This window comes from Dromaius novaehollandiae, chromosome W (assembly GCF_036370855.1).
Source record: "Dromaius novaehollandiae isolate bDroNov1 chromosome W, bDroNov1.hap1, whole genome shotgun sequence".
Lineage (NCBI taxonomy): Eukaryota > Metazoa > Chordata > Aves > Casuariiformes > Dromaiidae > Dromaius > Dromaius novaehollandiae.
Window position 1 is genome coordinate 64718646 of NC_088130.1, and position 144179 is coordinate 64862824.

At 38.5% G+C, this 144179-nt stretch overlaps 1 protein-coding gene across 2 annotated transcripts; it reads left to right on the forward strand.

The window, feature by feature from the left end:
• Positions 1–29071: 29071 nt before the first annotated feature.
• On the forward strand, positions 29072–114731 carry LOC112985111 (phosphatidylinositol 3-kinase catalytic subunit type 3). Of its 2 annotated transcripts, XR_010385875.1 has the most exons (26): positions 29072–29215; positions 30795–30983; positions 31493–31636; positions 33883–34012; positions 41742–41828; positions 43366–43461; positions 51705–51776; positions 52848–52952; positions 53460–53552; positions 56168–56353; positions 57554–57708; positions 58975–59062; positions 60303–60370; positions 64117–64222; positions 65070–65186; positions 66887–67018; positions 69476–69604; positions 69922–69991; positions 70663–70727; positions 73309–73393; positions 74248–74322; positions 84255–84423; positions 88474–88564; positions 102319–102444; positions 112554–112663; positions 114609–114731. XR_010385875.1 is itself a non-coding variant. In XM_064501041.1 (25 exons), the coding sequence occupies exons 1-25, from the start codon at positions 29148–29150 to the stop codon at positions 109608–109610; spliced, it is 2661 nt and encodes an 886-aa protein (XP_064357111.1). In that variant the 5' UTR covers positions 29072–29147; the 3' UTR covers positions 109611–110382. The 2 variants fall into 2 exon arrangements, 1 of the variants encoding a protein (XP_064357111.1); XM_064501041.1 differs by lacking the exons at positions 112554–112663; positions 114609–114731 and adding an exon at positions 109596–110382.
• Positions 114732–144179: the final 29448 nt, after the last annotated feature.

The following is a 144179-nucleotide window of genomic DNA, read 5'->3' on the forward strand; positions in this document are numbered from 1 at the left end:
CATCTCTTAAAATTCAAGCACAGCTAGGATGAAACACAGTCGGTTTCTATCAATTGCTAACAAGACTGTACAGTTCAGGACAGAAAATGATTTAGGTCTGAGCTAGACACCTAGGCTTCATCATAGATAATAAAAAGAGGTAAACATCTTCAGAGGGCAATTAATTCACAGGCTCAGTCTTGCTTTTGGTAAAGCGAAAGTCATTTTGGGGTGGATATGAAATGTAGGACTGTGTTGCAACGGTGATAAATATAAGGAGAGGCGTTATGAGACAAGAGGAGTGAAGATAACAGTACAGCTGCTAAACATCTGAGCTAGGAGAGTACAGGCTGGAATTCATCTCATCCAACTTTATCCACTTCAAAGATCATCATCAGGTCCAATTTATGATATTATTTATTTCTTTCTAGTGGACGGAGAGAGACAGCATAACCAGGGGATCGTCTCTCTATCTACCTGGTATCCCACAATGGAAGGCTGAAATACCCACGGCATATGCCAGTTCTTGCCAACAACTTTAGCAAAAACCTTGATGACTGATTACTGGATGCACAACTTCTAGACAGCTTAAGCGAGGTGAGATGAATTCCACACCAGATATTTCCTATGGAGTTATACTTGCTTAATTTAACTCTTCAGTTGGGAACTGCCCACAGTCTTTCACAAATCCTTCCACTGGATAGGCTCAGAGAATGTAAGGTCTAGAAAAAGAGTATTAGCTCACCTAGTCTAACCACCTGGGTATCATCAGCTATTTACTGTCACACAATCAGACCTGCACTAAACCCAGTTACTTGTTTTTTTCTAAAACATAATCTGTATTTGGCTACATTTGCTTTTCAGTCCTGAATTGAAGACATCAAAAGAGAGAGAATACTCCCTGACCATCTCTCTGTATTTTGTTCTGAGAGTTAATTCCCTTTTCCACTATAAATGTGCACCTTTTTTCCCCATTTGAATTTGTCTGGCTTCCAGCCACTGAATCTTGTTAAGACTTTATCTTCAAGATTCAAGATCCCTTTACTACCCAGTATATTTCCCTTAGGAGGCAACTTGCACTTGGTCACAAAGGAAATATATAACAGAGCAAGGAACCAAACCTTAGACTCCGAAATCTCATCCTTGCTGTTGGTAGCACTTTGGAGAATGGGGTTGGATAATGGTTATTAATGCAGAGTGCAGAAGGAGCTATACAGTTGAGAATAAGAGAAAGGATAGGTTTGCCTCTGCCTCTTCCCATCACGCTCAGGCCAGTGTGTTGCTGCTGAGGGAAAGAGTCTGAGGTTTTGGGTGAGGCATAGTTTTATACGGCACAAAGAGCTCAGGAATTCAGCTCTGCATGGCCCTGGCCTCTCAGGCAGAAGACTATTTTCTCCAGTTCTGCCTCAAACCATTGCTAATGTAATAGCAAAGCCCTGCCATGTTTGTCTCTCGACTTTTGTGGGCTTGATGTTACCTGAAATGCTGCAAGCCCCAGGTGCCCACAGCCCAGCTTCCTTCCTCCTTCAGCTTCGGCACTTGGGACCCTGAGTTCTTGCAGCAAAGCACCAGGAACAGACACACAGCTTTTATGGAAAGTGGCAAATTTCACATATGAGAAAACACCTTCCCCCTTCCTGGAACTTCACCTTGCAGTTACGAACTGAAGCTCTGCTCTCTGTTTGCTGCAGCCCCATATAAAAAGAAAATTGTTTCTCATAAATTACTTCAGAAATTCACATTGCATGTTAATTGTAAAATAAACAGTTTAAATTCATTTCATTGAGCACAACATCAGAAAGAAAATGAGCCAACTGCAGTAGATTATTTTTGTTGGATAGGTTTCAATCATCTTTACTGATGCCCTTCATTCTTCTCCTGATTACCATCACTAAAAACCCCCATAGCAAATTTCATCTGAGTATCTAAAAATAGAGATATTTATAACTTGGCTGTTTTTGTCTCACATCTCTCCTCCCCCTTTCCTCCTTGCATTTCTGATCAGAGTTATTTCACACCCTGGTGAAACACACTGCTGCGTGAAGCACCCATGCAAGGACTACATACCACGTGAAATCTGGGGGCCTTACCACCTTCTCTTCTATCTATACCCACGCTGGCCAGAGGAGTAGCCTCAGTCCTTTCCCAGTTGCTCGGCCAGGGGTTCTCGTCCTGTGAGACTTGCTCTCTCAGCTGCTCCTTTGAGCACTGCCCATCATCACTCAAAATCAGCCAGACTAGCAAAAACTCCCTAATTAGACTGGTTGAACTAATCCAGTTCATTTTCACTGGAGAGAGATAGGAGCAGATTACAGAAACAGCCCATCTGGCAGGCCAGCAAGGGCAGTAGTGAATTGATGGGTCTGGACAGGGAACAGTAACTTCTTTGGCTAGTTGTGCTATAGCCACAGAAATTCTGTGATCAGGGCCTTACTACAAGTGTTCATTTGGAATAAGACTGGTATAGCTGTATTGACTTTACACCGACGAGGAGCAGGCTGAAAAAGCAGATGTGAAAATAGCAAGTTGCAGAAGTCTCAAAGAGATGGGTAAATGTCACCCCTCTGAGTTTCTCTTTGATCTTTTGGTTGACATGCCAAAAATTAAACAATTCATATTGAAGCCAGAAGCCTACATGTTGAGCCTACACGATCACTTTGCAGGTTGCAAGTCATACCTTAAGGCATAAGATAACTTGAAACTTAGCCCAGGCTTATTTAAAATTCAGCTCAGGTTCGTAAAACTACAAACCTCAGTGAACCTTGTGAACTTGGCTCAATTTTAGGGTTTGAACAGCTCAGGTGTAAACACATTTAAAATATTTTTTTCATAAAGAGCCTGGGCAACAACCAAAAGCCTTGGGAAAAGTTCCCCTGCATAGGAAAATAGCTAATGCATCAAGTTATGGTTTCTTAATGGCATTCAATTAACACATCACCGTTGTTAGTTGATTAAAAATTAACTGTGAATACACATTTAACATTTAGTACTTACAAATGTTCCTTGATTTATTAAAATTGTCAGGAGTTAAGGAGTCTTGGGATAAGCAAGGAATATTTTCTTTGCCTATTTTGGTAACTCTGTAATGAAGCAAGCAGCTTTTAATAGAGAATTCAGACTTGCAGAAAACTTTTCTGTAAAGCACATTATAAATCATTCTTCACATATTAACTACTCACTTTGCTCACAACTCATGCTGGTTGTGAAGGCTTGTATCCACTAGCAGCAGTTGCATTAGAAACAATCCCCTCTTTCAGCAGTGCAGCTAAATTTGCCCTTGTGGGTGTTCCCAAACAGGGGGGATTTTCAGAATAACACACCTGTCTGTGGATAACCTGACGCCTTGTCTCTGGGTCTATATCAGCAGCACGGCGCTATGGAGATTTTCCACAATGTCTTTTTAGGTTGCAATATCACACAAATGCCAACTTCTCTGCATGGCATCCCAGAGTCACCACGGCAAGAAGCAACACCCCCCGCCTGCGGCTGACAGCAAGTGGGCAGAGAGCCGTGCTCAGGAGCCGCGTGCCGCATGGTCGTGTGCATCCTCCGCACGGAGGATTTCCAAGAGACTGGCAATCCCACCCAACCGTTGATGTTATTTACAGGACTGCACCTGACAGGAGACCTGCCGATGTGGACAGCTAGCATTTCCTATCATTTGGCAGCAGCATAGCTCATCCTCTCATCCACGATATGCCTGAATTTGGACATGCCAGCACTGATGTTGTATATAGGGCTGACTCTGACTGCACATGCAGTTATTGCAATCACATGTTCAAATAGACATTTAAGCCTCTGAAGAAATATTTGTACTCTCAGATGTGGCTAATGTGTTTACTGAACCAGGTCCAGGCAATGACAAGCATGAGGACACTGCGGAAATAGAAACAGTCCAACCAAGAAGTAGCAATAGGAGTGCAGTGCTCAACATTTCAGCTAAAAAAGTCAGGGGAGAGAGGGCTGTCTTCCTGCCTTCAGTACTGACATTTCAAATCTGCCTGCTTTAGTCCACAATTATGCCTGTCTAAATAAGTGTGTGACATATGGATGCAGATCATGAAAACAAGACCCCTACAAAGTGAGCATTTGGTCATCCCGATCACAAGATGCTGACAAAAATCTTTTAAACACAGAAGCTTATTTCCAGCACTCTCATTTTCTACCTCTCCCTTCCCACATTGCTCTGCCCTCAGTATAACGCAAACACATAGAAAAGGCTTGGGAGCACTTTATAACACATCCCACTCTGGCTCGCCTCCTGGGAATGCAGCAGTGTTTTTCCCCAGTTCTGCACCTAATGTAACTCCTGTCATCATGCAGGAATTACTCTGATTATTTATTATTTGCATTAGGATGAACTGCCATCTGCCCTTCCCTCCCCATCCTCTCTCCTTTCCTTCATGATTAGGGATCTATTGTGCTAAGCAAGATGGGCACTGCGGTAAGAAAAGGCTGCTAACCCTGTTTCAAAAGAGGGAAGAGCAGTGGGGAGAATTTCATGTTTTAGACAGTTTTCTGAAGCACAGTGGAAAACCTGTTTCTGTGGGCTCCAGATCCATCTCTCAACATCAGCCTGTTCTGCATAACTTGTCGCAATGCAAGAAAAATTTGAAGTGGCTCCAAAACAGCTGGGTGTCTGCACTGCAGCATGGTGGCCTGAAGAGATGCTCGCTCTGGCTGCAGAAGCAGGATGACCATTTTAGCGTGGTGCTGGTAATCTCGGAACTGCCTCGTGCAAAGCTGGCTCAGTTTATAGCGCTTCAAGGTGCATTGATGGGATATGACCAGAGACGCCCAGAATAACCTTAAAATCACCCAGGAAGTATATAGCAGAACAAGAAAATGATATGTCCATCCACAGGCCCTACCATTACCACTGTCCAGTCTTTAAGTACATCTGCCATGCAGATAAAATAGGATTCAGGATCCAAAAGCAAGACTTAGTTTTAGCTTTTGTGTCTTCTCAAGTCTTCAGCCATGTTTAGTATGTCCTTCATAGTGTCCAAGAATCCAGTTTATCCAGTAATTGTTTAAGTGACTAACCATTTCTTAGAAGAAGGGTTGGGATTGCTTTATGATACCCAACAGTATAACACCTTACTGCTTCAGTAGAAATGTTCCTTAGTGCCCATTTCTTAAAACTTTCTATCTAAAGCACTTAGGGAAGTTTTTTAAAGATACCTAGACACTTTAGGATACTAATAGGTGATAACTGAAGTTACTAAAAGATGCTTATCTTCTGCTGAAGTTAATGGGCATGAAATTCATAACAACTTTTGAAAATCCCCTTTAGCATCTGCTGAACTTTAATCTAAGCACCCTGGAAAATCTGAGCCTTGTATGCACTTAAAAATGAGATCCCAACATTAACAGTGCCTTGCACGTCTGACTCTCCAGTTATTGAAGTATTTTGCTAACATTACTTCCAACCTATAATGCCCTCAGAGAAAGCTAGTGCTAATGTCCCCTTTTGTCAAATGGGGATGCTGACTTTCAGACAGTTAGAAATCCATGAGCTGATGACAGGACTCACAGAGCCTCTCTAGATACATCCCAGTCTAATTACTAGATGGTTCCAGTCTCACCATCTTCTAACATGAGCCACATCTCTGCTATCACCAGCATTTACTGCTTAGTCCGAGTCTGACATTCCTGAAGAAAATGAAGAGAAAGAGCTTACTCACCCCAGTGCTTTTTTCAGTGTAATGGGTATGACAGAGCTCATATGCCTAGGAGAGAGAGGAAGATCTACCCATGTAACAAAAAATCTCACAGAAAGCAGATATTTGCCAGGCAGCATGATAAAAGGTTCATCTGCACACGCGCCAAGGAGCACAGAGGCAGGCGGGGGAACACAAATAACCTAACTGGAGAAAAAGGCCCTAGTCCTGAGGGAGCATCAGCCCATGGGCCAGGGGACACTCATTACCACAAGTCAATGGGAATGGCTCCCCATCACTGCACAGACCGAAGGGGCACTGCTGGGGGTGCAGGACTCATTATGGCATGCGGGGTGGGCATCTGAGGATTGCATAAGCCTTATTATGGGATGTTTAGGGGAAGAACCAAAGGTGGGATCACGAGAGGTGATGTGGGGAGGAACAGGTGTGGGAAACTAGAGGAATAAGGGGATAAGAAGGGCTGGTTGAGTGTTAATTGTGAGTCAACGCACTTGCTTGGCCATGCCCTGTGCCTGATCACTGCAGTCTGCCCTGTCTTCTCATTAAATTAAATTTCCATTTTCCTGGGTGAGGGTCTCTCTGCTCCATGCATGGAGGTCTGCCTACCAGAGGCTGGGGTGGCAGCACTGGTCACAGGGGCCACATGTCCACGGTGCCAGCGACCAAAGCAAGAGAGGGTGCACAAGGGAGCACAGCACCAGCAAACACCCACCAGACAGGCCGGCAAGTGGGTGAAGGGGCCTGGGAGCTGTGTGTGTGTGCCTGTGCATGTGCATGTGCATGTGCATAAGTGTGTGTGTGCATGTATGTTGCTCACCAGGGGACTGTGCCAGCGGCTGGGGACATGGAGCTGCAGCAGCCTCACCTCCACCCAGTTACGAGGTTCATCCTTCCCGCAACAGTATTTGCAAGCCACTGCAAAATGCAGGAGTGTCAGATGTCAACCTGTGACAAATCCAGTGATCTCAGTATTCAGGGTCAGACTTTGGAGATGTGGAGAGACTACGATACTGTAACGCTCTGTTAGGCAATCTTCACCAGCCTGATTCAAGGGGCAACACTACAAAAGGAGGTACCTTTGGACAGGTCTGCCAGGAAGAGCCTTTCTTTTCAGTAGAACGGTTCGAAGCACAGTTGCACTCAACAGTTCATGGTGCAAAAGGAAAGATAATAAGAACCTAAAGTGGAAGAAATTTTCAGATAACAACTGTCTTCTCTCCACAGGATGATATTGCTTGGCACTTTCACTTTCTGATACTCTTTACACCCAAGCTGACTGTGATCTCCCTTGATGAAGGCACTGAGACGAACAGCAGCTGGATGCCTAAGTATCTGTGGGTCTAAATATCCTAGTGGATCTAGCTATGAAAACACTGAAAACTGAAAATTCAAAATGGGGTTATATTCCTCCAAGTGCAGAACAATAACTTTTATAGCCCTTTTCCCCAGACAGTCTCAAAGTCTAGTGTTTGAGACTATAATGAAACATATAGAGCAACTGAAGTCTGTTATTTTGTATTCCTCTGAATGAGGACACCATGCAACCTGGGATATCTCACTTTATGGTTAAATAGCTAGACCTATTTTATCTATGAAAGGGGTCTTTACTGAAGTAAGGCCTTGTGCTGAACTTGGTCTCAGTGACTGCTCTGAGTGTACCTATCAGACTGGGCTATTTGGAAGCCTAACTTTGCCTAATTCCCGGGTCTCACTGAGATTCAGGCAGTAGTTAACCCCCTAGCTGTTCAAATTTATGGGTGCCTAGTGTACATTTTCAGCGTAAAAACATAGAGACCCAGAGACTTTATGCTTCCTTTGTGTTAAACAACTAAAAGGAGGTACGGTTTGGATCACAAATTGAGACTCTACTTTTGGCACCAAGGTCCTTCTCGGGGACTGCTCCTGAGACACCTTGGTGAGCTACAGAGCAATGAGCTTTGCTGGTTGCATCTGCAATCAGAAAGGATTCATCTCATCTATTTTCTCCCATTTAACTGAGTAGCCCTGAACCTAGAGTCATCTGGGCTCCCTCCGTAGTGACAGAGATAAGCGATAGGGTAGTCCTTCCTCTTTAAAGTACGTGGCATGAATTACCTTCTTCATAGTCTTATCTCTCGCTATTGCCTCTAAGAAGGAACCCCGATGCTTAGCTTCGACTCAGTGCTTCACTTCAGATGCGAGGAAGCAGAAAAGACAAATCTTCCCCTTCACAACACTTCTTCCCAAAGCCCTGTTCTAGCTGGCACTGCGTTTAAACTGGGGAAAAATCTGGGAACTGACCACTCATTTCAAAATCATAATGTACAACCTGAAGGTGCTCACTAGAGCAATACAGCTTGTTAATTGAGGAACATGAGACATATGGCACCAGATATTGATATTTCGACAATGATGGGAATCTCGCATACAGTCCTGATGCAATGAATTGGGCTATTTGTGCAATAGGATCTACCCAAGGCTAAGAGCGACTCAGTGTGAATCCAGACCTGACACCTAATATTTATAGCAGGGGACGAGATGACTCAGGGCTTTGTAACAAAACACAGGGTTTTTCAGCCTCCGGTTACCTGCTTTAATCTCACCGCTGTCAGCCGTGACAAAAAGTCAGCACCACATGACAGCTGTTCAGAGACATCCTAATGAGCGGGTGATGTTGGAGGTCCTGGTGGACATCACACGGGAAAGCAGCACTGTGCTCGGGCCTCCCTGCCGGCAGCCGCGGCAGAGGAGCGCTGGCCTGCAGGTCAGGGTTGAAGCATGTTGGGTTGCATAAAGAAACCTGTGCTGCTGCCACTCACTCGGCACCTGCTCATGAAAAAACACAAGGCTCCACTCTCCAGGCGGCATAACCTGTCCTGAGGACTCAAATCTCCATGAGGATGGCTGTTAAAAACAAAAAAAACAACAACTTTGGCTCACCAGTGAGGTCTAAACCATCTATCCTTCAGGGAGCACAGCAAACCCAGAGACCATAATTAAAATATGTTAATCTACACTGGGCACTTACCCATGGTTAAACACTTTCATTTGGCACAATTTCCTGCAGTCTTCTTCTGAGATTTGAAACTGATCTCAGAACCCCACTCTTTTCCCTTTTGACATTTTTGGTCTTCCTTTTGAGCCAAACGAGAAAACTCAAAAACAAAAAACAAAAAAAAAAAAAAGATAGAGAGAGAGAGAAAAAAAAATGACACTTGTTTTCTACATAAGCTTTGCAATTCCAGTTCGTTTTACTGGGGAGGGGAAATGCTGTAGCTCAGCTACATGTTCATTACAGCCAAGGGGAAAAAATGAGGTTGGCTCCCAGTTTTGCTTATGTTGTTAAAAGCGACTCTGAAGCTGCAGTTCTGGAACAGGTCTCCTCTTTCTTTGAAAGCATGCTGTTTGATAGACTGTCATTTGTCCCCTCCTTTCAGAAGAGCCAGCTGGCAGCTAAGTGCTAAAGCCAGTGACTTGCATGTGTTTTTCTGACATTTAACAAATGGGAACAGCTTGCAAATCTGCATTAACTCACTCTGTCTCACAAATAATCATCGGCTACGTGGTGTAGACATTCGGAACATTAGCGCAAACACAAAAGGGAGCGGGAGTCTGTGGGAAAAACAAGTTGGCAAATAAAAGATGCTTTATTAAGGGACAGATACAGCATTTTGGTTCAGATGGAAGGTTCGGATCCAGATCCTGAAGGTGGGGGCGTGGGCGGAGGTACGAAAAGTGTGTGGCGAGGGGACCTAATCCTCTCCTGCCAGCCACGGGGGAAGCTCTCGGATTTGCACCTGAAGTGAGAGCTCCTTTTGCCTACCACTCACCAGCGTTTATCAGTTGAGCATTTTCATTCTGCAGCCACCACCTGAGATATTCCGAGAAAAATTCAGAGAGCACAACCAGGGCTAAGCTGTTTCCTCATCAGTGCTGCTGGGTGGGAGCTTATGGAGCTCCCTGAGTTTTTCTCTTTGCACATGAACATAGAGGCTGTTACAATGATAAGGAATACTGTGAGATGGATAAGGTAATACCAGAGCATGCATAAGCCAACACACGATCAGCTTTGAGGCTAACATACAGCAGGCAAAACATTTACCTTATACATTTAGGTCAGAGATTTGGATGTTTTCCTTGGCAAAGAAATGGATATCTAATTCCTTTAGGCTCTCTGAAAACCACAGCCTCAGATTTTAGAGACTGAAAGAAAAAATCCAACTGACATTTCACCTTAACCACAGTTTCTTGTCCCCTTCTGGGGACTGAGAAAGGCACATCCAGAGGTAAAAGTGTGGATTTTTTTCCCCTGTCCTAAAAAACCTCTTTCTTTGCAGGCTCACATTTTCTTGCGGGTCATTGTAGGCAGGGGACAGGAAGCACACATAAGGTGAATGGTGGGAAAGCCTCACTTACAGGCCATATTAGTTTGGGTGATCCTCTTTTGTAATATCACTGAAGCCAGGACTCCAGCATTTAGACCAAAATACCTTTCTTGCTCAAGCTAGGGAGCAAGTCTTGTATCTGGAGGTCAGAGTAGACTCGTGTCATCTTCAGGTGCAGCTCCCAAGACATCATTTAGCACAGATCAAGCTGTGGGTTGCAGTAGTTGACTTGGTCCACCTCTTAGGGAAAAATTAAACTGTCATAGCACTAACACTATTAAGAGGAGGCTGAGGTAGATTATGTGGTTTCCAGACAGTACCTGATGGGTTTTAGTGCTATTAAAAATTGTTTTGTACAATGGACAGCTACTTTACTCTGTATTACTGGTAAATGAAAAGGAAACATGTCTCTGCTGCCTCCATGTAGTACAGTAACATTTTATAAAATATCATTCAGTGTGAATGCATTCATACTTCTGAGTTTATTTAACCAAGAGGATATAAGTCCCAAGACCCTACCATCCTATCCACGTTATCCTGTCCTGACAAAATGGTGTGTAGGCGAAACCTTAGTGTGTTCGTGAGTCCAGCCTGTGTCGATGGCTGGACTCTCCTTCCCTTAGCAGTGCAAGTAGTCCCATACTTCCCTGGGGGCTACCTGTGCAGGTGCGTGCTTCTTCGTGTGCAAAAACTGTCTCAGAAAGAGCAGCAGAGCTAACACCAACCCTGGGTGCAGACTGGCTGTATTTCCCCTCACCTGAACATCTGCAGACAAGCCTTTTTCTTCTTGGGGTTAAAGATGCAGCATCTTAGGCAAATAAGAGTTATTTTATATACTCAGCTCTGTTTTTCCCCCCTGAATACTTAGTCTACTAGTTAAAATCATCTGGTCATTCAAATGAGCTACAGGAAGTTCAAGACCATGGATGATAAATTATATGCACCATCTCTAATTACTCTGTCATCTGTTTTCCCGTAAGTACTGGGCAATTTCAGTGAAGCCTTAAGTAGGGAACTCAAGTCACACTTTCTTATCACTTGTGCACTGTACTATGTTTGCTTCTCTGAAATATAAGAGCTGCCATTTTTCCTGTAGCACCAACATTTCTTTTCACTACATCCCTCCACCTCCTTCTTTTTCTCTTCCTCTCTCTCTCTGTCTCTTATAGCACTTGGCAAGCATTTCCCTGACAAAATGTCCATCTGTAATAAATAAACAGAACAATAACACCTTATAGGCATGATGTAAGTGTTGCTTGGGTTTTATTTCTATACTTATATTTATATATTTAATTAAATACAGTCCTGGCAGCTTTGTAATTGCTTAAGAGTATTCTAACAAAAGCATAACTGCTGAAGTGGGCAGAATTGCAGGTTCCTTCATTTTTCTTGCTCTCCTTTAGTGTATTCTGTGCAGTACAGCAATGAGTGTATGATTTACTATTGTCCTGGAACAATCTCTTCAAAACCCTACCTTTGATTCCACTCCCCACCTACAATTACTCATATGCACAGATACACATTTTGTATCAGGAATGGTCCCCAGGGAAGACCATTGATCAAATTCATCCCTTATGTAACTTCCTTGAAGTCACTGAAGTTTTACCATCACGGCTAAGTTTGGCCCCTTCAAGCAAAGCTTTGCAGTGGTTATAAGAGGTATATGAAAACAGCTGAAAAGGCAGCCCCTTCCATACTGTGAAGTGGCAGATTAGATAGACAGGTGGAGCAACAGACAGAGAGAAACAGATAATATTCATTCTGAGAAGAAAAAAAAAGCCAGTACTTTTATGGTTGAGTTAAGAGCTCCCCCCGTTCAGGACAACATTTTGGTAAGGCTTGGAGACAGATTGTAACTAATGAAATAGCAACTGGAAGTTACCAAGTGGAAGAAAGAGCAAAGCATTTGCAAGCATTCATAAGCTGGGCCCTATACCTTAACCTCTTTCATGTCATAGGACACACCCAGGCAATGGATATAACCAACGGGTGACTGCATCATTATAAAACATCACAGAGCAAAATGAAAACTGCCTAGAAGTTTACTTCTGACCAACTTTGATCCTAGAAAGTAAGTATCTCTGGTTCACCAGCTAGTCACACTCGAGAACTGCAGGCAAACACACATTCAAAGGCTTCAAACAATGACTTGTTGCCCAATCCAAGTCCCTAGGTGCAAAACCATTATGGGAGAGTTAAGTGTCAGTGATGAGATGATGCTACTGCTATTCCTGAAATTTTGTTGTTGTGAAAAAAGTTCCTGCTCACAGGGGCTGCCACGAAGCTAATATATGTATTTCGTCCCCAGGAACAACTTGTCCCATATTCAGAAGCTTTGGATCAGGCCCAAAGCTGTTGGTATTCCTTGGTAAGGCTTGTCATGGAAAAGCAAAGGATTATCAATAAGCAGACAGAGCTTCATCTTTTTCTAAAAAGTTAGGTCTTGGTAACAAAGCCATTCCCTACTAACTCTCTGGATGATCTGACACTCTATAATGATTTTAGAGGCTCCTTTCCAATCTTAATGTCATTCATGGTTGGTTGTATACAGATATATCAGATGCTTGTGTGTTCCTTTCTCTGGATAATCAGAGATACCAAACTAATTGAAGATTTTAGAACTCAGTGCCACAGAATATCTCAGAGACAAATAACTAGAGATACTTTTAGAAAAGATCTGGCTTTTTTTTTTTTTTTAATAATAAGAGTAACCCTTTCATGTACATTAAGCAGTTGTATTGATCTGCATACCTCAAGGCACAGTTTACTGGAAGAAGAGATCAGGAAGAAACATTCCCAGTTGCATGGCTGGGCACTCAATGGGAGGAGTTCCACTGAAATACTTGCTATTTCCTGGAAAATCTCCCTGAGTGAGATCCCCCAGTGTTCTTCCTTGCTGGAAAACCTTACATGAGGAATGAACCCAAACCAGAACATCAGATTAAAATATTGAGCCAGTGAAGGAATGGGAGAGGTCATCCTGCATGGAGTGAATAACAGTTTTGAGTTCTTACTCTTCCAAGTTGGGCTGAAAGTCCAAGATTTGCAGCTAAGGTACTTTTTCAAATTTCCAGGAATCCATTGCAGTACCTTTCCTATAGGTGGAAATATCTCCCCTAGTCTCTATTTGAAATAGATTATCCTTTCAGGAAATTAAAGTTGGAAGAAGGGAGCAGCTGAAATTGAGCTCGCTTTTCTCTAGATCCTGCTGCCTGTCTCTTCCACCCTTTCCCCTCAGAAAATATAAAAATCACAAAAGGTCAGAAAGTGATGTGTGAATTTATGTGTGTGCATGCATGTGTTTGCATGCATGTGAAAGAGAGAGATGGGGAGGGGATTCTCACACCAGAACTATGATTAAAACCAAAGAGGGTTGATAAAGGATCTACTGTAGTAGGATATATTAAAAAAGAGAGTTATTGTATCTTCTGAACTGATCAAGGTGATAAAGTAACTGATCACACAGAAGAACTGCTGGAATTGCACCCAATTCTACTGTATGAGTAAACAGAGTCCTGTGGCTCATTCAAGAGGCTATAAATTTAAGCTTAGTATTTCAGGTCTATATCTAAAGAGTGACAGAACCTCATATCTCCTGATTCATCCAGAAAGAATGCATCATCTTTTTGTACCAATCTAATCAGGAACACTTTTGCCATGTCCATTTTTCTTTTTAAGTCAAAAAAGGCACAGAGGAGATTTAGTCTTTTTTCTTTTTTTTTTCTTTACTGGATATGGGGAAAATAAAACCAACCTCAACTTCGCTAAGCCTCTGACATAGGTATCCTGACTATACTTTTCACAGTACAATCATTCGTTTCAACTCTGTGCTTTAAGTACCATCTAGTGGTTAGAAATATATTTGCATTGCTGCTGGAGCATCTTGGATTGGACTCTGATTCCTGTATCATTGAGAGATGGACAACTCGCATCATATTGTGAAATGAAATAAAATTTAAAAAATGCTCTTCCTTTTATTATTCTTCCCTTTTTTCTGTGCAATCAAGAAAAGAAAACACTTCATTCATTTAAACGACCTTGCCTCAGTTTCACCTGAAGAATGGCAGCATTTAGCAACTTCAGAAAAGAGGGTTCAGGAAAACTGTAGATGTCCTTTGTTTATTTTTCTTTTACAGATAGAAAAAAAATTGTCAATGCATGAGTCTTATTTTTCTTATACTTTTCAAAATCCTGATTTATTCACTGAGAACTGAACCCATTAGTCTTTGAACATGCATTTGAGAATTGGCCTTCCAATTTGAGACATTTATTACTTTTTGAGAGTACTGCTCCATCTATCTGTCTGCCTTAAATTAATATCACTCTTTGTGTGTTCCCCTTTCTGTATTTTCTCACATCTGTTATATGATCACTAAGAGATAATGCCAGATTCAGTTGTTTGATTAGTCATCTTGCTTTCTATTTCAGTGGACATTGGTTAAATGTATCCATGGTGCCATTCTCCTGATATCAGTAAAGTTCAGCCATAGGTAGATGTAGCCTTTCCACAAAATCTGTGTGATTCTTTTCTAACATAATGCTCCAAATGTTAGTTATGTAAGTCTGAGCTAGTCACCTTTAAATAATCATTTGGGAGAAATTAGGTTTTTTATCATCTTACAACAGACATTTAAGACAGATTCAGTGAAAATGCTGCTTCAGATACCCGTCTTCTCCACTGATTATAAAAGAAGCTTATCTGCGCAGGTTAGATCAGGCCCTGAGACCTCAGTGCAGTTTCTCACCGCAGACATCTAACGCACTCTGAGGTCCTGAGGCTTTGGGAGACACTGGCCCAGGGACCTGCAGAAGACCTGCCAAGGCCCAGGGGGACCTGACAGCAGCTCAGATGACACAAGGTGACTAAAACTAGACAGTCTGAATTGAGTCCCTCCAGCTTGCAGCTTAGATGACCTAAATGCAAGTGTGCTGTGTGCCTAGATTCTCCTTAAGGTCCAGGGCAATCCATCAGTGCAGCCAAGAAGCCTGGGGAATGACGCTGCTCACCCTGGAGCAGGAACTGGCACTGCTCGGACACGGACAGCACTGCCTAGCACTTCCATGGCTCTAGGGACATGGCTCTTAAAAACCTACCTGGGTACAGAAATTTTTAGCTGTCTTGATTTAAATGCATTATTTGTGAACAGCATCCCACTCAAGGTTTTGTCCGCTAGAATTTTGCAAGACGAATTCCATCACGGAAGGTTGCTAATTTCACCTTGTAAGTCTAACTGGCAAGTGATGTGAGAAAAATAAAGACAATAAAACATTTATCATTCTCACACTGCCTCAGCACGGGTTATTACCCTCTCAGAGTTTGTACCCACAAACATTCAATTTGGTGTTTGTCACAAGTGATGGAGCAGGATCCCATAAAGAGGGTCCTGCTGATGATGGAAAATGTTTCTGTCTCAGTTCTCCTTCCCAGTGGCTCATTTCTGCTCACCCACACTGGAGATTTCCAGCTAGATCTGCATGTAGCCAGTCTAAGTCTGAAGATATCACAAATTTGTGTATGAAGGGAACTCTTATATGATAGCTAAAAAAAGTGAATTAAATTCTAATTGGGAAAAGCAAGAATCATTTAACTAGTTACCATTTAATAAAATGTAGAGATTACCCCTGTTCCTGTTAAAATACTGCTCATGCTGCTTATAGCATATATCATAAACTGCTGCCTAATTTTGAGCCATGAAGTTTCATCCTGGGGAGGGTGCATTTTGACATGGACTCAAGGTTTATTGCTGGGAAACTAGTGGACTTGAAGTCCCTGATGACAGTCATTCTTTTTCAAATGAGCCTAATGACACTGAAAGGAACAGGACCAGCCTCAAAGTCACTGAAGACTTTTTCTGTGGGTTACAGGTGGACCCACATGCAGATTTCCAAGGAAACCCCATCAGCATGAAGCAGGGTTACCAAGCAAGAAGAATGTACATGTCTGTATTATCAGGCAGATACACACCTGGGGTGTCTAGGAATCCATTTAGCTTGAATCCCATGGGGTTTCTAATTATCAGACAAAACAGGCCCTTAAACAGCCTTTCAGGAGGAGTTAGGCATGATTTTATCAGGATGCATTAAGAAGCGCGGCCTTCCCATCAGCCTTGCCTTCTGCTTCCCCAGGGATGGACCGCTCCTGCAGCGTGAGGCGCAGCCTCCCGGAGCCTCTGCCCTGGCCAGGCAGGGCCTTTCCTCACAAGTAACCCCCCCAAACCTCAGCAGTCTTGAGATGGAGCTTAGGAAGTGCAGGAGTGTTTGGCTGCTGTGGCAGGAACCTGAACCTGAGGGATGCCCATCAGCTCCACGTCTTATGGCCAAACTCCCCTGAATTCAGGGGAGACATTCAGAGAAGGACAACTTTGATGCCCCTCTACTAGCTGTGACTTAAATATTCATGGCACCACAGAGCTTCATGTAGGCACCACTTCAGCACAGCTCTGTATCTGCTCCCTCCAACCCTGGGGAAAGGGCAGATGGAAACGAATGGGCATTGCCATTGGAAATGGGAGCATGAAGGCACGATGCAGGCCTGGATGCAAGCTAAACTAGTGAGGAGATTCTGCACTTACTCTGGAAGATATTGTACATCTGTGCATTACAGCACATTTTTGTTATGTTACCCAGAGCGAATAGTTTATTACGTATCATTACCTCCAAACAACAGATAATCAATTTGGATGTGTCCTTTTTTACCTGGACAAACACTGGAAGGCTTTGCAATTTAATGGCCTAACTGTTTGTTAGAACAAATAGACCTATTCAATTCTGAGATCACAGTCAATCTGACGGTTTATAGCTGGTTGATTTCTGCTTCCGAACTGTGAAAACCTGATTTGTTTTGAAGGTGTAAAATTAGCAGTAACATTTTCAGATGCTAACGGATAAGTCCCTTATTGCAAGACATGACTGCACTTGCTCACTGCAGAGTGAAAATAGCCCTGCTCAAAAATCCAGCACAAAGACTATGGCCAACTTGAATTTCACATAGACCCTGGTGTGACGCCATGTGTGAATTGTCCCAGACATTGGCTGTCTGCACAAGGGTAAATTTCAGCCACTAATTTACAGGTTGAAGCAGGAGGTTTTCCACTCATTAATAAATTATATTATATTTATATGGCTCTATAGAACACTGATGGGACACTTGAACCAAACATGGACATTTGAAACAATGGTTCTTCATTTCATCTCTGAAATGATTGGCCTTGGTTAACCATTTCAGCCACTGAAAATGGGTGTTAAATAATGTCCTTTTCATTTAGCAGTATATTCCACCTCGTAATCACACCGGTGTAAATAAGCATAAGGTCCAAAATTCCTGCCTTAAGGATCTTGGAAGGGATCTTGGAAGACAAAGGAGTAAAAGCAGCATACATTGGGAGGAAAGGGAAGAAGAGGAGAAAATGCATTTTACTACATTAACATGTTAGTTAAATCTTTCTATTTAATTGGGTAAGCCAAAGTACATCCCGAGAGCCAGAGAGCCAAGGTAAATTTTGAAAACATCAAAATGGATTTCAGTGAGATGTCTGAAGACGGCAAAAGGAAAAGTCTTGCAAATGAACTAGGCTACAGAAATAGCAGTCCCAGTGAAACGCACAAGGACTGTCAAGATGTTGGGTGGTCAGCGTGGAATGAGTTGCCGTTTCCAGTACGAACACTGTCTCATCCAGCAATATCAAGTGGTACTCTTTCTAGGGAGAGACTTACTGAAGCTGGGACTTCTAGAGACACCTATTACGGCACACTGAAGTACATATGTGGAGAATATGTGATAAGGAGATACTCCTCAACATATAGCACTGTTACACTGGATGCTTCAAGGTGGAATGCGAATGCTTGCAGCACAGCGCTGTTCCCACCCAGCTCTCAATCCAGGGCACAGCTGCATTCAGCTATGCAATTTATATTCATTTGTCTTCATTTTTCATTGTTTTTCTTTAACTTAAATAACTTTTCCTCCTTCCAGGGATTTTCCCCCATGAGGAAAGGTAATTATACAGTAATAATATTACTTCCTTGCCTTTCCCCCAGCCCTCCTTTGGCTTAGAAACCCCTTCTCTTTTAATTCCTTCTCATAAAATTGGTTCTCTATTCCCTTGATCATCTTAATACTCCTTCTCTGAAAGTGCTCCATTTTGGATTTGTCCTTTTGTGGCCTTAGTGCCTCCAAGTGCCTGTTAGAACTTTTTTGTTTGTCTTTCTTATAGTTGCATCACTTTAATGGTTTGTAGACACCATGCAGCTTCTAGAAGATCCAGATCTTTCTCCTTTCTTGCTAATAATTAATGAGCTCTTTTTTAAAGTCAGAAGTGGCTGGGTTAGAACTTCTCCAAGGCTTATGGATGATATCACCGAGCTGGTTCAATAGAGATCATATCAACAGCTCTGAAGAAAAGACCCACATTTGACACAATGTTTTGCTAAGGTTCATTTACAGTTTGATTATCTTACTCTTGCCTACACTGAGATAGATTATTTATTTATTTTTTTAAAAAAAACACTTAAATCATAGAGATTGAATAAAAATACTTGCTGAATTAGGCATTGCTTAAGAGGTAAAATTCACCAGTCTATGGAGATTGTGAGCAGATACCTAAGCAGATACCTTATTCATAAGCACTTCAAACAGGCTGTAAATGAGAAGTAAAAGTACACAGGACACAAAGAACACAACTGTTCCAGTAGCTCTAACTCAGACTGATGCATCCATGGGCTTAGGATGCTTTATTGCCTCATTCAATACTCAGTGTTACCATTAATATTGCCATTAAAAGGGTCCATCATCTAATAATATAGCTAGTTCACACTGCCACTATGATTTCCCCATCACGGAGTTGCCAGGCACTGTGAATAACTGATATTATGCGCACACTTCTAAAGCCTTAGATTTTTTGTTTTCAGTTCTTGACATAACTGATCATATTTGTCAATCTTTTCTTGCATTTTCAATTGAAAGTTTTCATTAAATTGAAGAAAAAAAAATCTACAGTGAAACCTTCTCCCTCTTATTACTGTTATCACTAATATTATCATTGTCACTACCAGACTCAGATGTAAGTTGCTTAGCTCTTTTTACTAAGGCTGCTTACCTCAGGATATTTGTGAGTACCATAGAAAAGGTTCTTCTTGGAACTCCTGAATAAACTTCCAGAAACATTTTGGGACCATGGTGCCATGAGGATTTATTTAGTTATTGCCAGGGATTCATCTTTAAATTAACTGTGCCTTTATAGTACTAAAATTTTCCTTTTTCATTAGTGACATAGCTTAATTGCTTCACAATCAGGGAAAAAAAATTAGAAAGAAGAAGAAGAAGAAAAAAAAATAGTAGCAAATACCTGCCTGACTTAACCACATTAAGCAGCATGGTGCAGAATATAACTTAACACTCCAGTGAACTGTCAGTGGCAGAAGTAATTGGAAATTGGTGGGATAGTTCTTCATGTGATGGGGATGGGAGTTTTTCATGCCCATTTTTAATAGGCAAATAGCTCTCAGGGCAGCTTCATATTCTGTCATTAATTTGTAAAGATCCTTTATAATGTAGAAAAGTTAAGATAGCAAAAAAATTTTCCAATTACATGTTTAATGACTTGGCATTTGTGCTAATGCTATCTAGCACTAATTCACCTGTTAGAAAACAGTCTATCTTTTAGCCCCTGGGGTTAATAGAGTGCAAAAGCCTAGTCTTATCAGAGGGTGGGAGAAAAGTGATTAATTTTTTTCTACAAATAAGAAAGAAAAGCAAGAATGACAAAATTGATTATGAGTTTTTGACTTGATTTTTGAGCTTAGACTATTTATTAAATATCTTTTTAAAGAAAAATAACAAACTTCTAATTATGAGCGTCTGTCTGGCACTCAGTATTTTGCAGGGAGGCTGGGAGATTCCAGTCCCTCTGTACCCAAAATGAACACCCACAGGAGAGAGGCACAGACCCACATTGTATCATGGGGTTGTAGCTGTGATGCTGCATAGCCTGCCCATGAGATTGAGGCCTGCTGCACTTCGTTATGGAAAGGGGATCCAAGACAAAAAATGTGGATGGATCAGTCAATAGACAGATGGATGGATTTATCCTGTCCTCAGTCACACACTCATAACTGCACTGAAATCAATAGCAGATGATTAAATATAACTAAGAGCAGAATTTGCTCCACAACAGAACAGGCATGCAGTTTGTGCAAACGTCCTGATATTCGTTTACATGACTTTCTTTATCAGTCACTGTTGTATTTGCATCTTACCCTGAACAGAAGGCTAGCAAAGGCATTTCTAATGATCCCTTACACTTAAAAGCATTTAAAAAGTCTTTTGAGTAGTGTAAACTGCATATGCCAACTGACTGCTCTGTTGTGAATTTCTGAGTCCACTGATGGGAAGAGAGGCAGTATTTAGTGTGTTCATGCCACATCTTCCTTTGCTTAATATCAGATTTTTCTGTGTCAAGGCTAAACCAGGATTAGCAGCAGAAATACTAAATGCTGTTAGTATTCATGCAGTTTTGCCTATTCCATGTAGAACATGGAGATATTGGTAATATCAAAAAAACAAACCAAAACAAATGATTGTCATCAGTGCAATCTCCAAAACTAGGAGTTTCACATTAAAGATAAGTGCTGTGTAATGGCTGGAAAACAAGCCTAGAAATCAAGGCTTATCTCCCCTGTTCCTAACTCAGCTCGTGGTTCATCTGTCACAAGCTAATGAAGGTTGAATACTGAGCATCCAGAATACTGAAATCCAGTGATTTCATCTGGAATTCGGTAACCTTGGGTTTTGTGAGAAGTCAGCCTGTACAACTCGCTCCTGCTCCCTTTAGAGTCAATTATGGGGTTGTCTTTAATTTTAGTTGGAGAAAAAAATCAAACATCACGCCCTCTGTACCCCAGCATCTCCCATCTGTGCAATGGAAGCAGCGAAACCCCTTCCACCCTGGGTCCTACAGATCTGTCTCATGCTTTGAGATCTAACACTTGCAATGGGCTCGGTAGTGATCTGATTTTCACAGGGAAAATATGTAAATCTCAACCTCATGGTGGGTTTCACACCATCTAATATTAGCTTATGAAACCAGTATTTAATACAAGTTGGTCATTTAGACTCTCTCTGCTGTTTTGGGAGAAAAAACAGGCTTGCAAATAGTGGTACATCCCACCCTCGCATAATGACCAAAGGTAAGCCTCATTATATCACTCTTTAATTGTTACTCTCTCCTTACATTGACTCTAAAGCAAGGTGAGGCTACCAGGCCAGCTTAAATGAGACACTTGAAATGATGTATCCCACTATAACAGTTTAATTGTAAAGGAATTAACAATCTTTTGATTATGGCTTGAAGTTTTATTTGGATTCAGATGCTATGAAAATAGACTTCTCTGTAAGAGGATGGATAGATGGGCTAAATTTTGCCTTCAGATGCATGGTCAAAACTCACAGCTTTTTATTATTATTATTATTATTACTATTCTTCTTGGTTCTTATTCAGAACAACCTAAAAGAGATGTTCAGGTATTTGGGGGGAACAAGGGGTGCAGGTGAAAATATGAACCCACTTTTATAAAAGATTCAAGCTTGTTTTCTCTTAGTTGAAAGTGATGTGCCCTCATTCCCATAGCAAGGAACATTTCCTTTAGTGCAGCTGACAAGTTTTTCAAGGTGTTTCTGCACATCCTGTAGGGAAAGCAAATTGTCATCAAAATTGAAAATTCAGAATATGTTTTTTTTTTTCCCCTGAAGGTCCTTAGGGCTCTTGAAATGCTAAGTAGAAAACCGAGCTCAATGCATATGGAGGAGATTTTCATATTTTAAAAGACAGACAGAGTGTCAGCCGGCAGACGCAGCAACTCCAAGAATCTTCAAAAAGGCAGAAGCAGAAAAGTTTACTGCTTGTTCGGCGGACATGTTATTTTAGCCTGTGTTCTGCAGATTGAGAGGCAGATTGCCTAGGGTCAGAGGGTGACCCTGCCCTGCAGCATTAGTATTACTCCCTTTTTTTTTTTTTTTCCAAGTGCAAATTTACATTTGGCTGCAACCTGCCTCCTTAATGATGGATCAGCCTTTTGTGCAGGTATAAGCTCTGATTGATGGGACATGGGGATAGGAGAGGAAACTGGAGAAAACAAGTTTATAAATTTGACATAAGATTTGAATCGCAGCAGGAACTCTGCCAGTCTCCTTAGGCATAAAATTGGACTGGCTGGAGATATGTACTGCATGTATGATGTTTCAGCACTTACTGCTTTCATTATATCTTTACTTAGTCAGTTAACAGACTACCGAACTTGCAAAATCTGGCAGACTTTTTTTTTTTAAACAAATCTTGTGAAATAAGGGGAAAAAAATGGAAAACCTGAAAACTATATACCAGCTCCTCATCTGGTGTAATCCAACGTCATTTAATTGATTTCATTGAAGTTACACAGATTTACTCTAGCTGATGACCTGACTCAGTAATTACATTTTGCTTTAGAGTTTTTTTCCTTCTGAACAGGCTGTGTTGACTTTTCATGTTTCCTATTATTATTTCTTCCCTTTCTTTGTTTTGAGAATTATATGGCTTATTGACTAAACAGCGTTAGAAAACTAAACTTAATGGGCCAAAACTCTTCCTCATTGTAACTTTATTGAGTTCAAGTTATATAGGGATGAATGAGTTCAGGGACTCCTCCAAGGAGGGTTACTGCAGAGGCGGATTCTATGACAAATGGAAAGTCCACAGCTTTGTTGTCATTTCAGTGGAAATTAAATGTTGCAAGAAGCCCAATGCTTTCAGCTCCAGCCAATGCCATGAGACCTGAGGGTACTGACAAGAAAAAAGTAAAATCATACCTCATTTTAATGCTTTAGAAAAAATCCTTTAATAATACAAAGAGTGCATTTAATAATACTCCTGTTCACGGCCTACCTATTCCCTACAGTACTCTGAACTGTATGGCCAACCAGAATGGCCTGCTGACAGATCTCATCTTCTCCACTGTATCTGTACCAATGAGAACTGACATCCATTCCAGGAGCAAGGAGACACTGCGAAGATCTCGTTCCTTAAAACCGCAGAAAAGCAGCATCAGTCTGGATAAAGCCCAGTGAATACAGATTCTTAGGGATGGGATAAAAAACAGAAGGTTTCTAACTGGCAATGTTCTGCGACAACCTTCTCATGGGTTTAGTCGATCCAAAGTCCTTCTTGCTTGTAAAATGGTACTCGAAACAGATTAAATCAGCTGGTGCTGGCAACAGTGAAAGACGGGACTGTATGTGTGAAGAGATCCCTGCTAGTCCTGTTTTCCTCTCAGCACAAAGAGTGATGCCATTGTGCTTGGGCAGAAGATTGGGAAAATGAGGACCCAGAACTGAAAGCTGGTTCTGTGGCAGCGTAACTTACTGAGAAGAAGCCTGGAACAGAATAAACAGGTAGAAATTATTGTGCTTTTTACAGTAATGTTTAGGGTCCAAGCCCTGTGAAGCACAGTAGAAATGCATAAGGGTATGTGACTGTCCTCAAAGAATTCTAGTCTAGAACTCTAGTCTAAATCTAACAGTCTTAAATTGAGGAGATATATAAAATCAGCAGGGAACTGAACCTGAAGAATACTGAGGCTTTTTTGAGTAAAATATCATTCCATAAGCTCAAGTTATTGGTGCTCTGAGTTTTCAAATAGTGCTTTACTCTATTTATGTTGTCTGGATGAGAAACTGAATCCATACGACCACCTTTGTGAGAGCCTCAAGTCTCTCCGGGGGATAAGCTGCTGGCTGGACACTGTCTGTTAGACTTTGGACGTTTGTTCCCTCTCCATATGGTCTAGATCTGATGGTCTTCAGAGCACAATACAAGCACAGCTTTGCTCCAAGGCTTGAAGTGAGAGAAAAGTGAATTTGTTGAGCAAAACAATACCCCTAAGTTTGATTTTAACTCAGAATGAATGCTCTTCTTACACCTAACTATTGTTCTGCATAGATATTAGAAATTATTCCATGCCTACAGTATATGAATCAGTGACCTTTTAATGCATCTATAAATAAATTTAAAACATACATTTGAGGAAAGCAGAAGGTGTGTTCTTTTCTTAAATTATTTTAATTATTACTCATTTTTAAGGAAATGGAACAACAACTGTGTAGAATTCTATTTTATTCTATTGTGGTTCTGAAGACCTGCCCATCATTGTGGTATCTGAACAGCAGAAACTCTCTGCTGTATATTCAGCACGTAAAGTTTTCCTCAGGATATTACTAGAGGGAAAAAGGCTGTTGCCAATTCAGTTTTAGTTCCAGTTCATTAGTGACTGAAAGTCATTACCATCCGACAGATGTACTAAGGGTTATGTACAGTTTTTAGTTGTCTCAGTCTGGTTTCTAGAGGACAGATGTCCACATCCAGAAAAGACGACAGAAAGACAGAAAGACAGACAGAATGATGGAAAGACAAAAAGAAAGACAGAAAAAGAAAAAGACAGAAAAAGAAAGAAAGAGAAAGGAAAAGAAAGAAAAAGAAAGGAAGGGAGGGAAGGAGGGTGGAAAGTAAGTCAGACAACATAGCTACTTTCAGCAACTTTGCTGAAAGTCTCGGCAAAGAATGAGAGATGTGGCTAAACATATGAACTGATCAGTCCTCTTGCTTATTGCAATAGTCCTACTAGCAGAAAATAGACGGTACATTGGCAGGAACGTATGAGAAAGCATGCTGTGCTCTGGCAGATGGTATATACTTCTTATTAGGAAAGAGAGATTGTATTTTTTTCTGTGCCTATCAATAGAACATGGACCGCAAGTGATACTTTTGCTTCAAAACACGGAGAATAGCTAAGAAAACCATGCTAGAAATAGTATTCTGTACTGTACCCACTGTATTCTTAATGCATGATGTAACCTCATCATGCTCCAGGGACCTGACAAATTATCAAACTGAGAAATAGAAAAGTGATGGGAGAGATTTTAACATGAGTGAAGCAATCAAGAGTGGCACTGCCATGGTTTCACATTGCTTGCATTGCTTGCACAGTTTTTCCAGTGGTAAGAAAGGCACTATCAGTAAGTATCTAAATCTAGGTATAGCTAGTTCGTTTCTCATACTCTTCATGAGAAAAATAGATTGGATTTTTCTCTGTGTATCTTAATTCAGAAAGTTCGCAACTGCTTCCATGTGTTGAGTTAAATTGGTGTTTCAAGGCAAAGCAGGGCAGGGACAGAGCCATGGCAGGGCTAGAGGTGGCACCGCTGTGGCCTGGCGGGGCAGGGGCTGGTGGCGCCAGGCTGGGCTGAGATGGAGCTGGGGCCAGGTGGGGCGGGGAGGCCACGGGTGGGCAGGGACTTGAAGCCTCTCAGTGCCTTCAGGGCCTGACAGCTTCATCGCATGTCTGGAAGGGCCAGATGTACGTTTTCTGTTGTTAAGGTGAAGACTGAAGTTTGCTTCACGATGTACTTACAGCACCAAAAACCCAGGCTTTCTGGTTTGCTTCCAGAACTTGTCCCTGTTATCACATATATGCAGTTTTCTATTCAGTATATTTGTTAATTCACTCCTGGATTCCTTCCTGGACTAAACTTATTAATCCCTTTGGAGAGGACACCCAAGTAGAGTTGCTAGGATAGCTTGCTCCTGCATTTGCAGCATGGGAACAAACTGTGCCACCTTTGACACCCTGTGCTTGGAATAATCCTTCAGTAGGCCACAAACAGGCAATACCACAATACGCCTTCCTGCTGTGCACTAGCTGCCATGCTGTAAAAATAATCCTCTTGCAGACTGCAAAACAACCTTTACATTATATTAGGCACTTTGAGCTGACAAACACACACATAAATAGTTATGTCTTCTGGCCAGAACAGTGGCCATTGGCATCTAGAGGGGATCCAGGCCAAACACTATTGTGGTGTAGATACAGATGGTCCCATCTGCAGGGGCCAAGTCAAGATAGCGTAGACGTGAGCCATTTGCACTGCTTGACCTCAGGGCAACCGCCTGTGGTGGATGTTTTTAGCTATATAGACATAGACCCTGACTCCTGAGTGCGCTGAAGGATCCATATAGTAGCAGCAGAGAGTAAAATAGAATTTTATGGGAGAAATAATAAAAAATAGTACTGATTTTGAGCCAGCCAGCTTGTGTTTTTTCTTTAAATATGTCTCTGCTGTAGTCACTGCAGTTGAGTTAAAGGACTATGCTTTCACTGGAATATAGTGTGAATATGCCTAAGCTACTTACTTCTGGGTATGTCTCTACTGATAAATAAAATGAGGCCAAGGACAGTTCTCTGGCTCTGAAATAAAGTGCACAGACTGGCTGCATCAACCCTCCCTAACACCTGACCCTGGGAACCCATGCTACTCTACTGTGTGTAGTGTCTATACTATATGCCACACTATACCAGTTATATACTAGATACTACAAATACCTCAGGCAAGACCCTGTTTCAGTAGTATAGGCAATGATTCACAGACATATATGGTATATATCATATATGAACCATATGGTTTGTTACTGTGTTCTTAAGTAGTTTAGGATCCTTCTGGGTGAAAAATAGGGTCTTGCTGTCTGCCTGTACAATATGATCCTCATAACAGCAGTATCTGAGAACTTATAAATGAAAGGTTATTAGTACGAGAAGGTAGTACAAAATGACATTTTTGATTGAAATTGCATCTCTCTACAATTTTATTGTCAAAAATGTCTTTCCTAAACATTTTTCTCCTCTTTTGCCTCCCACAGACCTAATTTACCTATTTAGTTAGACACATCAGAATCTGAGAAAGTTGGGAAATATACCACTTGAAAACTTTTATAAAAACAAATGCCAATTTCAGAGGTCTTCAGTCCTTTTTTCCCTTAACATTTTCCTGAGAACTAAACAGAACTTGAATAATAGCCTAAAAAGTTTCCCTGTAATGGTGAAATCGATGGTGTGATTATTTAACCGATAATACTAATCCCAGTAATTGAAAACGTATCCAATCTGTAGAAATTGTAAATGTGATCGAAAAGTGGCAAATGAAGATAGAGAAAACTCTAGGATAAAAGATTATCACCTTTTTTGAAAGTTATTTTAACATCATCTGTGTAAAGGAATTTGTTCATTTAATTGAATTTAAATTACATTTTGCACTCGTGACACACTCTCACTTCGCAATGCTGGAGAGCAAAGGCTTCATTTTAGTGATATATGGTCCTAGATCATGAACTTTTCTAATCTGCTAGTCGTTGTGGAGAAGAAGGAAGAAGACGACCTCCTTGTCAAGGCATCTGAGAAGAGAAAAAAATAATAAAAAAAGTGTTGAGGTGAAATGGTCCTTCTTTCATTAAAGAGTTCATCCCCTACTTCAGCCTCTTCCCCCATTGCAGCTAACTCTCCAGAACAGGAGAGGTCTGGCTGAAGACGTCCTCTCGTACCAGCCCATTAACAGTTCTTGCTGTTCACATGAAAATGGAGGGGAACGTGCTAGTTCCACAATATAAACTATTTTTTTTGTGATACAAGTAGACCGCACCGGGAGAGATCACGCCTCTCGTGACACTCCCTCAAGAGTCATGCTGGTGCACATCATTCATTACAGAGAGCTACACCAAAATGGCTCTTTTTATATTTATATTCAGCAGTCCTGAAAAGTTCAGCTATCATGGTAGATATGATTGATACAACACGAATCTCCTTTTTTTTGTCAGACCCTTGCTGCATTGCAAAGACAGAGAGAATTGGTGCATGAGAGTAACAATATGCATATTTTTATTACTTGAAGTACCTGCAACCCTTATTAATCCTCAGAATACTACGAATTGTTTAAAAACAGAAGATTACTTTCAAAACTTAAGTTGTGGATGATTTTCAGTTGCCTCCGAGTCTCAGGTGTCATTCTGCATATATATTTTATTATTTTCTCATGTGAAATGATGATCACAGTCCATCTACTGATTCTGACAGCTGAGGCTTTAGGAGAAACATAACAAATAATAATACAAAAAAACCCTACCTCCAAATTAAGTATAGTGAGACTCACAGTAAAATCACTATGGTGAATTCAACAATTAACCTGCATTTTCAGCAAGCTAAGGAGTGTTTGCTGTACGGTATTGCTATTTGTGGGAGAAGACAGATGTCATTTCTGTTTGGCCTTTTCTATAGGTGCACGCAATGTAAGAGTCACTGAGCCTGAAATTACATGGTATCTGTGACTATCTCTGAAAAAAAATACGAGGTACGCAGCCTGGATGTCTGATTTGATAACGCGTGAGCATCTTTATCAGATAAACGGGCACCATCCACTCATTTTACGTTGTGTTTTTCCATTCTGCAGCAATACATATGTTCCACAACGGATTTTCGCTCACGGCCCGCTCAGCGCACGCACGCCATGCTGCTATCCCGCATTTTCCTGCACCGGCTGGGCCAAGAGAAAAACAGAAAAGCACAGCAAGGAGAGCGAGGTGGAAAGGGGTCACTGTTGTTGGTGGCAGCAGAGCTGGCAAGTATGGAAAAACAGTGAAGTAATGAGGTGTTTTCTCTAGCTGGGAAGGTCCCTCCTCTCCCCCTGGAGCGGGGCACGTCCAGGGTCCTTCGAGGGCTCAGGGCGGTGCACTCCAGCCACTGCGGCCTCACCACAGCCAGGATCAGAGCAGGAGAAGAAGGATGGTGGTGCTCAGCCTCCCTCAGATGAAGCAGCCGGGAACCTGAGCCTCAGCACCCTCACAAGCATCACATCACAAGCAGACACGACGCGGCCCAACCATCTTGGCGCTCAGAGGGGACACGCCGCCATCTCGCACGCAGCATTGTGGGCACGGCCATCTTGCCATGCCTCTCATGAGCGCGGCCATCTTGCATGCCGTACAGGCCGGGGCAGCCATGTTGGTGAGAGAGCCTTGGGCGCAGCCATCTTGGGCCGCCCACCCACCGGATGTCGGCTGGCAGCCATTTTGGTAAAGGGCTGTTACCGAGGGAGGTGGAGGCGTCTCCGCTCCTTCCTCCCTTAGCCAACATGGCGGTGGCGGCGCATGCTCAGAGTAGGGCGGTGCGTGGGGCCCAGGCGGCGGCAGCGGCGGCGGCAGCGGCGGCGCTGCTCATGTCGGTGGGGTGTTGCGGGGGCCGCTGAGGCGGCGGGCGGGGGACGGCGGCAGCCATGGGCGAGGCCGAGAAGCTTTATTATGTTTATAGCTGCGACCTGGACATCAATGTGCAGCTGAAGATGTGAGTGGGCGCGGGGCGGGGGCTGCGGTGCGCCCCGCTGCGGGCGGCCGGGGGCGGCGGGCGGCGTGTGGGCAGGAGCCGGGGCCGGGGCCCGCCCCTGCCGGCCTGGCCGGGGTGGGCGGGGGCAGCAAACTTTGCTCTAAAGACATTAAAAAACTTGTGGCCTTAAGTGTAGGGTAGTGCTTTAGGGCAAAGATGGATCCAGTGTTAGGCGCTGATGCCCCTGTTAGCCTTTCACCGGCGGGCGTTACGGCTCGCCCTTCAGGGACAGAGGAGGGGGGTGATCTCAAAGCCAGTATTTCGCCCAAGCTGAAGTTCAGTTCTCTTAAAGTTGGGATTTTTCTGCGTCACCGCAATGGGATGTTTACATTTTTGTGGGAGGAACACAGCTCTAAGATGTTACAGGTCTAATGTTATTACAGTTAGGTAGCTTAAGCTGGTTTTGGAAATGTAACTCGGGGAGGTTTGTTTTGGGTTTGTTTACCTTCATCTGGAGAGAGAATGGTGTTTGAATTGGGGGTCAGATGCACGTGTCCTCTTGGCTAATGTGTTCTGCCTAGCTAAAATATTGCTGGCAATTACCTGTGCATTGGAGTGTGCACAGGGTGGTGAATGTCCTCCTAAGTGTGCTGTACTTCTCTTGCAAGGAACTTGCTAACCTTTTCTGAAGTGTTTTTGTGGTAATGTTAAATTTTGCCTTGCTGGTAGATAGATTGTTGTTTTGAGTTTTCTTTTTTTTTCCCTTGCAGTTTCTTTTTTCTTTTTACATGTGCATTCACAGTCAGTTATTTAATATTCATGATTATATTTTGCAGGTATATGCGTCATGGTATAGCTGAGGTCTGAGGAAATTCCATCTACTTAATGTAACACTAAAATTCTGCAAAGTGTTGCAAAGCTTTAATGAAAACGTGCTTGACTTGTATAGTTTACTTAAGTTTAGCTCTGATACATTGATGATTTGAGAGATGACTGTCATCCAAAGCCAGTTATATGTTTTTGTGTTTCTTAAAATTTAAAAATAAGGTTTTCTCATCAGCTTTTTTTTTTTTTTCCTCTAAATAGTATTCAGAGCAAGTATATGCTGGTGTTTGTTGTTTTATTTTTAAATACAAATAATGACAGTACATTGTTGTTGCCCTGCTTAGGGCACCTCATTCCGTGCTGTCTAAGAATGTACAGGTTCTACTGGAAGACATTATCTCTGTTTGAAAGACAAAGCAGTAATCCTTCCCCTCCCTGCTCTTCCTTCTTCCCCCCCCCCCCAAAAAAAAAAAAAAAGCCATCTATATTTGCTCATCACTTCACAACCTGAGTTTCTCTCAGATATTTTGATTGCACTGCCTGCTCGTAATCAAAAGATAGTCTTAATACTTGGCAAACTATATATAAGCTATGAAAACAGAATAAGGTTTTGGATATGGAGATGTATGTATCCAGAGCACTAATTGAAAATTAACAGTGTCATTTATTATTAATATTTTAAGTGATAGTAAGTAGCTAAATCCAAGTTTCTTATTTCTTTCTCTCTCTCTCTCTCTCTTTTTTTTTTTTTCTTTTTTTTCTTCGTTCTTCATAGAGGAAGTCTGGAAGGGAAAAGAGAACAGAAGAGTTACAAAGCTCTTTTGGAAGACCCAATGCTGAAGTTCTCTGGACTCTATCAAGAGACTTGCTCTGACTTGTATGTAACTTGTCAGGTGTTTGCAGAAGGGAAGCCTCTTGCTCTTCCAGTTAGAACTTCTTACAAAGCTTTTAGCACTAGGTGGAAGTAAGTGACTGCCATTTATTTTATATAACTCTTAGTTACTGGGGCATCAGGTTATATAAATAAATCTATATATGTTTTTTGTGCATGTCAGAAAGATTTGTTTTCTGTCATCTTCTTCACATACACTTAATAAACATAAATAGACTTGAAGAAAGATTAAGTTATCTCTGATAGCACAGAAAGCAGTCTTTTTTGTATAATGGGTGAACAGCAATATAGTAATTTGTGTGTTTGGGTATGGCTTGCTGATAACTTTTTGGGCCTGGATTAGCATGTTTGGGTGCTGTTATGGGACAGACTGCTCTTGGGGACTACTGGTGAAGGCCTCTGGCCTTCTAATCATACATGCATTTAACTTAACTCAAAATTACGCTTAAGTATTTAAATGGTTAAAGCTTGAAGGAAAATATTTAGAAATTCATTTTCTTGGGAGAACCTGGATTGTATAAACTAATATAGAGTAACTTTAGAATTTAAGTTTTGTTTAATAAAAAAATGTTTCTCTGCAGCTGGAATGAATGGCTGAAACTGCCTGTGAAGTATCCAGATTTGCCTCGCAATGCACAAGTGGCTCTGACCATCTGGGATGTGTATGGACCGGGTAAAGCAGTTCCTGTGGGAGGAACAACAGTCTCACTCTTTGGGAAATATGGGTATACTGCTTTTTCTTTTGTGATACAAATTTGAACTTTTTTTTTTTTTTTTTTTTTTTTTTGGTACCAGGTTAATGGTGCCATGTTAAAAAATCAGACGTGTAGGTGATTTACTCTTTTTTTGTTGTTGTTGTTTGTTTGTTTTTTTAATTTTCTCTAATAGAGCTTCATACATGCTACAGTTTGGGGGGGCGGGGGGGAGAGTTACCTGTATTGGAAAACCAAAGTTTAGACTTACTTTTAGATGTCTGAAAACTTGGGGTTTAAGGTAGCAAGTACTGAAATTACTTCATGTTGTATGCTTTTGTAATGTGTGCACTCTAGTATTGATACATTAAGGTATGTTTGACTGATTGGCCTGCAGTTGGGCTGTTAATGTGGTGTTATTTATAAATAACAAAATGTAATTCAGGAAATCACAATACTTAGGATTATTAACTTATATGATAAATAGACAGTGGGCTCACTTAACTTGATAATAGTAAGCTGGAAGCAATTACAAATATTTTGAAAATTGATAATACACTTGAAAAAAATTTTGACTAAATGCAAAGTAGACTGAAAAAATACAGGATGCAGTTTAAGGATAAGCGTGAGGCGTTGGTATTTTGTGTAGTTGATTGTAGTCAATATCGGATGGGACCCGCTGCCCAGGAAGACACTGGAAAAGATTCAAGTATAATAGTGAATCTTAAGTTGTGCATGTTTAAATATCATGATGCTTTTGTGAAATGTGCAAACACATTAAATATGTAAGCACAAGTATGTACATCAGGGGCAAGGTTGTATCTTTCTGCTCAACTCATCCATTCAGGTGAAATGTATCCGATTCTATGTACTCCATCTCAAGAAAGTTACTGATAACTGGGAGTCTGGGGGAGTCCGTGTTATTGAACATCTAGAAAATAGGAGTAATGAAGAAAGAGTAAGGACTAGTGAGGCTGAAGAAGACAAGACTGCGGCGATATTTTTTCTAGTAGTAGAGTATGTTGGAAAATGGCCTTTCTTTGTGTCTTGTCAGTGGATAAGAAGTAATAAGGCTAAATTAAAGCAGGAGAAATTTTAAGTTAGCATTAGGAAAGCTGTTCTAGTGGTCACTGAATGCAGGAAATGATTGTAGAGGTAGATTGTATCTCTGAAGATCTCTTAAGAACAACTTTTTGTCAAATCATCATTATCTTAGGGCAGAAAACTGGACTGGATCATTTGGACTGTAGTCCGAAGGCTGCAGGTGTTTTTTAAAATATTAGAGCATAATTCCTGGAGAAAGTTCTAATTTGTAAATGAAGTTTACTTTTATTTCCAGTGTGGAATGGGGGAAAGAGATTGGTAGAAATCAACTAACACATATTTTGAATTTTTGCTTTTTGTTTATATACATGGAAGTCGTAGTAGCAATATTCCACAAAAGGATTCCATGAATTCAAGGTTAGATGGTCCTTCTAGTCCAGTACTAGTTAATCATTTTTAATGGCTGATTTTTTTTAAAAGTGTTCCTTTCAATTTTATTTGTCTAAAATTGTCAGGGAGTTAAATGATCAGCTCTCATTGGTGAAAGTGATGCAGTTGATTCCTTGGGATATCTTTTAAAAGTGTATCAGTGCACACATGCAAGGGGAGCAGGGTTTTGTAGAGAAGAGGTGTGGTAAGTTACCCTATGAAGTTCTGTTCATTGCATGGTTTTAGTTCAATTTGATGGTGTGTTGATGGAGTGGTTTTTTGTGTTTTTTTTTTGTTTGTTTGTTTTGTTTTTCCCCTATTTTTTGAAGTTCAGGAGGCTGCTTTTTATCAGTTGACCTTCAAATGAAACTTGCATAGTTTTTTTTTTTTTTAACTGAATTTTTTTGCAGAATGGTAGACATAAAGCCAATGTAATCTGCAAGTCAAGAGGAGTTCTTTATGACTCATTACAAATAAACTATGAAGGTTAAGCTCTGTCCTCAGTTTACATTTGTACCATCCCATTGACTTTGGGAATAATCCACTTTTCTTCCGCTTGCCAAATAACTTATCTCAGATTTACTCATTTTCTTTTAAAGTCCATGTGCCATTAAAAATGAAGGCTGTATAGAGCATGAGGTGCCAGGCACTTTTGCAGTTCAGTTAAATTATGCATCGCAATGTGTGTCCGTAGGTTTGGCAAAAGACGCTAATTCATTTTCTTGCAGCTGGTGCTGTACTTTGATTCCTGACAGCTGTATTATTTTCAATTTACTGAAGTGATTCTGCATTTTTTTTCCCTACAGTATGTTTCGTCAAGGAATGCATGATTTGAAAGTCTGGCCCAATGTAGAAGCTGATGGCTCAGAGCCCACCAAAACTCCTGGGAGAACCAGCAGCACAGTCTCTGAAGATCAAATGAGCCGACTGGCAAAGGTACTGGAAAAGCTTTTTGCATACATCTCAAAGGTTGCTTGCACTTTTAATGAAGAAGTCCACTTAATGAAGATATGCTTCATATTGTTTTCTGATGTGAAAATTATCTTCCTTTGGCTGTTAAATATTTCACAGGATTCATACGAAGAAATGAATAAACTAGATCGTTCTCATTTGCTATTTAAGTATTGCTTAAAAGGGGATGTGAATATCATTAACAGCATAAGGAATTTTTTAATACTTGCAGCATTCCATTGTAACTACTTAAAATCCTAATCCTTTGTAGAGAATGAAAAATGTGATCGTGTCTTGAAGACACTTGAAGCCAAAATGCTATCTTGTTCAGTAAGAGTTCTTAATAAATTGTGAAGAAATCACGGGTAAGATAGTCTAGTTTCCTTCGGTAGTCATCCTCTAGGTTTAAAACTGTCTATTGTAGTCTTCAGACATGTATGAAGTATATCTATATTAGAAAGAACTGGAGCAGAATTCAGTCATTCACAATCATGAATGTCTGTTTTTTTTACATATATATATATATATATATATATATATATATATATATATATATATATATATATATATTTGTATGTATGTATGTGTATATATATATATGTATATATCTTCTATTCTGCAGCTTGGTGACAGACCATATTTTGGCCATAAACACAATTTCTGGAATTGATCAATAAATGCTACTACTCTGAACTGCTTGTTTGACTAGCAGATCTCCCTGATTCTTCAAGTGAGCTTACCTAATCTTTCTGAATGGCTCAACCCTCTTGGTGTGCTTTCATCTTAATTTTTGTCTCCTAGTTCTTCCTTGCCTTTGTGCAGATTGAAGTGAAAGAAAGCACCAGGCCATAAATACGTCCATTTTCTCATCCAGACATTTATCATGGCAATAAACTAACTTTCATTTAAGGTCTGTCTTTTGTAAGGCTAGTTCACCTTGAGTTTATAATGGGAAACTCACTTTAATCTTCTGACTTGTAGCTGGTAAATCACTATAAAATGAAGATCAGCACAGGCAGCTTTGATGCAGAAGAACATTGAGGTGCAACCCAATAGCTTTCTTTGTTAGGCAGAGAAGTAGTATAATTGCCTAACTTAATACTGATTTTGTTGAGAGTTCAGACTAATAGTTTTTTTCCAACAACATTCTAAAGAAATGAAACCGTGGAAGTGTTTGACTTAGCTCTTTGTAGTTTTGCATTATTGGTGCAAACTTACGTTAATGAATGCTGACACCCACTTTAGTTTGCATATGTTTCTTGGTTTTACTGGAAAGAAACAATGGAGGCTTTGCGTTGGAGAAGGGGAGGGAAAAGATCTTAGGAGGGGAAGCATAGAGCTTTTATGCACTTGCATCTGCCTAAAGCCTTCTGCCAATCATATTGCCCCATTTCTTGATCATAGTGGAAAAAAATGCCCTCTGGCATTAAGAAAGCTCTGTAGAGGGGTGCCAGCTACCAAGGCTTGCTTATATTTTATCAAATGGTTATGTGAATGGGAAGGTGGGTCTTTGAGCAAAAGTGTTGGCTTGCAGACCTTCCCTGTCCTGCAAGTTCCATAATGCAAACATAAGTGTACCCTGCTGGTACTATTCCTTCTCTTCCCTTCACTCCTTTTTGCTCCCTAACTCAAGAAATACACCACTTACGTAAGTTACTTGTATTTTAGTCTCAGAATACCTAGGTCCATTCTAGCCTGTCCTTTTGGTAGGCGGGAGATGACTGCTCAGATCCCCTGAGGAAGAGCAAGGTATTCTCCTTTTTTTTTTTTACATCCCAAGTGCAAGTTCTAGCTAATGACTATTAGAGGCTAATAGCATCACTGTCACCATCTTCTGTTCTGAAATATGGGTCTTGGGAAAAATTAATTTCTGAAATATGGAAGTCTCATTTTGTTGTGTTCTTGTATAAAAGCATTTTACTCGCAGATGCTGCTGGTAAAGAAATTGAATAGGGTTTCTGGGTAGTGTGTGTATGGCAGCTTTCATTTGCACAGCTCTTTCCACAGCAGATGAGTTTCTGTGGTGTGCCATTCATAAGTAGCTATTGTTCGAGTACAATCAGCTTCAGTTTTTCCTATAACTTACTCATCAGTTGCTAAATGCTTACTGATGCTACTGTATGGGAAGGTATATGTAGATGTAGAGGAGTTAATTAAATACCAGATTAATTTGGGTGGACTTTATCTTGGTGTTTTTTTTTTTTTGTAGGATTTTTTCCTATTTATGTTTTGGACAGACTTATGATTTGTAAAAGTGTCATGATACTGACCGATGTCTGATACCAGAGGCCAAATTAGAGTCCTCCAGATAATAAATCTTATGAGAAGAGCTTGCTAACCTTTTTTCCATGTGAAAGATAACTCAGAAGCATGTCAAGGGAAAAAAAATGTTTTTGTATGGTATTTATTATTATGGGGAATTCAGATAAAATTAATGACTAGTTGCCAAAAGAATAGAATCCGTGACCTTCCTAAGTAATTGAAACCGTGGCAAATTTTCCATTTCATGTTGAAGTGCCATATGGTTATGCTATTACAAAACACATAAAACTTGCTTGTAAACTTGCTACTCGTGAAAGCCATGACTTTGCATCCTTATGGTCATTACGAATGCTAATTCTTTTTCCCCTTACTAAGGAGGTTGAATGGAGTGTGTGTGGAATATCTTAATTCACTCAAATATTGACAACATCAGGATTTTATTGCAAAATGACTTACTCTCCTAAGCGGTGCAGTAATTTATCTCTCTTAAACAAAAGGTACTCTGCTAAGTTCTTTTTTAATCCATTCATTTCCTTCACCCCTTCTGCTAGCTGAATGAAATTAGATAATAACAGTGGTGAGCAATGATGATATTTCTTCAGGAAAAGAGGCATTCAGCTTCTGCTACTAAATAAGGCATCCCTTTAGACACCAATTTTTTTCTTATTTTAAGCTTTAAATACTAATCTAACAGAACAGTTCTTCATGTGTATGTATACGCTTACAGATCAGAGCCTTGTATGCAGGCACAACTAGTTGATGTATTGTGACCTTTTGTCCTCCTTATAACCAGGTTGAAGAGACTAGTAATTTTCCTTTAAAACACGGAATGACTTTCCTTTATTCTCTGGTGCAGTGAAAAAGAAAATTAATAATTTGTGACAAAATTTAAATATATTGGGGTTTTTTTTGCCAAGGCTTTGATAGGCTTGACCCTAAGTCTTTGCATGAATGCTCGACGTTTATGTTTGGTATTCTGAAAATTTTGTTGCATTGGTTCCAGATAGTGAAAGTAAGAGAGTTACTTTGAGTAAGAGACAAAGTGTTTGGTGTTAGGTTTAAAAAAAAAAAAAAAAAAAAAAAAAAAAAAAAAAACCTGTAGGAAGTAATCTACATGTGGCTGAAATGATGCACACATGAGGGTGAGGAACTCTTTTGTTGCTGAGGACAGAAAGGCCTCATAAGCTAGGTAGGATATATGCAAAGACCAAAATGGTGGAATCCGCACTGCCTGAAACAAAGTTTCAGGTTATGCATGTTGCTGATTCTTTAGAATTAGAATATATTATGAACTAATACATGAGGTAAAGGGCAAGTCTTGTGTGATCTTGTTAGTACAAAATACGCATTTCAGTAACACTACTGAGATAGAATTTGTCAAACTATCCATATAATATAACGCAAGATTACAGAACTCTATTCTGGTCCTGTTTACAATCCTACCAGTAAATTAAAACCTGAAAACTGTTTTTATGGTTTCTGTGCTTTGGTTGCATCCAGCATACTGAAATGTTAGTCAGGATTATACATTTTTTTCTTCCTTTTCATTTTGTAGTGTTTAAGTCTCTGAAGCTAATCTGAAGATTAGCTCTTCCATATGGGATTTTCTGTTCCAATATTCTATTTAGCAGATAAATACTATAGAAAATTACTAGTTCAGGCTTTATCAGAAAAGAACTATATATGGAACGGAATTAGGTAATTCTTACAAGCTTCAATGGCCTTTGAAAGTTTATGATACATCACATCTTATTACTTCCATAAAGCGTACTGGGGTCTAGAGCTTGAAAAAAATGTTAGGCGAATCAGCTGCCTTAGGCAAATGATCTCATAGTCATTATGAGGTGATGTTTCTGTGATTCGTGGAAAGAGTTCAGAACAAAGGGCCTCTGATGTTCATGGCCAGTTTACTACTTAGTGCTTCTTAAAATGGCCAGTTTCTTGGATATCTGGAAATAATAATAAAAAAAGCAGGATTTTTCCTCTCAACTGGATAGCTCTATAACTGCTTTTCAAATTGTGACTGCTTGTGATTGATTCTTTACTTTGACTGGTAGAGCCACTAACTAAAGACAAACTGTAAAGATTTCCACTGAATATTGATCCTTATTTGCAGAATTTAAACTATAGCAGGAACCTAGAAACAAAAAAGCTGAATTATGTAACATACTTGTGAACAAATACTGATACTGAGAGCTGAATGCCATGCTCGTTTCATAAGTAATGTGATTTAAAATTTAATTTAGATCTTGAAGGGAGAGGCCACCACAAGGGTCGTATTGTATTCCAGCTCTTTCTATCTTAAGCTATGTTTCCAAGAATATTAAATGGATTGGGATTCTTGTTTGGGACTTGGAGATTAGGAACCTACTTCTGAAATGCTGTTGGACCATAGACAGAACCCATTTGCTTCCCTAGTTAGAGTCAAAATTTGCCTTATTTTCCTTGTCTTTTGAAATAACAAAAAGTCGCTTTGTGAATGGGGAACGAGCAAGACTGTCTGTTGTTAAACATTAAGGGGCAGTTGATTAAGGCATTAAAGGACAAATGCTTGCCAGTTTATCTTTGACAGACTGATTGGGCTTTAATAGCTTCCATAGTATTACAGGGAATGACACACACTTCATTGTTATTTCCCATTGCCCACTACTGATACAAGAACACCTGCAGAGAGGCTGTAGAACACTGACATTTAATTTAATTAGTGGTTTTAATGGTTGTTTGGAGTCTCTTGGAAGTATTTGTCTGTTATGCTGCTGTTGCATCCAGGGGATGTAAGAACCTATATGATTCCACAGCTCCCAACTTCTGAAGCTTAGCTCCCTGTGGATTTATGTCCTGTATGTACTCCCCAGATCTGTCAGGATCCAGATCTGGACATGCATTTGTGCTCTTTTCAAAGTATATCACTAAGGGATTTGTTTGGTCCGGGTCATTCTTGGTAGGCAGAAACTGCTATAGGATGCCTGTGCTTTGGTGCCTGGACCCTGATTGCTAAGACACCAGTTCACTGGCAATTTGAGTGAGAATGATGAAACAGTACTGCTGGTGCAGTGTGTTAATTTATTTTCTCACAATGACTTTTTTCTTCTTTTTTAACACTTTGTGATATCAAAGAACATCTTGTATACTTCAGCTTTTCTTATCTCTTCAGATGTTTATAAAGCTGGCCTGGAAGAAATCAGTAAGAAGCAACCAATAATCTGCTTGCCCAAGGTGGGAGTGAGGGGGATCTTTAAATCATGTGAAAATGAAATCACATGTAATACTGGATTTCTTTTTTTAACCTGTGAAAATGATCTGAGCGTTTTCTATCCTTAGAGGCTACAGAAGAGGACAAAGATAGTTGGGTTTTTTGTTTGCTTTTTTTGTTTTTTTTCAGTCTTTTGAGGAAGCTGAGATAATTTTATTATTTTTATTATTGTGTCATAGTATCTTAACACTGAGTTATTGACTATACAGTAAAAGCTAGGGTAACATAAATACTTCCCTTAAAATGTTTGGCTTATATGTTTGGGAAACATGCAGAAGGATTTTCTCATGACAAAGGGTTTTTTGTTTGCTTGTTTTCTTTAAAGATTAGTGTAAACGCAAACGTTTATTTTCTAGCAAGTGAGATGGAAGAACAACAGGTAAATCAGAAGTAAATCAACAAAGATGTATGTTTGTAATACAATTCCAGAGTCTTAAGTCAGAAAAGGAGTAAAGAATTGTAGATAGTTTGCTAGCTCCTCTTTCAGTTCAATACCTACTACTGTAATTAAGATTTAACTCTATTTTGCCTTTGATGCAGACATCTAGACCAGCTGAAGTGAAAACTTCACACAAAAACAACTTCTTTTCATACACAGTACAGACTTTCTACCAACTAGATCCAGGATTCCTGTGTATGCAAAGAGAATCAACTTCAGCTTTATGTGACTTCACCATGTTTTGACTTGCCGTTCTCTTAGATACGTTTAGTAAGTGTGTATCTTCCTTTGGCATGTTTAGCTCTTTTTAGAGCAGATGAAAATGAGAGTATTTGGTCTAAGTGTCCACTGAGCAGTGCAAGCCTACCTGGCAAATCTTAGAGGTTTTTGAGGAGGAAAAAACTGTTTCCTATCATCAGTTACATGCATTTGTTTTTATTATATATTAATATGTTTGAGTGGAAGTGTTCAACACCTCTACAGAAGTGAGTTTATGTTCGTTGTTCATCACTCTACTCTTTTCCCTGTGATGTTTCACTTTTAAGGTCTCTCCTTGAAAGATTTGTTATCTTCCTGAATCTTTATTGTAGCTCTTCTCACCATCTGATTGCTATTGTTCTTGAGGTTATGCCCTTCTTCAAGATGACTCCATCATTGTGCATTGAAGCTATAGACTTCCTTTATGCTGCTGAACAACCTTTTCTAACTCATAGTGATAGTTCTGGAGCTAATAAAAGATGAAACTGTGTTCATCTTGAGGAAAATGGTAGCTAGTTGGTGGTTCTATGTGAATTGAGTGGACATAGTAAATTATGGATATTCATGTGGTAAGGGGAGTAGGGAGGAAGAATGTGTTTGCAACTGAAAGACAGTGGGGAACAGACCTGTTGTACTAGGAAGGGTAACTTACAGCAGTAAAGCAAAATGAGAAATACAAGGAGGTAAGTAACTGGACTGAAAACCAGGTGACCTGGCAAGTTCAAGGGGTTGTGTTCAGCAGCATGAAGTCCAGATGGAGGCCTGTCACTAGTGGTATGCCCCAAGGGTTGATATTGGGGCCAATATTGTTTAACATCTTTGTTAATGACCTGGACAATGGGATGGAGTGCACACTCAGCAATGTGCAAAGCTGGGAGGAGCAGTATATAAGACCAGGTGGTTGTGGTGCCATTCAGAGGGACCTCAACAGGCAGGAGAAGTGGACCAACAGTAATCTCATGGAATTCAACAAAGGGAAATGCCAGGTTTGCTCCTGGGGAGGAATAACTCTATGCCAGTACAGGCTGGGAGTTGACAGGCTGGAAAGCAACTTTGCAGAGGACCTGAGGGTCATGGTGGACAACAAGTTGCACTTGGAACAGCAGTATGCCTTTGTGTGTTTTTTACAAAGTCAAAAATAAAAGGAAGGTATTTCAAGTTTTACTATATGAAATATAATAACTTGGGAAAAAAAATAAATTTTCCATGTGTGACTCTTCTTAAAAAATAGGATCCTATTTTAGTATGTTGCAGATTCAAAAATGAAGTGTCTGGAATATGTAGTTTTATTCTTTGCCCTGATTGATGTTTTAGATATTAAAAGTATATTTATGGCATGGCTTAGCTGTTTGAGGGTCTACCTTGTGTAACGTAAAAGCAGTTTTTCCAATTCACTTTTTTGCCAGACTTTATATGTTAATGTCTCTGTAAAATTATGACTTCGATATCCTTTCTCTTAATCGCAGCAATCTAAATATTATCACTGTATATTTCCATGGCAGCTCACCAAGTCTCATCGACAAGGTCACATGGTAAAAGTGGATTGGCTGGACAGACTAACCTTTAGAGAAATAGAAATGATCAATGAGGTAGGTCATCATATGTCAGATTTGTAATGGGTTTTTGGATCTTGCTAATGTGGAAACCTTGGCTTGTTTAGAAGACTGTAACTCAAAGCACTTGTCCCATTTTTTCTTCAACCTTTAGTGTCTACATTAAAAGGACAAATAATTCTTTTAAGTTTCCAAAGTTGACTGGACTTGGGCAAAAAGGAGAATAGACAGCTGTCTTATCAGTTGTCAACTTCAGTATTTCAGTAAACTTGATCAGAAGAGAGAATTAATTAATGAACTGGGGTAGTTTGGAACAAATGCTGTTGTGTTTGACTAATTGAACTGTAGGATTTAGGTTGTTATGGGAAGCCTTCCACTCATACAGATTGTGCCATAGATTTAGACATATTCACTAAGGTAGAACTTTGTTTCAATTGATGTTCTTTTGGATATTGGGAAGAAAATGCTTACAGAATGTGTTTACTTATATTAAAAAGAAAAAAAGAAAATCTGGAATTTTATTCCTGAATGAAGTGTTACCCTCATTGAGCAAAACCATCCTCAAATTATTAACCGATTGTCTTGCTTAACAGAACTCCTTTGTTTTCTGCTCGATATTCTCAGATTTTATTTTTTTATTTATACTTAGACCTCCAGGAATCAGAGCCTTTTGCACCTACATAGGTCTTTTTATAACCCCTTATGAAGCATGTGTGTGATATATATTTTAATTCAGCCTCTTCCTTATGATTTTTTTTTTCTAATCCTTTTCCCTTTTTGTAAGAAGCTGTTTTTTCCAAGCTCTTGGTTGTATCCCAGACTAGCTGCATATGAAATGCAGTGCTTCTGATTCCTAGAAATGTAGTTTAAATGCAGAACCATTTTGCCCATTTTGGACAGTCTGATCCATCATTGCACAGAATGAACTTGAGTTGCTTATCATTAAAGGGCATGCATATTAACTTTTTAGTAAATATATATTACTGGTTGTGAATATGTATAATTCCTTGCTTTTACATTTCTAAACACTTTTTCTATTTAAGCAATTAAAAATGCATACATAGAGCAAATCTTCCTCTGCAAGTCAATGAGCTGCAAATCTAATGCCTCATAGTCTAAGTTAAATTTTTCTCTTTCACTGTTTTATCTAAAATAGTGATTTTTTTGTCTTTTTTTTGACTCCTGAATATTCTCCAGTGGGATCCATAGTTGTGTGTAATGATTAAAAAAAAAAAGGAAGAAAAAAAAAAAGAAAACTGTGTGTCAGCTCGTTAGTCTTCCGTACATTTTTCTCAGACCTTCAGGTCTACAACTTGAAAGACACTGATGAAGAAGCTTTTATCTGTTACATAGAGGTGTTTATCATGAAATGTGAATTAACATAAGAATGTGAGGAAAAGGTGTTTAGTTTGAAGTAGCGTTTTCAGATGATTATCTGAATAACGACTACAACAATTGATAATCTAATTTATTGATTATACCACAAAGGAAATAGAATAATTACCGTACTGAGAATTCTGACGATTGCTGCTCTTTAATATATGATACACATCTGTGGTGGTTCTCTTTTCAGAGGGAAAAGCGAAGTTCTAATTTTATGTACCTGATGATTGAGTTTCGCTGTGTCAAGTGTGATGACAAAGAATATGGAATAGTTTACTATGAAAAGGTATGTGCCTTCATGATTTTATGGTTGTCTTTAAAAAGCAACATTTGCACCTGGAAGTGACAGGTTTTTCCCCTCAGGTGAAATACTCTGCTGCAGGATAGCAGCAGACAGCTGTCAGTGGCAGCTGTTTATGTACACACAAATCAAATGGTATAGATGCAAAAAGATTACAGAAGTCAATCATTCATGTAATATGGTTTGAGATTACAGAATTTAATAAGGGTGAGTGATTAAAAAAACTTTTTGATTTATTGTTCCTTCAGTCATCCAGCAGTACTTTCAGAGTAGCTTTATGTGAAATTATGTCTTGTATCAGGAAGAAATGTACCTGTATTCATTGGTAACATTATAAAAGATAACTTACTAAGACTTTGCAGGGGAGCTGTGCTGGTGAATGGTTTTTTTCTAACATGCACAAATACAAAAGTTTACTTTTTCATGCTGAAAATATTTTAAAAATCATTTCAGTAAAAAACAGGCAAACTTTTGAATTGGGATGTCTTGTTTCTTTTCTCTTGCTGTTTTGTACACAGCAGTCTCCAAAGCAGTCTCTGAAATTGGTGACTGTTTTAATATTCTCACATGCAAAATGCGCATACAAGCATAGATGCCAAGGGGGAAATTCAAGTGTGTTTTTTTTCAGTGTGTGTAGTAGGACTTTGTCAGTTTGTTTGCATACAGAATTACAGTTTCAGAACACCACCTTCTTCCTCTGTAGCTTAATGCTTTCTCCATCAAAATGGAAGCTTCATTCACTACTTGCTTTTAACTGTGTTATTCTGAGGTATCAAGAAAACTATGGGCTTGAAAAAGCAAACTTTGAAAATGAAAAAGATGCTACAGGATCTTTAGGTCAGGTGATACAGTTGCAGTGAAACATTAAAGGGGTGGCATCAGGCTGTCATGTAGTACCAGCAGAATGGTTGAATTATTTAGCAGTTGAGAAATCCTTGGAGTTTAGGGAAGATGCAGTTCATACAAGAAGAATGCTACAGGATTTCTTGTTATACTTTCCAGTCCCCTGAAAGAATAGAATACAAGTATGATGTATATACTGAGTGCCTTCAGTGTTTTTAAGACTTCAAATCTAACAGAAAGAAAGATTGATAATGGGCTTAACAGACATTGAGGTGACTTTGGAAGACATAATCAATATTTTAATGGACCTGCGCCTCATAGAAAGATCCGCCGAAATAGAAAAAGCAGTATGTCTATAACTCAGTTTCAAAAAAACATTTGTCAGAAATTACCTCTTAGAATTTCCAGCATATTTAGATTCATAAGAATTCAGAAAGTTGCTGAGTAATACAGCTGGGTAATATGGGCAAGAGAAAGAAGGTAGGTGATGATGATAGGCTGGAGTCCCGTTGAGATCAAAGGCACTAACTTTAGGCAGTATCTATTCTAAGAATTTAAAAAAGAAATGTAATTCAATACAGAAGAAGTTAATATAATGGAAAACAGATTAAAAGTTTTCTAGATCAACCCGTAATGCTGTCATATGTATAAAAATACAAGACTGTAATCACATTTAAGATTTAAGAAGATGAAGAATGTAGTACTGAATTGCAAAAAGCAGGATTTCACCAAAATACGTGCCTGAGAAGGGGTAGATCAAGAGATGAGTGATTGCCTCAAGTTCTGTATGCTCTGTTACAAACTCTAGTTTGTGAGTGTTTAAAAAAAGGAACTAGGAGAAGTGTAGGAGTGTTAAAGAAGAAACTGCAATTAAACTTTGAACTAGGATGTTATTGAATATCTGAAGCTATTAGTAGTCTTAACTTATTTTTGTTTTAAGAGATGCCACTATAAAAGAAGCTTTTCAAGTTGTGCTTCAAATTGTTATAGTCGTGCCAAAAACAAGCAGCTGATTTGAGAAATTTTCCAAGCCCTTGGAAAAGTTCTGTCTTGTAGACATGCAGAAATAATATGTGTGGATGTCCAGACTCTATCTGCATAACCCATATAGTGATAGCTGCCTTTGTAATGCATCTAGTAGTAGTTGTTCCACTTAGCATCTCCTTCCACAGTCAAAGGCAAATCTATGATGACCAGGCTATGGGCTCTTCCGGCCTTCCTGTTGAAGCTAGTCACTTTGCAGGGAAGAGCTGTAAGGCTGTAGGGCCAAAGAGAGTGGGAGGATCAGTAGCTACTTAGCTTATTTGGGACATTCAAATAAGAGAGAGGATGATTGGATTTTGGGCTGAATTCTCCATTTCATGACTATTTCTGTTTCTATTTTACATCTGTTTTATATGCCAAGATGTCCTGGATTCTGGATGAGGATGTCTTCTAAACTTTAGGTGCTGTGGTCCTGTAAGAGGTACCTTTTAGCAACTTGTTGCAGCATTTTATTTCCTATCAGAGAGCTAGAAGTTGAACTTCAGTCTTAAGAGATCTCCATGTTCATCCTGACAGTGTTGATGTTTTAAGGCATAAATTATCCATCCTTTCCTTTAAGCAGAGGAAAATGAATACATTTTTGTATTGAGTACTCCAGTCTCTGGTTACATCTTGAAGTTTTGAAGTGCTGCTGTCCTACTTGAATGGACCACTTCTGGATAAGTGAGTGCATGTTGTCAAAAGGATGTGTGTTTTTCCTAGCATTTATTGTAGAGAAAACTTAGTTGCTTAGTTGTGTCTGTCTGTCTCTTTCTCCACATCATCCCAGAAGAGCTTGAAGACTGATGTGTTAAGTGAACAGACCTTGTTTAAAATCTTTTAAATTAAATCAGCTGGTGGAGTTTAAGAAGAAATTAAACTCTGTTCCTTAGGCAGGTGCCTGGGCTAAAAACCTGCTTAGTTTCCTGCAACTCTTCAGTGTTTTCTTTGATGGACTGTACTTGAACAGGGGGCTTCTCCAAACCTTTGCAAGTTTTTTTTACCTGTAGAATAGCTTATTTCATAGTATTTCTATAGACTTATCCTGGAATCAGCTAATTATATTGTTTTCTTGAGGAATTTGATGTTACAGGTTTCATCCAGATTTATAATGTGATGGAATTTTGTAATAGTAAGATCGCTTAAAATTTATTTATTTCTGTGGAAATCAGGGAAGTATTTTTTTTCCGGAGAATGAAATGGAATGTAATCAAAGTATCGAAACACTTTACTAACCATTGTTGCTGTATTGGAGTAATAGCTTTAATTTAGAGTGTGCTTTATTTCTCACAGGTACAAACTGTTGAGTGTGGCTAATATGTAGCTTGAGTTCTCTTGGCTCTCTTCATATCTGAACATGACATGCCTAAAAATGGTTTCTCTCCCTCACCTCCAGAAACCTGCCAATAGAGATGAATAAGTCCTGATGTGAACACTTTTTTTTTTCTAGTTGTCAGTATGATTTTCCAGATATAGAAGGTGAGGGAAAGATTCAGACTTCAAATACATGTATTTCTTGACAACTGTTACTGAAGCTCATTAAAAGTACATGGAACAAAAAACTATAGGGTGCTCTTGTGTGGAAATAAAATAATGGAATGTCTAATAGCACATACTAAAACAGTAAGTAACTGCAGCTTGAGGGATTTGTTGATGTAAAGTAGCTTTTCAACAAGTTCTTGACCCTTTTCTGGCAGCAGTAGAAAACAGTACATAAATTAGTGCCTGTCTTCTCAGTTTTGTCATACTTCCAATTACAGTATACAGTATACGTATCCAGCATCACCAATCCAGTACGTTGAATCTAATGAAACTACATTCTGTTGTCACCTGTCTGTGACCGATAGTTGAAGTGAAGATTACTTGTCAACTTGTTCTGTTGATAAATTTGTTTCTAGTGTTTACAAAGAGCTACCATGTTAAACAGTAGCCGATAAAATTGGAGATTCTTGGACTCAGTTCTCAATTTCAGTAATGTAAAGTGGTAGTGGCTCTTTCCATGTTCTCTGTTAACTTAGTTTTAATACAGCATTCATGATTTGAAGGATAGTAATTGTCATGTAGCAAGACCATCACTTCTGATTCTTCATTTAGGCAAAAAATTGCTGTGAACTTCCAAGTACGAATATCACCAACGTTTTTCATTTTTCGTTCTGTGTGGGTTTCAGATGAAAAGTAGTATTGTTTGAGTAAAGTGATTGCACTACTGCATCTAGTTTTAAAAGAGATCTCATTATCAGAGATATCCTTTTCACGACCTCAAGAAAAGGAGGAGAAAAAAAAATTGATGTCAACAGGATTGGATGTCCATTAAGGTTTTGAATGTGAGAAGTTGGATCCTATTGGTGTTACCTGAAATGTTGTTTTGACTAAAGAATGAGATAAGTAGAACCTTCTTTTTAATAGCATTAATGAAACTGGTTTTCAGGAAAGTACATCAGAACCTTGCTGATCCAGAAAATTCTGCAAATTTTCTTGACTTTTTTGATGTGACTAATATTTATATAATTCACACACTCTGAATTTAATATAGTGCAATCCCTCTAAAGCTCTGTGACAGACTGTCTTAAAGCAAGTTAATGTTGTATGTATATTCTTGACATTGTTTCCCTCTGGCAAAAGAGCAGGTCATCTCTGGCTGTGTCTATTTTATCAAAAACATGCAGCGAAGAGGAGCAGATTTGCAGAGTGAGAAAGTTGTTGCCGAAGGCCCAATATTTGTGCTGTGTGTGTACTTCAGACTAGCTCTAATCAGGTCCCATGGGCTGAATAACTGCTAGCAGTTGGAGCATATTACGTGTCTCCAAGACTTCTGTGGCACTAAAGCATATACCTAGTCAAATTCAGGTGCTAATTTAAATACACCTTCAGGTGTTGCTATGATTTAGTAAGTTTGTATGTTCAGGGTCACAGTGATAGACATGATGTTCTTGAAGTATGGCAGAGTTAGTTGCATGTTTATCTAATTAGAAGGTAAGTAAAACAATTGATTCTCTTCACTGGCAAACTAGTGACATGCTGTCTTGCTCAGGATTTCACAAAATAGCATATTCTGAAAATGCTGTTAACTCCCAACATAATTTGACCTGTGAACATTTTGGCACAACTGGGTTTCATGGCAAATTTTGGATGAAGCTTAAGGCTTTGTTCTAAAACATGATGAAACAGGAACAAAGTTTTCCCAGTATCTCAGCTGAATGACTAGGGCTTTTCAGTTTGATGCTTCAACATAGTGTGACTGCATTTAAGGAGGGGAGTTTAAAGAACATTCATTATAATACTCCTTGTGAAAGGTTAAGAAAGAGACACACCAATAGTTTAGAATTCATTCTTTTAACATTAATCTTGGAAAAAAAATTCCCCAATCTTGGTTTTAGAGGGTGTTGTATACATACACTGGAAAGCTATGTCCCTTGTTTAGTTCAGTTTTGTAAGTCACCAAAGCTTAGGCAATTGCGCTTTGTCATTCTAATCCTAATAAGTTCTGAATTAGTAAGCATGGTCATGTGCTTCTGCTTGCGTGATAGGTACCCTATTTTTACAGGCTTAAAAGCTTTGTCAGACGCTCTTCTCTCTTCAGCTGCCTGTTCTATCTGAATGTTTTCGCTGAGGGAAAAGTGCAGTAGAATGGGCATTATTGTTTATAAGAGAATCCACATGGGATATGCATGTCTTAAATGCTTCAGTAGGGGTTTGAACATTCATTAGTTCCTGGTGAATCCACTCTTGTCAAGGTTTTTGTGCAGGGCTTTTATGTCAAGGGCCCAAGCTCGAAGTGGAACCTTGTTGCTGGGGCTCTTCTATTTGTTTGTTGTTTTATAAAGGTCAGATTGTAGCCTTACTACGGCTCAATTAAGAAAATCCATTTGTAGATAAAAAATCTGGTAGAAATCAGTCCGTCATCTCTTGTCATCAAATTAGTTTATTCTGCAGGAAGGGGCTCCCCCTTGCCAAACATCATTCCTTAATATGTCATTGTTTATTTTTTCCATAATTTGACTGCGTAATACTAATATATTGTGATATGAAAGTTCTGTCTAATGATTTGGCACAGGTTTTAGTACAGTGTGAGTGCTGATCTGTCAGTGTAGCTCCTACCTGGTCTACTACAGCATTGAAGTGGTAGTGTTCTGTTCTAATAGAAGTGTCTTAGAATTAGTAGTGCTTCCATATGATTAGCTTAAAGCCAAATTCCTTATTTAGGTGGTGTGGTTTTAAATCAGAAAAACTGTAAACGTTGTCTTTGTCCTCTTCACTGTTCGTATGTGTACTCTCTATTAATGGCTAATGTGAAGAGCAATACCTTTGTTTAAATTCTGGGACCATCATCAGCCATGTGTGTACATATATACATATTGCCTTTAAGTGGAAAGGGGATGTGTGTTTGTATATTTGTTGTCATTATTATGACTGTAAAAAATGCTCTTTGGAAGGGTATAGGACACTAAAAAATGGAGTAAAAGTGTCTTCCTGATCATGCTCTTGTATAGCGTGAGCTCTTTTACTGTAGTCAGCAATGCAGAATTTGTATAGCTGAAGAAATGGGCCTTTCCCCTAAAAGGGTGATGGTAACTTTAATTCCTGTGCCTCATTGTTGGTGATTGATTTTTCTTTTCTTTCTTTTTTTCTTAATATAGCTCCTTGCTTCTTTGAAAGTTAGGTCTGAAAAGTATAAAAGCAAAGGCACCCTGACTGACACACAATTGCAAAAGCAAAGGAGGAAAAAAAGGGGGGGGGGGGGGAGGAGAGTAGGGGCAAATAAATCTATCAAATCAGAGTAATTTAGCTCAAAATTTCTGTTTTAGAGGGACATCTTGATATTTTAAGAACTTGTGTTCCTACTTAAGCTGAAATACCAGTTTCTCTTGAAATGAAACTTCAGAACCTATCTCACTGAAGCACTTAACTCTTACTTTACTAATGTATATTTTGCTTTAAATGAAGATAGATTCCTGTAAAGTAAACGTTTGGTAGAATCACTCTGCTTTTGTGGTGGTGGTAGTGTGTTTTAAAGATACTCTATTAGTATTTTTCTCATTCGAGTGGACTATTGAGCATCTCTTGACTAGGTAACTTTTATGTTTTTCAAGAATTTGTCAGTTAAAGCTGCATATCTGTGCCAGTTCTACCAGTTTTTTCCTCTCCATACACATTCCTGATTTCTCTGGAAACTGTACAAAGAGCTGACACATTGAAGATTAAAGATCTGATCTAAGCCTGTTGAAGTCAGTAGGAAGATTCAATGTTGACAGTATTCTTTTGATTAAATCCTCTGGGCTGAATTTTCAAAGGTGAAAATGTAGATTAGGTGCTTCAGAAAATAATTCCAGCAGGCACCTGGTTTGTATCTTTAGTGCCTACTTGCCTTTGAAAATTGGGCTCAATGCTCAGTTTAATCTTTGGAATTTCTGCCATATGTCCTATTTGACTGTGCTGGCATTGAATCTTTTTATTAGGATGCACTCCTGAAAATTATTCCAAAATAAATGACAACAAACTTAAGACTTCCACAGGACATACTATACTGTGTTTTTCTTTTTTGATTTTGCTTTTTTTTAAATGAACCATCCTGTAGCTCATGTCAAGTAATGCTTGATTACACTTCTAGAGTAAGACAAAAACTGATGTGACTGGAAAAGAAGGGGAGCAGTAGTCTTGCTGTTTTTTGTCTTGTGGTGGTGTACATTGTAGATTTGGTGCTTGTTTTGTTTTGTTTTCCCCCCTTCTGCCTGATTCAAACAGGAAACCTGTAGCTTCTCCCACCAGTTAATCAACAGCAGGGCTAGACTACCTGTAGAAAACCTGTCAGGCTTCTGTCTTAGTGTTGCAGACCTGGACAGCATGAATTCCCAGAAGCGATTGTGTCACATCCCTTGTTGAACCTGCAGTCACTAGGCGCGTGTATTATCTTCTCAAATTCAGCTGCATTTTGGAGAGCCTTTATGTTATACTATTTTAAGAAATTTTCAGTTTTGTGATGTGGCTGCTGTTTCTTGAAAATGATTTGAATTCAGCAAAAATCGGACCCTGATTTTTCTTTGTGCTTCCCGAACACATATGTAATGATAATGGTAAAATTCCCCACTCACTTCCCTCTTTGCTAGCATGGTAATGAATTGCCAAGCAGCATCTCCTCAGATGCCCTTTCATCTGCCTTTCCACCCGTCTGTCATCTGGCAAAAACTAACATGAAGACAGTCCATTTCTTATGTTTTTTTCCCCTTTATAGCCATGAAAAGACAACAGTGTGTACCTGTTTTGTTTTCTCACTTTAGTATAGTACACAATACATGGATATGGCATGTTGTGTTTTTTCCTAAAATGCAAGATGTTTAATATGTCTTTAACTTGTTGTTATTCAGGATGGTGATGAGTCATCTCCAATTTTAACAAGTTCTGAAATTGTTAAGATTCCAGACCCCCAGATGTCTATGGTAAGCAATGCTGCATGTAATGAAATCCATATTGTTGTACTTCTACTGAAAATTTTTCATAAATGGAGATGAAAGTTTGACTATGTTATTGTCTTGAATAGTCTAAAATTGCAGTGGAAAGATGTATTTCACCATTTGAAAAATATCGGTGGGTTCAACTTTTTTTTTTTTTCCTGCTAGGTTAATATGTGGTAATTGACTTAATATTCTCTCTCCTTCTTTCCATACCTAATATACTTGTTTCTGAGGTGTAGGAAAGCAGAGAAGGCAAATTGTTAGCAAAAGAGGTCAGAGGGTGGGAATATAAGGTAAGAGGGAGCTGAAGAAGATAAATGAAACTTAGAATGTGCCGTAACTCTTGGTCACTTAATTTGTTAAAATATTTTCTCCCTACGCTCTCTTGTGTGTTGTCTTTCATGTAGACAGTGCCCAAGTACAGTTCTAGAAAAGATTTCCATTATTGTGGATGCCAATTCAGTGGGACTGGTATTGGCAGCTTTGGGAACCTTAATGTAAGTGGGCTTCTACTGGCAACACTGTTTTGAGCACTGTGTAATCTAACACTGCAAGAGCAAGTCTGACAATGCTGAAAACTGCCTTGGCTGCTGAAATCTTGTTGACACTGTGGCTCCTATTGTTGCTCCTACTGTTGCTAACATGGTATTAACAGTGGGAATTTTTTTGAAAACGTTTTTCTTGCATACAAAGCTTTGGACTGCAAACATCATCCTAAAAATGTTTGCAAAGCGACTAGCACGCTTGAGTGCTGTCTAAATCACAGATGTGTTGACTGAAACACTTGCATTTTGCAGCGATTCACCCAAAGGCAAGGTAGGGCTTGCAAATTGTGTGACGTTTAAAAATATATATATATATATAGATATGTATATGTATAGTTTTACGGTGTAAGAGAGCATATTCTTGAAAGAGTTTCTTCAAAAAACTTAAATCCAGAAGATGCTGTAGTTCTGGATGTGAAATTTAATTGTCTTTGCTAGACAGTTTCATTTCAGTAATAATTTTCTCTGGAGTAGAAATATTTATAAGTACTAACTTATCCTCTGCATTCAGGAGAACTTAGTAGAAAGCAAACATCACAAGCTTGCTCGAAGTTTAAGAAGTGGACCTTCCGATCATGATCTCAAGCCTAATGCAGCTACGCGAGATCAGCTTAATGTAAGTCAGTGTCACGTGATAACTACAATTCTATTAGGAACTTCTCAGTATTAATGTATTGTGACAATTTGAAGAAAAGACAGTTCATCTCAGCTCAAAGGAAATTGTTAATTAGGAAATGTCATCAGGTGTTTCTTATTAAAGTGGTTAGTCAAATGTGGCCCAACTCAGAAATGACCAGAAGGTACTTGCTCATTTTTGCAAAAAAAATTAATTGTATTGCTGCAGTTTGGGGAAAGGTGGAGGGAATAGGAATACATACTATGCACACACTATCACGTTGGCATTACTGATAGCCTTAGAAATGTATATGTTTGCCTACACTGCCAGTTTATTCAGCCTCAGCTGGGGAGCCTCAGCATGACAACTTGAGAGAAGTGTGTGGTGTTGGAAAGCCTTTTCCTAACCATTTTTTTGCATTGTCAGTATTGTGCTTCATCACAGTATAGTCTGTTAACTTAGTGAATACACCTGTTCATGTTCATTTTCTGACTATGTTTTTAATAGATCATAGTGAGTTATCCACCAACAAAGCAGCTAACATATGAGGAACAGGATCTAGTTTGGAAATTCAGATACTACCTTACTAATCAGGAGAAGGTAAGTTGAATCACTTCAGGGGGATGTATTAATGCAACTGTGTTGCATCCTGCTTTATCTGGTACTGATTTTTATAACGTTCAGTCCTTGCAGAGATAGCTTCTGAGACATCAAAGCTCTCTAATCAAAGTTATTTTTTTCGTACAATTTTATTGATTCACAATTAGTGACTCTCGTTCCTCAAAAGTCCTACTAACAGGCTGTTCTTGCAGCAATCTTCTTACAAACCCTGAGTGACTGCTTAAAATGCTAGTGTTTCCAGTTTTTCTTCAGCAGAGAAAGATGATAAAATGTAATTTCTTTCATCTCTTTTAGACAAGGGTTTGCATTACCAGAGTATGTACTAGCACACAAAAACCCCAACTTAATCACACAGCAGTCAACACTTTTTAGGTAATGGTGGTATAACAATAACCATTGAGTTTTACATTTTACTTGTGTGATAATCCAGCTGCCACTTTTCAAAATGTATTAAAACAATCAAGTAGCATATGTTAAAATGACCAGCTGTTCCATAGTTAATGCTTGTCAATTAACAAAACTGAAAGTCTGTGTTTATACTACTACTGTGATGCTTACCAATTGAGAATCTAAGTTCTTGATTTTTTTCAAAGCATTTAATATGTGCCTTGCTAATTGGAGTAAATTAGCAAGCCATTTCTGCTGTGTGTGCATCTCTTCTCACCTTTTTTCCCACAACATAAGGTACTAAAACAGCTGGCAACACTAAGTAATCACTGTGTCTACCAGTGGCATCTTAGAATTGACTCCTGTGGCTTGCACTAGAGGGAATGGGATTGGAAAAGACTTTTAGTGTGATGTTTGGTTTACTGCTTGCTTGCTGATTGCTGTCAACCATTATCTTAATACTGGAAGAACGTTGTGGTAGCTGAGTGTTGGTGAATTTTATTAATTAATTTCCATAGGTTTATGTGAGAAGTGTTCTAGACAGCATCAAATTAATTTGGAAGATACCTGAGCAGGAGTTATACTTCAAGTAGGCATTATCTTTCTAGTAAATGCTCCATAGTCTAATGTGTTGGAAGATCTGTTTAAATGTGTCATATTTGTTAAAATACTTGTTAAAATTGGTAATAACAAGTAGTCTATCTCTGGTAGGAAGCCTTTTTTTCTTTTCTTAGTGAGGTAGTCCCTGTGAAACATGTGAACAAAATTAAATGGTAACACGCTTTTTCCCTTTTATAGAAAAATGCATGATTTCTGCTCTGTAACTCTGAAATTCTCCCTTAAGTAGACTGGGTTGCATTGGTGAGTAAGTCTGCAAGAAAATTTGAGGAAAACCTCAGTTTCATTTTCTGTAATGGCTAGTAAAACAAATAAAATAGATCAAAATAGAAAGCACAGTATTGCCTAGGTCCTTGATCTTCCTGTGTCGTGAATGTTGTATGGAGTTCTGGTCACCCTTTTTCAGGAAGCAGCAGAGAACAGTGACAGAGCTGCACAGAGGTATAGAATAGCTTCTGAAAAGGATGGAATACTTCAGGGTTGGGAGAAGACAGTGGAACTGGGGAAACACGCTAAGGGTTTCATGAATTATTTGGAAAAAACTCAAAAGCAAGTAGGTTATTGACTATGAAACTGTTTAGCAGCAGGAATAAAATAAGAGGCAGTCTTTTAGACCAGATATAATTGCATCATGAAAGACCTGACTAAAACTGTAAATATGTTCAAAATGGATCAGGTAAGTTCAGGATGGGTAGTTATTGTGCTAGCCTTCCTGTTTTTCTTCCAGAACTAATACAAGGCAGTATCACTTTTAACTTGGGTATTTCAATAAATCTCTTTTTAGTAGGAAATTAGAAGAAAACAATGATGTTAAAAGTACCCCTGTATAATGACACATGTATATAATAATATATACATCATATATAATATCATTGCATATATATACAAAATATGATAGATATGACATTTATATATATATGTGTAATATGATGTGTATATGACACATGTATAATATAATGAAATGATATATAATGCTTTGTATGATATGCTGCTGTATAATGATGAAGGGTAAAACTTGCACTTCTAGCTGAAATTTCAGATTGTTACAATCAAGCAGTGACATACCATGGTTCCCTCTTCTTTCACCTCCCCTAAGCTAGGTGAATGTTACCATGTAGCTTTAAAATTCATGGTGGCATACTTAAGATAATTAGCTATTTAACTGCACAGTTGGAAATGGATCAGAGATTTAACTTCCACTTATTCAGCTTCCTGTAGATCAGCCATGATGGTAAATATTTATGATATGATGCTGCAGTTCAAATGTTTTGGAATAAAATGTCACTTTGTGAAGTTGAATATAATTTTTCTTAATAGTAAGCTGTTTTTGCTGCTCACAAGATCACAGAAAGTTTGATAACTTATCCAGTAAGTTAGTAGGAAAAAAACTTATAAAGGTTGTGAAGCCCTTTGTTCATGCTGTTTAGTTTTTCTAGAGTGATGTCATTTATGTCAGTAGTATTCTTGGGTTTAAACTTGTGTAAATACAGCCTGAATCTAATTTTGCCTTGACTCGAAACATTAATTTCTCAAATTGATTGTTAATCGTGGGTTTTCGTAGATGAATTATCCAGTTTCTCTCTTTTTAGGCCTTGACAAAATTCTTAAAATGTGTCAACTGGGACCTACCACAGGAGGCAAAGCAAGCATTGGAGCTACTGGGGAAATGGAAGCCCATGGATGTGGAAGACTCTCTAGAACTTCTGTCATCTCACTTCACCAATCCAACAGTTCGGCGATACGCTGTCGCTCGGCTTCAGCAGGCTGATGATGAGGTATTCATTGTTCTATGAGTGCCTGGGAAAGTCAGCTGGTCTTAGGCCTTGGTGCAGAGTTTTTGTAGTCTCATCAAGTACTTTAAATTGCTACTTTTTAAGGCATTTAAGTGAATATAATAGTAATGGCAAATAAACAAATGAAAAAAAGTTCAATGTGATGCTGTTTACTAAAAGCTCTTTACTACATGGAGCAAAGTCTTCCCAATGTAAAGTGGCATTCAGTGATAGCTGGCTTTTGCCAAAAAAGCTGAAATGACCGTATGTTCTACCAGTGATAAATTTTGAACAGTCTACAAATTTGCCTGGTAAATTGAAGTAGTGTATCATTATGCTACTCTTGTTAAAGAAAGTGAGTAGAGAAGTATCTGTGGAAATAAGGTATCTCTAATGGTATACTGATTAGAATGTGATGAGCTGTGATTTGCGATTGTAGCCCACTTCAACAGAAGCTAATTCATAAGTTTTAATTACCATCTATTTTATTTTCTTTTGACAGTAAAAAATAAATAGTTGGAAGTTATCACTGTAACTCTTCAACCAATAGGGATGAAAATAGGTAATATAAATATTTCTAATTTTAGCAAACCCTCTTCAATAGCCAGGGTGATAATTCACTGATGTAAATGTCTTTTGCAAGACACTTGAAGGCAACTAAACTGGCCAAGTGGAATAGCAGAGGGAGCATATTCATTAAAAATGGCAAATGATCAAAATCTTATTTTTTCAGTCTGAAGTAGATCAGATATTGAGATTCATTACCAGTGATCAAAAGAAATATATGATGGTGCATAGAAGAAGAGGAGAGACTGAATTCTTATTATCCTTGTCCAGATTTTGTGCTTGAATTCCATTCTCAGGAGTCACAAACTGAATAGTTTGTTTTACAGGTGCTGGAAGCAAGTAGGGCAACTTAACTAAAGAGCATTCTAAGGGAGTGACTGCATTGAAATATATACTTAATTAGCATTTACAGCCTTTCAGTAACGAAGAGTTATTGAAATGGGAACTGAGTATCTTCTGTGAGTCAAACTTCATCTTGGACTAGTTTTTCAATTGTACATCGCTTGCTAGTGAGACCCTACTTTCTGCTTCCTTATAGGTCACTCAAAGTTATTCTGCAGATAGAGTTCTGAAAAGATGAGTCACAAGCAATTTTGACTGACTTTTCAATTTCTTTTCTTTTTTTCTCTCCCTGAGGATTTGCTGATGTACCTGTTACAGCTAGTCCAGGCATTGAAGTACGAAAACTTTGATGACATAAAGAATGGACTGGAACCAAGCAAAAGGGACAGTCAGGGTTCCATGTCGGAGAGCATGACTACATCTGGAACCAGTAGTGCAGAAATAGACAGGTAAAAAGCTAGAATTTTGGGTGGAAAAGCAGTAATAAGTAATGTCGTTAGCCCTCAAATTCTTTTTCTCTTGTAGGGACAATTGCATATTTGACATTGAGGCCTCAGAATCTGTAGCAGTGACATAAAAAAATATTTAACCTCTGAGCTTTCGCAGAATGTATTTTCTCAGTACAGAAGGTTCATAAAACTCTTAAAACTCTAAATCTTAAAGCTGTGGCCTGTGACCTAATTGCGTCTAAAGAAGGCAGCCTTCAGAAGAGCAATGGCATTGCTTCCTTCTGTCCTTGCAATAGATGGGATGTCTTCAGTGAAGCTGTTAGATGAAACTGGAAATTGGATTCTTATATAAGAATCTGGATGTAAAAGCCTTGATCAGTCTAAACTGGGAAGGAATTTCTTCCTGCTGCTTCAGAGGAGGAGAGTCCTGTGAACATAAAGGAACCAGGGAGCACACTCTTTATTTCCTGCAGGAATATGAAAGAAAGCCTGAACTGTCTGATTAATGCCATATTAAGTAAGGTGCAAACAAACTTGATTAACAGAATTCTCTGTTCGAACTCCCTGGGAATACTTAGTACAAATTTTGAAGGCTTCTAGTCTTAAGGTTCAGTATCTAATCACTTAAATCACTAGTACGTGCTCTTCCTATTGCAAGTATACTGCTCTGCGTTGATCCTATTGCAGAGTAGGTGTCCTGGGGTGCATGGTCTCTTTTTGAGGTTGCAGTGCCACTTAGACGTTAGTAGACCTGCTTGATTACTTACTTTCAGGTAAATTTACTATGCAAGAATTTTACCTAGCAAGCACTGAGTTTGTCTAATCTGATACATACAGTTCCATTCCAGACTTGAGTGCTTGTAGACATTATATGTTAACAATTTCATCATTTAAAAAAAAAAAAGCTTATACTGAACACTTGGTTTGTTAAATTTCTGTGAGTGTATGCTTATTTTCTACAGAAGCTGAAAGCAAAATATTAAGTTCAATATGAGTGAATGTTCTTCACAGCTATAAATGAACAGTGTAGTTATCCAGGCAATACAAACAGATGATTTCTTTGCTGTTTTCCAGAGAGGAGCCGCAGCTTTCGTAGCTGCTGTTCATGCAGTTTGTCTTGAAATGGGGACGAGATGATTTCTTAGAAGATACTTCTCTTAAAGTTTTCTGAATTTAATATGCCGTGGGAAGTGAAATGCATTGCTGTCTTGCTGCCCAAGCAAGAACTTTGCATCACATTAATTATATGTTCTTCTTTATTTGTAGTTCCCAGATCATGAGTCCTGTTCCTCCTGTTTCTTCACCACCTCTTACTTCTAAGACAAAGGAGCTTGCAGACAATGAAAACCTTGACGTAAGTCAAACACTTTGTTACCTTGAGGCGTATCAAAACGGAAACTTAATGTAAATAATATTCATGGTATTTGAGGGTTTTCTGGTGAACTAGTGCTGTTTTTATTTTTTTGTTTGTGAATATATGTATCTTCCTACTCTATCTTGCTGAATACTTGGAAGAAAGTGCTCCAAGAGTATAAATGTGAATTAATGCTAAGGAAATAGCAATACCTTATCTGAGGGTTTTTTATAGGCCATGTATTCATGAACATGGTCACATTATCCAGAATTGAGATTGGGCATTGTATTTTTCATAATAACAAAGTACTCCCTTTTAAAGGAGAAAATTATTGCAAAGGCTGTCACACACGCATTAGATACTAATAGTTGCATGTAGCTGAAGTACCTTTAAGACAGAGATTTGTGAGGAAAACAGTTACCCAGCTATATTAATCTCTGCAGTCTGTTCTTTCTAGAGCCTGATTCTTTGGCATGTGTCATATCTTAGTGGACCTAAGTGACACTGTTGATTTACAGCTGCTAGGGACTTTATTTTCTGCTTTTAGTAGAAATTGGGTAATAAAAATGGGATTAGAGGGATGGAAAGATGAGGTAAAGACAGTTGGGGAATTTGATTTTAATCTCATGTGCAGTTAATTGGTCCTTAATCCCTTAGATGTTGCCAATCTTGCTTTTTGGGTCTCAATATTATGTAGAAAATAAACCTCAAATGGAGCATATCAGTAGTGATACATAGATTTCTTCAGTTGGACTGTCAGACCCTGAAAAAGCAGGCAAGTCCTATGTGTACTCTACACATTCATTGCTTATGTTAAGACACAACATCTTAACAATATTCAGATCTTCTGGATGCAGGAAGGTGTAGCAAATCGCTTCCAGGGCTGAGTTGTACACTTGGATGATAATTGTGTAGGAGGAAAATGTAATATGTTATCGATAGACCTTTTACATTAAAGGTTTATAATTGGAGATTATCACATACTTTTACTGTGTTTGTAAATATATTACTGTAGAGGCAGATTTTATCTGTAGTATTGCTGCTGGATTTTTTTGGGAATAATATTAAAAATAATATGACTTAATGTTAAATTAGGTCAGACTGGATTCAGCCTTTAAAAGGAAATGAAATTCTTAAAACTCTCTGCAATTCGGGGGGGATTTTTCCTTTATTTTGTACCTCTCTCAAGTGCTCAGATTTCTTATGTAACTTAATTTTGTCTGTCTTAAATCCCTTCCAGCAAGATCTTTGCACTTTCTTGATATCACGAGCGTGCAAAAATTCCACGTTGGCAAACTACTTATACTGGTATGTTTGAAACTATTTATTCATAATATATGAATGTCTCATTGAAATCAAGGCTATAATGCCCAGAAGGATGTCCAAAAAAGGCTAAGTTCTGTCTTGAGAACTTGAAAATCTTAATTTCTGGCAAGATGAAGTTGTAGGTTTAAAACAACACCATACAGTCAAACAGAATAATTAGTAAAAGGAGGGCACTCACTCTTTCAAGTACACACACTGGTCTTTAGCAAGGCATTAATTACACAGTGGTCAAAAAGAAAAAGAAGAAAAACCCTGCACACTGTATGGTTTGAATTATCATTCAATTAGTTTGTGGTGGGGGGGAGTAAATAAGCTTGTCTTCAGCTCTGCTTTTCTGTTTGGTTTGTGTTTATAGTTTCTCATAATTTTGGCTAGAGTATTAAAGTTAGTTTAGTATATCAAGAGTGTATTTTATGAAGGATCATAAAGCACTCTAAGCCTTTTGTGATACCTACAAATGGAATCTTAAAGTTATGTTATGAGCACAAACAAAATGTCACTGCAGGTGTGTGCATTCTTAAGGGAGAACTTTAGTTGTGAGTAGTTCATCTAGATAGTGAAAAGGTAAGATAACTCAAGAATCCTGTCTGTCTTCTGCTATTTAAGAGTTAAGTTAGATGCCTAAACTGGTTGCCTTCATGCCTTCTTTACTTAATGGAGTAGGTATGTCCAGAACTGAATTATCTCATCTTAAGAAAGTGGGATGAATACAGCTATTCTCTGGGACACACACGTGTGCACACACACGTATGTATGTATACATATATGTATCTCAAAGGACATAGGTGCCTTTTACATGGCTAGAATGAAGTCAAATGATTCTCATTTGTATCCTTTTAGATGCCTCTAATAATTAATATTCATACACTTCAGCATACGTAAATGTGTTATATTAACCACGGATATGCTGTGAGTTGGAAATTGGTTGTGATATGACAAAATAAACTTAAATTGTTCCTATAAAAATTTTGTAAGAATCCTAATCTACCCTGAGAGTGGGTCCATTTGTAAATCCGTCTTTTCCTGTTTTATTTTTTATTTTTTTGATTGCTTTTTCAGTAATTAAAATTGAAGATATTTAAGTGCATGATTTAATTACAGTTTCTTAGTACGCATATTTTTTTTTTCTAGTGGCCAAACATAATGTTTGGCTTCAGAATAAAAATGCTGTTAAATTTAAATCATTAAAATAATTGCAGCTGGATTGATGTAGATAAAAGCCAAATGTTTGACCTAATCAAATATTCTTTATTAAGGTAAATGTTGCTAGATTAGCTTATTTCTGTGACATGATGAGCGAAGTTGAAGTTGCTGTGAATGAATCCACTTCTGTTTATTAAGAGTTTTTCTCATGTAGCACACTGATATAAACAACACACTTATATTTTGAGATCATCTCAGGCATTTAGTCTACAGAAAGTTTGAAAGTATCCATAATTCTAAAGTTTTTGTCTTTTGACTGCAAAAAAATCAGTCAATTCATTCTTTGTTTTCTTTCCAGACATCTCAATTTCTCAGTGACAAAATACAAATGTTGCAGCCACTTTCAGAGGTGACGTAGCCATAAATCCTCTTGGCTGTGATCAATTGCTTGTTTCAGCTATCCAGACACAGCATGCACCTAAAATAATCAATGGAAAAAGTACAGTAACCCTTGAAAATCAAGCCTGATTCACTTACCATTCTAAAGCTATCCTAACCTTATACTTTCACAGTGTCTACAGAAGTCAGTACTGCCACTTATTTCACTTATTTCTCTGTCTCCACTTTGGATGTATGAGACGCTTCCTAAAATGTGAAGCATCATTCTTGCTCCTTGTTTCAAGATAGCTTTAAGGAATTATTTAAAGTCTTTTTTTTTTTTTTTTTTTTTTTTTTTTTTTTGGAATAAAGATGAAAGTAGCAGGCTTCAATTCATTACTTGCTGTTTTTCTTGAACCTTTGGTGCATAGGCTTTGCAAATACACACTTTGTTTTTTATACTTATGTTTCTGCAATCTAATGTGTCGTTTTAGTTAGGCAATAATGCAAGACAATGTTCAGTGAAGTTTCAGAAGTAATCTCTAGTTACAGATTTCACTGAGATAATAGTACTCATGAAGTAAGATACTTATGCCATGTTTTAATGTGTATTGAATGTGTTATTTGTATTCAGAAGTGAGTGTAGTAAAAATTGACATGCACAAAGTTAATGTTTTAACCACTTCTAGTAGAGCTCTTAGGTGAGTATGAAAAATAAAATCCAAAATTCTTTATGCAGACAAAGCTTTTTTTTTGGGGGGGGGGGGGGGAAAGGGGGGAGAAACCAAAGTGACAGTCAATTCTGTCTGGCTATGTATCTGTAACATTTCCATACAGTCCAGAAATGTGTATGTTTGTAGCTCTTTTAGTTAGCTGTCAAACTGACTTTCCCTTCCGAATTTTCTTTGTTTTGAGGAGGAAGGAGGATTGGATTGTGGAGAAGGGGGGCTGTTTTTGATGTAAACTGTTGACAAGTGACTTTCTTTCATTTTCTTTCTAAATATCTGACAGCAGTTTCCAACTTTAATAATTTAAAATAGGAATCCAGGACATTTTCACATATATCTTTTACCATAGTATAGTTGAACTGAAATCGGTGTAAAATTAATACAGATAGCTAAAAAGAAGGTCAGCAAAACTCTGTATTGTTCATTTGGTTCAGTCTTGGGCTGTCGTCATTCTTGAGCGTTTGCGGAAGTTTTAGAAGAGTCCAAATATCCCAGTACTGTGTTTTCGCAGCAAGTCATCTTACCCCTTCAAATACCAGCAGTATGGGAAAGCAGACTTCATTTTTATATGTCGGCTGCAAATGACTGACCTCTAATACTGTACCATAATCATCTGGAAAGAAATGCTATGTAAACATGTAAGAGAAGAATAATTCTAGCTATTGGTGGAAAGTCAGAGTATGTTAATTTTATGTGTAGCCACTTGTGAATCCAAATGCAGTGTTTGAAAATAGACTGACTCACTAATTTCTTTCCTTGAAAAATAGTATGGTTATACTTTTTTCATGGACAATGTGATGAGATGCTGGGCAACAGAAGGAAGATCTGAGCACAACTGCATTTTGCTTTCTGGTGTTGTGGATAGAAATAAACATAAAGGCTTTTCAAACAAGTTTTTATCAACTTATCAAAATAAATTGTCAGTATATTCATCTTAAATTGACTTATTTAACTTTTGTAGCTGAATCATAATTTTAGAAATGATAACTTATTTCAGAATGTAGACATTTTAGAGGTGCATTGGGATCAGTAAGGTCTCTTCCACTGTTACTGATGGTAGAATAATGCCAGAATCTCACACAGGTAGTGTGTGATTTTGCTTTTGCAGGTATACTTAGTTTTATTGCCAGTTTGTAGCCACTATATTATGCCTGGACTGTACAGGGTAGATTAGTGGAATGCTCACTCCCCCCACTCCCACTGCTTGGTTGGGGTGTTGACTTGGACATCTGACTTGTGCTGTGTGAATGACGCCACTTCATTGTAAGTGAAAGACTTCAGACTGTTATGTTCTCCATACCTAAGCGGGAACTTGGCTGACTATGCAATTTTGAAGCCTTCATGTGTTGGTTGAGGTAGATTAAGGTGAAGACTGACTTTATTTTTAGCTCCAGACCTATAGTAGAAGGCTACTGTATTTCACACACAAATTGTGTAGCACAGGAGTACATCGTAACTTGGATTGTTTTTATGCTGCAGGTATGTAATAGTGGAGTGTGAAGACCAAGATACTCAGCAGAGGGACCCAAAGACTCATGAAATGTACTTAAATGTGATGAGAAGATTTAGTCAGGCTTTGCTAAAGGTAATGCTTTTGTGTAAGGAAATACTTAATGGCTTGGGATAGTCATCCTTCAAAAAGGCACACATGCCTAGGAGCAGGACAGTCATGCATTAAAATTTAGAAAGCTTCCAGTTTTCTTTGAATATTCACTGTGGTAAAACAATAACTTTACTGAAAAATGCAAAGAATTTTTGAAAACTTTGTTATTGCTTGTTCTCCTGAGTAAACGTATTGATTCTAAAACCCTCTTCCTTTTGTAATAAGTCTGTTTTAATAAATGTTTCTTTATTGGAAGCACTTGTCCTTGCACTGCGAACTTGCGAAGTGCAAGGACAAGAGAAGATAGTCCTATCTTTTGAATTTAGGAACAACATTTGGTATATCAGCAGCAGAGGGTGCTGGAGCAATGAGGAAGAAAACAGAAAAAAAGTCTTCCAAACTACAGCCTGTAACTTATAGCAGATGTGCAGTCTTTGCTGGTTTTAGTGTATCTTGCACTTTACATTTAATTCCCATTTTAGCAATGTTATTCAAATATCTCTAACTCTTAGGATACATAAGAATATTCTGTGTGCTGTCATGCTTATCCTTACTAACTTATTTTGGTTGTGTGAATAAGCTTGTCATGCATGGATGTTCACAACTAATTATTGTTCATGCAAATTGAAGTGCACTTGTAGGTCAGATAATCAGAATCACTGTAGCTAGCAAAAAATTATGTTTTACAGAAAATATCTTTTGAATTGAAAGGAAATTGATCTTTAGTCACTTACTTTTAAAAGCCCATAGGTCTAGGATTAAAGAAACAAATTCCGGGTAAAATAATTATGGAACAAAGAACTAATTTTGTTTCTCTTAATTCACTTAGGGTGATAAATCTGTCAGGGTTATGCGCTCATTGTTGGCAGCCCAGCAGACATTTGTAGATCGGCTGGTTCATCTAATGAAAGCAGTACAGCGTGAAAGTGGGAATCGTAAGAAAAAGGTAAGTACGGGATTGGAGAACTTATCTCTGGCTAGAATTTGAGGACAGGAATACTAACTTTTCACTGATAACTCTTAGCACGGAGATGTGCTTATTGTCCATCTTTCCTCTTAACAATTTTAGCCAGTGTTAAACTTAGGAGAGGATTAGATGACCTGAAGTTCCTACGTGTTCTGAAAGTTGGCATGGGAACAGAGATGAGGCCTTCTGTGTAGTGATACCATTGAGGGTAAAAGCACATTGAGACTGGCACTTTCATTTACTATATTTGGTGAGGCCGCAACTGAGGGGCAGTGATCAGCTGACTAATCCCCATACATATCTATCTAACTCATCTGCATGGTGCTGTCTCTTGCCCAAACTAAAGGCCAAGTAAAAGAGCTAGATGTTATAGGGTTTGGGTTTAGGAGAAACACCTTTGGCAAATGGAAGATGTAGAAAACATAGAAGTAGTAATGAGATGTCAGTGAGATGTTATAGGGGATGTGGGAAGTGAGTGGAGGTTATTGTGGGGTGAGAGTTATGCAAGGATAGAGAAATTCCATGAAACAAAGTTTCATTTGTTACAAGGTTTCATTTGTTCCAAGAGGAGCAAAACTATTCTTTTAAGGGGCAGGTGCTGTTGAGAGGTTGCATCTCAAAGAAAAAGCTTTCCATCATAGATGCGTTAAGATGCTTTGCCTCACCTAAGGTATTTTAAGAATATACTTTACCCATTGGTATGGGAAGAAAGCAGGAATGCCAAAGAGATTTCTATTTGTGCATTTTCTTTTTCTCTATATGACACATAGCTGAGTTTTTTTAAACATTGCTTTTTCAGTGTAATATCAATTTCAGTCACCTTCTTTATTTCTTTAAATCTGTGAGGTATGTTTTTGCAGGAAAATGGAACACGAGCTTTGTATAATTCTTGCGAATTTTTGTGTGTTATGCATCAGTAATAAAGGTGTAATCACTAAAAGAAAATGATTATATTCTTGGAGGGGTTTTTAGTCCATAAGAATGTATTTCTTGCTTATTAAATATAGTGGTAGCATTCTGTCAGATGCACTTTTATAATTGCCAGACATTCCCATGAAACTAAGAAACACAAGGCTTTGATTCTGGATTAAAATCAAGACAGCAGCCAATAACCATTGTAAGTATTCCCAACAGTATTGGGCTACCTGGCTGTGTCTCTGTGTTTATACCTGCTTTATTCAGTAGGGGAAAAGACTAGAGACTTTTATGTATATGACCTTTATTATGCAGGACACCAAGTACTAAGAAAATTGAGTGGTGTTGAACTTCTGGTTCACTGGTGATAGGGAATTCCTCGAGTTCGAGGATTTACAAGATCAGACCTGATGACTTGAGACAAGCTTCTAAAGTAGAACTAATACTGAACTGGTATAAAAAATAAACCATCTTGCTACTCTTGCAAGCAAATTAAAAATAAATTATTGCAAGGCTATTGTATCTGACACTTGCAAAATGGCTCAACCAGGTTTAGACTAGATGGAATATCTCCTTGCTTATTCAAATTACTGCAAAGGGAGAATTTTTATTTTGCTGGACTTTAAGAGTGAAAACTTTTCATTCTTCAGAAGAGTAGAAAGTTGAATAAACGGAATATTTCTTAATATATTATTTGTTAAAATACTTTTTTTAATTGTTAATATATATACTTACTGTCTGTTCTTTAAAAAAAATTCTTTTAGAATGAGAGGCTACAGGCATTGTTAGCGGATAATGAAAAGATGAATTTAGCAGATATGGAGCTTATTCCACTTCCACTGGAACCTCAGGTGAAAATTAAAGGGATAATCCCTGAAAAAGCCACGCTCTTCAAGGTAAATGAGATCTTCTGGATAGTTGAAATATAATCCAATCTTATGATCACCAAGGTTAGAAACATCACCTTGCAGATTTCAAGCAAGAGGCTGACACAGTGAAGGCAAAATCTAGCTGTAAAGTGCCCTTACAGTGGTTAAATAGCCTATCAGAAAGATTGCTCTTTATTTTCTTTGTGATTTCCCATGTTTTCAAGTTAAAGTGCCAATTTCAAAGCAGTGTCTTTCTGCTTTTGTAAGATCGATGTAGTGTATAGATTAACGGAATTCTGCTATTGAAAAGATAAGTTTTTATGCGAAGGTGGTTTCCAAGGTGGAAACATTGCTATTTCAGGATTCCCTGGACTGTAGCTTGCTGGTGTTCAATGGGAATATCGTTTGTGATCAAAGTCATGTGGTGCTGCTTAGTCAGAAGTGCTGCATCTCAGCTGTATATATGAATCTGTTCTGTTGCAAAGTAAAATTGTTAAATTATTAGAGATCAGAAAGTAATAATGTGATCCGTTTAGTTTTATTGAAGTGGAATGACAGGTAGATCCTTTGTTACCCCAGGGTTAGTGATTCCTTCACAGAATCACAGAACGGTTGAGATTGGAAGAGACCTCTGGAGATCAGCTAGTCCAACCCCCCCTGCTCAAGCAGGGTCACCTAGAGCATGTTGCCCAGGACTGTGTCCAGACAGCTTTTGAATATCTCCAAGGAAGGAGACTCCACAGCCTCTTTGGGCAGCCTCTTCTGGTGATCAGTCACCTTCACAGTAAAGAAGTTTTTCCTCATGTTCAGACAGAACCATTCTAATTCGATTGCTTGTGGCTGTATGGCCATACCCTGATCTGGTTACTGAACATAACTGAACTGAAATACATTGTTAAAAAGGCTGGGATTACTTTGCATCCTGCGATACTCAGAATCTAGGTTATTGCTTATGTCTGGTGATGTAGGACATCTTTATGAAATTTACCTTCAACTCATATAGGCTACTGCGATCTAATTTTAAGGTGACCAAAATGTACTCTACTGGCCAAGCTGAGGAGCAGGAGGTGGTGCGCAATGCTTACAAAGCATTCAAGCTGCCATTGCGACCACTGTTAATTCATCGCCTCTACTAGGTCATAAATGTACGCTCAGTAGTCTGAAACATTTTTGACAGATTCCTTGTTGAACATGATATAACGTGTGTCTACTGAAATCAAAGGTGAACCTTTTTCCATGGCTCTCTACCACCCAATCTTTTAGCTTGGGTGGGCTTCTTTATGTATCTGTTACCCTCTTTGAAGAGGGCACTTATTCTATTCCATGCTCTTGCACTTTGAGTTGGAGTCAGCATTGGAAAGAATTTGTCAGGCCTTGTCAGAAAAGCAAGGTTTTGCAAGCTTGAGAGTCAGCTTTTAATGTGAGAGGAATTTTTAAAAAAACAACCAAACAAAAACTAAATGCAGTTAATTCCACTGTGTTCCTAGAACAGCAACCAAATATTCCCGATCAGGAACAACAACTTAACTTGTCTGGTAAAAAATCAAGTCAGTCTTCTATTCAATGGCCTTTTTTTTAGCATGGTAGAAAACTTAGGACCAAAAATACAAGCAAATTGAGGGAAAAAAATACATACATATATGTATGTATGTATCAGAAAATGTGGGATCAAAATATTCATTGCATGTGAAAATCTTTAATGAAACTGCTCAAATATTAAAGTCTTTTTCTTTGATTTTTTTAATTATTTTGATTTTGAGAGAAGTGACTTGGTCAATTGCAATATATGAAATTATTCATGTAGGTAATTGATCCCCTTCGATCCATTTTGTACAGCAAAACTGCAAACAATTAAATTAGCTTTCTCAAACAACAATGTGAAAAGACATGCTTGCTTTTACTAAGTAGATTAAAAGAGCACTTAATTGTTTGAGATGTCTTGCCCCTAGCATTTCTTTGTTTAGTTCTCTCTCTCCTCTGGTCAGTTTAGATTTGTTTTGTTCTGACCTTTTGCATAGCGTTTCTATGTTGATTTGGATTACATGCATGCAAACAATTTGCATCCTTCTCTCTTTTTCTCTGCCGCTGCTAACTTTTTTTCTTCTCTCAACAATGGAAAGCCTGCAGAGTTTTCAAAAACGTGCCTAGATCGTGTACTCAATAACTAGAAATGGTATGTTCTGAGTCCTAGGTAGTATGTAGCTGGTTTAGAAGGTTTTTAGAATCAGTTCTCTTCTGCCAAACTTAAGGAATGTTAAGGAACTCCTGTTCCTCAGTGCTGTGCCATAGGTAACCAAATAGGACTATTCCATATCTTTTCGTAACTTAATTTGATATCGGAAGCACATAATCTGATACTTGTTTGGTGCATTTTTAATTTACAGTACTATAAATAAGGATTTTTATTTTAGAATTTCAGTGTAGCAAGATGTGAATGTGAACATTGCTATGAACAAATTCAGTAGAGTAATTTTCCTTTTTCAGAGTGCCTTAATGCCTGCTCAGTTATTCTTCAAGACAGAAGATGGAGGCAAATATCCTGTAATATTTAAACATGGTGATGATTTACGTCAAGATCAACTTATACTTCAGATTATTTCACTCATGGATAAGGTGAGAATTACTAACCAGTATCCTTATTTTTCTAAGTTACCAATTCTCCTCATGAAGAGCAAGAATGGGGAAAACTGTTAATGCAGCTTAATTCAGTTCTTCAGTTGTTGATGATACATTCCATGGTTTTCAGATCTCTCAAATGGCTTACTCTTTTTTTTTCTCTAGATATAGGCAAAGATCATCTATAGATAAGAAAAAGATTGTCAAAATGACTTTTGCTTGTCACTGATTTGAATGAAGAACAATGGAGATCATTCTGATTATAGGAGCTTTAGTTGTTTCTTGCTGTATTCATGTTTGCATTTTCTTTCCAGCTGTTAAGAAAAGAGAATCTGGATTTGAAGCTGACACCCTATAAAGTGCTGGCAACTAGTACAAAACATGGTATGAGTACCTTGTTTTTTTAAAAAGACAGTAACAGGAGGAATTTTCTCCTCTGTCTGTTCGTAGACTGTCATGATATAATGTTCTCATAAGAGATACTTTGTGTAATACAGCATTCTAAAAAGTGCAAATGTGTAAGATAATCTTGTTTCAGTATAAGTCTTGTGGAAATTAAAAAAAAAAAAAAAATTGAGTGACTACAGTAGTCCATATGAGACTCAAATGTCTTCATAAAAGAAACCAGGTCTTATTTTTGAAACAGTCGATAGAATATGTACAGCATTATCTTTGCTTACTAGCTTGCAGTTTAATCTTGGGCAAAGCATATGTAGTACTCCTATTTATCAGTTCCTCCATTAAATAGAGAAAAAAGAAGACTTGGCTACATTTTTAAATACATTGTGGTGCTGGATAAATACTTAGAAAACCATTGATTTATTTTCCAGTTTTCAGGAATATTTGGAAGAGCAGACCTTTTTAAACTAATCTGGAATCATGAAAAGTAGCTTTAAAATTCACTGAAGGCTGAAAATTGGAGAGAACTTTTTTCTTTGCCAATAAGCAGTTGAGCGAAAGTATGCATGAGTGTTGCCCTTTAATAAAAGGGCATTGTAGAGTAGTTTTGTTTCAGTTTTTTGCATTGGAGATTTGTTGGTTGTTTTCTGTCACAGGTTTCATGCAGTTTATTCAGTCAGTCCCAGTTGCAGAAGTTCTTGCTACTGAAGAGAGTATACAGGTATGTATTGTGGGGCTTCGGAGTCTTCTACTCATCAGAGAATATGCATTAGGTCTTGTGCCTCAGTCTTTTCAGGCCCTTAACTGAGTTCCGCATACTCTGTTTAGACCAAGAATTCCAAATTAAAACCTAAGTATACGTACAGCAGATTGTTTTAGAAAAATACACTTAAATCACCACATCAGTATCTCGGGACCTAAAAATAGTGCCATTTAAACAACTAGGTTATAATTCAGTTGTGGTACTGAAATTCTGACTCTGCTGTACTGATGAATGAAAGATTTCCTCATCCACAATGTTTTATTTGAAAGTACCTATGTTGTTCAGTAGTTTTGGCTGTGGCACCTTGTCAAAACATGTTTTAATGCTTTTTTGCTCCACTAGCTAATGGTTCTGAAATCCATTTCCCTGCCAAGGTGAATATATGGATACTCTTATTAGTTAAGTGCAAGCTTTCAGTAACAGTCATGGAATTGAATAGAGACACACAATTAGTGACACTCAAAATTCTTGGTAGTTTTTTTTATTTTATATTCATATATATATATATATATATATATATGAATATTCATATATGTGTGTCTATTTTATATATTTGTAGTTAACATATATATCAAACTGCCAGCTGATATATTATATATTTTATATAGTATAGATACATACATGATAGTATATATCAGTTGGCAGTTTAGTACTTTTTAATGAGAAAACAGTGCGTTTTTGTTGGATTGAGTCTGTCAGAGTGATGTGGCTTGGTGGATACTGAAGTGTGCATCTGGTCATAGCTCAATAACTGCAGGTTGAAATAAATAGCTCCTAGCTGTTATAACCTACATGCATAAAACCATGGAGGTAGCAAATCCTGATCAGTCCAATCAGACAGTGACCAGCATCAGGTTACACATATTTCTTCAGCTCTCGGTTGCTTACGTATTGTGATAATCCCCAACTACAAAGACATTTCGTCATCCTACAGTTTATAAAGTATTTCCTCTGCAATCCTTTATGATCTTGCAGTTGTACTATTTATGTTCTAGTCTAGTATATATTTTCATAAAATAACGACTTTTTAGAAATGCATGCAAAATTTTCATTTTGCAGTTATTTATGAATCATGCATATTTAAAATAGATGACCCACTGTTTTAGCTGCTGTGCAGACCTAAGGAGCAGTCCTGCCTTAAAAGAATTGTTAATTTAAATAGACAAGACACAAAGAATGTTATCTAAAGTTACTTCACAGATGAATGGCAAAATACATTACAGAACCTAGATTTCCTATGCTACTGACCACAATAAAATATTCAGGCAGTGTAGAACAAGGAAATAAAAACTAAAAAAATGCTTTTAAGCGTCGTGTAGGTTCCGTAAGTTTTGTCTTCCACTCTCCAGTCTTTAGCGTTTCAATGGTCTGAAGTCTAATTTTACATACTGCATATAAAATTTTGGAGTACTGAACTACTCATGGAGAGCTATTCAGCACACTGTTAAAATCAGTTGAAAATTTCTTTCCTCATTTCTTTTAGGAATTTGATTTAAGAGAATCTTTCTGCTCTTGAATTAAGATATGGCACCAAGAACTGTCAGCTTCTTGAACAAATCTCAATAGGACCTCTTCATCTGTGGGCAAGGATAATTAAAGCTTTCTCCAGTCACTAAATTCTAGTACATGGTAGAACAGGACTGCTTTTCATGCAAAACTTTCTTAAATAGCCTGCAGTTACCTTTCTTGAGTACCTCTTTTTCTTTTGTAAGATTCTGTTCAATTTTTCATTAGGATTTTAATCATTTAAATGTGACTTGGTGCCTAGAAAACTCCTCTTAGTACTTGCTCACCTTTAAGTTTGCTTACTGAAAAAAATTGTGCTTAGTCTTGAAATATAATGTACACATCTTCTACCTTGGTCAAGTCAAACCCTGTCTTTTTTGATTAGAGAGGAGGACTGTTTTGGCCTATTGCATGTGAAATTTCCATTTGAAGACATCTTTTTAAAGTCAATAGCAGTAGCTTGTTTTGAGGAATATGGAGAGATACAATGATGTGAAGCCTTTAAATAAGAGGTGTATATGTCCCAGCTGTAGTTACTGATCTGAACTGTTAGTCCTGTTCAGCTTTTGCTAATCTGCTGTAAACTGTTTCCTGTGGAAGTATTTCACCTTCACATTTATTAATTAGTAACTCTTCAATGCATTCTTAGTTTTATGAGCTTGTTATGAGGAAAGTGTTGTTCACTTTAGACTTTCAGATCTTTTTCTGTTAAGTGCAAGAATATGGCGATTAGGATAGAAAGTAAATTTAGCAATCTAAAATTAAATTAGGTATAATTTGGTTAGTTGGGAGTGGTTGTTAGTTTGTTAAAGGAAATTTAATAGTTCTGAGAGCAGTACACTCCTGTGTTTGGCTTCTGTGGTCTAAGCAGTAAGATTGATAACTGAAAAAAATTTATGGTTTATAGTAACAGCCATTTGTGGTCTTAGTTTAAATCTACTTTTTCAATTGGTCCTAAAGATTTTGTTTGAGATCTTGTAGAATAAATAAATACACATTTTTGGTTTTGCTTTATTTTTGTTCTTCTCCCTAGAACTTCTTCAGAAAACATGCACCTAGTGAGACTGGGCCTCATGGAATAAGTGCAGAGGTGATGGATACATATGTTAAAAGCTGTGGTAAGTTAAGAAATTAAGTATTCCCTTCTTTCCAGAAATGATCAGAATTTTAGCAAATTTTAGCAAATATTTGCTTTCGAAACAACTGATTTATTTCTCGAGTTAGGCTGTTTTCTACATCTCATTCCATTTGGATAACGAGGAGAAATTGTGTAGTTTTATTCAGTAAACCAATAAAAATGTTAGTGTTACATTTGCAGTCCATGAAGCTTCTCATTGAAGTTAACTTAAAAATAATATTCTATGATGAACTGTTATTTTCAATGACTATATATATTTTGTTATTATTCTGCTGTATCTGTTCCTTTCCCATTCTTTCTGGTGGCTCATCCCTTAGGATTATTTTGGACTATTCTGGCTAGTGGGTAAAACTAATAAGAACACTTTTCATTAGTTGCAATTTATTTGTCACCACCTTGCTTGCTGCTTAGCTCTTACATAGTGTTGACATAAAACAACACAAATCCGAATGTGTAATGCCTCCTTGCACAGCTTCTAAATATCTTGAAGTTCAAAATGTCTACATTCATTTTGTTCAAAATACTTTAGGATAAAGTAAGATAAAATATTTTAATCCCAATATTGGAATAATTAAACACTAAATTTTTGGGCATATATTTGTGTAGTAAGAAAGGAAAATCTTGAGTAGTACTGGATACCTTTTGTAAATTTATTTTATTACTTTAAATGTTCTTCATATTGCTGATAATTCTTACTATTTGTGCCCACACATCCTCCAGTTCCTTTGGTATGTGATTATCTGTGAACAAGAATTACGATATGCCTCTGTTAATGATGTGAAATGTCTATCTTTTCAAGAAGGATATATGTATTGATACCATTTATTGTTACAGCTGGCTATTGTGTAATTACTTATATCCTTGGAGTTGGAGACAGACATCTGGATAATCTTCTGCTAACAAAAACAGGTAATATTTTTAGTAGAATAACTTTATAACGGCAGTTGTTGAATTTCTGATCTCTTGGTAATGTTTTGCTCAATTTTTCTTGGATATAACAACGACCGAGTACTCGAGACTTTATTATGTAAAGGTATATAGTCAGATCTAAGGTGACAAATGATCAAGTAAATCAAACTTTTGATAGAAATTATTAGTAGTGTTAAGTGGCAGCTGAAGCTTAAGAAAGCAAGTAGGTTATTTAAGTGCTGATTAAAATATTAGTATTACATTTGCAGTCCATGAAAGCTTCCCTTTGAAATTAACTGTAAAGTAACTTCGTTCTGTGATGAAATGTATTTTCAACAAAAATCACATTAGATAAAATATAACATGTATCTGGTATGTGGTATTGATATCTGTTTAAGATCCATTTGCACATTCGTAGATAATGGAAGTCTAAATTCACCTAAATACCGCCATGTTTATAACTAGAAAGAAATTCGCTGCTTTTCAGATTGCTTATTTTACAGTCTTGTATTCTATTGTAACATTTTCTACATTGATGAAAGCTGGACTTCTGTTTTTGCTCTTATAAGCAAATTATGCAACAGGAAGATGCATGTTCCCAACTAAGAATGGGTGGTTCATTTTTTTGTATAACAATTATCTTGAGTCAAGCTGACCTTTTTTGGGAAGTAAAATGGGCATAGCGTACAGTAAAACTTGCCTACCTTTCCCTAAGATCAGGAAATACAGTGTTCTTTATCTTAAGGCAGGCTTAAAACCATTTGTGATGTTTCTCAGACCTCTTGGTCCAGAGCTGAAAACAAGGATGAAATAATGATTATTTGGAAAGTAACTCCAATTCCAAGTATTCTGATTGTTTTCCATTAATTTAATTTTTCATTCAATTATTATAGTCATATATTATAGGCTCTTTCACATGCTATCAGACAGAAATTTCAAGATCTATTAACTGGATGATTTGTGCAGAATGACTCAGCAACTGCTGTACGTTCCCAAATACAGAGGAAGTTTAGACATGTATTATCAATAGTCATATGGATATTAGATATAAACTTGATGTTTTTACTGAGATATCCATGCAAATTCTTGTCTGCTATTTGAGTGTCTTTTAACCAAAGTGGTCTGTGAGCTTTCTAAGTCTGTCCTGAGACAGCTAACATGATACATTTCAAAACTGGGAATGCCACAGAAGACCACAGAGCAAGACTGACATAAGCATTTCCTGTTGCCTAATGAATGGGGAGGGGGGGGTAAAAAGGGATATTTATCATGTGGAAGGTTTGTTAGTTTACAAATTAGCCTGAATTTGAGTCAACATACTCTGTATGAAAGCGTGGAATATTAGGCACCGGGTCACAATTAACATAAAAGGTCTTGCTCTAAACACATGGGGGAACAGTTTAAGTGAATACTTTTCCTTATCTGCTTGGGTTTGCACAAGTATATGCATAGTTTGCTACCTCAGGGTAGCAATATCTCAGTATTTTGATTTTGGATAATGTGCATCTTTCCCCTGCTGGAAGATAACAGCAAAATCGCAGTTTGGCTTAGTGGAAAAATTTAAGCAGTACAGCAGAGGGCAGCACACATCCACAGTAAATTCAGAGTCTGAAATTCAGCTGCTGCCTATGCTCTGTTATATACCAGGACACTGTGGGCTTACACTGATGGTCATGTTTAAGAAGTGGTTTTTTTTAACTGCTAAGAGAAATTCCTGAATCCCGAATACAATGAAGACTTGCTACCAAGACCTCCATTACTTGCTACTGAGAATAACATTGACTCAAGATAAGAAGACTAACTTTAGTCTTCTCTTGAAGACTGGAAGCTAAAAGTACCTTTCTTAGTAATTTAGTTAACATGGTCATATATACGTCCTTTCTTAATGAGCTTTATTTAAACAACTGAAGCTCTTGTTTACAGTAGGATAAAAGACACTGAATCCATTTGTGGGTTTGCATGTTTTGGTTTCAGATGTATATGGAAATATATATCTTACCTTCCTGCCCTTCTATCGGTCCTTCCATCCATCCATAACAATATCTGTGTTGGATTCTTTCCAATAGAATTATTGCATCATCTTCTAACATATACATGGCTCTGCTTTTAATAGATATGGTATAAATTAAATATTAAGCAGTTCATATTAAAGTTCATTAAAAACAAATTGTTCCCCAACTTTAGGAACATATATTGTGCTGTAGGATCAGAATGCCTGTCACCTAGTTGAAATCACTTATATCTTGTTTTCTCACTGTTTGACCCCTCTAATTATAGAGAGATGTTTTTTTTTGGGGGGGGGGTTGTTTGTTTTAGTAATCATAAACAAGAGATCTAGATTTGCAGATATAATTGCTGTATGATGATACTTCAATGGCAGCTATAAGAGTTTGCTTAGAAAAAGATGCTTCCCATATAAGGTACTTTCAGTCAAAAAAAACAAACCTCATCAGTAATGTGAAAAGCTTATACAAATACTTGCATCAGTTTTATAAAATGTGCATTAACTTACTACTCTGAAGGTCACATTACATTAGTCAGCGTTGTCTTACAAGAGTATTCATTTTCTCTAAGAGCATTCAACTTCTTACTTCTCCTCAAGATGAAATGTGTTACCAGTTCCTGTATGCTTAAATTTCTTTTTTCAAAATCTATAATGACAGATGTTAGTGCCTTGTAAATAGACGCTCTGTATTGCAATAGAGTACTTGGCTTTAAGTAACATCAACCCCTTGTAGGATTACAAACTGATTTATATATTAATGCCAGCATTTGAAAGGCCAGCCCATCATTATAGGATCACAAATTGATGTGTACAAGAAAGCCAATGTTTGACTTATCAGTAGGTATGCCCTTTGTTGCCGTGGAAGGAGTGGCTGGTTGTGAATTTAGAATGTAATATACTAGATGCAATGTGTTTAGTTAAATTTCATGGAATATACTATAGAAATACCAAATGGTAATGTTCCATTTTTTCATCTGTTCTCTTGAAGACCCTTTCTTCTCCTTTTTTTAACCTTTCCCTGTTTTTAATGTTGGAGTTGGGATCTAGCTCCTGATGTAGATGCCCAAAGATGGATGTCTTCATGTATGCTAGGCGTTTAAACTGCGGAGCAGTCAATACAGTCATCATTAGAGCTTAGATAGTGTTTTAGCTATGATGAACACGTGAAGTCTGTTGTCCAATTTGAGTTGTCTTTGTACCTTCAACTTCCATTACAGACAGGTACAGGTTTCACAAAGATCTTGTCGTATTTGCGACATTCAGTTGACATTCTCGAGTGGCCCTGCATGCATATGTATAAGCAGCTAAATCTCACCCTAGTAGATGGTGAGCTTAATCTTTCAATATTCACTAGGTCTTTGAGGACTTCTCTGTACATACCCATTATAGGTTGAATAAAAATAGGTGCCTTAATCTGGATCCTATGCCTGAAATTGGACTGTCTGTAGCAGTAGAACAAGTTGCTACATGGGTAAAATAAGGTTATTGAGATCTGAGGATCCATCAGAGAATGGAGGCTGAGAACTTAAACTATGTTCGCTTTTAGCATCATTTTTAGTAAAGTGTAAAAACTGGATTGCTTTCTTATCTTATGCTAAGATGTAGGGCTGGCATCTTCAGTATGAAGTGCAAAAATGGACAACTGATTTATTTTCTTTTTCAGTCTCAGTTAGAAATAGTTGTCAGGTAAGACAGCAAAGATCTGAACAGTTCCACATGCAAGATGCACTCTAGTTTCTGTGCTTCTCAGTTAAAACCATATATCCTAAAGCAGGTTTGAACATGACATGAAAGGAAAAACTTTAGGATTCAGCCACTCCCTCTAGAATAATGCATGCATAAATACATTTATTAATGTTCCTAACTACTATTGAATGTAAAAACAGTGGAACTTTTAAATAAGTTTTTAAATGCTACCTGTCTTCACAGAGAAACATCCTTTTTTTAGGGGGGAAAAAAAGGCAAAACACCAATGTATTGTTATCCTTTAGATTTCTCTGTGCAGCTCTGTATCCTGAGTAAGACCTTAATAATTCATACACTGTCCGTATTTGCATAGTTTTCAGAAAAATTAGAACATGTTGCTGATTACTAATGATAGTGAACTATGCATTCTGCTCCCCCCCACCCCTTTTTTTCCCCTCTCCTCTCCCAACTGTGGCATTGCTCTATTAGCAAAAGAGAGATTTTAATAGTGGCATCAGAAATAGCTGGGAAAGCTGGGAACCTTTCACCCTGTTTTCATCAGAGGAATTTTTATCCTCTTGATTCAAATTTTAAAATATTGACTTAGTTATATTCAGTAAATAATACTTTTTCTATACAAGCTAGATTAAAATAATAGTGGGAGTTGTGGTTTACAGAAAGCATATTGCAATTTAGACCTTGATTATTGTTTTTTTGGTTTTCTTGTTGAATGAGTCTTGGCAGTCTTGTTCAGTAATAGCATCTAACTCACTTTGTCTCCTACCTTCATCTAAGAATGTCAGAGTTCTATGCAGGTTTTCAGTAGCTACTCCTAATGGTACTCTAGTGAGATAAAGCAATTTCTATGCTGCAATACAAGAATTTTATCCGGAACTAGAATCGAGGCATTAGCAGTAAAAGTGATGGACAAATCGGCCTCTCCAGTTTCAGTCGGGTTTCACTGGTTATTTGAGGCAACAGATACCAATTTTTAATCTTTTCAAGTCTGTGTTTCACTTAATCAAAGCTCACTTCAGTCTCGAGGCTGAAAGGAGCTCAGGTGGAGCTTCACATCCTTCATGTCCTGGCTGCTAGTCAGCAGAATTTTCCATGTTTGATGCCATCTCTTTGACCTCCCCAAGTGCTTGCCCACTTTACTCTGTATGTTAATAAAACCAACTGCTCAGTAGGAAAATGTAGTCAAATGTGTGGTGGGTTTTTTTAACTATACAAAAATACCAGCTTTTAGGTTGTGAGATAAATAGTTTTGTGGGCATGTGTGCTGCACAATTGCATATTCCTGGAAGCATCTCACCTTCTTCCAGTTAGTAGATGCCTTGTATCTTGCTTTTTATTTCTGACCAGGTGAATTTCTGCAGTAAAATAGCTTGAATGGGAATGGGCAGTGGTGATTAGGGCATTGCTTTTTCAGGCGAGAGACTCTGCTTGAAGTCTCCAGCAGAGATTTTCCCCACTTCATGAAAGAATGCTGGTGTCACCTATAGACTTGGAGTGAGCTGGCTATCTAAAGTTTTGGTGTCTAAATACAGACATCTGAGGCCTGTATAGGTCTAGCCCTGCAAGAATATAAATAGCTCAGAATATCAAATAAGTTTCATCTGTTGTCTTGAGTAACTTCTCTTGATGTTTTTAAAACAAAGCAAAACTCCCTCATCCATACGATAGCTGGAGGACTGGGATTTAGCAGTCATTTAGGAACAGGAATAAACCAACACTTGCAGTCCAGTTGTGTCTTTAATTGATAAGCATACACCAATAATTAAGGTGCTTTTCAGATAAAGATGCAATAGTTGGAAGCTGGATTAGAAGCTGAGGTGAAAACATGATGGTCTAAGAGATCAAGATATAAATATCATGGCAGCAACACTATATAGTGAAGGAAGGAAATGTGTTACACGAGTTCACAACCACTCTACTGAGCAGATAAATGATAATCATTTGTAAGTACCATACTGTTTGAGTATGAACTAAGAGTTTAAAAGAGACATTTTTTAAATTCAACTGTAAAGGAGTATTTCTTCCTAAGCAAATTACGTAGCTTTCAGGAACATTTCAAATAAAGACTACATAAATTGGAATGTGACATTCCAAAAGAAAAAAAAATCCAAAATATCCAGAAAGAACAAAACCTTGACAGCTGCCAAAATACGATGCTATGTGTTCCCCTGTAGACTGTTTTTCAGCTCTGATTATTAGTTGTGGATGGATGGGTTTTTTGTTTGTTTGTTTTTGTCATACCTGAGACTGACAAAATTCAAATCAGTAGTGTTTTGAGGAGCAGTACTTTTGGAGCAAAAACAGATGATTAAGCTGACAAAAAGAAATTCCTAAGTTTTTACTGATGGCTTTTTACCTCCTCCTCCCTTACCGGTGCCTATCACAGGTGATGGCTATGTTAGGAGACAATATGCTTTTTGCAGTGGAAGATAAATTCTGACAGAACAGAAGTCATAATTTATATTTGCTGCCCTTTCAGAATTGTGCCTTTTGTGCAAAAATTGCTATACTAAACCAGTATTTTTGTTTGAAGTTCATATGATCTGGAAGAGCTGTTTTATGCAGAGCCAGTGTTCAAGTTCCTATTTTTATCCTGCTCTGTTTCTGCTACTGTTCAGTATTTTCTGGCAGCTCACATTGTCAAGTAGGTCCCAGAAACTTTCTCTAGCCTTATTTTTGTAATAGAACTTGCACTGCACTATAATCTAAAGGCATGGAAGGGGGACTTGCAGGTAGACAGGGCAGTGGAGTTGCAGTGAAAACAGCTGGTGAGAGTTGAGAAAAATAACATGGTCCAAGACAAGAAAAAATCACGGAGGTGAATATAAGCCTCTAGAAAGACTGTCAGGGAGCATGTCAGAGTTGTCTTTCTGAATGAGAAGTTCTGGTTATCAGTCTGTTCCAGGTCTTTTTTTGACTTGGTTCGTGGTTTGTTTGGGGTTTTGTTTTTGTTTTGGATTTTTTGTTCTGTTCTTGTTTTTTCTCTTACCTGATACATTCCCCACTGTCAGCCTAATACAAGGAAGTAGCATCTTCCAACATTGCGTTATCATATCACTTTTTTTTAATTGATCATCTTAATGAGATTTAGTAGGTGATACTCTCCCTGGGGTGACATGGGAGAACACTATCTTCAGGGTCACTAAGTTTGGAGTAAAATCTGCTGAAAGATCCAAGAACCACCCGAGCCATCTCCATCATTAATATCTTGAAAGTGGGATGCTGAGAGACGTACCCTGATATGACTTTGGCTTTGGATGATCACTTGAGATGCTTGTGACCTTTTTATCCTACTTTTTATCTTATTAAAAGACTTCACATCATTAATATATAAATAATAATAAAAGCTCCACCTAATTTTCAGTAATGTAATATGCAAATAATTTTGCTCAGTCAAAATAGACTGTCCATCTTCATCATTTGTTCCAAATAAACTAAGTCTTCAAGGAGAATGCAAGTCAGGCTTTTCTTTGGAAAGTTCTGAAACTGCAATTCTGCCGCAGGCTGGCTGGTCAGTCTTTTCTTCAGTGGGGTAGGGACTTGAAGCAAATGCCAAAGGGAGCCTTATGTCCTGTTATTGTAGTCTCTTACGTTGACTTAATCAACCCTGAAAGAGCTGCATGAATGAAAATGAGTAAAGTCTGTGTTTAGTGTGTGGGTTTGAAAGATACTATATATGTTTAATATATTAAAGTGAAAGCTTTTGACATGTTATTTAGAGTTGTAGCCTAAAATCTGCTAAAATTTGAAGTACAGTTGAGGAAATTCTAATGATAATGGAGGCTGGCCTCATGTTATACTTTCTTCTATGCTTCGATCCTAAAAATGAGTACTTAAGTAAACTATTTGATAAGTAATTTATAAATGTGTGTCAGTCAGCTATTAAGAATGTTTTTGAATGTTTTAGATGCATCTTTGTTATGAATTTAAATTATTAATTAGCACCTCTTATTCCCTATCTCCAGAGCAAACTAAAAAAGATTTAATTACTGCCCCACGAATTATTGTTTTATTCAAACGTTATCTCTTGACTCTTCAAGGTGACAGGTTTGAACAAGTGAACAGAAAATAGATTCCCCTTCCCCCTGCTCCAAACGTCTTAATTAAACATTTTTTGTAACTGAATGAGGCTGTGTGTGTATATATATCAAAGTGCCTGCTTCAAAAACTTGGTGTACAAAAATGTGCTCTAAAAGTAACTCATGTGACAGTTTGAAAAAGCTATTGAAGGAAGTTTCTGAGCACAGACAATTAGATATGCAGAATGTAATGATTGTGACATTTATCAGCTAGCGAATACTTGGCCTGCTCATTAAGCATCCTTGTGATCCCCCTTAGAAAATTGACCATGATGGGATTCACGTATCTTGGGTTGAAGAAGAGTGCTTGTGACAGACTTCAAGCCTTCTTCTCTGATGACAGAACGTTTGTTATTCAGTGAAATGGACAAAGAGGGATGATTAATTGAAAAATATTAGCTGTTCCCATTTTTCATGAGTGCTAAGCACCTAAGCCTATCAAAATATTAAAATGAATACAGACTCTACAGGTTAAAATACCCACTAGAAAGTACATGTCAGGCCTTAATGCTGTTCGCTTTTATAATTCTGAAGCAAGACTTTGTACTTGTATATCGTGTTATTTGTGACTATCTGTATAACAGTCATGCTAATCTAAGATCTTTCATCTTGTTTCCACATTTTATTCTTTTCTCTAAATTAGGCATTATTAAAGCAAAATTTGTTAATATCATTAGGCAGCTTTGCTTTAGATGCAGGACTTAATAGTCACATTCATCATAGTAGTTCAAACATGCATCACCTTTTTGACCTTAATTATTTCCCAATTCCTCATTACTGCTGACTTCAGAAAGATGGTTTCTGTGTCCTGAGGAAATCAGTAATGACCTAAGTCATTTTTTTGTTTAAACTTATGCATCTTAAAAGCTAGTACCAAAGTGAAAATTTGCTTGCATAACACTTTCACAGGAATTTTTTTTCTTGTTTTGTGTGGTCAATATTTTCCATTTAAGAAACGAGTCAAAAATATTCCTAGGAATTGGCTTCCTAGGAATTATGAATTGTACTACTACGATTTTCATTGACTGTATTTTTGTTCACAAATTATATAATATTTAATCTTTAGAATATCTGAATGTCTTGGGGTGTTTTTTTTTTTAAGATGCTGGTATTTCAGTTGTTTATTTCACAACATTTTGCATCTCATGTATGGTTCAGCGCTATTGAAAGGAGATGCATTGAATACTACCCAGTAAATATATAAACAATTTTGTAAATAGCATGAGGATGATTCCAGATTGCAAATATGCTCTTGGGGGTGGATAGGAAAGGGAATTGTGCATTTGAAGCTGGAGACTTTTACATGTCTTTGTCAAGTTGATGCTGCAGAAACACTTCGAACGTGTGGTTAGCCTGCAGTCGATTTAAAAAGAGAAAGATTGTGGTCAAGGTGATAAAAGCCTTGCATTTTAGTACTCAAAGTTCAAAACAGACTTCAGAGCATTTGAAATATAATTTCAGATTTGGAATGATAGTGTAAAATGTGATGCTTTTTCAAAGTATTTGAAAACTTAGTAACATTTATCATTGTTTCAAAATTATTTAAGATTTGAATAACTTTGAAATATTTTTTGATATTTAGTGGCTTCAAAAGGAATCCAAGTTTCCTGTTTTACTTGGGATTGTGGGTCTTATTTTCCCTTTGGTGAACCTAACATACAACTGAAATAACATATCCGCTGCAAGCATAACCAAATATGACATTAAAAGCAATAGAATATGTGTTAATATATTTAATTTGCTAACAAATTCTAAAGAAGCAACAAAGAATAAGTCACAGTTGCATAACTTTGTATTTAGCGTCTGCTGGCCAGTTTTGACATTGGCTGAGTCTTTTTGGCTATGCTGCATATATTTGGGAGGGGTGGGGGGGACAGCTTGCTTGTTTGTACTCTGAATGAATTTGAGATCAACTTTTTGCTTAAGCCCATAATTTGAAGTCAGAAACTGAAGATATAAAATACACAGTTACAAGCCTTAAAGAAAACAGTAAATTGGATTTCTTGGGGAGATGGTTAGCATCTTCCAAAGATTGCACAGATGGAGTGTTGTTTTTTTGTTTTGTTTTTTTCTTAGTTGTTGTATCAAGGTTTGATACTGTGTGAAACACTGGAATAATTACTTTATGTTTGCTTCTTATACAGGTAAACTATTTCACATTGACTTCGGTTACATTTTGGGTCGTGACCCTAAGCCTCTGCCTCCCCCAATGAAGCTGAATAAGGAAATGGTGGAAGGCATGGGAGGCACCCAGAGTGAGCAGTACCAGGAGTTCCGTAAGCAGTGCTACACAGCCTTCCTCCACCTCCGCAGGTAGCAATACTGTTTTGATACAAAAAGTTATTAAATCTGCCGTGAGGTCAGGGAGGAGTGAATGAATTGGGAAAACACTTCTGTTCAAAGCTCAAAGCCTACGTCTGTGTTCAAAATTTGAGTAAGAATCTGTACAAAACAAAGGGATGAGAACAACACAACAAAACATATATGACAATGAGCTTGAATACAATCCTCTCCTTCAAATTAAGGGTCTCAGTTTTGCTTTTCTAATAACCGTAAATAGCTTTCATAACTCTTGTAGGCTATTAAATTGTAGCTTTCATTTTGGATTTATTTTGCCTTTCTTTTCTCTGGTTATTGATGATAAGTAACTATCTGTTTAACTCTAAATCATTACTCATTTGCTGCTTTCCTTCCCTCCTTCACTTTAGTGATGATTAAAATCTATTATTCTTTGCCATGATAGTGGTGTATGTAAGCTTAGTTGAATACAGATTCTGCTGGACAAATATCAGCTGCTTATGATGACAGTTAAGTATGTTATTAACTTCTCTAGCTACCCAAAACAATACCTAAAACTTCTTTAGGCTGTACTCACTTACGGAGCAACAGAACCCACCATCAGATTTGGAAGCAACTTCATTCTTTTGTAATGACTGTACCATTCAGTGTCAGCTTTCTTGCTTTATTTGTCTTTTGGATGGCTGAGTAGCTCTGTTTTGTTCTGTTTGAACAGAACACAGGTAAATGCTCTTGGTCTGTCGAGTGATTGATTTAGCACATCTTCCATGGAGAGGGAAGGATTTCACTTTCCTAGATCACATAATATAACCTCCAAATTTGGGAGAAAAATTAGTGATATGAAAAGCGTATTTGAAAACTGATGTGATATGAAAAGTAGAAAGTAAATGATACGAAATCATGTCAAAGAAACTTTAAACAAGACAAAACCGCCTTTAACAAGATGAAAAGGAATAAGAAACTATTTTTATGTACTGACATTGATAATGGATTAAGAGTAATTCAGCAGAATGAAAAAGCATCTTATCAGCAAACAGTGTTCATGACTTAGAACAATCAGGAAGGCTAGCTATTCTGCATTTTAAATTTTGTTCAGAACTATTTTGTAATATTGAATTTCTTATATAGAATTATTACATGTTGTTATGTGTGGTCAGTTTTTATAGACACTTCAGAGTTGTTTTTTTTCCTCAGTAGCATTTAAACCTAACTATTTCAAAGGAGAGGTCTCTTATATCAATAAAGGATTATGTTGCATTAACTAGTTTATGTAGTAATTTGCTCAGATGGTAGTTAGTTGTGGAGTATAATGGTAATTTTGGTATGAAACTAAACTGTAAATCAAGATGGTTTCATTTGTAGTGACTGGAACTATAGCTATAATTATCCAATAGTCTCTCCAATATTTGTTCAGTTTAATAGGAAGTATTTTTAAGTGGTTGTGGATAATATCTTTAAGGCTTTTAGCAAAGGAGGCAGAGGGTGATATTGGTATTAGCATAACTATTACTGTATATAAGCAGCTAGAATTAAAAATCAAGATTATTTGCTTATTGAAAAAAGAGTAATTAGAGGGGAAATGGCTCAACTCTTACAGTTCTGCATGTTGACACAAATCACTTCAAAGATGCTTCCAGCTGTAAAGTGAGGAATCTTAACCTCTAATTACTAAGACAAAATGCAAATTTTCTATTTGTCATCTCCATCAAATTGTCTTGTATTCTTTCTCCTGCGTTTCCCTGAGATGTAGACAGTGCTCTGCATATTTTAAGTGGTGTATTTCAGAGCGGTTCAGTGTTCCTGGAGGAATGACTGTTGGGTAGTGAAAACATAAAATTTTCAATTATTTTTATTTAAGTGGAAAAAGACATTTTTGTTCTTTGTCGTAGGTAGGTAGTAGTTTGCTACATGATCATTGATTTCCACCCCCACCGGGGAAAGATGCTTTCCACTTCTTTGGTCAACAATGATGGCTTGTGTTTGTCAGCAGTGGTGTAATGAAGGAGCAGCCTATGCAGGCGTTCCGAATGTGCTGCAGGGAAAAACTTGCATCCTCATTTGGGAACAGCAGCTTGGTACACCTCAATTATGCACACGTTTAAGTTCTGTTGTGTGTCATCTTTCTCTTCTCCCTTCTCTAGCGAATTCTCAGTTTACAAATTCTCAACAGGCTCCAACAGAGATTATCATCATCATCAACATTTGAGAGTCCTTCCAGGATGAGGTTCTAGATTGTATTAGTCCTTCCCAAATAAGAGTTTCCCTTGTTGTAATCAGGTTTGATGTTCAGTCTGAGTTAGTGGGCATAGGTAGGGATGAGGAAGGAGAAAGCAACTAGTTGCAGCAACTGTGGGTTGGACTGAGATTTGTTCAGGATGCATGGTGACAGCCAGCTGGCTGGACTGGGTTGTTTTTCCCTAGTCTGTTCACAGGGGTGTAGTGGACAGAGAAAGGGTAGTAGCGCTATAAGAGTGGATATGAATGCAGAAACTCCAGGTAGCAAGTGGAGCAGCACTTCAAAGCTTTCCTTTGGAAAGGTTTGCTAGGCACTGGATGGTGTGAACGGCTAATGTTAGACAGAATGAATCTCAGCCTTCAGTGGACCAACTGTGAACATCCTGGCTTATTTGCCAAGGATGTTGTCTATGGGAGGGATCAGCTTAGAGAATCAACTGTCTAACATAGACAGCTCTTATCTCTTTTTTCAAATCCTAATTTTTTCTAAATTTTGCAAAACATGTGACAGCAATACTAGAGGCAGCTAATTAATTTACTTGGTATGCTTTTTATATCCCTAAGGCACCATCTGGTTGAGCACTGAATTGTAGAAATCTTGGCATGCAGGGCAGAGAAAGACATGTGGATACTACAGTGTAATGAGCAACTCTTTTCTAATTCTTGTCTTTTAAAATTTTATACTGGAAAGGATTAGGTAGTGCTAGTTCCAGTTAGTTAACTGTCAACTGTTTTTAATGGAATTGTGCTTTTCTGGAGAGATTTTTATTGAGCTGTATTTGCTTTGTAAAATATGGCTAAGAAGCTGTCCTTTTGGATAGTTAAAATACTTTGTAGTCCTTGTAATTTCCAACTTATTTATATTCAGAAGCTTACTAATAAGCAAATGTTGCTGCTAAGAACTACTTTTCCATCATCTACAAAGCACCTCATGATCTTGTGAAAGCAATATTCCAGATTTGAAGTCAGTATATACTTCTTTTCTGAAGGACTAGATCCTCTTGCAGAGTAAGGGAAGCTTCAGTTTATGTTGAACAGCTTGAAAATTATCCTTTCAAAGAGCAACTTGCAGCTAATTTCCTGCAAGGGCAAAACAACGTTCTTTAAAAGATTCACAAGTACTTCCAACACCAGCACATTAAAACTGAAAACTCCAAAAATGGCACTGTTTCTCCTTTTTTCTTTTATTTTCTTTTATTTTCTTTTTATGCTTACCTTTATACTTCAAACATACAACATGCCTACCTGAGCTATCGCAGTTTCACTGAGCAACTACAGGCTTAATTCCGGTTAAACTCAGTGGTAAAGGGATGTGTTAAACCTGTTTTAGCAAATGCTTATGCAGCAACTTGAAAAATCATTTTTTAATAATTATGAAGATTTAATTGTTTGAATTCTAGCTTAGGTGATACTGATATATCACACATCCATTTTAATAAGTAACTTTTAAAACCATATTCTATCATATGTCTTCCTAGTAGAAGTAGAAACTTTGTCATTAACTCTTAGAGTATTTATAGTTATTATTTGTATTGTATGTCTCTAGATAAATGTTATGACAATGTTTAGAAGATTAGAACAAAACCAGAGTAGAATGTATTCAGTTTTGGCAGTTTGAGACAATGGTAAAACTTTCATTGCTATTTTCAGGTATCTTACACTTTTAACATAAATATGTCCAGCTATTGTGTTATGTATGACTCTCCTCTTAAACATTACCAACCCACATTATCTAAGGCAGTGTGTTCCTTTCTTAAAGGAAGTTGTTAACAAAATACTATCTTTTGTACACTTTGCAAAGTGTTTTACCTAATCTGCTCCTTCACTTAGGTATTCCAACTTGATCTTGAACTTATTTTCCCTTATGGTGGATGCCAACATTCCAGATATCGCTCTTGAACCTGACAAGACTGTAAAAAAGGTAACTGGAAAACTTCTTTTGTCTTTCAATAACCAAAATCTTCATATTGTGACTTTTTCAGTCAATTAGGATGACTTACAATTAACTGCGACCTGAAAGTGTTTGTTCGTATTTTTTGGAGTCTGAACAATTTCTGGACTCATCAAAATTTAACGAATATACTCTTGAGATCAGCAAGTACATGTACCCATCCATACAGAATAAATCTTTTTTTGTCTATGCAGTAGAATATGCAGAAAAATAAATCTTTTTTGACTGTGCACAGTCTGTTCTAGCATTGTGTTCCAAGTGGTATTTTAATGTTCTCCTGAGAATAGCAATCCCTACCTAACAAAACTGTTTAAAGAGGTGAAGCAGTCAACATTGACTATGTTGTAAAAGATTGTTCTAGCTAGTCTAGAATTGTGCAAGTCACAGATGCTTTTTCGCAGTTGTTTTATGTCTTTATCACCAAGAAGTCTGTTTGTGAACACAAACTCTTATTTTCTGTGAAACATGTCCCTTAATTTTAGTTTTGTCCCTCTGCACAAGGCTGAATCATTCTTTTGTTTGATGCCTTAACAATAGTTGACATTAAAAATACTAGATAAATGTTCATATTGATTTCATTATGCTTGCATTTTAGGCAAATCTTGGCTTTTTTATAACCTGATTTACTGTGCAGGCTATCTGTTTTAATTCTGCAGAAGACTCTGGAGCCTGTCTATCCAATGGAAATCAGCTCAGTGCAATTTTTTATTCAAGAGCAGTGTAATTTCTCTAAAATAGGCTGGTATTCAGTGCTTTCAGTATGCTATGAAAGCAAAGATTCAGAATCATTAAATTAATATTTCATATTCTAATGCAGTTCTCTGAATTTAAGAAAAATGAATCATGACCAACTCTAACAGAATCTTTCTTCTGTCCTTCTGTCCTGTAAGAAGCATTTCTGTTCAGAATTTCATAGTTCCAAATTAATATTAAGAGATCATGTAGTCATTCAGTTTCATTTCCAGAAAGGCTAGCCAGAACCTGCTGTATTTTGTGGAAAAGACAACAGCCCTCCCACCCCAAATTGTTTCCTTGTGAAATGAAAACTAATTCTTTTCCATATGAAAAACAGTGTTTGAACAATGTATCTCCATCCCTAAGTACCCTGTTAGTTCTGAATAGATTACTTACTTAGAACATGGGAAATACAGACTTGAATTAGAAAACTGAAACACTCTTTCCCATGTTGTAGGTGAGGGGAAGTAACTACATTTGTTCTTGAATTCCCTAAGAATAATACTGAAATCCCATGTTGACTCAAGAGACAGTCTTAACAATAGTATACATGCAACAGCTTTCTATAAATTTCTTCCTTATAAAGATGATGTGTTTGCCTCTGGCTTCCTATTGCAAAAATGGATAACAGTACATTTTCTACTTCAGTGACAAAGTATGGGGAGGAAAAAACCTCTTAGATTTCAAAGTCTGAAGAGATATATGGCGAATTGTGGGAGAGATTAAAGTATGTGCTTGTTTTATCAGAAGTCAGTTTATTTTAAGTATAAGAGTTTTCAGTAAATACAAAAAACTTAGCTTCAGAGGCAGTCCACAGCTATTGCAGGGGCTAATTTTGGAAAGTTTGTCATTGACTGAAATAGTCATCGAGAGATCAAACTGTCAGTTTCATTGGATTCCAGAAGTGTTGGTCCTTTCATGTTTGCAGGATCGAGTTTGAAACTTGCTGCTTACTTTAATCTCATTTGTCTCTGTCAAGAGTTCACTGTTGCTTGCCATGATACTGTTCATTCTTGCCTTGAATACTCTCTTGTGAGCTCTCTGACGTTTGTATCACCGAGTCTCTTAGTGTTCACTGCCAATTAAGATGCAATATCCTTGCTTCTTATTAATATCTTAGCATCATCTTTTATGTTGGTAAAATTCATAGAAGCATTGTCCAGGGGTTTTCCCCTACTTGTTTTCTATGAGTGATAGTAGCATGTCAAATTCCGTAAAATATTTGTAAAGGGTTTTTTTTTTTAATGTAGCAACATTTGAGTATTTCAGGCACTTATAAAATTCCCTTACTTTGTTTCCCATCTAAGCTTTTTGAAATAGCAAATCAAGATACAAAATTGAGCCAAGAATTCTTTTCTACAGCTAGTTAAGTATATTAAAGTTCAGTGATATGCAGTAGTGAAAACCCCAGTGATATAAAGCAGGATTCTGCTGTATCAGATTGGAGAACATGGGAGGAAGCAAAACCTAAAAGGAAGTTCTGACAGCTATGAATTAAATCAATATGGTTGTTTCTAGATTCCCTTATAAAGTATAAATAATAGTGCCTTCTCTGCAAGAAATGGATATATGGATATATTTGCTGTATGACAATTCAATATTAGATCAAATGTAATAATTTTTTATTGTGATACTGAACCTCTGACAATGCTGCAGCTTGAAGAATTGTGACTTTTAACCTCTTGACTAGTTCAGATTCATTTATTCTCTTAGAAGTTTTAAAATGTTAGAAGAGCTAGAATTGAACCATTAAGGCACGTATTTCTGCTAAAAAATTCCAGATAGCTTCAGCGTTTTCAAACGTTGTTCCACTAGGGAAAAGCAAAGATCTTAAAATAATTTGGTGCAAAATAAGTATTATAAAAGGATATAGTAACTATACTGAAGATTTTACATTCTCACATTCTGTTTACAGTGTGTTTGTTCCTTTAAAATGAACAGTAGGATATTACCAGAAAGATAACTAATTTTTTTTAGCTTGTTATAAATGTTGGTTTTGCATGTATCTTATACACTTTTCAACAGTCCTCCCCAACCTTTTCCAAAGTGTTATTTTAAATAAGCTTTCATGTTTTTTGACAGTTCTGCTGTTTATAACTCCAAAGAATAGTCTGTTCAGGTTTAGTACTGTAGTTTAATAGTACTTTGAATACACAATTTGTGCAAAAATTATACCTTATAACGGGGTCTCTAAAGAGTAGGTACGTGAACAGAGGACCCTTCTATACAGTTGGCATTATGACCTGCCGGATGCATGTAACTATGTTCAAAGCACCGATGACAGTAATTTTTTTTCTTTTTTTTTTAGTTCTCTGCTTTTGGTTTTTTGATTTCTTTTTTACTCTAAAGAAAAACAGTTGCTTTTTAGCTAGTCAACTGTAAAATGGTCCAGCGTCAGAATCATCTTAATCCATTGCAGAAAGATGAATATGTCATTGCTGAGTTTCAGACAATGTGTTTATTAGAAAACTGTTTTGGATATTAAATTCCCAATAGCTTGTCTCAAATCAGTTACGAGCTTTGTTAGTAGTAATAAAAAGGTAACTAGGTGTCTTGCATCCATTGGGCTGAGTGACAAGTTTGTTCAGTCATTTAACAAGGTAATAGTATACCTTGTGTTGGAAAATTAAATAAATGTTTTCAGCATCTCAATTGATTTTTTTTTTTTCCTCCTCACAAGCTTTGAACAAAAAATCTATATATATTTCAACAGACTCAAATTAGCTAAAGATCCATTTTGGACTGATCTGTAAAATTAAATTACTTTTGATGTCCGAGTCAAGTCAATAGCCATTTCGACCATGATATCACTTTCATGGAGGACAAAGGTGGAGATTTACAAACTTTTTAATCTAAGAAGGCATCCTGCTTATCGGTGTAGGTGGAAATTCATAGCCGGCATTTTCCTTATGGGTGCTGTAGCAATACTCATTCTTTGTTTTGTAAAGCCCACTTTTTTGTTTCTGTGGGCTGGTGAGCTAGTGAGGCTGTAGCCTCCAAGGCAGCTGATGGCAAGTCCCTGGGGAAACAAGACAGGTTACTTTTATTGAAGCTTGACAATAAATCAGAATACTGCTTTACTGCTTTGTGATTAAACTGCAAGGAAATGTGTATGGTAGAAATATATACTTTTTTTGTTTTTAAAGCAAGAAAGGTTTATTGAAGGGAGTATTATACATCAGTTACTTTAATGAACAATTTCTTCAGTAAAGTGTTCCTCAGTTTTGGAATTTTTCAGTAGTTGTACCTATAGTGGTGTTAGGAGCAGGTATAAATTATTCTAACTACATTTATGTGGGTTTGTCCTAACCATATACAAGAAAAAGAGTCACATAATAACATGCTTAAGATCAGTGAATTTCTAAGTTAACTCATTCCTTGGCTGAACTGTTTCCTTTGAACTAGATCTATGAATTTTATGGACTTCTTTAATATGAATTAAAAATTATTTTTCTTCTACAACCAGTTTGATACCTCAAAGTAAGAACATTTTGCTGTTGGATATTAACTTGGGTTCCAGTTTAATTTTCAGCTTTGCAAAGTGCCCTAATGCCTCCCTCTTACTTCTGATAGTCAGGGAGGTATTTTATGTGATGAGAAATACCTGCTTGATGATGAAGACTATGGTAAGACGCAACAGCAGGCTACCAAGTAAGGCCTTGTATTGGACATATTTATGGTGTTTCTCTTTCCTCAGCTTTCAGAAAATAATACACTTAATTTTTAAAGCGTAAATGAAGTTTAATTTTTCCAAGAGTGTGCATATTCTAAATAACAAAATTTGCAAATTGCATCTCTAGTCAGGCTGTATGCTAATGATGGATAGAGTAAAATAATTTTAAATAAATACTGCTTGTAACTTGGTATGGCTTTGTTTCTTATATTCTGTTTTGTTGTAAGCTTTACAAAAACTGATTTTACTTATCGGGGAAAGAAAACAGTGTGCATTTTCTTCCGGTTAGTTTTAAAGTACCAGAAACTCCCAGTGATTTTAACTGAAGATATAGATTTAGAAATTATTAAAATCTGACAGTACGTTCTTTCTTGTTTTGCATATTATTTATGTTCAGAAATTAAATCAGTGCTGACCTTAATGATGCATTCTCACACCTAAAATTGGACTAAAAATGAGCTGTCAGCATTGGCCTGAAAAATTTAATTAAAACTCTGATTTTTCACATTTCAGTTATTCTTTCAGTGTATATAGAAAAGTTAATTTCAACCAAATATCCATTGGCCATGTGTGTTCCCGATCTCACTAGATTAGCTAGAACCCTTTAATAGTGAGAAAAGCTTTTTCTAATGACTCACTTCCCTCAGTCCAGTTTCAATCTGTTTTTCCCAATAGAAGAAAAACAGGAAAAAGTGATTACCAGCTGCACAAAAATTGCCCCTTCTCCTTTCAGCCCCTGCCCTGAACCTTAGGAACCCTGTTAAAATTCTTGGTGTTTTGTTTAATGGTAATGCATTTGCTGCCTTTTTTTTTTTTTTTTTTTTTTTTTTTGAAAAAAAAATAGCTGCAGGGCTTGAAACTAATTGTTGGGTTTCTTGGTTCTTTTCATCTCCTGCTTTTGTCCTCTCGTACTATTTATAAAGAAAACTGTCACTTGGTCTAGTGTGCTTCACCTTATGGTTCATGACACCGTCTCCTGCTGCCACCCTCTGATTTAGGCCTTTTCTGAAAACCCACTTTGGCTCAAAAATGTCACAAAATGGAATTAAATTGAAAAGTAGCAGAATATTCTCCACAGTTTGCTTCTCCCTTTCTCTGGCCTCTGAGGTAATTGCTTTTAAAGTTTCCACTATTCACTTATCTTTTCATACTTCTCAGATTTTTCAGGAAAAGGATTGGGCAAAAAAATCTATATATACCGACTTGTCAATGCATAATTGATAATACAGTGCAAATCTCCCACTTTTTTTTCTGCCAGTTCTGCTTGTTTTTTTCTCTTTTTTTTCTGTGCAGCTGCAATACTAATTGCAAATTGTTGCTTTTTTAATTTAGCCAGTGCTATAATTTTAAGTAGTAGTGACTCAAATCTGCAGTCAATTATAGAGCCAATTTTGCATGAGGAAGAGGTAGACCATTGCTCTTCAGATGTCATGGATGTATTCAGCCTTGTCACCTGTGAACCAAAAAAAAAAAAAAAAAGCTTTTGATTTTTCTATAGGAAAGCCAGATGGCTTGTATCTGTCCTTCATAGTGAATTTGACCTTTAAATTAGAAAACATCGGGGACCAGTGATTCATTGGCACACAAAGAACTCGGCAGGCATTAAAGGACAGTGTTCTAATTGACTGACCTCTTTCAAATGCCCATTGATTAAAGAAGGTGCTGCGGAGATGATGCAAATGTTTCATTTATCCGCGAGGTTATTGTGAAGCTATATGGCACAAATACCTGGCTTCCCGCAAGCGGTGGGTAACTGCTGTTTGTGAAAGGAGCCCTTTGCAGTTTTGATAGCACCTTTGGGTATAGGCAGGAAAAAGCTAATTTCAAATGATCCTGCAAGGTAGAGAATTTTCTTCCCGCGAAGTGGAGCACCCTCTGTGTTTTCGTGTCAATGCAAACACTAACTAGGTCTTGCCACACTTGGTGAGAAATGAATGGTAGAAATGATTGGAAACTGGCAAGAAGGGAGAGGAGGCATGTTTTGTTCTGTTTCTTTAATGTTGAACATATCAATGTAAAATGATTCCTGTTCTAGAGGCAGAGAAGCTGGAGCAGGGATATGATTTGACTTGAGGCTCACAAAGAGTTTCTGAGCTACCTTGTTCCGAAGCCTGAGCTAATTTATGAGGAATTTTGCCAGTCCCTTCATCTGGGTTGTAGTAAAACTCCCTGTCATCTTTCTCCTTTCTCTGACTCCAGGGGAGGGCAGTAAATGGATGATTTAAATGCTGAGTTCACAATTTAGCAAAACGGAAAAGACTTCTAATGCTTGACATGCTTTCCTAGGCAGGACTAGGTATCTGTCCCTCTTCACCTGACTGAAGACAGCGATGTTTATAAAGGTGGAGCTATGAAACATTTCTGAGATTTATTAATGCTCAGGGGAGATCTAGTTTTATTCCTGTGTAAGAGAAATAAACTCAACTTTGCTTGGTCAGAGTCTGTTCTGCTTCTGTATTTGTATTTACTCCCTGCTGTGAGGAAGTGAGACAGGTTTATTCTTTGTAAAAGCATCACATGAACATTGAGCTTATTTTGCATCAACAGGCGTTCATCTTTTTGTTCATTTGGGTAATGATGCTGCAGCTGCACACCCAGCTTTTCTGTTTCTAGGCTGCTGATTTTTTTGCATGTGTATTAATTTCAAACTCTAAAAATATGGAATAAACCTCAAAGTGAATTGTGTGTGAGAACACACCTTTACTTCTGTTACTTTATATCACGCCATCTATTTTACTATAAGTTTTTGGCCAAAATGATGAAATTCTGAGCTGGAACAGTGTCATGTTTGCGTACTACAGAGACTGAAACCCTTGTTTTTTGTGGAAGTTTAGAGATGTTCACTGATGTCTTTACTGACTTGCATTTAAAAAAAAAAAAAAAAAAAAAAAAAAAAAAAAAGTGTTACAAAAGCCTACACAGGCTTGTTTAGAAACTGCAGTTTGTTCAAATGAAAGTCTTGAAAACAACAGCTGATGTCGGAATAGCCTTATAAATAAAATTATTCATGCAAATAGAGCATCTGAGTAGTTTGTATAATGTGTTGTTTGGAACATGTTGCAATTGAGCAATGGAGAAAGCAAGAAAATCCTTTGCTGAAAAAGATGAAATGTGATACAGGTTAAGCTAAGAATTTAAAGCCTATTTCTGCTGCTTGAACATTGAATGCTGACTCCTGATAACAATTTTAGGGCAAAGCAGTAAAAATAATCATGAAAACCTCACTAAACATTGTTGTTCTGCTATTAAATGATTTACCTCAAATTTTAGCAATGGTCGGGATGCTTATGTTCAGTGCATGTTATGACCCAATCAAAAGCAATACTGAAGTTTCTCTTTAAATTTAAGTAGCTGACTTTGCAAGGAGCAATCCTTTATTCTAGTGATTAAAATTATGTAGCTAGTAGTTACAGTAAACACCAGCAGTGCTGGTTAATCTTGCTGGGAGCAGAAATACTAGAGCAGCCAGCAGTCTTCTTCAGAATAACTGACTCACAATTAAGCTGAGAATGAAATATCAGTAGGATTGTTTGAGAAATGATTGTCATGTATATGAGATCTCCTTGCTCAAAACATATTGCTATCTTCTTCAGTAATTGTATAAAGCTTGGCTGCAGATGTCCCTGAAGTATGGGTACAGATACTGCCCTGAGAAGTATAAAAAAAGCTTCATGAGAATTCCTGAAAATATTTGTCTTAATGTTGAACCATAAGTACCTAATAAGTTTAGGTACCATTTCAGCAATGATCTTGGGAATGCTTCACATTTGACTCCATTTTAGAAGATGCTTGCTCATCAAAAACAAGGATAGCTATGGTTTGTATTATACAGTAAAAAACTTGGGGGGGGGGTGGGAATGACTCCACTGTTTGGTGAGGGAGATGGGAGAGGTTGTGGGTAAGGAGCAACATGTAAGTGAAAAATCTCAAAACTTGCAATGAAGTGCACTTAACTGTGCTAGTAAAATTACCAAAAGGGAGAAGGATAATCTGGACATAAGCTCACCTGAAGGAAGAACATAAACCTTCTATTACTTTAGATGCTTGACTGCAATTTTTAATATGATGGTTGGATGTTTTTTGAGGCTTTTCTCTCCTTATTATTGCTGTCTGCTTTTTATAATGTACAGAGTTTGGGGGGCATGGAGTTTTCCGTGAAACGAACTTCGTACAACACACTTGATGTTTTGTTCAAAAATTGTAGTCTTTTGAGTTCTTGGAGACATTTCTAGCAAAAATCAAGTATGAATTTATGTGCAGTTAATGCTCTGCAGTGTTCCGGTTGATGTTACAGTCTTTTTGCTTCTGAATTAACTTTGCAGGTTCCTTGTTTCTCATGAATCATCATGTGAAATGCAAATAGACCAAATAGCTTGTTTTCTGAAATTTGCTATTTTTAAAACAGGTGGTGGGGAGGTTATGGGAAGTATTAGTGTTTTCTGTGAAATAGCCGAATTTTTGCTGCAGCCTCATGCCCTAATCAAAAAAGTTTGCTCAGTGTTTGTGTTCTATTTTTGTATAAACAAATGGTCTGGGACTTCTTTTATCTAGCCTGGAAATGAGGATATGGGATACAAGTAAGTGTTTACTTTGATCAGACTGTGTTACAATAGGATCCTGGGTTTTCTGCAAAATAGGAACAACATAACCATTTGACGCTGCTTTTGGAGGGCTAGAAGAGGGTTTCCTTTTACAGCAAAAATGTAGATAAAACCAACATCTGCTTTTTGTTCTTTTTTCCTGATATGCTAACACCTTAAAACTTGCGCCTAGACTTTTTGAGAAAGCATAATAATGTAGCTGCAAACTCTGATTATAAATAAAATGTGTAAAAACAGCTTTAGCCCATATTAAAAATGACTGCTGCTGTGTAGGTGCTTTTTCACCTTGGTGCAACACAAGATCTCCTAGTTAATGCTTGAATGTGTGATCTCTCTAGATACTGGAAAATCCATGTCTTGGGGGTAGCAGTAATGCAATGCATGAAGACCCTTATGTATCAGTTACATTTAAAAAACACACGTGCACACACACGTTACTGTAGTGTGTTTGCACCCTGTGTTGGGCCTTTAACTTGGGGAAGGTGGGGGAGCTACTAAATCTTCAGTTGATCTTGTAATGCTTTTTCTTGAATTTGATTTCACTGTGTGTTGAGAAGCCTTTAATTTTAGATGTGATAATCATGGTGCAAAGTTCTATTTCTTCCTGGTTATATTGTAGAATGCTCTTTTTTTAATATTCCTTTTCTTGGCTTCTTACCTTGCTGAATTCCCCTTCTCAAAATGACTGCGGAAAGTAAGGATCTACTACTTTTTAGTATTTACTTTTTATATTCTTCATTTATCAATTCAGCCCAAAGTAATTAATACTTCAGTACTTCCCTCTTACCCCATTATCCTGAATATTTTCTTCTGATCTGTCTCTTCTGGTTAATCTTCATGGCCTCTTCCCCTTCTCATTCTGACTTTTTTTTTTCCCCCTTGGAAAACTTTAGTTGTATCATGATGACTATCAATGGCTTTCTTACAGGACACCTCAGATTAACTGAGGTATAACAAAATTCCTAGACATAGAAATTCATACAACTGAGTTGCTGGGGTTTTTTACCTTCTATTTATTGCTAAATCAGACACTATGCAGGTAGATAAGAAGCGGACAACTCTAAGCCTTAAGGTGGAATGTCTTGATTTTTCATTGATATAGTTCTTTGTCTGGTCTTTTTCGCCCTTAAACATTCAAATTCTGCTATTGAAACCTGATGGAATACATGTTTAAAATTACTGTGTGTATATGCTGTGAGGTTTAAAACCTTCCCTTCTGGAGACAAAGCAAAAGTTCAAATATATTGATCCAGTATGTTTCTGTTTTTTGACTAACGATGAGAAATGACACTAATAGCAAACAAAGAAGAGTTACTTATGCTAAAGTGAGAATTCTGTATAAATAATTCATATAAACTTATAAATAAATGCCTTCATGGTGGCCATTCTTCTTAAGTCTTTTATAATGAGATAATTGTGTAGCTCATCAGAACATGACCCCAAAATTTGCCTCCTTTTTTTAAACACTGTACAGAAATCTTGCTAAGTAGCACCTGCTCTGTGAGAAACTATTGGCTTTCAGAATATATGGTTTGCTTTGCAACTGAAAGATTTCAAATAACAATTACTATTGGTTTTGTTACAAGAACCATAGTTCTGTGTGTGTTAATCTTGCTGCTGCTGTTGCAGCTCAAGAAGTAATTTCTCATCTTGCCATATTTCTTCTCAGGTAGCAGCAGTTGCTTTTAATTGCTGAAACTTTCATGCAAAGATGTAGTTGTCAGCACCATCTGATCCTGCTGTTAAATTGCACACTTATTTTAAGATCAAACTGTGGGTAAATCTCTTTCCACACATTATCAGTGTGCTAGTCTGTTCCAGGGGAAGGTGGTAAATAATTTAAATAGCCCTTAATTCCATATGACTAAGGCAGCATCTTAATGTTAGTAACTCCTAGAGTTTCAGATATGTTGTTCATCTGTGGACAGATTAGAAGATGGCTTAAGCGCTTGATTACCTGAGTTGTCTAAAAGAATTTGTCATTATAGTGGGGGGTTGGGTTGTTTGGTTTTTTTTTTTTTTTTTTTTTTTTTTTTTGGTAACTGCAATTAGCAATTTTGCTGAATGTTCATTGCATCACCTTTTCCATGAGCATGAAGATAAACATGATAGATGATTATACTCTGATTTGGGAAGGTATTAAGCTTGTGCATAAATTTAAGTGTAATTAAATTCAGTTGCATTCTGCTGCGTGGCTTACTGGCTGTCAATCCTCTAAGCATGTCTTTGGGAGAAAATAAACTTTCTCTTCTAATCATGTTTGTTATGAAGATGAAAGATCTATAATATTAGGCTGAAATATTTTCTAATTCTGATTTCTAATTCTTGGGAGTTTGAACTTTGCAGCTTATTCTATTCTTTCATATTGATCAAAATTCTTTTTGAGAGGAAGTTGAGGAAAAACTCAATTTATACTTAACCTAAAGCACATCAACAGAGTTATAACTGTATTTTGAATGAAGCAGTGTTATCTTTCCATACCCGGCAGGCTAACTTATGCTTTTTATTGTAGCACTGAAGGGCACTATTCTGGAATACATTTCCTTTGAAAAGGATGCCGAGTAATGATAAACTGAAATCTCTCAAGTATTTTGCTGTCATAGAGGGTGGTTGCATGTGCATTATCCTTGGTGCATAGAAGGGATAAAAATGAGAAGAGCAGTTTGTATTATCTCAGTAATACAACCTTATTAAGAACATTGCTGAAATAATTTGTCCAGCATTTTTACCAATACTTGGAAAAAGTAAATAAATGGAAAGTGTTCAGGAAAGACTTGATTCTGTCTTACAGTCAGTCTGTTTAATTAAGAGAAAGTTTTAAAAAAATGACTTAGATCATTTGATAGTTGTCACATGGGAAAAATTTTTCATAGACAGTTCTTTATTGTAAAATGTTTTAATGGATTCAACTGTTTGGGATGGAAGCTGAACAAATTCAGATAGGAAATAAGTCATGGTTTTTAAATAGGGCAATTAATCATTGGAACAACTTACCTAGGATGTGATGGATTCTCTCTTGTTATAAAAACTCTGAAAGAGATTTTTATGGATAAAGCCAGAAGTTAGAGACTTGATGCAAAAAAAAAAAAAAATTTCATATGGTTATACCTATACCTCATTATGCAAGAGGCTGAACTAGATGGACATGATGGTCTCCACAAGAGCTCACATCCTTCTAACTTTATCTTATGAGCATAAAGTAAGTGGTTAGTTAGCTATGATTCATTTTCTGCAATTAATGCAAGATTGCTGGGTAATTTTTCAATTGTGATCAGCACTACTTTGCGAGGTGGCTAGGAATTTTAAAGTATTGGGTTAGAATTGATTAGAGGACACTGGGATTTTAGATTCCTTAATTTTATTCTGAGAAGTCATGGACTCATTGTGAGTTCTTGAATAGCACAAATGGCTTTCCAGATTGAGCACCCAAAGCTATCAGTACTATGCAAGAAACCTAACTTTTTTCAGAAGGAATCTGAATGTCTGCCATTCCTGATGCACAGACCTTGCTCCACAGCCAGCTCTTCTGAAAACTTTAAAAAATGACACTGCTATGGTATTTGTAGCATTTCCTCAGATCTGAACTTCAGATTATTAGAACTCATCCAAAGTGTGTGTTTATGAATCTACCTGTCATAATTGATGTGAGGGATAAGGCATATCTGCCAAAATTACTTGGGTTCCTCCCATTTAAAAATAAGGTAGTTCCTGAAAAGCAAGGTGGTCTACTGTAGATGCGTTTAAGCTCTTGCTGATTGTATGTGGTAAAGGTGGAGTCATCCTGAACAATTGCCATGGAGTTGGTTGGAATTCAAAGAGGCATTCACTGTACTCTTGTAAATATTCATGGATCAAGGCTTTGCCTGAGGCTGAAACAAGGAAATTTAGATGTTGCTTTATTCTTAATTATAGTGCTTTCAGTTTTTAATTCATATACAAATTGCAAGTACCAGGCAAACTCATCTAAAATATTGGTACAATAGTTAAAATATGTTGCTGTCAAAAGAATAAATAATGTAAGGGGTAGCAGTATCTCCCACCAACTGTTCATGGATGGCAGATGTAATCAGAGTTGATCAAGTTCTCACCTGTGATATAAAGATCAGTTTTGACAGGACTGATTTCCTCTGATTCCATATTCTCTACGTAATTGCCTTGCAATTTTGCAAAAGTCAGTTTTATCCAAAATTAAGTTTAGAATAAAGGCTTTCAGAAACTTTAGGCTCATCCAGAGTCTTTCAAGTTTGTATATGTCAAAGTGTGGGGTTTTGAGGGTGTGTTTGTTTTCTTTTTAAGATGGCATTCACTCTCACAGAGTGACTTTTGAGTCTTTTCTCCTTCTCACCTTTTAAGGCTTTAAAATAACATTTTAGTTCTGTTTAGACTCTTATGTCCAGGTATTTCTCTGACGTTCTGGCTTGGGGCTTTGAAATGATTAGCTGAGGATGGTGGGGGGGGGCAGGAGGTAGCACCAGAATTTTTAATATCTTATTCATTTTCCTGACAGTTTAGATTTAAACATAGACATTTCATATAAAGTTGTGAATTTCCAAAAATGTGTTGTAATTTAGAAAGAACTTAATTCTCTACTAAATTTCCACAACTGAAGTCGTGATACCAGTTACTAAACAGATGATGTATAATAGTACATATTGTAACTGGTGAGAGTTTTTTCTGCATAAATGAATTTCTCTCATCTCTCCCCCCTGCCCCAGGTGCAAGACAAGTTCCGTTTAGACCTATCTGATGAAGAAGCTGTACATTATATGCAGAGTCTGATTGATGAAAGTGTCCATGCCCTCTTTGCAGCTGTGGTGGAGCAGATACACAAGTTTGCACAGGTGAGGTAGCTTCTCAGTTGGTGGTCTCTCTGAAAACTGATAAGGTGAGAGGTGGCAAACTTCAATACTTACCTTCATTGTTTACGATGCTTTAGTTCATATTCAGCAAGTTCAAACTGTTCTTTTTGCCAAGACCGGGGAGCAAGTCCTCAGTGGTGCCAGAAAATTCTATGAAGTACCTTAGCAAACATGCTCTCTAAAGTATTTTGAATAGATATGTTTCGATAAATAGCTGTGCCTAGTAGGAGAGAAATCTAAAAATTTGAACCAGATCTAAGCTTTTCATGGATTTCATAACAGGTTTTGCTTCAAAATATACGTCATTGGGGTGTTTTTCTTTTAAAGAAAAGCAGATATTTTTGTGTGTTAACCAAGTATCTCTGCAGTGATTGTATTTTGTCAAGTAGGGCTGTTAAAAATAGTTTAAAGGGGGCCATGTTTTTGCATGTTCATCTAGGATTTAATAAGGTTTTAATTGATTAACTGAGATTGAGCATGTTCTTCATTCATCATTGGCTCCAGACTTGTTTGCTTCTGAAGCCATGGAACAGGGTTACCCAGTACAATGTGAGAGAGTTTTTTAAAATGTTCCCTTGAATTCTCTTTTTGGAGGAAAATTGGGGAGTTGAGGTCTTAAGTTTTGAGGTTAACTTTTTTTTATTGCATATAATTACTTCATTTTGGTGGAATATTACTCATTATATTCCTAAGGGTAGGAACTGAGAATTGGAAAGCCTGAGTTCTGTGAGAGAAGGATCCAGAACTCTTTGACTTCTGGTCTTGAAGTAAATGAGTAAGGATGAATTGCCCTTTTTTTCTACCTTTGGTAGACTTCCTGCAGAAACATCTACTGTGTGACATTGTGCAGTGTTCTGAATTGTGCATTCCAGCTGGCTGTCTTGATAACTAACAGACACAGCAGCTTGCTCAGCAGGGCACACAGGAGGAGGCCAGGAACTCTTCACCTATGTCCTCTGCAATGGTGGCAATGCTCCACAAGGCACACAGTCCCCAGGAGCCACTGTAATATTGGAGGCCTCAACCCAGATGGAGTTCCTGAAGGAGGAGACAGGTCTGCAGGTCCGGGGCTGCAGGGAGTGTCTGGGGCCTCAGCTCGCTTGCAGGAGATGTGTGGTGGTGTCATCTGTGTCACCAAGGAGCTGTAGGACGAGGTCAGCGGACTACACAGAATCAGGGCTGACAAAGAGATTGACTGGATCTTCTCCAAGACCTTGCAAATACAAGAACCTAAACCCCCAACTGTGCTGAATGAAGAGCAGGCAGTCTGTGCTTATCAGTTTGGGAAATGGAGACTCCCAGGATGGCGAAGGCTGGAGGTTTGTGATTTTTGGAATCAGGATGATGGCTCCTGATCCACCTGCAGATAAAGATCCAATGCACTGATAGCAGATGAGGGGCTGGGAACTCTGTCCAACAAAGCATTTGAGCCAGCAGACCCTGAGCCATGCAACAGCACCAGGAAGGCAGCAGTGAATGACTGTAGAGAGAGATTCCCACACATTCCCTGCTTTAGGGGATGGAGCCCCCATCTGCTGACCTGACCTGCTGCCTATGGAGGTTTGCTGTTTGCTGGGGACTTGGATCAGACATGTTGTGGAAAGACTGCCACAGCTTGTCCAGCCCTTAGACTATTACCCCCGACGCTCTTCGGGGGAGATCTAGAGCATGTCAAGCGTTGACTGCTTGTGTCAAAACCAGGTGGTTTTCTCTGTAATCCTGCCAGTGAGGGTGAAAGGCCTTAAGGAGGAATGGATGGACCCTGTGGATCAACAGCTGGTAGCACAGCTGGTGTCAGCAGCAAAGATTTGGTCTTCATGACCATAGGACCCTCTTTGAGGATCGAGGACTGCTAGGAAGAGACAGAATCCACCTAAGTGAGGCAAAAGTAACTTTGCCAGCAGGCTGGCCAGCATGGTGAGGAGCTGCTCCTTTAAACGAAGAGCAACTGAGGAGGGGAGGGAGATGACCCGTGATCTGTCGAGGACGTGGTGGATCTGTTTGGCAAGCAAAGGGTGCAGGATGATGTGGACAAGAGAGACCTAATCAACAAAACAGGGCTGAAGGGGGCCCGCTTGAAGCATACAGAAATAAATAAGGAGGTGCCTGCAGGACAGCATTATGGGAAAGCTCCTCATACCTTTTCTGGGAGATCAGCCTGACTGGATGTGTCGCTGAAGTACTCGTACACTAACGTATGCAGCATAGGCAGCAAACAGGAGGAGTTAAAGGTCTCTGTGCAGTTGTAGGGCTACAATCTCACTGAGAGCACAGAGATGTGGTGGGACATCTCACATGACTAGAGAGCTGGCATGGATGGATACAGTCTCCTTAGGAAGGACAGACTGGAGGGAGAGTTGCCTTTTCTGTGAGAGAGCAGCAGTAATGCATGGAGTTCTGCCTGGGGATGAACAGTGAGTCAGCTGAGAGCTTATGGGTTAGGATTAGCTGGCAGACCAAGATGGGCAACATTTTGTTTGTCTGCTACAGACTGCCTGATCAGGATTCATTGCAAGGCCACTCTTGATTATCTTTGAAAGGTCATGGCCATTGGGGGAGGTTCCTAAGGACTGGAAGGAAGTAAATGTCACTGCTGTCTTCAAGAAGGGCAAGAAGATGGGTCGGGCGAGCTACAAGACTGTCAGCTTCATTTCAGTCCCTGAGAAAGTGATGCAGCAAATTACCCTGGAAATTTTTTCCAAACATATGAAGGACAAGCAGGTGATTGGGAGTAGTCAGCGTGTATTTATGAAGGGGTAATCATGCCTGACCAACTTCATAGCCTTCTATGATAAAATAACTAGCGCAGTGGATATTATTTATCTGGACTTTAGCAAGGCTTTCCACACTGACTTCCGTAACATCCTGATATGCTAACTGGTGAAATATGGACTAGATAAGGGGACACTGGATTGAAAACTTGTTAATCTGCCAGCTCAGAGCTGTGATCAGCGGCACAAAGTCCACTGGGTGCCAGTCACTAGAGGTGGATCCCAGGGTCGATACTGGGGTGAATATTGTTTATCATCTTCATTAATGACCTGGATGATAGGATGGAGTGTACCCTCAATGGGTTCGGATACCATAAAAAACTGGGAGAGTGATTGATAGACCAGATGTTTGTGCTGCCATTCAGAGGAACCTTGACAGGCTGGAGAAATGCACCAAAGAGTGTCTTGTGAAGCTCAACAAAAAGCTCCTGAGAAGGAGTAACCTCATGCACCAGGACAGGCTGGGAGAAATGTGGCTGGAAAAAGCCCTGGGGATCCTGGTGAGCGTGACAGTGCACATGAACCAGCAATGTGCCCTTGGAGAAAAGAAGGTGAATGCTGTCCTGGGCCACACTAGGAAGAGTGTTGCCAGCAAGTCGAAGGAGATGATCCTTCCACTCTAATCAGTACTGGTGAGGTGCTACCTGGGGTACTGTGTTGCATTCTGGGCTCCCCATTGCAAGAGAGGCAAGGACCTATTAGAGCAAGTCCAGCAAAGGGCCAACAAGAAGATTTAAGGGCTTGGCATGTCTGACATATGAGGAGAGTCTGAGAGAGCTGGGACTCTTTAGCCTAGAGAAGAGAAGGCTTGGGGGGAGCATCTTACTCCTGTAAAAATATCTGATTTGGGGCAGGAAGAGGGGATCAAAAAGATGAATCTCAACTCTTCTTAGTGGTGCCCTGTGACAGGACAAGAGGCAATGGTGCAAATTGAAACAGAGGAAATTCCATTTAAACACCAGAAAAATCTTTTTTACTGTGAGGGTGTTTGAATGCTGGAGCAGGTTGCCCAGAGAGGTTGTGGAGTATCCTTGAAGATGATCAAAACCCAACTGGTCAGAGTCCTGAGCTACCTGCTCCAGCTGACCCTGCTTTGAGCAGGGGGACCTGGAGTAGGCAATCTCTGGAGGTGCCTTCCAACCTCATTTGTTCTCTGATTCCTGGTAATGCTCTGAGGTGTCAGTGGAAGAATATTGTCTCCACTACTTCTAGTATTAAAATCCCTGCTGTAGTATGAAGAATGAAATGTTCAGCCACATGTATGTGCTGTCCCTACCATAGACCACTGTAAGAGAATAAAATGTTTAATTCCCCTGTTCAATAAAACTGTGTTCATAAAAGCATTTCATTTCATCTCTGAATTTATAATGCTTTTTTCCTTAAAGCTCTCTGACATTTTTAGTTTGTGTTTATCAGGGATTTAAGATATTACACTGTCTGTTTGCCTTAAGTATTACTCTCATGACAAGACATAGAATTCAGAGGAAAAATGAAACTTTGATCTCAGAAGCCAGTTAGTGTCAGTATTTTTTAATCAATTCCTTTTTCAAAAGGCTGATCAAAATCTGATACAAACTGATGAGAACAGTTTTTATGGCTATCCATTGAGCTAAAGATCTTCCACCTAATTTATTGTTTGCTGTAAACTAAAATTTTTTTCAAGAACAGCATTACAGTGCAGAATAAGCAGTAAAAATGTCATTTCTATCTGCATATATATTTAATAGATCTTTTTTCACATGAAAAAGTTTAATTATGTGGAAATGTTGCATATGTGTTGTCAGTCATGGTGCATTGCTTTGATTGCAGGATGTAGGGCAGTAGTATCATAAGCAAAGTGAAAAATATCTAGCATCTACCTTGAGGCTTAAAAAGAACAACGCTTGTGTCATTGCAAAGATACAAGATTAAATTTTGAAGCACATCCATTAGGTGCATAGACCTTTCTTTTAATTACATCCTGACACTCACCTATTTTCTTTTCTTTTAGACACAATCTTTTTACTTCATTGTTTTTAGGTGACTGCCAGACTCTCCCAGATAATCGTTATTGCATTTGTGAAGCTGTAGTAGTAAGTCAGAGTTTACAGGTTTGATTCAGGTGACCTTTTCTTTTTCTAGTCAGACTTGGTCTTGCTGGACTCTTTTCCAGCACTTAAGACTGCTTTTAAAAATCACAGGATACATTTGTTCAGAATATTTGAAGATACCCAAGAACTTAAACCCAAGGCTTGTAGCTCCAAGTAAGTGTGTTCTAAGCCATAGGCTATTATATATAACAGCAGGCACACATCACATCTTCCACTTGTATTTGGGGAGTTAAAAAAGCAAGCTTTGCTCACAGGAGTGTTGCACTTTGCATAACAACTCAGCAGATGTGACAGCCTCCAATGTAGGCCTGCTCGGATTGCCTCACTTTGGGTTTTTCACCCTTCCACTTGGCTGACATTGGACTCCAGCATGGAGGCTTTGGGGACTGTTTTTTCTGATGTGCTAAACCTCTGTGTGAGCTATAGAATTTGGCACTTAGGTCCTTCAAGCTTTCCTATTCTACTCTTGGGATCAGGTGCCTAAAAATGTAATGTGTTGCTTTGTAAGTACCTAAGGCATTTCTTGGCTCCACATGATGCAGGATTCTTCTGCTAGTTTCAGAGCTGAGATTATTGCCTTTATTCATGTTCTGTAAATAACTACACTTGCAGGCTCCTTCCTGCAATAGTATTTAATGCTTATGGAAGTGAAGATAGAAGAAGAATAGTCAGAAGTGAATCATCAGTTGACAAGAATCTGAGGACTGTATACATCAAAAAAGAAAAACCTTACCAAAAAATCCATCAGAATTAAATGTAATAAATGCCTGTTCTGTACATATTGCAAGCAAGGTAGGGCACTTCAGTGATATTTAGTGCTTCATTAGTCAAAATCATTATCTTTACTCTTTGTAGAAGGCAGCCTTCTTTTTAAGAACTTGCTGCTGGAGTCTTTACAGAGTCTGTAAATCGTTGAACAAATGAACAATTAATGTATAATTGAATTTGCAATAAAGTGGTCATCTTACACAATGGCCAATTGAAGCTTTCAATTTTTTTCATATATAATGCTGCATTGAATTGCCAATGGCCTTGCTCTAAAAAGTAATAAAAATTGTCTTAAAAAAAAAAAAAAGCTTTTACACAGGTATTATGATGCATGCTTAAACAGCAGATTCGCCTTAAGTCATGCAGTTTTTCTTTTGAAATACCCTTCAGTATGTGGTTTGCTATTTGTCTATAGATACTTATTCTTACTGCCTCCAAAATAGGCCTGCAAGCGCTAGCAAGCAGTCTATGCTGTCTGCTGCACCAGTTAAGGGCTTTTCAGTAAGGTTGGTTGTTTTAGTAAGCATTGTGTATCAGTGTTCAATATATTGCTCTAGAGTAAGTAAAGCTCTTGTATAAAGCAGTTAGTATATTTTGGCATCCAGTTGGTACTTTTCTTCTGTAACAATATTGTAAATTGGATTCAGTTCAAAGCTATGTTATGAAGCCTTTAATTTAGTTTTTAATGTATCTTTAATCTGTTGTCTAATCACATATTTTACAGACCTTTTTATATAGTATTTATTTCTTTCCCTCTTAGCGGATATCAAAAAAACCTGGTGTCTCAAAGTAAATAAATTCAACATGTAGAATATAAGTTGATGGTACTGTACAGGACTTCTGAAGAGGAGAAAAAGCATACTAATTTCAGTTCATATTGATGAAGACTGGATAGCCATTTCTCCTTAGAGAGTCATTTTCATCTTAATATCCCCCACCACCACCCCTGCAGAGGAAAGAAGCAATCTCCAGTTGAAGTGACTAATTTCCCGTTTTATTCTCCTTGTAAACTTGCAAGTTGAGCCAGTTGCATCCTGGGCTGGGGTTAAGTAGTGATATAAAAGTGAAACCTGGGGGCAGGGCTAAAATGTAGGTGCTTGATTTAGGATTATACTAATGGTTTGTTGCTCTCTGTTTAGGAGTAAACTCAGATGAAGCTGTAATGGTGAACTGGCTTTAGGTATCTCTAAGAATTCGTCTCCCAGTGCTGCTGCAATCCAGAATGCAGCTATGGTTTCTTTCCCTCAGTACTGAGCTTCTGTGCTGTTTCTCCTGCTGGAGGAGCAGATCTTGCATGCCAAATAAAATAGGGTAAATGTACCAGCAGGGTTGTGTAGATAGAGTTGATTTCCCAGCTGTTGGTTCTGCTGAAGGGGTGTGAAAATCACTTGCCTTTAGGCACTTCATAATGTTTTTAAACCCAAAGTTCAATTTACACATAACTTTTGTTCTCTGAGAGTAAACCAGGTTGAATAAAAGTCCTGCTGTGTTTTTTTTCTTTTAGTATTGGAGAAAATAAGCTTTTTGTCTGCCTGAGGGTGGAAAGGAGCCTCAACACATGATGAAGAAGGGGATTTCTCAAGCACCTTGTGGACTTTCCCAAACAGCTTTAGAAGGCAAAAGCTGCGCGTTTGGTAGCGTGGAGAGTTGCGAACTCGGGAGACAGAGCAGCTTTTTGAGTCTACATTATTTGAAAGCTTAAAAATAACCACATTTTAAAGGAAAATGTTTATACCATCCTTTAGGCTCAGATATTACTGTATTTCTTTCTAGTGAAAATAATTGAGCCATAAAGGTCGAAGTAATCAACTTCCTCCCAAGCCAAAGGTAACTGGAAGAGGCTGGCATTAGATGGTCAATTCTTATACCTGTTAATATATTTTCTTATTTAAAAATGGAAATTATTGCTACACCAAACATGGCTGTGTACAGAGTACAGCAGAAAGGCTACAGTTCCTCAGTGCAGAAAAACACAGAACTCTGGCAGTCTCCTCTCCTCCCCTCCCACCAACTTTGTACCTTGAAAGTTTTAAATATAATTCATATGATCCTCTATTTCCTACCTTGGGCAATGTTATTGTCTAGAAAGGACAATCATTTCTTCCCTGCTTACAAAAATGTTTTTAAGTGCTGATAAGTTAGCCAGCTGTAGGCAGCCAATTAAATCATCACTTAACAGGCTCAGTAACGAGAATGCACAGTGAGCAGTTCAGTATTTCACACTTTAACTCTGAATGTTTTCTGTACAGCAATTATATATTCTTGACTCTAATAAACTCTTTGTTGTTGCAGTCTTGAGGTCTTTTGTTTTGTCTTTGTAATCTTACCTGCTGAGACCGAGCATGCTAGAAGGTTATGTTCATAACTCTTGGATTTTCTGCACGGATTTTAAATACTCAGTTTGCTTGATGCAGGAATAAGGCCACTAAAAATGACTTTTGTGCCACACATTGAGTTCATAATGAATCTGTTTTGAATGATCAGCAATGTAATTAGCTCTTTATAAATGTGTGGATCTCTTCAAAGGGTGTTCTTATATTCCTGGGTTTTTTTAATAACAATAATTTAAGTCAGGAGGAGAGCCCTCCCAATTATAAAGATAAGGACTGATCTGAATCTCATTGATATTCCTGAGGCAGGCTTGCTTTGTGCTTCTGCTGACAAACTCCCAAAGGGCTTTGATGGAAGAAAATCCACTAGGGCTATAATGGACCCTGAAAGTTATTTCAGTATGTTACCCAAAGCTGTTAGTTAAGCACAACACTGGGTTCAGCCCCTCTGATTATTTGCTGCTTAGAGGATGTATACTATCCTGGTTACTTACTGCTTGTGTTAGCTGGCAAAACACAACAGCCTGGAGGAACCACAATAGTACTTGCTGTCTTCAGTTTGCTTCTCTCTGAAGAAGTAGTAATTACCCTTTCCTTGTATGGGTTTTTCTCCGTCTTGCTTCATCTGGCAGAAATACATTTCTCTACTGCCTCCATTTCCCATTAATTATTTCTGCATACAGTGCTTTGTGATATCTTCCTGGGATATTTTTGAGGGCATGGACTTTGCTTGCCTTTTTTCCCCTGTGTTTTGAAGGGGTATCCTACCTGCTCATAGAACTTGTTGATTTATATGATATAGCCACATTTAATTCAGCTCAGGTCCCCGGCCCTCTCCACTATATGTGTTAGTTGCTTTTTTTTTTCTTTTTTTTTTCTCCAGCTTTCTTGAAGGAAACTCTAGAAGGAGATATCTGGCAGTTGAGAGATGTTTCCTCTGGGCTTAGCTCTGCAGTACTCGTATGCGCTGCACCAGCAGTCAATGCTTAAATCCGGGACAATTTCCCATCTCTGTCACAGAGGCTTTTTCCTTCTCTGTCCTATGATGAATTTGTCTGGCTACCTATGAAGAGATTTATTCACAGCACTGAGTACTACCCTTTGCTTTTTTAATTTTACAGGCACTTTTCACAAAGGCCCATGATACTGACTGGTGCTCTGATGCATGGTGATGTATACATTTTTCAGTTTGTCAAAACAGTGCCAGATTTCTGGTCAAGGGTCTCAGTTGAGCTGTATGGGCTCTGTGACCTTTATGAAGAGAATCAAAGAAGCAATTCAGACTAAAAGGTTTTGGGAACCTATGTGTGCCTTTTCCATTTCGGAAATAATGGCGCTCAGGATCACCTTTGTCACAGGGATGAAAGGCTAACTTACGTGAGAAGTTTGTTTTCTAGAAGGTGTGGACTGGGAGGTGGGGAGCACAGGTTGTGCTTAAAAGATGGTGGAGGTAGGAGAGGCTCCTGGAACACATTACTGCTCTTGTCCGCACTGCACATGAGTGTTTTGTCTTGTTGACAGTCCTGAAGTAGCTAAAGAATACTGTGTTGCAGTACCCAAGAGGAGGGCAGGTTCATGAACAGTATGTTGACGCTTTCAGAACAGAAGCATATGCGCTAGGAAAACCAACCAGTTCATCTACTCTTTCCTCCACCTTCAAACAGGTAACAGGTCATTGAGCTTATGTTGTTTTGGTGAAGTAATGATTTTTATTATTCCTTCCCCCTTCTATCTTTTACTGTCAGTACTGAGAAATACCCAACTGTCCTCAGGCTGTCCTGGCAGGTCATTGAAAATTACACGTCAGTACGCTGGTGTATATGCTAACTCCAGCACTCCAGATGGTGGAGTATCCACCTTCTTCCTGATGGATGAAGCAGTTCTTCCTCCTCATGCAGGACAATGTCTGAATGTAGCACTGGAAAGAGGGTGACATGGAACAGACTATGGGACCTCTCCACTAATTCTTTCGTGAGATTCCTCGGAACTTTTGGCTTTCCTGGAATCCTGCATGTCACATGTATTTAGCCATAAATAGAGGATGAAGATGCACTTTGTAATCAAATGCTCTGTGTGGATTATTCTTCATATGTTAGCCATAATTTTCAGGAAGCCTCTTCTCCTTTGGCTAGGTTCATGGACAGCATAGCTGAAGACATCAAGGCAATACATCCTGAAAGAGACCCAAGATGAGTTACTGCTAGGAGACTCTGAATTCTCTAGCAAGACATGTAGATGGAAGGTAAGCAAGGTACCTTGAAACCTGAAAGCAAGGTAAGAATTATCGGCTCTGCTCCCAAGGAGGAGGAGAAGCAAGATGTGCTGTGGAAGTAGTTGTCCTTGGGGTTTTGTGCTGCTGCTGGAGCCTCTGTATCACAAGAGGTGTCAATTGCCCCATCAGTGGCAGAATCCCTATCTTTCCCCACTATCTTACTCTTGTCCGTACTCCCCAAAGGAGCTGAGGCCCTAGTTTGACTCCTCTCTATTCTTCCAGTAGTCAGCTTATTGGAGGCACTGTGGGGACTGGGCTGGTAGGGTGTTCTTTTATTTTCTCACTGCACATTCACTCTTTAGATACTTCGCAGTAAGTGTACTTTTGTAGTTTAAATGACGGGTTGACTTTTACACAGACCTGTAGGAGAACGGGAGTCAGAGAAGGGAACGGAGTGGAAACAGAGATATATGTTCCATTATAGGTGGCTGACTAGTAATCTTGCAGGTATCAAAAGGGAAGGAAAAGGCATATGGAGGGCAAAAGGCAAAGTAAGGTAAGAAAGCTGGGAGTCTGGCTTGTGGGGGGAAGGAAAGTGAGGTTTGGTAGGATGCAAGGAGCTGGCTGGGTGGATTGCTTTTTGGATTGATGAGAACAACATGTTCATTAGAGAAGGGGTTTGAGAGAATTAATCAACTTTTATTATTTCATATGAGGAAGAAGGTTAACATTTCTAGTTTGTTGTATGTATTTAAAAGAACTCAGCCATCACCCTGCTGCACCCAGGCCTTGAACATATGTGAGAAAATATCCTCTGGGTGTTTAAATACAGGCTTCAGTCTAGTTGTAGAAAATAGTAGGCAGCATCAGCCATGATGCCCTCTGGCATCCTGACCCCTCTGATGGCCATATCCCTGGGCTTCTGAATTCCTTTTCACTGGTATCTTGAGTTTCACTGGTGAAACTGGCCTATGATTATCTTACAGTGATTCAGAGATCTATAGGCTAAGAGAATAACAGCCTGTACAACAGATGGCTTCATAAAAGGTGTCTTGGGGTTGTCCGAACAATGTCTGAGACAGCACCCCTTATCTAGCCTGCTAGGTTTGGGAAGCTATGTGGAGTCCTTCACAACCTTGAGGATGTGGCTAGTGCAGACCATACACCTTTGAAAGACCTTTGGAATAGCATCTTAGCAGCATAGCTATAGTGGACTTCCTGTTTTCAAACTTATGCTCCACTTGCCAGTGGAAGTCTGATCTTGTAAGGCTCTGATCCACCGATCAATGGACTGTTGAAGACAGTGTTTGTGTCACACTAGAGACACAATCCTCAAAGTTATGTGAGCTACCTACTGAGGGCAGGCTGTATTATAAGCCTTATTCAGTATCCTTCTCTTTCCCCTACCCAAGACTATTTATGAACAATACAGGCACGAGCCACTCTGCACCAGTAGGCCAAAGGAGACAAGGATAACCCCTTATAATAAAGCCAAAAGGCAGCATAAACCTGATCCTACAGCTTGTAGCATAAGTTAGAGAAACAAGTTAATCAAAATTCATTCTCAGATTCCACTTTGCAAATAGGTTTAAAAAGTGTTAAATGTAACTTTTATCAACACATTACAAATGAAAGCATGGTTGTTCACTAGGTCACTAGCATGGTGTTTGAATATAATAACCTGTTCATGTTTTGGACCATACAACAATCTATGAAAACTGTATATTATGGCAATTTGAAGTGTTAGCATGTGAACCCAAAATAAGATCTGATATGTAAGGCTTAGAAAGACCCTGACTTCATTGTAAATCACTGACTACTTTACAAGTGAAGATCCTGAGGTACAGAAATGAAAGGGTTGTTTAAGATTTGTCTGAGTCAGTAGAATAGAATCTAGCCAGTACATTCGTCTGTTTTTCCTACTTGCTGAGCTGTATTTTGTGACCTTGCATATTTTTTCAACATATTTTCCAAGGATTTTTGTAGAAGATGAAGCAGCTGAGTGCTGACAAACTGTCTGGATATGTCTCTGATCCAACAAGTGCCTCTCTTCAGGCTGATCTGCATTTGCTGTTCCCAGCTCCCATGAACTCTTACAACATAAAGAACAGCACAGCACTGGGACCTCTACAATGTACTGGATGCAAGTAAATGCGTGGGGTAAATACAAATACTTTTGAAAATGCTTCTTAAAAGTTCACATACTAATGGAATTGTTTTCATTTTATGTATTTTTATATATAAATATATATGTATGTATGTATGTATACATACACATACATATATACCTGATTTACAGAATACTGTTTTTTTGTAAAATCAAATGTGTATTAGTGCTTAGCACAGTATCATTATCTATGCAGAGCAAAACAAAAGAGCAAAACCAGGGGAAAATAAGCTATTTTTAAAAAGAAAGTGTTTTTTTCCTCCTCGTTCAGTTGTGTAAAGCCTTGATTAGCAGCAGCAAGAACTTTAGATTTAATAGTATATCTATCTTGGCTTTATATCTCCATGTAATTAATACTGTGTGTATATTAGGTGTCTGTCTCTAATAACTTCTGAATCCCTTGAACAACTACTAAAAATTTTGACTTGAGGGGTAGAAGTCTTAAAGATGGATAAAGTTCCTGCATGTTTCATAAAGGTAGATTTCCTAGTCAGAGGAATGTCCCCAAGGGGGATGTCAGACAGTGGTTTCAGCTTCCACATGTATATACACAGGAGAATCTGCATAGAGTGAGACTATGAGCACCATCACATGCGTCTAAGCACGATGCAGCACTTCGTAGGAAACCAGACTTTAGCAGTTTTGGTGCTCACAGAATAACTTGTCAACAGCCATCCTGTTAAACCTCACCAGGAAGGAGAAAAAGAAAAAGAAACAGTACCATCAAACAATAGTTTTGCCACAGCCTTGTTTTCCCTGGCAGCTGTGTTTTGTGTAAATAGAGTTACAATGTACTATAAAGCCAGCTTGTGGGTACTTTGTTTTCCTTGCTACATTCACTTTGGTCTCATCCTGATTTTATTTTTTCTTGGAAACCCTACTCTTTATTTCTCTTGGGATGGGGGGAGGGGGTGAAGGAGGAATAAACTGTCCCATCTATTATTGGTCATCTTCAACTGCCAGTGCTTCAGGTGGCACAGAGCCTTCTAATTTTCCTTGTTTTGGAAGAGGCAGTGATTGCAAAAAGGCATTTTGTGAAAACCTGAGAGGGATGGGTTCTTTGTTTTAATGAAAAGGCATATATCCTTTTAGCAAGAAATGTCCCTGTTCTTAGAGACCGTTACCTGGCTTTGTTGTCCTTATTTGTAATCGGAAATAAAAAGCATTTCTGAAAGGCTTTTGGGGGATAATGGCTCTGGATAGGGGAAGGAGGAGGAGGGAAGGGGAATCTAACACTTCTTCGCAGATTCATGGTAGCAGCAAAGAGAGGCAGTATTGCTAAACGGTCTCCCTTTTGTAGTCCGCAGAGGTTTTACTCACAGAGCCTGGTATCATCAGTGGCTGGTAAAATATAGTGGTTATTACGAAGTATCTCAAGCATGTACATTTAAGGCGTCTTAAGGGAGTCATTGAAAACAGATTGCAGGTAGATTGTGTTAAAATAGATTTTTGTAACCTCTTCAGCTGATGTGGCAATTCTTTGTAATAGTGAAGGTCCTTCAAGCACAATACTGGTGCCCTCCTGTCCTTCTAAGCATCCATGATTTAGAAAGGACTCTGTTGGGGGGAGGAGGAGGGTGTGCAGGTTTCACTTTGGAGGGGAAAATACTGAACCCCAGTTGCTTCTAGAATATCAAGCAGTGATGTACTTTATCTGCCTGGATGCTAACCTGCAACTGCAGAAGCACTGCTTGCAAAGGCTCATCCACATGCAGACATCAGTCATTTCACCTGATGTGTGAGATGGTCCTTTCCAAAGTGGATTAAGCTAAACCACAATAAGATACTTAAATTCTGAATAAAAGCTCTCCAAAATTAGAGGTTGTACAAAATGTAACAAAAGCACTTTGAATCAGTTTCCTTGACAGAAATGTGGTGTGGGTTTTTTTTGTTTTGTGTTTGGTTTTCTTTTCCCCTGTCACCTTCAGCAATGGTGGAGGATCAGAAGATGGCAAATCTGCAGACTCGTTCAGGGGAGAAAGTTCTATTTATAAACTACAGTGCACAGAAAATAAGAGAGTTGAGCCAATGTGGAGACTCTAGAGAGCTCTGGGAACAATTCTTTCATGGACAAGTCATTCAGCTTTTTCCAGCCTGTATTCCTCACAGCCAAGTAATGGCACTTTCCCCATCTCATTAGGTGCTTAGACATTAATTGGTATATGTAATAGGTAAATCATACAGACATATTCCACGGTGTCAGACTACTGCTTCTGCCCCTGATCTATAAAATAGGAAGACCATCTTTTGCGCAGTCCTTTCTTCAGTGCATCTTCTTTCACTAGGAATCAGACTGTGAAGTTAATTGTAACCAAAGGCTTTTATCTCTCATGTATATTTAATATAACATCTCTCATTGACTAGAGTCTGAATAACCCCACCTTGCCACAGAAAAATGTAAAATGTCCTTTTTTTTTTTTTTTTTTTTTTATAGGCATCTTCCTGGCACAGTCATGTATAAACAGCTTTGTAGCTGAGATTATTTGAGGTAATTAGGGAAATTCTCTGCTCTTAAACCATTCACAAACTGCTTCCCCTTGAACTTTAGGTGGAATAACAAGCTCTGTATCTGTGTGGATGTATAGAAGGATGCCTACTTATCTTGCCTAGTTGATGTTGCAGTGCCCCATGACAGTGTCCCCAGTACATGGACAGGCTTTGGTTTTGCTTTTTTTTTTAATTATTTTATTTTTGTTTTTCTTCTTCCAGTAAACACTGGATTGGTTTTCTTTTCCTTGTCTAGTGATGTCAACCGTACTAATTCAGTCCAGTAAGCCGTCTGTCACCTTTCTAATGCCATATCCTCGTCAACTGACACATCAGGGAAGGATTTCTGATGAAAGCACAACAGGTCATGTAGCAGCTTCTATTCCCTGAGGTAGGCAGCTTCCATTTTAGCTTAAACTTGGGCTGTTTTTCCGGTGGCTGTCCCCGCTGAGAGCCATTCTTGTGTGGATAATTGTTTCACTTCTGATGCTTCAGGTTTGATCATGCAGTGGCTGACTTAGATACCAAGTTTTCTGACCTAGCTGAGGTGAAGGGGGAGACAGCTGATGCTGTAATGATCATCTGATTCATTCACCAACTTCAGGGGTGAGGACTACAGCATGCATGGGAGGAACCTCTTTCTTTAAAGGGGTGATTCAGCTGAGGTCTCTGACCAGATTATGCCAAGGCAGCATTACATTGAAGTTAATTCATTTTCTTTTCCTAAAAGCACAGCAACAATGCAGACCTTGAGAAAAAGAATGAGATCTTTTCAGATATGGAATAAATGCCAGAGAAATGGCTATCACAAGAGCTGTGCTTGTTGAGACCCTGAATGGGCAGAAAAATGTGGTTATATACTTAGGAGGTGTTTTGTGAGGCTAGTCTACACAATCCAGTGCTTAAATGTGTAGACGGTAAACTTTCAAGGATATTGGACAATATTACATTTTTCTTTTCCAAGTTACAAGCAAGAAGTCACTGACAAAGCTCTGAATGGTATCTCACTATGAAGTGAGGAGATGACAGGTCTTAGCTCTCATCCAGCTTCAAACTTGACAGGATCTGAGAGACACTGTTTTGAAATGGGAATCGAGAGACTCTGTATTACAGTGCTGGCTATGGCTCCCTTCTGCCATTGGCCTTGAAGATTTTTCACTATTTGAATTTCCTTTTCCTCCTGGTTCTATAAACTCTGTGGCACAGAACTCGTTTTTAACTTGTTTCACACAAGAAGCACCATAGCTTGGGGCTCTAATTTCAGCTGGATCTGGGAATCTGGGGATCTGGATCCTGTCTTAAGAAGATGTAGTATAAAAAGGGAGAATTAAAAGACTTTCTTTGTTTCTTTGTTTTCATTAATTAATCCTCAAGCTTTCTTTTTTGTACATACAGAATTAACTGAAATATAGCGAAGTAAGATGATTATTTTCTCAGCTGAAGCAAGCCATAGCCAAAAGACACATTGCCAAGTCTTTTTATCAGGATCCAAGTTTTCTGCTTATGCATCCAGCTTAATGGGTACCTGATACTGATTTACAGCAGCGGGTATGTCCTTTCTTCAGTGAAGATGTATAGCCAGAAAGGTAGCTTAAAGCTGTACATTTTTTCTGGTTTAGCACTATATGGAGTGTAAATAGCTTTGTAGATGTATAACTGAGAACTAGGAGTTCCAAGGATAATTTTCTCATGTACAGTTAAAGCTATATAATAAGCTATATAATAAGCTAGAAAACCAACTCATTTAAGACTTGTAAACCAGCATAAATTACCACACCCACAGTTCCTTCTTAAATCTCCATTATGCATGTGTACAAAAGTACAAAGTTCTTCATAGTACAAGAAAGACATGGATCTACTGAAGCGAGTCCAGTGGAGGGCCACAGAGATGATTGTCATCTGTCATATGAGGACAATCTGAGAGGGCTAGGATTGTTTAGCCTGGAAAGAGAAGGCTCGGGGGGGGGGGGAATGTTATCAGTGTATATAAATATCTGATTGGAGAGAATAAAGAAGATGGAGCCCGACTCTTCTTGTGGTGCCCAGTGACAGGACAAGAGGCAATGGGTATGAATTGAAACACAGGAAATTCCATGTATACCTAAGAAAAAGCTTTTTCACTGTGAGGGCGTTTGAACACTGGACTGGACTGGTTGCCCGGAGACTTTCTATCCTTGGAGACATTCAAAACCTAACTGGACGTTGTCCTGGGCAATATGCTGCAGGTGATCCTGTGTGAGCAGGTGAACTGGATCAGATAATCTCCACAGGTCCCTGCCAATTTCAACTGTTCTGTCATTCTGTGAATGACAGACCATATGTTTTCCCATTATTTCATTATTTTACATAGCCCATGTTAAAATTGCTAGTCATGTATCTACTAATCTTCCTCAACAGCAGTTTTAGATTTGATCCTTCCCTTTGTTTAGTCATAAAAATTGCTCTCTTTGTTCCTCAGTTTTTCCCATATTGATTTCTGGTGTGTTATTATTGTAACTTGCCATTTTCAGGCACGTTGTTGGTACTAATACAAAGGCAGGCACAGGTGTGGTGGTATGGGTACCAACTATGCTTATTTTTGCAGCTGCATAGTGTTGACCTTGGACTACAATGTGTCTGAAGATTGCCTGAAGCCCGGTGAAATCACTAGGTGAGCTGTAGTCAAATATTTGAGCAGTGTACTTTATAAGCCCAGGAAAGAAGAATCTAGGAGCATTGCAGCCCATGCCTTACAAACACAGATTTGGGGCAGTAACCCTACTAGGTTAGAGCTGCTAGAGTTATGCATGCTCTAATCCTGTAGATAAGAGGATCTACAGGATCCTGTTCAATTCTTTCCTGCCCTTGGAAAACTTATGGAGTAATCTATCCCTTCCCATTTGTCTTGCCAAGGAAACAGATAGGGATCATCAACCTTAGATTTACATTGTGACAACTGGATCACAGATTAGTATTTCTAAATCAAGGTGTCTCTATCTTGGTGTCTTTGTCTAAGCTGCATCCCACATCTATCCAATATTCCATTTGGTCTTTAGCTGCTGCTCCGGAAGAGCATGGATATCCTACAGGTCCCATGTTATATCTGCCAGCCCACCATAGAGGTCTTGGATAACCCCAGCCGTTTCAAAGGACATTGTGTGCTTACTTTTGGCAAGATTGAACGAAGAGCCATATACCTACTTTAGGATGAGCTGACTCCCTAGTTATTAGACTCTACTGACTGTTCTGAATAGATTTCCATGGACCATAGTGTGCGGGTATTTATGTGAAGCTGAATTCCCCATGGCACCTATGTTTTCTAGTACTGGCATGTTCCTTGCAAGGATAAAACAAAAGGCATCCCTAGCTGGATCTTACAGTCCCAATGCTGGGAGGTTGGAAGTTCGTATCATTTTAAGGAAGTCTGAGGTTCTGTTTCTCTGCCCCGCACCCCTCCCTAAGCCCCAGGCACTTCTGCACTAGGCCATCTCCTCCTCTAACAGAAGATCACAGTCACTGGCACACAGATTAGGATTCTGGGTGGTGGACAAATCACCTGACTTAAAGAGATTGCGTGAAATCTCTGTGACTCAATATGAATGGACTAAGAATACCATGTCCCAAAATGTGTTCAACACTAGGGACTAAACATCATCCGTGAAATTTTATTGGAGATCATAGTGTGCCTGGTGGGTCTCAAATAATTCAGAACAGGCTAAATAGCACTCTGGGGATACTCCTTCACAGTTTTCTGTGCTTGGCTAACCAGGGTATGTAAGTCTGTGAGCAGTGGAATTAGCCTGGGATGTGGATTAAGGGTGCCTCCAGTTCACATTTAGGCTTTAATTTGTTTATATGGTTACAGACTTGTTTTCTGACAGGAGCTGTAGGTACAGGAATGTTCAGAGAAAGGGTTAATCTCATCATGTTTTCATGTAGCTGTTAACCTTGAAAAGGTCTTTGTTTCCATGCACCAAGTTTCTTCTGCAGAACTTCAGAGCTCCACCTATAATAAAGTATTAGGAGTACAGCCCCATCACCAAGCACTGATATACCTTTCACACCTACAAATGTCAGTAAACTTAGCTAGAATCATGTGGATGAGAGGTCTTCCTCCCAGAATTGTAGGAGATGGTGGTGTCCCAACAAGAAAGACTGCTTTTACTTGAAGTTAGTACCAGTGATGCTGCAGCAGAGGGTACGAGGTTTCTGGAAATGCCATCTTCTGAGAAACTGGAGCAGAGTCAAATGTATTTCACACTAGGCACATTAACCAAGCTTAAATCACAGCTTGGATAATCACATTGCCCTAGGAGATCAACAAGCTGTTCTCTTACGCCCAGCTTTGGGCTCTAAATCACCATATGGTATCCAGCTGCCATGGTAGCTAGGCTTCAGCTGTGCTTGCTATGATCTCTATTCTTTACCTGCTCTCAGGTGTTTTGTGAAGCTTAGAATAACAAATGTGTTCGGATATTGGTAGTGGAAAGATGCCAGGTGAGGCATAAATTATTTACTTTTATGAGCTAGAGATTTGCTTGAATTATATGAAGTTATAAATGGATTTGTACTGATGCTGTGCTTTATGAATGTCTCTTGAGGCTTTTATTGATTATTTCCCTCCTATTTGTTTAATTCCTTATAATCCAGCATGATTGAGGGAGGGAAGGAGGCTACTTTATTTTTGATTTGGGTTTTCAATCAAAATAAATTAAGAAATGATCTTTACTTGAAAAGAATTTGGAATCATTATAGTGAATTTCTGCTGGCACAATGCAGAAAGGACTTGATCCCAGCACTCCATGGATATGATGCCAGCTGTTTGCCATTTCATATGTATGAACAGTTTATCCAGTCTTCTTGAAATCCCATATATCTTGCGTCAGGGATCCAAGTGGTTGTTATTTCGTCTGTTGCATCCATCTGTGTTATCTTCTCTTGACCTTTTACATTTATAAGCTCTTCTGAGCAAGGACCACATCATTAGGTTTGTAAAATGATTCTTGCCATAAGTCTGGAATCTCTAAGCACTCCTATAATACAAATAATTACGGAAAGAATCATCATGACAAGCCTAACTGAAAAAGCACATGTACTGCAAAATAAGAAAGGACACTAGATACCTACAAAGAAGACAGGATCTGAAGCAAATATTTTTCTTTTCTTAGAGATAATATACCCTGCCCCTTCACTTTGATCTATCTGAAAATATGAGGAAAAAAGAGGGGGTTTTTAGTTTTCTAAATCAAACTGAGAACAATTATAAAACTGAACCATTGTTGTTAAATCAAACTGTATTAAACACCCAGTGAAATCCTTCAAGGATGCCTGCTGGCCTGTGTCCAATACCTATTTTTGGGAAGGAAACAGTTACTATATTCAGACCTCTATTCACCCTTTGCCAACCTGTTAGTGCTAGAAAGAAATGCCTCATCTAAAACAAATTTCAGTTAGAAAAACGTTATTGTCAAGATGGCAGTAATGTGTTGCTTTGCACTTCTAACTCCACGCCAAAAGGCTGTGTTTTGGTTTACAAAATCAAATAGCCAAGACTTGTATGTATAGAGAATAGTCATGCCTTTGGCCCTAAGTGTTTTTTGAGTGCTTCACGGCCTTTTGGAATGAAATCCTAAAATATACCAATTCCTACCTCATTCATGGTAGACATCTTCCTACCTCATGGCAGACTTCTGTTCCTACACAAAAACCATTTGTGATCAGATCTCTCACAATTTTGCATCTACTAATCTTCATGTCAGGAATTGCGTAAGACTTTCTGGAAAAGTGAAAACAAAGCAAACCACGAAAAGATTTAAAATAAAGCAGTTTCTGTGGATGTTTGTCTTGTACAAGGAGATCCAGCTACTTCAGATGCCTGCAAGGGTTGAGTTGTAGATCAGGTTTTCCCTTGTGAGCTCTCTCTCTGTCTAGACACAGCTCTACAAAATATCTACACAGTTCTAGAGACAATTCCTTTTTTCTGTCCCCTTCTCTTTTGCCATAATTTAGAACCAAGCCTTGTAACTTTGTTAAGGGAAGGTACTTTGCTAAAGCACTATCATCCCAGGTACATGACTCAAGTGTGAATTGATTGTGATTTCTGTTATGTTGAGCTAGTGTTTACTTTACAAGGCTATCTTACAAGTTCTTGACAGCGTAGCCAAAACTGAATTTTTCTGCCCTGAAAGTAAGAACTTGGGTCTCAATCACTCCAGCCAGGAGTGGCAGAAGGCCAGTAAAAGGAGAGCCTTGGAAAGAGCTGTTCCTTTTTTTTTTTTTTTTTTTTTTTTTTTGGTTTTGGTTTTGGTTTGTTTTTTTTCTGGGGTGAAAGATGGTTAACAATTGCTGCCACCTTAGAGCTACCTCATCCTCTCTTGTTCTCACTTCTTGTGTCTCTGCAGCAGGAGCTGCCCTCCCTGTGTGTCTTAGCAGTAGACAAGTGGACTTTAAAAGGGAAGTTGCATAGCAAAAGTAGGTAAAAGTTACATAGTAAAAGTAGGTAGTGAAGGCATGGCTGTTCTGCTTCCTCCTCCATTTCACAAGGCAGAAGTTTTCAGCTTTTGTACTATTTACTTTACATATGGCTAACATTATCCCCACGACTTTTGTAGAGGTGTCCTAACTCCTCTGTCATTGACTAAACCAGCATGTGAGTGTGGAAGGCATTCCAATAAGCTATGCTGTAATCATCTCAAAAAACACATCATCTGTAGTATTAATATATTACTTCAATATTGCATCTTTAGCACATACATTTCTTTCCCTTTTTGTCCTGTCTTTTCACCCCTTTCTTTTGCTTTCCTATTTTGCCACAGGAAAACAATTGAAAAGGAGCAAAAATACAAATGCAGAATAAAAACCTTTTTCAGTTTTTGCTTGAAAAATCAAAGCAAAAATTGAAGAAAGAATATGGAGAAGCATTAGAAAGTGATTCTAATAATAATAACAATACCACAAGGAAAAATTGGCATTATTACGACCCCATCTGTTAAAGGTTCATTCAGGAAAATGATCACAGAGTTGAAATAGTTTTATGAAAATATTTTTTCATGCTCAGTAGCAGTCAAAAAGCAACTGAATGTTAGGAATAATTAGAAAAAGAATAGAGAACATACAAAAAACATCTGCATGCCACGGTAGGTGTGTGCGTGCATCCACACACTGAATGGCCATCCCTTCCCAAAATAGATACAGTAGAACTAGAGAATATAAAGAAGAGTAAAAAGATAAGCAAGGGCAGGAGATGGCTCCCAACCCTGGATTGATGGTTGGACCAGGAAGCTTCAGTCGAGAAAGGGATGGCTGAAGAAGGATATGACAGAAGTCTTTAGAATGCTGAGTAATATGGAAAAAAATGAACCGGAAGGGATTGTTTGATCTCTTTCTTAATAAACAGATGGTATCAAAAGGAAATGAACAATTCAAACATTTATTTGTTTTAAACAAATCCAAGTAAGTGCTTTTCACACAGTGCTTAGTTGACGTATGGACTCCTTGTTATAGTGTTTTGTGGATGCTAAAAAGCAGTGACATGAATGGAGGAAAAATACATTAAGATCAGTTAAACACAATATTACCTGCAGTTCTTGAATTTCCTGAACCCACTAGTCATTGGAAATTGAGAGAATACACCAGAGGTATATTAATATATTTTTACTCTTTTCCTCGTCCTTCCTTTGACTTCTGGCATGCCACTGTTGAAGACATGATGCAATACAGCTGACCTTGTGTAGATAGTCGTATGTTTGAAAATATAATGCATATGCACTTTATGGTCCCTTTTCACTGCAAATACTCTGTAAAAAGATGTTAGCATAAGAGAGGAATGGATGTTTATCTTAAGAAAAGAAAATATGCATTGAACAGAAAAAGAAATTGTTTGCACAGAGGGCAGATTTCTTGAGCAAGAAGATCCTGTTCTCATGTATTTTAAGACTTTTAAAATACAGATTGTTTAATACATAATGCAGAAAATTCCATATTGAAAACTATTCAAGCACAAGTGAAAATGTAATGTTATCTTCAGGGGCTTTGTGTAACTCCAAAGTATGAAAGTATAAATAAAATGACAATAGAGTTAAATGGAAATTAGGAAATCCATTCCTCTTCCAAGGCAATGGGGTATAGCTGCATATTAGGTGATTGGGAAGTTTCCTGTTTTAAAAAGAAAATCTGACAATTTTAAGAAAATCTAGAGCATATGCTGAAGAAAGGGTTCAATCATGGTTTATTCTTAGGCAAAATATTGAAGAACTTATTTTACACAAGACAGAAAACTGATGATCTCTGTAACAGAGTGAAATTGAGGAGATTGAGCCTTGGGGGTTATTTTTGGTTTTGACTATGACAAATAAAGCAAATCAAAAAGCAACTGTAGTCTTATCCTAGTGTGGGGAAGGAAAAATCTGGATAATAGATTTTTTCTTCTTCTTTCCTTTTTGGCTGGAGACCTGTATGTTCAAACTGAGAAGAAAGAACGAGTTGAAGTGACAGGATTTTGTGCGAAAAATCTGTACAAGGTTGAAAATATTGAAAAATTAGACAGCGTGGGGATTAATTGAAGTCTGAGCAAGAAAGTTCTCTCTTGAAGATGAGAGCAGTTGAAGCTGCCTTTGAACTGAAGTCAGTGGGACACTGTGATTAAATACATCTTGTTTTTAAAGCCCTGCTGGTCCCTGTGGAGCCGTGATTAGGAACCCAGATCAATTATATGTCGGTATGAGTTTAAGGCTGCTTTTTTCCTGCAGTTGTCCGCGTTGCAAGGCTTTGGAACGAGATAGTAAAAAGAAGGAACTCCAGGTTACTGACCTGGAAGAACCATTTGTTTTGTTTGGGTAAGAGGAGCCCCATGGAATATCACACCTATTTCTTCCTCCGAGTTCATTCAGGATGGTCCAGCTGTTTTTCTTTTTTCCTTTTTCTCCCCCCTCCATCTGCCATGAGTGACTACTGACCTGCTGTGGCTGACAGCTGAGCCCGGTGCTTGGTGCTTTCAGTGCCTTCAAGCTGTCATGAGCTTCATCTGGAGAGCTGAACACAGTTGTAAATGCTGTAAGTTCCCTTGCCTATAGTTGATTGCTTTGATAGTATTCTTCCATCATGTGCAATGACAATTAAATAACATTTAAAGCATCAGACACAAAAGAAACAGGAAGGAAAGGTGCTGGATGCAGAAAAATGTTTTCAGTATTTCACAGTAAGGTCATAGTTAGGGAAAGGGAAATTTCAGGAGGAACCTGAGTGCTCGAAATGGCTTTTAAGCACAATTTGAGTGCCTGCGATGCTGACACCACTCACTGAGTCAGACAGGGCTTTGACAGATTTCTCACCTGTTCTCTTTGACCTTAAAGTTTGTGCCTCAGGATGAGCACAATATTATCCCTGTTTTGCTAGGGTTAGACAACTTAAAAACTTAAACGAGGACTCTGAAAGCAGGTGATCCTCTCAGTCTGTGACAGACTCAGTTTGATGGGTTTGCTCTGAGGAGGTATTATAACCCTCAGGAAACTCAGACATTGCACAGAGTCACACCAGCTGCATCGCACCAGTTGTCTGGTAGTTTCAAAACTCTTCCCAAAAAAGGAGGGCCAAAGTCAGTGCTCTTTCTGGGTTCCAGGCTGCAAACCAGAGGCTGAACTCCTTTTCCTGAGCCCTGCTTATTTCTGTAGACTGTTCTGTGATTTCCCTGTGAGAACTCTGTTTTTGTATGAGGTGACTAAATGAAAGTCCAGCATTACTCTGGAGGCTAGAGTAAGAAGGTGACCGTTGTGGCATGATCAAACTGTTGGAGCTCCCCAAAGCAGCTACTATCAATGACTGAAAAGTAAAGAGACAAAAGAGGAAAAGTACCCCCTTGAAAAGTATTTCCATATCCTTTTTTCTTAGTCCATAGGCTGCAGTCAACTGTATGTGAGCTCACATTTTCGTATATTGCAGAAAAGACACCGTGAATGTTGGCTAGTGAAAGATCTTATATATAGCATTTATGAACACAAAGATCTCTGAAAAGCTACTTTTAGCCCATAACACAGTCTGTAGTCTTAGCCTACACTCTAGTGACTCAAGGCACTCTCATACAATTTGGACTGACTTTGCAAAAACTCAGCATATACTCCTTTTGTTCTGTTCAGTCATCCTTCTATGTAGTGACTTGCTATGAAAGCAGAACCTGGCTATTCTGACAAATGAAACTTTGAGGGTGTTGGTTTTTCTCGCTTTCCGTAAACAACTTATAAGTATATTTGTACATGTTTGCTTTCTTCAGCTTTGTGCATGTGCAATGGAAAACTGAGTCCTGATAAAAAATACTCTGCTACCTGATTTCTCTGTTTCTTGGTTTCTCTTCCCATGGTTTGAAACTTTCCTTCTCCAAAACTATAAGTTTTTTCATTAGCCAAGGATATTTGCCTTTTGGTTGATGTTTTCAGAGCTGTGTTCTCAAGTGGTAGAGCTATCCTGTTCAGCAGATTAACCATAGTGTATGGAAATACTATTGGCTAAATAAAAATTCCAGAGTGAGATAGCAGTGTAGGAGAGCCTGCTCTGGAAGGAACAGTTTCCCCCTGAAGTTCTGTAGAGTTTGTTCTGGGATTCTGTTCTAAGCCATATGCTATTGCCTCCAAGAAACTGTCAGCGTGTAAAAAAGACCCCAGTCAAAAGGGGATTACTGTGTATAGGTCACATGGCCAGAGAGACGTGAAAAATGATGCACCACTTCCCATGGGAATGATTTAGTGATTCAGTACAGTGGCCAAAGAAAAAAGTCTCATTTAATTCTGTTGCTTCCTAAAGGATGAGGAAAGGACATCTGTGCTATGGCTCAGGACAGAGAGTTCAAATCTTACTCATAGTGACTTTCGGCAAAAGGGGAGTGGAAGAGGAGCATGAGCAAGTAATTACAGGCTTCAGTGTACATGAGTAAGAAATATATATTAGGAGTGAAGGCATACTTAAATTAAAGGATGGTAAGTTCAGGTAGAGAGGTTCTTTCCTAGCTCTGTCAGTGTCCTGTTGTTTGAGCTTAGGTTAATCTAGGTCCCATGTTATACAGAAAAACAGCTTAAGTGGTTGCAAAATCAAAGAGAAGCTTTGAAATTGTTCAGGAGTCATATGAGTGAGTCATATGGGCCCAGCTAGTTATAAGTATGTTCTTCCATGTGACATTTTCTCTAGCAGCAAAACAAATTTGAGGAAGTCTTTTCTTTCCTTCGTCCCAAAGTCTCAGTCTCGCCTGTGCATGATACTGTGCTGCCCTTCGGCTGGGCCACTGTAAGATTTTGTGGGGTAGTCCTGTAAAAGCGCTGATGAAATGATCTGAGTTAGCAATAAAACCAACAAAAAACGCAGGACACTCTTAAATAAAGAAATGGTGACAGCAGAATGTATAAAGAAATGGGAGGAGAGCAGAGCTTAACTCAGGTGATGTATGCAGTCAAGGGTACATACAGAGGAAAGAAGGATATGCCTTGCTGGCATTCGGACATACGTAAATAAATTTCTGTGCACTGCTTAAAGTACTGCAGGATGAGCGGAGACGGCTCCCGACGTGACAGGGAATGAGTGTACCCACTGAGCAGTACTATCAGAGGAAAGGGAGAGCTCCTTCTTCCCCAGCTCTTGGGGAACGCCTCTCTGCTTTGAAAGCACATAGCTATTTCCAGTCCCACAATGCTTCTTAGCAATAATAACGATACTGCAATTCAGAACCCAGGAGGTGTCTGCTTTTCCCACACAGCAGACTGCAAACATCTGCTGTCCATTCTGCACGGTCCCCAAAGAGCACGATTGCTTGAGTTCTCCCTGTTAGTGCAAACATAATTGAAGGCAGCAATGCGGTGCTTCCTTCCTCTAAAGACAGCCGAGCTGTCTTTCCAAATAGGTCCAGTCCTTTCTCCATTATCCTGCTGCCTTCTAAGGACTTTCTGGCAATGGGTTAAATGCTTTGCAGAAATCTCATCATGGGCCGAAGGTGGTTTAGAAGATTGGCTCTCATTCAGCTTGATACCTCGTCATTTAATTTCAATAATTAAATAATCCAGTGGGACAACTCAGAGGCATAGAGTCCTTTAATGAGATGAATTAAACTTCTTTGAAACAAGAGGTTTAAGAGCTGTTAAAAGCTGTTAGGCTTCTATATTTGTTTCAAGCATGCCAGCAAAGTTATGCATGAGACAGCTCTGGGGTTTGAATAGGATGAGCTAAAGCTGTTTTCTAGGAGAGATGCACACGTGACAGAAAAGTAAGCAAAACACCACAGAGTCAGTCACAAAGAAGGAGAAAAAAAGCCATAAAAATGGGCATCCAAGAAGAAGGCGAAGACAGCTGTTTTGTTAAATTCTGGCTGTAGGAGGTTTATGGTAAGCAGCCATGCTACTGTTCAGTTTCTCTTTTGTGGAAGGAGGAGGGTTTTGATGTGTCTGTTGTGAATTGGAGGCAATAAAACAGCCAGAACAAAAGCAAATGGCAATAACAAGAAAAATAAATCAGCAACAAAAGAACCCTAAAGTCTTATTCTAGCAGCATCATCTTTCTCTCCTAAGGATAGGAGAAATATGCTGAGGACCCAAAGTTTGGCCAAGTCGGAAAAGGGGCACGGTCTAGAAACTAGGTTCCAATGTGTGTAATGCTGTTTCTTGGTGATTCGCTTGCTGAGTTCCCAAGATGTATAATTCATGGCAAGTTCCATCATTTCTCATCTTGGATGGCTGGACTGGGACAACTGGGGTTTGGTGTAATACAGTGAAATAGTTCCTTTCCTTTCTTCTAAATTTAAACTGAATCCAACACCACCACCATTGTGCTCTCGTTGCACCATGAAACATGTGTGCATGTCCTTGAGACCTTACCAGTCCACCGCATTTGGCTGAAACTGGCCAACAGCTTCAACAGTTATACTGGGAGGGATAGACAGACAGACGGAAAGTGATAATATGTATCCTGCCTTCAGCATAACACCACTAAAAATAGTTTTCCTAGCTTTGATGTCTGTTAGATAGAATTGTATTAGCCAGTCTCTTCTCTACAAATCCTCCAAATAAGGCCTATTAAGAGCTTACATTTTATAAAAATCTAATTTATGAACCCAGTTTGGTGACTCTCTGAAAAATGCTATTTTATCATTTAGGATCTAGAAAGAAAGCCTTCGTCTTTACTACGAAGTGTTAGCCCTCCCTTCTCTTCTATACAGAAAAAACTAACTAGTCTTGTTACACCTTTCATTAGTGTTAAATTTAAAATCATGAACATTATGTTTATTTGGCAATTTCACCTTCCGAGGATGCCCTTTTAATTGTCCTTAAATGTCCTTTTGAAGAGAAGGGGGCCAGTTTAGCCAGCAGTTCCATGGATATAAACACAAGATATCTGTTATGTGATAAAGTCAGGAAGTCTGGATCCAGCTCTGCATGGTCTGGCCTGCAGTTTATTGCAAGCAGCTTGAGCAGTCTGAGCCTAATGAAGGCCTTAAAGTCCTGCTACGCAACTTGAGGAGCCCTCAAGTTCATAGCCAGCCCAAACAAGCCAAAGCCAAATTTGCTGGGACTATAGCAGAGTTCAGTCAAGGTGTAACAGTTATAACAGCTCTACCCAGCTTTGCAAATCTGGCTCTGAGCGTTCCAATAAACTACTATTTCCAAAGCCTTGGTGGTTTGTGATTTCATGCATCTCACAGAGGACCAATTTTTTCCAAGATTCAACATCTACAAGGTGGCTGAGTGGCTGTATGTGATACAGGGAGGCAGAGAATGATCCTTCTGGCTAAAGCAGGGATACAGTTAGGGGCACAATAATCTTTCTTTCTGAGAAGTGATGGAAAAGCTCCGTAATGGAGCAGACGTTCCCTGAACTGTACAGATGTCACATTAATGCCTTACCCAGGTGTACAATGGAAGCTAATTGAGGCAATCGAGCAAAAGATTGGTGCATCGCAGAAGATGTCAGTCCTGCACGGAGAACCCAGGTGTTCTGTGGGAACTAATTAGATCAGGGAGCGAAGGCGAGACGAGGCTTTGACAGGGGAGGCAGGAGGCTTGGGAGGGAGGAAAAAACAAAAGAAAGGAATAATTAAATTAAGGGGTTTGGTACAGCAAGGGGGGGGAATAGCGCTGAAGAAAATGCACAGTGTGGGGCTTTGCGAGAGTGGCTAGGATTTGATGACAGTCCCGTGGTGACATGCAGGGAGGGCTGTTCTTCACTGAGGCTTGCTGCTGCCGTCAGTGCTTCCCAGGCTTGCATTTGGTGTCAGTGCAGGCTGGCAGCGTTTCAAGTGACTTTGATCCAGCAGAGCCTAGGCTTGTGATGGAGTAGTCGTGGAGGGGAGGGACAGTCTGGGGAGGACTGAGGATGTGCGCGTTCATTCGTGGCCTGATCCTTGTCAATTGCTCCGTAATTCTCCCCGCTCCCAGCTGAAGTCCCTCATGAGAAGACAGGCAGCAACAGCAGCAGTGACCATCCTACCACTCTGATAGAGGCAGGTTTCTTATATGTTCCTTATGCCCCAGTTTTGAGGGTACTTTGCTGTGTGTGTAAGCCTCAGTAAGGTAAAGCCGGATCCAGGAGTGATACCTGTTTCTACTCCTATTCCAGTAGCAATCACAAAGCTTTGCTGCATCAGGGTATCATTGCTATTGGAAAATGTAACATCTGCCTGGAGAACCTTGTTTGCAATCCACGGGTCACCCACTGTAATTTTAGTCTGTTTTCAGCTTGTCAGTTTTGTGCTTATTGAACTAAATTAATGCTTGTTCTTACTGACGTTACATAAGAGTGGTGTGGAAAGGATGTTAATTCTGAACTTCTCATGGAATTTGGCTTGTTTTGTCACCACCTATCTGTACTACCGACCTTCAAAACTGGAGTCTGGGAGATAAAGACCGATGTGTTTATCAAGCCACCTCTCTGGTGTTTAGCTTTTTTCAAGCAAACTGATGAAAACACATGTATTGAATTCTATTCACGTCTTTTAGAGGCATAGAGCAAGGTCTAAAGTAATCAAATAATAACTATCCTGCGATACCCTAGCAAAAGTTAAGTGTTTTAGACCTCTGTGAGGTGCCTCTTGTATGGCTCTTTATCTTCTAGGAGCCAAAATAAATAAATAAATAAATAAAAAGATCCAGAAAGCACGGGGAGGAATACTTTATTTCTCTTGAACAGTGGTTTGTTTTTAAAAAAGAGTCTGTAGAGGGTATTACGGGGCTCTCTTTTTGAATGGGGACTTAAAGTGATTTCTGTCACCTACATGCCAAGGAACACACTGAACTTCTCGTTCATTTTAGACATCCGATGTTGCAGGAACGACTGCAGGCCTGGGAAGTGCTCTGGGCTCAGTATTTTTTGTTTCACAGAAGACCCTGAAGGTGAATTTTGTAGTGTTTTATACATGAACGATCTTTAGAAGCTAGGATTTCTAAGCTGCCTTCTAATTCTTTGTCGTTCAGGGAGAGATGAAATTGTTTCAGCTGCTTCTAGTGTGTTAGAAATTGAGTATATATTTAATTCACGGTAATTTTCATGACAAGGTGTCTCAGATCTTTAGCTGACTCTTTGGATTTCCTTTTTCCCTTGTAATTTTCTCTTAGCCTCATTTAGAGGCTGTAAAAATGTCTGTAAAATCAAAATTAGGTTAGAGCCTTAGTTTTAGGAGATCATTTATGTACATTAACTTGGGGGGGGGTGGGGGGAAGAAACCACTTTGGCATTGAGCAAGGTCCTAACTGCAGTGCAATCACATTGAACTGAATCCTTCCTGGAGTTTGTTCTCCCCAGGCAGAACTGGCACGGCAAACCATTTGACTGAATGGCTCCTCTGGGAGTAGTTATATGCTACATTTTCTTTGGCAGTGCAGCCAGCTTAAGAAGTTCCTCACTGTCCCTTCAGCTGTGTTGACACAACTGCATGTGGGGTTACAGCATAAACCAGGTCACTGAAATTAGCTGGGTTAAAACAAACAGTGAAACCTTTTCTCTATTTTTTAAAATCATTTTTGCAAACCTGTCGTTCCGACGTTTTGGCTTGCAGAGCAGCACCGTGAACTCCATTGCCCTGGTACAGCAGAGGGGCAGGGAGGCACGAGGGCATGAAACCATGGCTGGGGAGGGAAGGAGGGATGGAGGCAGTAGGAAAGTCTTTGGACAAGGGAAGTAAAGAAATGTGTGTAGTTTTATTCTTCCTTGCTGTGCTGTTTGCCTCCTTGATAGGCTGGGTATAGCTGGGTATATGAGAAAAAGCCAATTCCCCTTTCTCAAGGGGAAAAGGATGGGCTGTGACCCCAAATTAGAAGGGAAGAACCAGCACAAGAATACTATAGACCGCATACATTTTCCTGGCACATATGATGGATTCCTTTTTAATGCCCCCAATGCTTTGTAATTTGAACTGCTGCCTGCTATTTATTTTACTTTAATCTGTATCATTTCTCTGTACTTTTTATCTTCCTTCTCAGTGCTCCTCAAGTTTTGTATTTCTAGCCAGGCTTTTACAATATTAGGAAGTCTTTTCAGGACAGTAGGGAGTGGGTTTGTGGGGAAGGGGGAGTTCAGTAAATTATATATGCAATTTGTAACTGTCAGAGTACAAAATTCAAATTATTTAAGAAAATAAAACAAATGTTTGCATTTACATTCCATACTGGGAACTTATATTTAAAACTGAAACTAAAGCCTTTATCTGAACTGTCAGTGTTATAGATGGTGCCTGTATATATGTAAAGATTTGCATAGCTTTTATCAAAGTGATGCACTTAGCTGATTTAAGATTCCAACCTTTTATTTAGGAAGAGGAAAAGATAATATTTTAAAAGAATGTGAATTTATTCAGGCCAGTCCATCAACCTGTCTTTGCCTTGATTCACTTTGGACACTGGAGCCCTTTCTGTGGTTGCTTGTTCAGGATATGCAGTCTGCGAGAAGGATGCGGAGTCTAGTCTTCCATCTTGGATTTCAAACTCCATCTCATAAAGTGACACTCCTCCCATGATCTTTTGGTACCAGGAGTACCTGCACACGATGGTGAATGCCTTGGCTAGTTCTGAATATTAATTTAAGAATCTCCAGCTGGGGCAATGAGGGTTTTTTGTGAAGCTCCACATCAAGTTCAGGGTTGCCTCTACTTCATATCTGCTTTAGATCCACTGTAACCTACCAGTCATTGCGTGTTGTGTGACCATGCTCCATAGGCAGTGCAAATCTTCTGCAATTCTCCCCAAGTGTGAGTTCATCATAGTGTAACTCAGTCTGTCAGAGCTGCCTTTCCCTGCACCAGCGCTGGGTAGTTGTGTGTCTGCACAGTTCAGGGAGCAAGCCAACTGAAAACTGATCTTGTCTCTTCTATAGCATTAGATTTCTTACAGCCAAACGTGCTGAACTGATTTACTGAGCAAGGCCAGGAACATGAGGGCTGGTGCAATTGGGCAGGGTGTCTGATTGTGACAGTCCCAATTTAGATCAGCTTAACCTGCTGTGGAGCAACCCCTTTGAACTATCTCAAACGGTTGATACAGAAGATTTTAGCACTGAAAGTGAGCAGCTCTGTCCCTGGTGTCCGGCATATGGTGGGATGCATAACATCCTTAACTAGGGAAATGATGTTAAGGGGTATTCAATCCAGTGCACTAAAGCATAATAGGATTGGATAGCAGGAAGTTTAGGTCGAATAAATTCAAATGGAAAAGAATGAATTCTGTCAAGGCGTTTAAGCACATTGTAAGCATACCAAAGAAGGTGGTAAATTCACAGTGGAATTTTTATTCTGAGACTGGATGTCTTACTTGACGATAAGCTATAGTTCAACTACCTGCAAGTGATTGGGCTTGATAGTGTTCAGCTAGGGAGAAAGAAAGAATAATTCTCTCCACTGCAGTGGGTGAAATTCTGTGGCCTGTGTTAAACAGAAGGTCATACTTTCAGAGGGCTATGATCAATTCTCTTTTGAGATCTATGAGTCTCTGCTGGTAGGTATTTTAAGGTTGCCATTTGCTATGTGTTTTTGCGAGTATGTGAAGGGAAGTCCTGGACATCCTGTATGTTAAATTGGTTGGAGTTGTATTAATCTCTCAAAAATTATCTAGCCTTTGAACGCATTGCCCTCAGTACCAACAGTAACAACTTGAGGTGTTGTCTAAGCATTTCCAGGTTGCTAGAGCCCTAGAATTTGGATTATAGCATCTATGTGTTATGGCCTGTTTCCAAGAAGGCAGTGGAAATTGGACCCAGGCACTTTCAAGTTTAGGCTTTTGTCCCCCTTCACCCAAATGGACTCCACAGGCTCAGAATTAGGGAGCCTGGATTTCCCTCTGGGGAGAATCCAATGATTAAAAAAGGTGGTTTGAACAGGAGTATGAACTGAGCAGAGAGGAATCCACAGTAGGTAGCAGGGAACACTGAGGTGAGAGGTGTCTGAAAGCAGGAAGTCCATACAAAGTCCAATTCTGGAATACTCTCTAGAGAACAGGCACCACCTTCCACTCTCCCCTCCCAAGGCATTTCCCACCTTTTTGCTGATACTCTGTGTTAGGTTACTCAGTCAGGAATGGAAGTTCAAACTCCACCCAACTAGGCTGGTAGAGTTCATCCTAAGCACCAGACTCTCCACAAGGCTGATCAAACCACAAAATGGCATTCATCCTTTCTGCAGAAGGTCTATCACTGTGCCACAGACAAAAACCACAATCCTCTCCATTATAAAATGATCCTCTCCAGCATCTTTACTCTTCATTGACATCTATGCACTTCCCAAAGCCTCATCAAATGTTCAATACAAAGCTAGGATCAGGGTTCAAAAATTCTTCTGGCAATTATATGCTCTGCCTTTTAGGTTGATTCTGCTGCAATTGTTCCCAATCTTCACTAGCCCATGGACAGAAATAATAAGTCAGAGGCATGTTGCAACCTAAATAATACATTTCTCTTTTTGTCTCTCTAGACCATAGTTATAGCTTCCTATGAACATTAGTAACATTGATGGGTCTTCTGGACATTGTATTGTCCACAGAAATGTGACAGGAGTGTTACAGGCTCCCATGCCCTTTAGTCTCTTTGTTTACAAAGCCCTGACAGCAGGCTTTCTGCCTCTATCCCTCCCAGTTACAGAGAACAGTTTACAATCTTCAAGTGAGGGAGAACTGAAGGCTCTAAATCACGGCACAAGGAATTTGTTTTATTTTTAAATATTGTGATTCTTAAACTTGATCTCATGATTTCTGGGGCTGGGAAGGGCAGACTAGTAGTGTTATCCTGCCTTTTCAAATGCACATACCTCCTGGTATTTCCTGCTGCTCTGGAGAGAAGTAAATTTTACTACTTGTTGAGATTATGCAAATCCAATGCTACAGAAATTACAATGTGTTATGTCAGCTCTGGGCATACAGCTGCAGTTGTAATGCAGGCAAAATCCCCTACTGCTGTACCCTACTAAGAAGCAAGCATCTCATCCATTTTCTTTGTTTCCTCTCTTCGATGTTTTTATGGAAATTAATCATTTGACAGCAGCAAAAGCTTGCTACTGGCCTCCTGTGACTTAGCTATCTGTCAGGGATTTTATTTAATATGATAGTACAAAACCTTCTTAGATTCAGATCTGTTCTGATTTTGTTTAAAAAGTTTATGAGTTATTGTCTCCCTCCCCCCACCCACTCAAGCCATGTAGGGCTTAGGACCTGCTGGTTGTCCGTCCATGGCCCCCACGGCCATCTGAAGTGCATGTGGCCATTGGTACTAAACTAAGCTTGTGCTGTTGCTTAAGCTCAGGTTCCCACCTTCCTATCTCCCGCTGGAGATAAAGGACAATCTCTTCGACAGCTTCACACTGAGCCTATGAAACACAGCAAGGCCGTAGCAATTCTATAATGCAATCCACAGTTTGGTCTGGGAAGAGCTATCTTTTTGGCATGTTTGTTAGGCTGTGATCTCTCTGAAACAAAACCACCACGAGTCTGGTGTGTAACTTCTCACTGAAAGATAGGGTAGATTCCCTGTTTTGCAGGGAAATGGGCAGGGAACTGAGGTGCATGTTAACTATCTAAAAGCTAGGAATTTAGTCAGTTAGTCATTCAGTGGAGAAACAGGTATGCGTTTCTTGAAAAAGACGTCAAGCAGGAGCCCAAGGAGCCCATTTGACTAGTTTACACTGGATACTCACGCACATAAATTAGGTGAGATGAGTTGCAACATACATGACCTACCCAAGTTACACAGTAACTAGTAACCACAAAGTAAATGCATGTCATACTGGAGAAATCTAAAGTTCCCTGTCAATGCTTTACCAAGGCAGAAGGCTATTGTCTCCGTCTCTGTCTGACTGAAATCAGTGGGACAGTTGATGCAGGAATACCCTTATGGATTTAGTCTTGTAGGGTTGTCCAACTCACAGCTAAGAACTTCTCAGCCCTGTTTCAGAGCCTTTTGCCATATTGGTTGTGTTATCTTTAGCAGATAATTTTACGTAGTAGAAGCCGATAGGTAGAGGAAAATGGTCGGTGCTCATTCACCTCAAATCTCTAGTATATAAATTTGGGAAAATTTACTTTTGGTAGACTTTAGCATGGTCCCCTGAACCAAACATCTCTGCTACATGTGTTTGGAAGCTCTCTGAAGGGAAAAAGTGTTAGGTACCTTCCGGACAACCTTCCGCTGGTGTGTCCCCACTGGGCTTTCTCATGCATTTGGAGCGGATTCTACTTCTGTGTGCTGCAAAAGAAATCTAGCTGACACACAACCAAACTACTCTGATAGTGGAACAAATATACACTAAATGGAGACCACCAGGGAATTTGTCTCAAAATCATGCTACAGCTCCAAATCAAATCACTGCAGCCACTGTAAAACAAATAATAGGTAATTGTGTTTTCTTTTTTTTACTGGAATATCGGAAAGGGCCGTGTTGCCACTAGAGATAGGCCCAGAAAAAACAGCAGATGCTCTCTACTTTGGGATCCTCAGTAGTCCCATTTCAAGACCATAATCTGTCGACTCAGTCCCATAATACCATGGTGCAAAGAAGTTTATGTGTTTTCAGTCTTTAGCAGCTTGGTTTTCTAAGCTTGTTGCTTAACAATCAAAATCAAATCCAAGCATTATTCCTGTGCTGTTGTAACATAAGTATTATATTTACCTTTTCTTTTTTCTGAAAGTGTTTTAATAGGAAATACCTATTAATAGAAAATACCTATTAATAGGAAATTAATAGGTATTAATAGGAAATAACTGTTCAAAGAAATTAAGTGGATCATTAATGGGATCAGTATCAGATTACATTAAATTGTGATGGTCTAAAACACAGGTTAAATTCCTCTGCCAAAGTAATCAGGTTGGAATAACAAAAGTTTGGGGAAAATAACATTTAAAATATTTATAAGTGGTTTTTTTTCCCCCAAAGCTATTTCCATAAATTCTTCTAAAATAGGACATATATCTTCAGTCAGCTGATGGAACAACAATTTGGAACTATTTAGTAATGATGACTTAAAGCTTTTGTAATAGAAGACAATGCAAATAAATAGTTCTGGTGAGGTGATCACAAAGTAGTCAGATCTCCTAGGGAAAGCTGGCTGCTAGATGCAATCCCGTTTCATCTCTTCCGAGATGAATTCTTTGTGGAGGCTTTCTCACTGGGTGAAGAGAGAAGGCTACCTTGTCAAGGGGCTCTGGAGGTTAGGACTAGAGCTTTAGAGAGGTGAATGATGGAAAGAATGGCATTCTTTTTAAGATAATAGGGGTGATATTTGAAGGACTGAGCTGCTCAGTTTTGATTCAGATTGGCCTTGTCCTCTTGGGTAGATAATTTAGGTTTACCTAATGGAGACAACCAAGTCAGACTATGGGAATCTGAGTTGGACTGGGGGGAATAGAATATGCTCCACACTTTATAATCACATATAGAATGTATGCTGATAAAATTCAAAAGTTTTTTTTGAGTGTTTTGAGACCAAAAATACATTGGAATTAGTCATTAGCTTCTGAATTTCTATCTCAGAAAAAAATCCATAAAATTTTAAAATTGCTGAAAAACACTGAGAGAACAGCCATGAAAATAAAGCAGATATGGCGATAATATATTACTCTTGTTGGTAAATACCCGTTTAATTTTCATATGTGTATCAAAGGTCTTGTATCTGTTATATTAGCTGAAATATTGACCCTATACCTTTCTGACAAAGAGCTTTCACTTCTTGTGGAGTATTATGTGTGCTGCAGCTGATGTGGCAGAAAAGGATAAGTTGATTCTTGAATTTTTCTCCATGACCTAAAACCTAAAAAATTAATGTGTATTGACTTCAGTACTGGACTGTGTTGAATATTCAGAATACTTGAACTCATGTATTTGTTACCTCCAAAAGTGGAGCAAAAGAAAATAATCCTTGTGAAATCTATGTTTTAAAAAGAAGCATGGTTCTCATGTTCTTACATATTGTAAATGGCTGAAACTACATGCTTATCCTTGCCTGATGGGCCATCCAGAGGAAGGACAGGTGGTGGATTTCAGCACATGAAAGCTTTCTTCCAGCTTTTACCTTTTTCTAGATAACACATACACCTAAGTTATAAGTCCAAACAAATGAATTTTTTAAAGTACAGTTTCCTTATTTTTTCTTCATTAAAAGAAAGGCCATATTCAGAAATATTTTAAATATTATTATGAGACTAATTTTGATGATACCTCAATAATTCCCCAAAATAAATAGAAAACTTTTATTGCTTTAATCAGTGAATCCTTCTGCGTTGAAAAAGACTCTTATTCCAAAGCCACAATTACATACATCTAAATCAGCAATCTTGTTCCAAGTCCTTAGGGAGATTCTGCATTATGGTGCAAAAACAGAGGGTAGTAATTAAAAACAACAACAGTAATGTATTGATAGTGCTGAGACTCAAGGAGATACCATTAAAATCACTTGCTAGGAGCTATTCTTTTTTAGTCTAAGCCAAGATTCCATTATTACCGGTTAGACCTCTTCTAGGAAAAACTGCCTGGAGATCAGCAGCACCACATATGTGGATATTTGCTTCTCTCACCTGCTGGGTCAAGACCATGTCAGCTAGAACACCCACAGGGTCTTACTGGAAGGAAACCATCTCTTCGTTAAATGCAAGCAAAGGTAAAGACTACAACATATTCATTTTATCTACTATCAACCTCATAATTCGATTTCATCATGTGTTGTATTAATGCAGTGGTTTGGTCATTCTGAGTCTATTGATTTACTGATTTAATTTTAATTGTGACCTCAATTTTACCATTGCATTGTTCAGTCTTTAATTATCCTAGTAAAACTGTAGTATATTAGCTCACTAATAGGCACTCTTAAGTGAACATTTGCCTGCTCATCCTTTTAAATAAATCCATTGAAATATACAGAACTGTTTTATTCCGTCTGCCCGCAATGTGGGTCACGCATTCTGAAGATACAATTAACCTCAAGTGAGAAATTTGCAAGCCACTAAGTTATTGCATTGAAAAGTAAAGCCAAGGTCTTTTCACCTTATTATATAAGACACTGCAAAGCCTTCAGTTTCTTGCTGGAGAGAGAATTCCAGAGCACAGATGGAAAGATAGGATGACATGAACAGAAATGCTGAAGTTCGGGGTTTTCTTTTTACCTTGTTTTCCATTATGATATCACTCGGGGAATATGTCCCGATCCAGTATCGGGAGGGTTTCGTTACGATCCCAAGGACGAGATTAAGACGCTAAAACCGGTCAAATATCGTACAACTTTTTACCTTTATTTTCCACGAAGTGGAGAGAAAAGGCGTGTGGGGGGGCGGGGGGAGGCGAAGGGAAAAAGGGAACAAGGGTAAGGGGAAAAGACAGAGAAAAGTTGGAAAAGGAGAGAGGAAGCTAGCTACCACCACTCCGAGGCCGATGATGTTCCGCTGACTCCGCTCGAATCACAGCTCAAGCTGGATGCCTCCGACGAGGGACGAGGAGCGAGGGCCGAGAGAGGGAGTGAGAAAGAGATGGGGGGGCCGAACAAAGAAATCCCTCGGCAATTATAGCTTTTTCAAATTAAGTTTTCCCACCCCTCACGTGGTAGTTCAGACCAATAGTAATATTTGGGTCTGGGGTCTCCTGCTCCTTATTGGGTCTCATCACTGTCCCTAGGTAGGCCGTTTACTGTTGCCGTTTTTGCTGGCAGGTGTGTCTCCATTCTTAGGTCCAGCCATTAGCTCTCAAGGTCCTGACAAAGAAGGTGATAACTCCAGCAATTAGCACTGTTCAGCAGTGCATAGGAATGCAAATTGCTGGTAACGCCCTTATCATTCCCGCCTGCAGCAGCTCTGGGCCCTTTCTCACTGTACTAGGGAGTGCGGCCTAAGGCTTCAGCAAATTTAGCTACTCATGCCAAGCAGGTTTTATAGAAGTTGTGCTAAAAACGGACAATAATTTACAGTCCAGATCCCAAAGTCTCTGCCCGATTGCAGTCTCGTTCAGTGCAGGCTCGGTGTGTCCCGGGTGGTCGCAGGGAGACCTTTTCAGGGGTCGCAGCAGCTCAGTCCTGTTTCCGCTGGGAACAGATGGCTTGTTCGGGGTTATGGTTCGCTTGCATCTTATGTACCAAGAAATGTTCAAGGCAAAAGTTCACTCATCTGTCCGCCACAGAATACAGTACCACGGAGGGCCCATCTGGTGGCACTGTTACCTGAAGGCTTTATTTCGCAAACAGAAGGACAAGAAAAAGGGAAGGAAAAGGACAATTTGCTTTAATGGAGCTATTCATATTGCAGTGGTCAAGCAAAATGGTCATTTTATGTGCCTGTAATATTACAGTCTTTTCAGTTTCATTCTCAGGATTCCTGCGGGGGCGGGGGAGATCAGATTTTTTGCTTCTTTTCTTTTTTTTTCAGTTACAACAAATACCAGAGAATAGAAAAATGTCTCTTGTTAAATAAATGCCCAAATGTGCAATCATTTACAGATATGTGTGTGTGTGTGTGTGTGTGTGTGTCTATTTTTTTCCCCCTTTAGTGTCAGAAAATTAGTAATACTGAGCCTGGTAAAATTACTAACATTCATAAATAGAAATTCAGGAATTAGCAATGCAGGTATACAGAGTGCATGGGTATGTGCAGGAAAACTTTTATTTATTAGTGCTTATTTTATACTTTAAATCTATTCCATATGCTCCTAGTTGAAATTGCTTATAAAGACACCCTTGCTGTTTCATACTTCATGTGTTAATGAAGAGTTAATATATCCCATTTTCTTGGGCTAAATACACCCCTTTGAAGTCACTAAGATTACTGAATTTTTAGTGGCGGAAGCTGGGTTTCAGTTTTTGTGTCCCATTAAAGGCATCATGGGGATGAATGGTGTCTGTTAGCTCCAAGGATTGTGTGGGCACAGTGAGAGACTCTTTCCCCATCCCAGTTAATTTTCCTGAGATCCGGCAAGTGCTGCCCAAAATCATCAGGAAAAAAGGATCCTTCTGCGGGTCAGATTTAGCCTAGAAGATATCAACTAAACCACCAAGACATAGAGAGTAAAGGTCAGCTCTGCAGAGCAACTGAGAATAGGGGCCACTGATGGTGACAGGTGTCTGGAGCCATTATAGATGTTGTAGGATCTCCAAGACATCTCCTCTATACTGGCAGATGTGACACAGGAACTCTGGAACACCCACGTCCCATTGGAGAGCATGTGGGCACCACGTGGGAAACCCTATGGGATTCAAAATGGCACTAGACCTTTTATAGGGATCTGAATCTCCCCCTGAGTGTTATAAGACCTTCATAAACTCAGGACACCACAGTCACCTAGGTAAGGAATGCCAAAGGGTTGCATTCAATACAAGGGGCCAGGGTGCAGTGAAGGGGAGATGTTTAAAATCCTGCCTGTTCACATCAGAGTCTTGAGTTAGAGCTCCTTCCACCTTCCTTTCCTGGGTGCCTTGTCCCGTTATTTGTTTGATACTGGCTTTGGCATTCTTAGGAACCTTGCATCAGCTAATTTACCTCGTTAAAATGGTAGACAGTACCTCGGGGGAAGGAATAGTAGGTATTTTTCTGCTATTTTAATTAATGAAATTGGTTCAGCACCGGGTGTTGCACAAGCCCTCGAGGGAGGGTTAGGAATTTATGGCCGTGAGAGAGGGACAAGAAAGAAGGACTGAGACCTCTTCTTCTGGCAGCAGAAACCCATTATGGTGTTTTACCTGCACTGGAAACGGTACCCTGCCGTTGGAGGGCTTTGGCAATGTGTTCACTAGGCATGCTGCCTGTTTTCAGGCCCAAAGCCAGCAGCTCTCCCCCAAATATGATGTGGGAGGAAATTTGGCACTCAGCATTGTGTATTTCACCTGTGGAGCCTGGTACCTAAGTCTGTGGTGCTGAGTGACTTATGTGGCTCTTGGAAATGAGACTTAGCCAATCTAAATAGAAAAGTATTCCACACCTAGAAATGAGAGATACCTTCAGGCATTTTTCAAACCAACAGCAAACTGGGGACCTAACTTCAAATGAACACTCGTGAAAATCCTGCTATAGTCTCCAACTTCTTTTTCAAAAAGTTACGTGATAGATCAGCCCAGGACTACCCTTCTACCCCTCTTAAGCCATGAGCTAAAATACTTAACTTAGTAGGGACAGATTTTGATTGTAGTTGCTGTGGAAGTTTCACTGAGTTTAAGTCACCTTCTTAATCAAGCCATTAACTTTTAACGAAACAGTAGAGAAGAGTACAATACAGCAGCAATAAAAATAATTAGGCCTGGTAATGCGTCTTTGTTGCTGTCTGGGCATTTCCACAGGAAATTTGAGTTTGACATATACCGTTATTGTCATACTGCGTTAATATTCAGACTAATGGTTGCACAATGAATCTATTTTTCCAGTATAATGTGAGACAAATCTACACAAGACAAGAATATTTATGTGTCCAAAATGCAGACTTTTAACCTGATACAGTTAGAAAGGAAGTTT

What these genes read in the sequence shown, in the direction of transcription:
- LOC112985111 (XM_064501041.1), top strand. Translation starts at nt 29,148, where the DNA reads ATGGGCGAGGCCGAGAAGCTTTATTATGTTTATAGCTGCGACCTGGAC. An exon ending in TCACTCTTTGGGAAATATGG is followed by an intron (nt 31,637 to 33,882) that starts GTATACTGCTTT and finishes TTTTCCCTACAG; the next exon opens with TATGTTTCGTCAAGGAATGC. An exon ending in TCTTCTGCTAACAAAAACAG is followed by an intron (nt 74,323 to 84,254) that starts GTAATATTTTTA and finishes CTTCTTATACAG; the next exon opens with GTAAACTATTTCACATTGAC.